General features: G+C 37.5%; 1 protein-coding gene across 2 annotated transcripts; it reads left to right on the top strand.

Moving 5' to 3' along the window:
• The first annotated feature begins 51,034 nt into the window (after positions 1 to 51,034).
• FAM83B (family with sequence similarity 83 member B) lies at positions 51,035 to 140,823 on the top strand. 2 transcript variants are annotated; one of them, XM_082347118.1, is made up of 5 exons: positions 51,035 to 51,404; positions 69,993 to 70,496; positions 133,317 to 133,481; positions 134,176 to 134,300; positions 138,124 to 140,823. In XM_082347118.1, the coding sequence occupies exons 2-5, from the start codon at positions 70,053 to 70,055 to the stop codon at positions 140,426 to 140,428; spliced, it is 3,039 nt and encodes a 1,012-aa protein (XP_082203244.1). In that variant the 5' UTR covers positions 51,035 to 51,404; positions 69,993 to 70,052; the 3' UTR covers positions 140,429 to 140,823. The 2 variants fall into 2 exon arrangements, with proteins under 2 accessions (XP_082203244.1, XP_082203243.1); XM_082347117.1 differs by lacking the exon at positions 51,035 to 51,404 and adding an exon at positions 51,449 to 51,773.
• Positions 140,824 to 144,179: the final 3,356 nt, after the last annotated feature.

The raw sequence follows: 144,179 nt of genomic DNA, 5'->3' as shown, positions 1-144,179 counted from the left end.
GGTTGACAAAGCATTTTTCAGTGCATATATATCTGAAGTTTTGAATCACATACAAGTAGAGTTGAGTGACAGCTGAGAATTCCTGATTCACTGACCTTATTTCATAGATGAGGCAACCCAAGTTCCAAAAGAAGTCTCCAGCTATTACCACCAGTTACTGGTTAGTGTAGAGCAGCAAAGGACCTAGTGCCTAGCTTCCTATTTCCTGGTCCAGGATTTTCTCCTCCTCTCTGCTGACACATACTTCTTATGTGAATAAGATGATTCAGATCCCTAGGATATCGTTTATGGTAGTATTTTTGCCTCAGCATAGACTTGTCTAGCAATCTAAGTTTTTGATTGCATTGTACCTTTATTTCTCCATAAAAAATGGGAAAAAGTGCCTTCTACACATGAACATGTGAAGAAGATAAATAATGAGATATATAGATTACCAGGTGTGTATACTTGATGGAAAATTCTCAGAAAAATCCCTAGGCATTGTGGATAATTACATAATGGGTTTGGAGCTCAGTAAGCTGCATGTGTGTTGTCAATTGTGAGACTCAGGGCAAGTTTCCTATCTGTTTCCTGGTGTGCTTACGATGCCTGGAATCTTGTAAATGCTCCGTAAAGGGACTTCTCTGGCAGTCCAGTGGTTAAGACCTCACCTTCTAATGCAGGGGGTGTGGGTTTGATCCCTGATCAGGGAGCTAAGATCCCACATGCCTCACAGCCAAAAAAAAAAATGAAAATATAAAACAGAAACAATATTGTAACAAATTCAATAAAGACCTAAAGAAATTTTTTAAAAATGCTCTGTAAAGATGTGCTTTAGGCTGTTGAAAAGTAGCTTCCTTTAAAATTATTCAGGTGTTTGACCCTAGCATCTCAAACATCTATATGATTCACCCTCAAGAATGACTTAACTCTTCCAAGGACATTAAAAAAATGATAAATTAGTGCCTGGTGTAGTAATAGGTACTCTGATGATTAGGGAAAGATGCTTGAAGAAAAGTATTACTACCATCAATCAAATGGTTTTCTTTTGATTTAATTAATATATGATTAAGTGCAATTCTTCTTGCATCAAAAACCTAACCTTGAACAAATCATCTAAACTCTTGACAATAAATCTGTTAATTGAATTTTTAAATTTAACTTACAAGTCCTAATAATTCTGATAAAGGTAGACTAGTCATATGTTTTAAATTACTTAAGATACATTATGGGCTAACAAAATAATTTTTAATAAGACTAAATTTTATGCCCTACCAAAAATACCTATTTATATAAATTATGACAATATAAATGATATCTTAATATATTTTAAACTAATAATTACCCCAAAATTACCAAATGACCCCTTACAGATGTAATTTTACAAAAGCACGTACTCGGACCACTTTTTGTATCTCTTACAAATACTCCCTTGAGGAATTTTAAAAGAAAGTTAATGGTTTAATTAATACTTGCTCCATTTTATGGCTAGGAAAATAAACATTTTTTGGAAACTTACTAATACAGATTAAGCTAACCCCAAATGCTGCGCTCTTTCTTTGGTTACATTATGACAGATAATGTGGAGATTCCTTATCCATCCCCTCCATTATTAAAATAATCAGAAAGGATTGTGAGAGCTAGTAAAAGGATATGCCATTAACAATGCTCCAGAAACTATTTTTCAGAATAATGCAAATGGAATAGGAATTTCAGAGTCTCATTGTGAATACACATTGTTAACCAGTATACGGAATGTACTGTATCTAGCACAGCAATTTAATGACTAATTCAAGCTATACCATACATGACAGAAGAGATCACTGTTGCCAAATGCTTATTACAATCAATGAAAATTTTTGCGTCATTTCTCTTAGATCTGCAGTCTGTGTTGTCCGGAGGATATTGACGAGGAGGGAGCGATAGTAACTGTTAATTTGTTAACACTCTGTTGTTCAGTGTCTACTGTGCCTTTTCTTCCTCTAATCCCCCTTGGCTGGGGGGAGGGGGCGAGGATGGCAGGAAATTGGTGTTAAATTTAGCTTCTTCAAGGGCACATAACCTTTCTTACTTATGCCAGTAACACACTTACTAGTTAGGCATGAGTCAGTGATGTGAGTTACGATAAGAACATGGTCGAATTTATTGTTTCTTGTGGATACCATGTCCTTGTTTTAGATTATGAGGGAAAATATGTCTTATTTCAATACAGAGTAAGAATTTAAACCATTTAATATATTTGAACTTTTAACAACAGATATAGAAATGTTAATAAGAATATACTTATTATATTAGTTTTAAAAATTGAGCCTCAAATCACTAACGAATTAGATTTAACAAATTATCTTTTCATTTAACATAGAGGCAGTTAACCACAATGTTTAAGGATTGCTTTCAAGTCACAGCTCCACTACTTACTAGCTTGGTGAACACGGGAAAGTATTTCTTAACCACAGTTAAAAGTTGTTTTTTTTTTTTTAAACCATAGCTGTCTCAATTTTAAAATACTGTTACTACAAATGACCACCTAATACAATTATTACTATTAGAAGATTACCTGACAATGTCCATTTAAGGCATTAGCACAATATTGAACACAAACTAGCATCTCAGTATTTATTAACAACATGATTGTTAATTTTATTACATTTTATTAGTATTATTACTATTACCATGATTTGAAAGTTACAAGAAAAATTTCTGGAGAGAGAGAGAGAGAGAGAGAGAGAGAAGGAACCTTCAGCATCTGAGGGAAAATAACAAAAGATCCATCATTTGTATCATTGGAATCTTAAAAGGAGACAAGAAAGAGAGTGAGACTGAAAGAGCACTCAAAAAAATAATCGTTGAAAATTTCCTAAATTTGGTGAAAGATATAAACATACAGATTCAAGAAGCTGAGTAAACCCCAAGTAGAATTAATGTCTGTGTCTTGATTTATTTTTTTGCATGTGGATGTCCAGTTGTTCCAGTACCATTTGTTAAAAAAAAAAAAAAAAAGCCTTTCTCCATTGAATTACCTTTGCTGGTTTGTCAAAGATCAGTTAACTAATTTGTGTGGGTTTATTTATGAGTTCTCCATTCTACTCCATGAATGTGTTTGGCTGTTCTTTTGCTGCCCTGATTTAGCTTTATCTAGTAAGTCTTGAGATCTGGTAGAATCAGTCCTCTGACTTTGTTCTTCTCCTTCATTATTGTGTTGTGTTATTCTAGGTCTTTTGCTTTCCATATAACCTTTAGACATCATTTTGTCAGTATACACAAAATAACTTGCTATAATCTGTTCATTATATTTTTGGTATATTTTTATCCCTTGTATTTTATTTTACTTTTAAAAATATCTTCACATTTAAAACTATAGGAGTACAAAGATCCAAATTATTTTCCCTACTGCAGGATTAATATTAATTTTTAGCAGTTGAATTTTTGTATTAAGACCACAATTCATTTTGAATATCTATTAAATATTCAATACATTGCATAATAATTTATTTTCTATTACTACCAAGCCCAAAATAAAGTTCTGGGGTGTTTTGTTTGTTTGTTTGTTATTTTGGTTTAGTTTAGGAGTCTCAGTTCTGAAAGGGGGGGCTGACTTGAAGAAAAAGATCCACAGAAAAACAGCAACAAAATACACTCAGAGAGGAAATAGACTAGTAAAATAGCAAAGGTAGAAGCAGACCTTTAAAATACTTGTAATATTTATGATTTATTTGACTTCAAATTTATTTTGTTTATTTTCATAAACACTGATCAATTTATATACAAAATTTCAAACATTTTATTAACCAGAACAGAAAACCCAGATTAGAAAGTAAAATCAGCAGCATTCACATTATCATTATAGTAATTCAGTACCCATCCACTATAGTGCCCATTTAATTATGGAAATATGTCCTAAAATATTTATGGGGTTGTAGAAAAGTTGGACAGACTATTAAACTTAATCTATCTATAAATTTCTGACATGACATCTATCTTTTAAGACTAATTATAGGAAAAATTTAATCTGTGTGTATGTTTTGTTGGGTTTGTATCAATCTTAGATTGATTACAGCAACAAAAGTCACTCTTACCATAAAAAAATCTAAAATCTATGTTCCAGGTCATTTATTCAAAGCAATATTTGGTACAGCAAAGTTCCAATATTTCCGTAGACCCTGGATGGTCTTGAGAGTACACTGTGATGTACAGAGTGTATAATGGAAATCACTATATTTAGGTGAATTCATTTGTGAAATTTATATTTAAATTGTCTTCTTTTTTAGGTTATAATAATAATAATAATAATAATAATAATAATAATAATACATGAACATATTAATAATAATATGTATACTGACTGTAGGCTCAGAGCCCCTTCCTTCCATTACCTTACCTGACTGTTGCAACATCCACATGCAGTGGGTAGTGCAAAAGGTTTTCTACCTGCTTTGTCCACGAAGGAATGGACCCAGCTTAGAATAGTTAGTTGTCATCGGGACTGAATCCAAGTAAATGTGGCTCCAAGTAAGATGTTCCATGACACTGTCTCCAGGGATGAAACAACAATGAAATCTCTGCTGGTGAAATTTGAAGGTAGAAGGCTGCTCACAATTTTCATTTATCTTTAAAAGAGAAAAGTGCTAGTATATATCTGGCACTTTGATTACTACAATTACTCTTAATTTATACATTAATATATAAACATAAATAGGCTGCAAATAATATAAGGAACCATTTAATGCTCTCCCTTTTTTAGCTGGGTAGAATTCAGAAAGAGAATATCCTGTATAGGTGGTAACCAGAGGCACTTTTGGGTGGATATTTATTAATGCTAGTGGCACTCTGTATAGAAGATTTTCTACCGTCATGTGACTGGTTGGACATTCGCTTTCAAGTACAATGTGATTGGAAGCCCTCAAGGTCGGTGCCATAAGCAACTTGCTGAAACAACTTGCTGATGTCATAGGAATCCTGGAATCATGTTGAATCAGCACCTTTAGTGACCAAGTCCCACATTATTAGGAAGATGGAATTACATATAGATAAAGCTTCTGAAAAGTCATACTTGTTGAATCTTTACTTATCTCTTTCATATCAAAGATAGCACTTTCTAATATGCCTGATGCAGAATAATTTTTCAAATCCTTAAATTTTTCATGAAATCAGCTGTTCTCTGGAATGGGTACCTTGAGAGCTATTTTTTTTTCTTTTAGGTGCTACACTGTGTTATATCAGTGTTAGCACCTATCCTGGCTATTTTTATCCAATAAAGCATGTGACTGATTTTTTTTTTTTTTTTTTTTTTTTCTGTACACTTAATTCACTAGAGTTCTGCTAGGTACTTTTCTTGTGACTCATATATAAAAGATATTAACATCATACAGCTGAGCATTTTCAATAAAAACAGGATGAAGCCCCAGTAAACTTTAGCTTACTCCTCAGAAGAGAGGAGATTAGTCCTTTTTTATCTTCTGATGCGACAGGGAGAAAATGCGAAAGCAGTTTTTGATTAGCCTTCCTGGTAAACAAGGAGCAGCAGCTTTCACACTGGATTCCCAGGCAGCACAGCAGCCTCCGGGCAGCCCCCTTCCAATGACCCAGGCTCACCCCCTTCATGCCCATTATGCCCGTCCTGTTAATCTCAGTCTGGATAACTCCAACCTTTGTTTCCTCTGCTTTTGCTCCAGCCCCTGAGCAGTATTAGACCAAGTGTAGAAGTGACTGGCCAAACTTCAGCTGGGTCCTTTCCACTCCTGTGCAAATATCTCGTAGACCACTGGGATAATTCTCCAGTGACGACATGACAGGGGTTGCCCAGACCTTCTTTTTCTCGAGTCTTCCCTCCTACTCCCTCATTTCAGCCCTCCATTTCAGTTAATGCCTTTGAAATCCACCTGGAGTGAGCTCTCATATCTCTTTTACTTCTATCTCAACATACTTCTTTGTCTACATCTATATTCATCTTTTCCCCCTGGACAGAGAAAGATTCTACTTCTTGCCTAAAGCTACTTTACTTGCAATAAATACTGATTTATTCCTCTCTCACTTCTTAAATAACTTGTGTTGTCACCATTCCTTCTATTTTCATTAGTAAAGTTCCTTTCTGCATGCAGGCTTAATAACAACAATGAAAAGCCTTACTTAACACGGCTGCCCTGCCTGTGTACCCATCTTATTTCATTGTAAAATGTCTTAAATGTCTAGACAGGACAGCTTGCTGGATCTGTTCCAATGATCTGAAGTTTGACAAACAAGTGTAAGAACTTGTGCCTCCAAAGTTCTTATCTCTAAGTCTCAATACGTTCACATATAAAAAGAATAACCCAGCACCTTGTTCTATCTACACTTTAAAAAAAAAAAAAACTTTTATTGGAGCATAGTTGATTTACAATATTGTGTTAGTTTCAGGTATACAGCAAAGTGAATCAGTTACACATATACAAATATCCATTCTTTTTTAGATTCTTTACACATATAGGCCATCACAGAGTATTGAGGAGAGTTCCCTGTGCTATACAGTAGGTCCTTATTAGTTATCTATTTTATATATAGTAGTGTGTATATTTCAATCCCAGTCCCAATCTTCCAATTTATCCCTCCTCCCCCTTCCTCCCTTGGTAACCATAAGTTTGTTTCTACATCTCTGACTCCATTTCTGTTTTGTAAATAAGTTCATTTGTACCATTTTTTAAGATTCCACATATAAGCAATATCATATGATATTTGTATTTCTCTGTCTGACTTACTTCACTCAGTATGACAATCTCTAGGTCCATCCATGTTGCTGCAAATGGCATTATTTCATTCTTTTTTATGACTGAGTAATATTTCTTGTATATATGTACCACAACTTCTTTATCCATTCCTCTGTCAGTGGACATTTAGGTTGCTTCCATGTCTTGGCTATTGTAAATAGTGCTGCAATGAACATTGGGGTGCATGTATCTTTTCAAATTATGGTTTTCTCTGGATATATGCCCAGGAATGGGATTGCTGGATCATATGGTAGCTCTATTTTTAGTTTTTTGAGGAACCTCCATACTGTTCTCCATAGTGGCTGTACTAATTTACATTCCCACCAACAGTGCAAGAGGGTTCCCTTTTCTCCACACCCTCTCCAGCATTTATTGTTTGTAGATTTTTTTTGATGATGGCCATTCTGACCAGTGTGAGATGATACCTCATTATAGTTTTGATTTGCACTTCTCTAATAAGTAGTGATGTTGAGCATCTTTTCATGTGTGTTTTGGCCATCTGTGCTCCATCTATCTTTTTAAACAATCCTTTATTTTGGGTCATGTTTGTTCATTTCATTTCAACTATTGGATCCTTTGAGAATATGAGCCAAAATCTCTTCTTCCTTCTTTTCTTCTTCTTGGTCTTTCTTCTTCTTCCCAACCTCCCTTGTTCATAACAGACGTTATGTTATGCTCACTAATCCATTGATTGATATCCAGATGTTTTAAAAGTTTTACTTAACTGGAGAGTGTGACTGCTGATCAGGAGAAAGTGACTCTCACAGAAGCAAGGCTAGAACCCTACTTAGCCAAATGGTACCATGGATTCCTTTTCTCCTGGGTGGAAAAAAGGACTCCTGCTCATGTATGAATAAATTACAAAACAAATCATCTCCAAGTGACTGAACCGTGATGTCACAGTGAACCACTAAAGCCACATATACAGTTTAATTTCTCAACAGGTAGAGGTTTTTATGCATAAAAATGAAATCCAATAAATATCATAACATTGTTCGATTACCCTATTGCTTATCATTCACTGACTGTGTCTAGAACAAAGGATTACATATAATTTGTGAGCACTAGACATACATCTGACAAAGGCAAAGAATACACGAAAGAAGATGAAAAGGTGATATTGACTTGGTGTCAGTGCCATAGGAGTTTATTATGAGTCAATAAGTCAATTCTCTTTATTCTTAGATAACGTGGATCATGTTCAGGTTCACAGAGAGCTGCAACAGATAATAGATCTTCCAAAGTGGGGAACTTTTGCCAGTGAAAGTGACAAAAGACTTAACCTAAAACTTTCCTCGGAAAATTGCCATGCAATGTAAGCATTACTGCTGTAAAATGTAGGGAACTGGGTAGGCAATGGGAACCTAGGAGCCTGTTGATACTTGTCTCATCTCTCGTTGCAAATTAAAAGTAAAATATTCAAAACAAACACATAACAAAAGGAATTACATTCTAATACTTCCTACTCAGTTTCTAGCATGCAGTGAACCATGGAGGCTCTGGTAGCTGAATAACTTGGGATGGACTCCTTTCCTGCTCTGCCAACATGGGCCTTGCTAGTGTGGCTGTTCACAATTACAGGGAATTTATTTTTTTCGCTCAATATATACTTTGAAATATCTACTATATGCCAGACGCTGAGCTATATCCTTGAGATATAGTCAAACAAGACAGGATCTGTGTTCTTGCAGATATACAATGGAGCAGAATATGAGATAGACTATTCTTCAGCTTCAGAATTAAACACCAATATATAAACATATTTATATTTAAAAATTATCTCTTGTTTCAGATTATCCATGTCATCATTTCCCTCCATTGGTGTAGAAAATTGATCAGAGTAATTGAGGAAGATAAAATCAATTAGATGTAATGCTAAATAGTATTAAATACAACTTAAAATCATTAAAATATTAATTTATCAGTTTATTCATTATTTATTCAGTAAAATATGTCTTTCCAGGAAATCCAAAGTCATGTATTGTAAACAAGCAGAATTACCTCACCTGTCAGTCAAATGCATTCAACTCAATGAAAAAATATGCCAACTGTCTTCCTATGTTCATCAGTCAATCAACCAAATGGAGAGTATTTGTGGGGGGCATGCAGTGTATATGAAATGTTGACACTTTCTTTTTTTTATTGGTACCACTGGAGGTATTTGAATTTTCCAAATAGAAAATAACTAGGATGTAACCCTTTTTTGGAACATCAGCCATCATGAAACAAAAATGGCATAAGAGCTAGAAAGGCCACGTTTTACCATAATCTCAATCATAAAAGTAAAATTATAATCCCCTCAACATTAACTTATATGACCTACACTAAGCAGACTCTAAGTCTTTTATAAAATATTTCATATATTCCAGGGTTTTGCTGAAAGCTTTGTAACCACTGATGCCAGATCCATCCTACCTTGAAAAAGTTAATTATGAAATTAAAGCTTAAGAAGCTAAGCCTGTCAGCATAGTCATAGTCATGTGATATCATGATGTCACAAACGTGCAACTGAGCTTTGGTACTTATGACTCATGCTAATGTTCCATAATGAATCAGGCAGGCAGGGCTATTTCTAAAGTCATTTAGTCAAAAGGTTTTTTCCTTCATTGCTGAATGTTCCTGAAGAAAATACATCTCATATGTATTAGACATAGTTCACATGAATAAGGCTCACTTTTAAAATGTATGTTCCTAAGAGGAACGTTATAGTAATCAATGATTGATTGGGCTTGAAGGACCATATTTTTTTTCTTTTAAATATATATAATAATTGAAAGTAATAATATTAGTCTCAGAAAAATTGATACCCCTTCCTTAAAATTGTGGATAACAATAAAAGTAACTATGGCTTATAAGAAGATGTAAAAGTTAATTTGAGTTAAAATGTGTCATTATATTCTGGAAATATATTATTCTGGAAGAAAAGGTCAACGGATCATTACAGGGACCTATAATGGCAAACTTAATACTTGGCAATGCTACTTCATTCAAGCACTCTGATTTCACATGCAGAGGTAAATTCTCTCCAAGTATTGACCTTCCATGATTTAACAAAAGATTTATATCTATAATTTATTCAGAAAAACCATCATGACTATAAAGATTATGTTTAAGTTCTTCTAATTCTGCTGTTCTCCCTGGTCTTTCTGTAGGACTAAAGGATAAGCCAGTAAAGTCTGTCTGTGCTAAAATGAGGTTAATAATATGGCGCTGCCTAAAAAGAGTGCTTGAGGATTAGCTAAGTACTTGTTTTAAGTGCACGAAATATTTCAAATAAAAGAGTCTAGACCTTCATGTAATTTAGAAACCACTGGAAAAGTACTAGATGTATATATATTTACATATAATTTTTATATATAATTATAAAGACCAATATCTTCTACTCTGTCTTACTTGATAAGGGATTGAGAAGAAAGATTCTATCCTACTGTACATTTTGCATAGTATTAAAGCAGGAAAGTTCCAACACTGAAGCCAGGTCTTCCCTTGGTGCCTTTCTACCTCTTCCTTCACATCACCAATATTGCTGAGATTGGCTCTTGTTTCTCTGTTTACTATCAAAAGTCCTAAGACTAAGTCATTGCATGTGGATCCTTGGCTGGGGCTGAATACAGTCTGCCCTCCGTATCCGTAGGTTCCCAATCTGCAGATTCAACCAAGCACAGAAGGTGCAGAATCCGCAGATACAGAATGCCCACAATGGACTAGAGCATCCGCGAATTTAGGTATCCATGGCAGGTCCTGGAACCAATTCCCCGCAGATACTAAATGTTTTTTGATTTAAAAGGATGGAAAAGTCCTGCTGCCAGAAATACCTTTATGGTACTGGAAAGGCTAGCATTCAGGTCACGGTTTGGATCAAGCACTCTTCTGGACTGGCTTCTAACACAGTGCAAGCAGGTTACGCGGTGAGGCAGAGGGGCCTGGGGAAGCGGCGCTCATTACCTCGCATTTTGACCACAACCTTGAAAGAAGAGCAGAGCTCTGGGTGAACATGACACAGAACCACAATTGGAGAGCCTGGTTCATCTAACTGTACTTGGGGAAGGCAAAGCTGCTAGAGGCAGGTAGAGGTTTGGCCACAGGCAAGCAGGAGGGTAACGTGGGAACTATGGGAGATAGAGCCAACCATGCAGAGAAGGCACTGGAAAGAGAATTAATTCCTTAGGAAGTCGTCTAAGAATTATGGGAAACTCACCATCCACATATCTGTGCCAATTCTCACTTTCTAAAGGTTGTAGATTTCATCTGGATTCAATCCCTTAATTAGAATGGATGTAATTAAATTCTAACAAAGAAAAGGAGATTGTTGACTAGGAATAGAGGTGTGACTTGACTTTGGGTAGTAAATGAGACAGTGCCCCTCAGGTTCTTTCAGGCTTTTAAAATAGTGTTGAGTTTTGTATAGTTAAACTTCATACGTAAGTATTAACATGATGCTGATTTGCTCTAAATTATTATTTTACAAGTTAAATACAATGTTTCTCAAGTATAGCAAAGTTAAATAATAATACAAGCCAGTGCATGATTCAGGGCCAAGCAGACATAGAAGTAAGGTGACCTGATATTATACAGTCAGATAGACCAGAAATTGATCCTAATTCCACTCCTTAGTAGCTTTGTCATATGGGGCAAGTTGCTTAACCCGTTTGAGTCTCAGTTTCCTCTTCTGTAAAACAGGTAAAATAAGATCTACCCTCAGGGTTAACAATATATATGAATTGTCCAGAAGAGTGCTCAGTAAAATGGTAACTTATTAAACAGTGATTATTATTATTTTTAACATCTTTATTGGAGTATAATTGTTTTACAGTGTTGTGTTAGTTTCTGCTGTATAACAAAGTGAATCCGCTATATGCATACATATATCCCCATATCCCCTCCCTCTTGTGTCTCATTCCCACCCTCCCTATGCCACCCCTCTAGGTGGTCACAAAGCACCAAGCTGATCTCCTTGTGCTATGCAGCTGCTTCCCACTAGCTATCTATTTTACATTTGGTGGTGTGTATATGTCAATGTGACTCTCTCTCTTCGTCCCAGCTTACCCTTCTCCCTCCCCGTATCCTCAAGTCAATTCTCTACATCTGCATCTTTATTCCTGTCCTGCCGCTAGGTTCATCAGAACCATTTTTCTTTTTCAGATTCCATATATATATGTTAGCATACAGTATTTGTTTTTCTCTTTCTGACTTACTTCACTCTGTATGACAGACCCTATGTCCATCCACCTCACTTCAAATAACTCAATTTTGTTTCTTTTTTATGGCTGACTAATATTCCATTGTATATATGTGCTACATCTTCTTTATCCATTCATCTGTCAATGGACACTTACGTTGCTTCCATGTCCTGGCTATTGTATATAGTGCTGCAATGAACATTGTGGTACATGTCACTTTTTGAATTATGGTTTTCTCAGGGTATATGCCCAGTAGTGGGATTGCTGGGTCATATGGTAGTTCTAGTTTTAGTTTTTTAAGGAACCTCCATATTGTTCTCCATAGTGGCTGTATCAATTTACACTCCCACCAAGAGTACAAAAGGGTTCCTTTTTCTCCACACCCTCTCCAGAATTTATTCTTTGTAGATTTTTTGATGATGGCCATTCTGACTGGTGTGAGGTGATAGCTCATTGTAGTTTTGATTTGCATTTCTCTAATGATTAGTGATGTTGGGCATCCTTTCATGTGTTTGTTGGCAATCTGTATATCTTCTTTGGAAAAAGCTTTATTTAGGTCTTCTAAATATTTTTGGATTGGGTTGTTTATTTTTTTGATATTGAGCTTCATTAGCTGCTTGTATATTTTGGAGATTAATCCTTTGTCAGTTGATTCATTTGCAAATATTTTCCATTCTGAGGGTTGTCTTTTCATCTTGCTTATGGTTTTCTTTGCTGTGCAAAACCTTTTAAGTTTCATTAGGTCCCATTTGTTTATTTTTGTTCTTTTTTCCATTTCTCTAGAAGGGGGGTCAAAAAAGATCTTACTGTGGTTTATGTCAAAGAGTGTTTTTCCTATGTTTTCCTCTAAGAGTTTTATAGTGTCTGGCCTTAAATTTAGGGCTTTAATCAATTTTGAGTTTATTTTTGTGTATGGTGTTAGGGGGGAGTGTTCTAACTTCATTATTTTACATGTAACTGTCCAGTTTTCTCAGCACCACTTATTGAAGAGACTGTCTTTTCTCCAATGTATATCCGTGCCTCATTTGTCATAGATCAGTTGACCATAGGTGCATGGTTTTATCTCTGAGCTTTCTATCCTCTTCCATTGATCCATATTTCTGTTTTTGTGCCAGTACCCTACTGTCTTGATTACTGTAGCTTTGTAGTATAGTCTGAAGTCAGGGAGCCTGATTCTTCCAACTCCGTTTTTCTTTCTCAAGACTGCTTTGGCTATTCCGGGTCTTTCGTGTTGCCATACATATTGTGAAATATTTTGTCCTAGTTCTATGAAAAATGCAATTCATAGTTTGGTAGGGATTACATTGAATCTGTAGATTTCTTTGGGTAGTATAGTCATTTTCACAATGTTGATTCTTCCAATACAAGAACATGGTATATCTCTCCATCTGTTTTTATCATCTTTGATGTCTTTCGTCAATGTCTTATAGTTTTCTGCATACAGGTCTTTTGTCTCCTTAGGTAGGTTTATTCCTAGGTATTTTATTCTTTTTGTTGCAATGGTAAATGGGAGTGTTTCCTTAGTTTCTCTTTCAGATTTTTCATCATTAGTGTATAGGAATGCAAGAGACTTCTGTGCATTAATTTTGTATCCTGCTACTCTTTCAAATTCATTGATTAGCTCTAGTAGTTTTCTCATAGCATCTTTAGGATTCTCTATGTTTAGTATCATGTCATCTGCAAACAGTGACAGTTTTACTTCTTCTTTTCCTATTTGGATTCTTTTTATTTCTTTTTCTTCTCTGATTGCTGTGGCTAAAACTTCCAAAATTCTGTTGAATAATAGTGGTGAGAGTAGGAAACCTTGTCTTGTTCCTGAGCTTAGGGGAAATGGTTTCAGTTTTTCACCGTTGAGAACGATGTTGGCTCTCGGTTTGTCATATATGGCCTTTATTATATATATGTTTATTATTTTTGTTGCTATTACAACTGCCATTATAGACAATAAAGGCAACAGGTGTTCAAAGAAACTATAAGGTTCTGGGAACTTCAGCATTCTGGGACACTTTCATGGAAGAGACAGGTCTTGTGCTGATATTTAAATGTTGAGTAGATTACGTATAGGCAGAAAGGATTCTGTGAATGGCAGGAGGTTTCATTGTATTTCAGGGAGAATGGTATAGTTGTGCAGACAGAAATATCTCTGACATGATCTAGAGAGACAGTGAGTACACTGATGTAATAAGGACTCCATTTTAGGGAGATATGGGTAATAAAAGAAGAAAGGTTAAATTGGGACCTAATTATAGATGATCTTGAATATCTGCCAGCCTTTGGGCTTTTTTCTGTGGATAACTGATAATAGGCTGGGTTATGATTACTGAACCTGTGTCAACCAGAAGAGAGATGTGTGGTCATAATCTGTAGGGCTGTCCTCATAGCTGACATTTTAAGTGGGTTATCAAAGACCCAGCCTACATAATTAAGTCAGAGGCTTTCTCTGGAGCAAGGGAATTGAGGGTTCCATTCAATTCCTCACTAAGCAGACCACAGTTGAAATAGGAGGGCATCTCCACAAATGAGTAAACATAGTAACTAAGAGACTAGAAACCTTTGTCACTGAACAATAGAAAGGTCTATGTATCATCAAAGAAAAAGCTCATAGACATTTTTTGGTAGCTGAGTGAAGGTTTTCTTCTTCTTCTTATGACCGTATAGCAAAACACAGGGGAATCCAGCTTTCAAAATAACTGGGGTCCCAAAATAAAAAGAGAAATATTTAAAGTATTTTTACTATAATACAAAATATAAAATATTTTGTATTTCCTACAGCTAATAGTATAGTATATTACAGTAAATCTGGTCTATATTTATTCTTCAAATGATAATTTAAAGTAAAATAAATCTAGTTGGTTAATGTTTCAGTCATTCTGATATAGGCCAGGCATTCCTGTGTTTGATAACAAAAAAAAAAAAGGAATTTTCTGGCTTGCAGCATCATCCAAAGCTGTCTGTAAACTGTGTCTTTCAGGAATGCAAGGCATTTAGAAATGTAAATCTATCTGATCTATGGAACGTAACAAGCTCTCTGTCCAGCTAGGGATGGCCTAAGCTAACAGCAAAACATCAGTCTTACATTAAAAAAGAATTCTATATGTTTAGCTTGAGGAAAAAGAACACTCAGGAAGACCATGTTAGCAAATGTTCAAGTAATTAACAGGCTGTCATGTGGAAAAGGATAAATGTATTCTTTGTAGTGTCTAGCACAGAACTAGTTCTGTGGGTTAAAGATAAATAAAAGCCAGTTTTAGCTTTACATAAGAAATATTTTATAGAGTTGGCTGCAAGTAGCATAGCCTGCTTCATGAAGATGGAAATATTCAAGTGAAACATGGATGATCGGTCGTTTGTGAGGCTAGCTATTAACTCAGAGATTTTCTTTCAGTCTTCATATTAGCATCACCTGACAGTTGTTTAAAGCTTCACTGACAACAGAACCCCAGCGCAGATCAATTCACCAGAAACTAGTGGTAAAGCCCATGGGCATTATTATTTTTAGGAAGCCGCAGAGTTGGGAGTCACTACATTAGCTAAGTTAAGTCTACATGGACCCACTGCATCCACCCTGTTTGTAACGTTAATTAGGAGAACGAGGAAGAATCCTCATTAGCGTGGCTGGTCAGGGGACAGTGTGCAGAATGGATTGAGGATGATCCAATTTATGGTCCAGCAGGATAAGTAAGGGGCTGCTATGGGTCCAGCTCAGATCATGAAGTCTTCTACAATGAATATGCAGTGCTTTTATAAACACAAAAGAAAGTTATTTTGAATTAGCAATAATATTAATCTTTAATACTATAAAGATTATATAATATTGTATTATATATTATATTATAAAGGTTATTATAAATATTATAAATAAATGAAAATTTGAAAGCATTTTCCAGCCTCATCTTCAGTTGCTCCTGTGCCCCCACCCCTACCCCCAACATATGTATATATACTTATGTTCTGGCTACAATCCATTCCCTCAAGATTCCAGGAACATGTTAAATAGTGTCCCACCTGCACAATTTTCAGTCATTGAGACCAATATCCTAGAGTCACTTTCCTTTCTTCTCTGCTGGGTGGAATCATATTATCTCCAAGATCTTGTTCCACCATCACCTCCTCTGAAATTTCCCTGAATTTCTCCCAATTCATAATTTTCTCTATTCTATTTCTGTAGCATTCTGAACATAGTCCAAGAGCTGTATTTATCACATTGTATTTTAGTTGTTTTTACTGATGGTTGTCTCCCTAGATTTTCTGTTAGTTCCTCTGAGCAGCAGGGAGGAAAGAGAGATCAAAGATAATTCAGGTTTTCTTCAGGAAACTGTAGTATTGCTGATGGAATCACAGAAGCTAATTGAGGCTATTTTAAGTTTGAAGTACGTGGGTAAGGGCCATACCCATAATTTAGGGTAATTGACAGACTTTTATAATTCAAATAAAATCCAGAAAGATAAACTGACTACTTTAGGATAAAATCGTTGGGTGAGAAGCTTGCCTTCTCACTGAGATGAAAGGACTGGTTTTATTGAGCTTCACTCTGAAGTTACTTTCTTTTGTATCTGGCATTCATCAGACATATTCACAGACCCTTCCACCTCCTTGGGGTAAAGTTTAAAGGAACTGAATAGTTTACATTCCAAGTGAAAGGTCTGCATTAGGACCAGAGAACAGCAAGTGTGTGGAGGCCAACAAGGCCATTTATGTGGGAGAAGAGGAAGTGTCACTACAAAAAGCCTTCCCAAAAGATCTGAAAAGGGACATTCAAACAAATTACTACTCCAAGTATCATAACAAAGGCTGTTCATGGAATGAGCATCACTCCTGATTCCCACTTAACGTGGACTCTCCATGGATCACAATAAAGGTTTTGATCTTGAAACAAAGAATGGTTTAGCACAGTTTTCTGGACTAAGTGTTTGGTCACCTAAGGGTGTTTTGGTTGTTTGGGGTTTTTTTTATTTGTTTTTTAACCAATGCACAACATGATTTGGCCATATATGTTAAGGAAATAGTAAAGGGATAATACTTCTTATCAGGAGATACTGATTATCTAGCTTTTTAATTTAAGATCATTTCACAAAAATAGTAGTGTCAAATTGAGTAGTATTAATACTATTAAGATATTAATACAGTTTGGTGTAAAAATTTTAAACTATTAGTAATTTCTAACTAAGGATCTGCTATTTATTCCTCATTAAATGAGTCATATTAAATCCAGTTATATTCAAATTAAGCATTTATGGTTTCTGGCCAGAGGAGCAATATAATATGATGTTATGTAAATCAGAAGTCCTAGATTTTAGCTCAAATTCCAGTCTTTTACTCTAATTAGCTGTGTGATCTTTGGCAAGGTATTTAATATTTCTTGAGATTTTGTTCCCTCGTGTGTAAAAAATAATATCTTTTTGCTCATTTTGCCAATAATTTATGCAAAAATGTTATGTCAACTGTAGAGATCTCTAGAAATGTTATTATTTCTATTATTATAACAAATAATGTAAACTATATATTATATAGAATATTTTCATACATATTTTAAACTACTTATTCCAGAAAGATTTTCTATTTTAATGTGAAAAAGAAAAAAAAATTGCCTTCTGATAAAAGCCTAGAGGGGGTTAAATGCTCAAAGATGGCTTCATTGGTTGCCTTAACCAGTTCACTTTTTAAACATAAATGCTTCATATACTGATTAGATAACCATCTGAAAATGAGGGTCTAATATCATTGATCTTGGAACTCAGGATTTTTCTCTTTCTAGATACACAAGATCAAATATACCTTTGGAAAACAAGTTTTATTTCCATCTATTCCCTTATTTGTCTTTTACACTATTACAAAATTATATTACTTGTTCATAAACTAGTCCCTAAGTTTACCTAAATGCACTTCATTCTCTATCTAATATCCTCTCCTTTTCTGCCTGTCAAAAGAACTACAAATTTAATCACTATGTTATTTTTTTTTAACATCTTTATTGAAGTATAATTGCTTTACAATGGTGTGTTAGTTTCTGCTTTAAAACAAAGTGAATCAGTTATACATATACATATGTTCCCATATCTCTTCCCTCTTGCATCTCCCTCCCTCCCACCCTCCCCATCCCACCCCTCTAGGTGGTCACAAAGCACCGAGCTGATCTCCCTGTGCTATGTGGCTGCTTCCCACTAGCTATCTATTTTACATTTGGTAGTGTATATATGTCCATGACACTCTCTCACCCTGTCACATCTCACCGCTCCCCCTCCCCATATCCTCAAGTCCATTCTTTAGTAGGTCTGTGTCTTTATTCCCATCTTGCCACTAGGTTCTTCATGACCTTTTTTTTTTTTTTTTTTTTTCCTTAGATTCCATATATATGTGTTAGCATACTGTATTTGTTTTTCTCTTTCTGACTTACTTCACTCTGTATGACAGACTCTAACTCCATCCACCTCATTACAAATACCTCCATTTCATTTCTTTTTATGGCTGAGTAATATTCCATTGTATATATGTGCCACATCTTCTTTATCCATTCATCTGTCGATGGACATTTAGGTTGCTTCCATGTCCTGGCTATTGTAAATAGAGCTGCAATGAACATTTTGGTACATGACTCTTTTTGAATTATGATTTTCTCAGGGTATATGCCCAGTAGTGGGATTGCTGGGTCATATGGTAGTTCTAGTTTTAGTTTTTTAAGGAACCTCCATATTGTTCTCCATAGTGGCTGTATCAATTTACATTCCCACCAACAGTGCAAGAGTGTTCCCTTTTCTCCACACCCTCTCCAGCATTTATTGTTTCTAGATTTTTTGATGATGGCCATTCTGACCAGTGTGAGATGATACCTCATTGTAGTTTTGATTTGCATTTCTCTAATGATTAAGGATGTTGAGCATTCTTTCATGTGTCTGTTGGCCATCTTTATATCTTCTTTGGAGAAATGTCTATTTAGGTCTTCTGCCCATTTTTGGATTGGGCTGTTTGTTTTTTTGTTATTGAGCTGCATGAGCTGCTTGTAAATCTTGGAGATTAATCCTTTGTCACTTGCTTCATTTGCAAATATTTTCTCCCATTCTGAGGGTTGTCTTTTGGTCTTGTTTATGGTTTCCTTCGCTGTGCAAAAGCTTTTAAGTTTCATTAGGTCCCACTTGTTTATTTGTGTTTTTATTTCCATTTCTCTAGGAGCGGGGTCAAAAAGGATCTTGCTGCGATTTATGTCATAGAGTGTTCTGCCTATGTTTTCCTCTAAGAGTTTGATAATGTCTGGCTTTACACTTAGGTCTTTAATCAATTTTGAGTTTATTTTTGTGTATGGTGTCAGGGAGTGTTCTAATTTCATACTTTTACATGTACCTGTCCAATTTTCCCAGCACCACTTATTGAAGAGACTGTCTTTTCTCCACTGTATATGCTTGCCTCCTTTATCAAAGATAAGGTGACCATATGTGCATGGCTTTAGCTCTGGGCTTTCTATCCTGTTCCATTGATCTATATTTCTGTTTTTGTGCCAGTACCAAACTGTCTTGATTACTGTAGTTTTGTAATATACTCTGAGGTCAGGGAGCCTGATTCCCCCAGCTCCATTTTTCGTTCTCAAGATTGCTTTGGCTATTCGGGGTCTTCTGTGTCTCCATACAAATTGTGAAATTTTTTGTTCTAGTTCTGTGAAAAATGACTGTGGTAGTTTGATAGGGATTGCATTGAATCTGTAGATTGCTTTGGGTAGTAGAGTCATTTTCACAATGTTGATTCTTCCAATCCAAGAACATGGTATATCTCTCCATCTATTTGTATCATCTTTAATTTCTTTCATCAGTGTCCTATAATTTTCTGCATACAGTTCTTTTGTCTCCTTAGGTAGGTTTATGCCTAGATATTTTACTCTTTTGTTGCAATGGTAAACGGGAGTGTTTTCTTTATTTCACTTTCAGATTTTTCATCATTGGTGTATAGGAATGCAAGAGATTTCTGTGCATTAATTTTGTATCCTGCTACTTTACCAAATTCATTGATTACCTCTAGTAGTTTTCTGGTGGCAGTTTTAGGATTCTCCATGTGTAGTATCATGTCATCTGCAAACAGTGACAGCTTTACTTCTTCTTTTCTGATTTGGATTCCTTTTATTTCTTTGTCTTCTCTGATTGCTGTGGCTAAAACTTCCAAAACTATGTTGAATAATAGTGGTGAGAGTGGGCAACCTTGTCTTGTTCCTGATCTTAGTGGAAATGGTTTCAGTTTTTCACCATTGAGGATGATGTTGACTGTGGGTTTGTCATATATGGCCTTTATTATGTTGAGGAAAGTTCCCTCTATGCCTACTTTCTGCAGGGCTTTTATCATAAATGGGTGTTGAATTTTGTCGAAAGCTTTCTCTGCATCTATTGAGATGATCATATGGTTTTTCTCCTTCAATTTGTTAATATGGTGTATCACGTTGATTGATTTGCGTATATTGAATAATCCTTGCATTCCTGGAATAAACCCCACTTGATCATGGTGTATGATCCTTTTAATGTGCTGTTGGATTCTGTTTGCTAGTATTTTGTTGAGGATTTTTGCATCTATGTTCATCAGTGATATTGGCCTGTAGTTTTCTTTCTTTGTGACATCTTTGTGTGGTTTTGGTATCAGGGTGATGGTGGCCTCATAGAATGAGTTGGGGAGTGTTCCTCCCTCTGCAATATTTTGGAAGAGTTTGAGAAGGATTGGTGTTAGCTCTTCTCTAAATGTTTGATAGAATTCGCCTGTGAAGCCATCTGGTCCTGGGCTTTTGTTTGTTGGAAGATTTTTAATCACAGTTTCAATTTCAGTGTTTGTGATTGGTCTGTTCATATTTTCTATTTCTTCCTGGTTCAGTCTCAGTAGGTTGTGCATTTCTAAGAATCTGTCCATTTCTTCCAGGTTGTCCATTTTATTGGCATAGAGTTGGTGTAGTAATCTCTCATGATCGTTTGTATTTCTGCAGTGTCAGTGGTTACTTCTCCTTTTTCATTTCTAATTCTATTGATTTGAGTCTTCTACCTTTTTCTCTTGATGAATCTGTCTAATGGTTTATCAATTTTGTTTATCTTCTCGAAGAACCAGCTTTTAGTTTCATTGATTTTTGCTATTGTTTCCTTCATTTCTTTTTCATTTATTTCTGATCTGATCTTTATGATTCCTTTCCTTCTGCTAGCTTTGGGGTTTTTTTGCTCTTCTTTCTCTAATTGCTTTAGGTGCAAGGTTAGGTTGTTTATTCGAGATGTTTCTTGTTTCTTGATGTAGGCTTGTATTGCTATAAACTTCCCTCCTAGAACTGCTTTTGCTGCATCCCATAGGTTTTGGGTCATCGTGTCTCCATTGTCATTTGTTTCTAGGTATTTTTTGATTTCCCCTTTGATTTCTTCAGTGGTCACTTCGTTATTAAGTAGTGTATTGTGTAGCCTCCATGTGTTTGTATTTTTTACAGATCTTTTCCTGTAATTGATATCTAGCGTTGTGGTCAGAAAAGATACTTGATACGATTTCAATTTTCTTAAATTTACCAAGGCTTGATTTGTGACCCAAGATATGATCTATCCTGGAGAATGTTCCATGAGCACTTGAGAACAATGTGTATTCTCTTGTTTTTGGGTGGAATGTCCTATAAATATCAAATAAGTCCATCTTTTTTAATGTATCATTTAAAGCTTTTGTTTCCTTATTTATTTTCATTTTGGATGATCTGTCCATTGGTGAAAGTGGGGTGTTAAAGTCCCCTACTATGATTGTGTTACTGTTGATTTCCCCTTTTATGGCTCTTAGTATTTGCCTTATGTATTGAGGTGCTCCTATGTTGGGTGCATAAATATTTACAATTGTTATACCTTCCTCTTGGATCGATCCCTTGATGATTATATAGTGTCCTTCTTTGTTTCTTGTAATAGTCTTTATTTTAAAGTCTATTTTGTCTGATATGAGAATTGCTACTCCAGCTTTCTTTTGATTTCCATTTGCATGGAATATCTTTTTCCATCCCCTCACTTTCAGTCTGTATGTGTCTCTAGGTTTTAAGTGGGTCTCTTGTAGACAGCATATATATGGGTCTTGTTTTTTATCCATTCAGCCAGTCTGTGTCTTTTGGTGGGAGCATTTAATCCATTTACATTCAAGGTAATTATTGATATGTATGTTCCTATTCCCATTTTCTTAAATGTTTTGGGTTTGTTATTGTAGGTGTTTTCCTTCTCTTGTGTTTCTTGCCTAGAGGAGTTCCTTTAGCATTTGTTGTAAAGCTGGTTTGGTGGTGCTGAACTCTCTCGGCTTTTGCTTGTCTGTAAAGGTTTTAATTTCTCCATCAAATCAGAATGAGATCCTTGCTGGGTAGAGTAACCTTGGTTGTAGGTTTTTCTCCTTCATGACTTTAAGTATATCCTGCCACTCCCTTCTGGCTTGCAGAGTTTCTGCTGAAAGATCAGCTGTTAACCTTATGGGGATTCCCTTGTGTGTTATTTGTTGTTTTTCCCTTGCTGCTTTTAATATGTTTTCTTTATATTTAATTTTTGATAGTTTGATTATTATGTGTCTTGGCGTGTCTCTCCTTGGATTTATCCTGTATGGGACTCTCTGTGCTTCCAGGACTTGATTAACGATTTCCTTTCCCATATTAAGGAAGTTTTCAACTATAATCTCTTCAAATATTTTTTCAGTCCCTTTCTTTTTCTCTTCTTCTTCTGGTTCCCCTATAATTCGAATGTTGGTGTGTTTAATGTTGTCCCAGAGGTCTGTGAGACTGTCCACAGTTCTTTTCATTCTTCTTTCTTTATGCTGCTCTGCAGTAGTTATTTACACTATTTTATCTTCCAGGTCACTTATCCGTTCTTCTGCCTCAGTTATTCTGCTATTGATCCTGTCTAGAGTATTTTTAATTTCATTTATTGTGTTTTTCATCATTGCTTGGTTCCTCTTTAGTTCTTCTACATCCTTGTTAAATGTTTCTTGGATTTTGTCTATTCTATTTCCAAGATTTTGGATCATCTTTACTATCATTATTCTGAATTGTTTTTCAGGTAGACTGCCTATTTCCTCCTCATTTGTTAGGTCTGGTGTGTTTTGATCCTGCTCCTTCACTTGCTGAGTGTTTTTTTGTCTTCTCCTTTTGCTTATCTTACTGTGTTTGGGGTCTCCTTTTCACAGGCTGCAGGTTCGTAGTTCCCGTTGTTTTTGGTATCTGTCCCCAGTGGCTAAGGTTGGTTCAGTGGGTTTTGTAGGCTTCCTGGTGGAGGGGACTAGTGCCTGTGTTCTGGTGGATGAGGTTGGACCTTGTCTTTCTGGTGGGCACGTCCACATCTGGTGGTGTGTTTTGGGGTGTCTGTGGCCTTATTATGATTTTAGGCAGCCTCTCTGCTAATGGATAGGGCTGTGTTCCTGTCTTGCTAGTTGTTTGGCATAGGGTGTCCATCACTGTAGCTTGCTGGTCATTGAGTGAAGCTGGGTCTTGATGTTGAGATGGAGATCTCTGAGAGATTTTCGCCGTTTGGTATTATATGGAGCTGGGAGGTCTCTTGTGGACCAGTGTCCTGAAGTTGGCTCTCCCACCTCAGAGGCACAGCCCTGATGCCTGGCTGGAGCACCAAGAGCCTTTCATCCACACAGCTCAGAATATAAGGGAGAAAAAAATAGAAAGAAAGAAAGAAAGAAAGAGGATAAAATAAAATAAAATAAAGCTATTATAATAAAAAATAAGAAAAAAAATTATTAAGAGTAAATGTATTCAGAAAATTTTTTTAATTTTTAAATATAGATTTATTAATTTTTTATAATAAAAAATAAGAAAAAAATTATTAAGAAAAAATTTATTAAGAAAAAAATTTTTAATTTTTTAAAATAAAAAATATGGAAAAACTTATTAAAAATTTTTTAAAAATTCTAAATATAGAAAATAAGGAAAAAATTATTAAGAAAACATATATTAGGAAAAAAAATTTTTTTAAGTAAAAAAAAAAAAAAGAAAACGGACGTACCTAACCCTAGGACTAATGGTGAAAGCAAAGCTATACAGGCAAAATCTCACCCAGAAGCATACACATATACACTCACAAAAAAAGGAAAAGGGGAAAAATTAATATATCCTGCTCCCAAAGTCCACCTCTTGAATTTGGGATGATTCGTTGTCTATTCAGGTATTCAACAGATGCAGGCACATCAAGTTGTTTGTGGAGCTTTAATCCACTGCTTCTGAGGCTGCTGGGAGAACTTTCCCTTTCTCTTCTTTGTTCGTACAGCTCCCAGGGTTCAGCTTTGGATTTGGACCCGCCTCTGCATGTAGGTCACCTGAGGGCGTCCGTTCCCCGCCTAGATAGAATGGGGTTAAAGGAGCAGCTGCTTTGGGGGCTCTGGCTCACTCAGCCCGTGGGGAGGGAGCAGTACGGAGGAGGCAGGGTGAGCCTGCAGCAGCAGAGGCTGGCGTGACGTTGCAGCAGCCTGAGGCACGCCCTGCGTTCTCCCATCGAAGTTGTCCCCGGAGCATGGGACCCTGGCAGTGGCGAGCTGCACCGGCTCCCGGGAGGGGCATTGTGGAGAGTGACCTGTGCTCGCACACAGGCTTCTTGGTGGCGGCAGCAGCAGCCTTAGTGTCTCCTGCCCATCTCTGGGGTCCGCGCTGATAACCACAGCTTGCGCCTGTCTTTGTGGTCCGCGCTGTTAGCCGCGGCTCGCGCCCGCCTCTGGGGTCCGCACTGATAGCCGTGGCTCACGCCTGTCTCTGGAGTTTGTTTAGGCGGCGCTCTGAATCCCCTCTCCTTGCGAGCCGCGAATCAAAGAGGCAAGAAAAAGTCTCTTGCCTCTTTGGCGGCTGCAGACTTTTTCTCGGGCTCCCTCCTGGCTAGCTGTGGTGCGCCAACCCCTTCAGGCTGTGTTCACACCGCCAGCCCCAGTCCTCTCCCTGCGATCCGACCGAAGCCCAAGCCTCGGCTCCCAGCCCCTGCCCACCCTGGCGGGTGAACAGACAAGCCTCTCGGGCTGGTGAGTGCTGCTCTGCGCCGAGCGTCTGTGCGGGAATCTCTCCGTTTTTCCCTCTGCGCCCCTGTTGCTGTGGGACCTGCGCTGATAGCTGCGGCTCGCGCCCGTCTCTGGAGTTCGTTTAGGCGGCGCTCTGAATCCCCTCTCCTTGTGCGCCGCAAAACAGGGAGGCAAGAAAAAGTCTCTTGCCTCTTCGGCAGCTGCAGACTTTTTCCTGGACTCCCTCCCGGCTAGCACCGAAGCCCGAGCCTCAGCTCCCAGCCCCCACCCGCCCTGGCGGCTGAGCAGACAAGCCTCTCGGGCTGGTGAGTGCTACTCAGCACCGATCCTCCATGCGGGAATCTCTCTTCTTTGCCCTCCGCACCCCTGTGGCTGTGCTCTCCTCTGTGGCTCCAAAGCTCCCCCCTCTGCCACCCGCAGTCTCTGCCCACGAAGGGGCTCCTAGTGTGTGGACACCTTTCCTCCTTCATGGCTCCCTCCCACTGGTGCAGGTCCCATCCCTATTCTTTTGTCTCTGTTATTTCTTTTTTCTTTTACCCTACCCAAGTACGTGGGGATTTTCTTGCCTTTTGGGAGGTCTGACGTCTTCTGCCAGCGTTCAGTGGGTGTTCTGTAGGAGCAGTTCCACATGTAGATATATTTCTACTGTATCTGTGGGAAGGAAGGTGATCTCCGCGTCTTACTCTTCCGCCATCTTACCCCTCCACTATGTTATTTATGTTACTAAAAGACTGAAAACAAAATAGGTGTCAATCACAGAGAATATAAATTATAGTGGGTTAGTTTTTTCTCCACTTCTTCCTTGATAATGGAACCCTTAGTTTTTTGTTGGGTCTCACTTGCCTGAATTGAAGACTGCTTTGCTCAGATTCTCTTGTAAGTAGACATGGACATGTAACAAAGTTCTATGCTTTGGATATAAATAAGAATAGTAATGTGCAACATATGGGAAAGTTCTTCCCTTTGCTTAACTTTACTCCATCCTCCTGAAACTTGAGAAACAGATAGGGTCTGGGATTCTACATTATGTGGCTTCATCCCAGCTCAGAAGTTCTTTCATGCATGTAAGAAAAAAATTCTGCCATGTTTAATCTACTCTTAGACTTGGTTTTCTCTCATTTGCAGCTAAATCTAAAACTAACAAATACAGATTTTTACTTTGAGGAACTGGCTAAAAAAACTATTCAGACATTAAAATGATGCAAAAGAATAGAAAGTTGATCACAATATATTGAGTGATAAAATCAGATTACAAAATAGCATTTACAGTATTGTCTGAAAGCATAGCAAAGAATGTATTAACTATTGACAGCATTAAATGGAGGGGATAAAAAATTGTGACCAATAATTTAATCCTCTACAATTGCAAAATTACTTTTGACTGACTGGCTTATAGGTAGTTTTATTCCCTTCTATTTGAAATGAATTTTTTCTAATTTATATGAAATAAACAGTTTCAATATAGAATAATTTCATAAAGTTTATTTTAAAACATCATGTTCATGCATTAAGGCTCAACTTAAGGCCACATTCTCTTTGAAGACTTCTTGGAGACACCAACAAACACTTGTACTTTCCTCCTCTGAAGTACAAATTATTTATTTATATCTCTCATATCGACTTTCTCCTATATTTTTTATTTTAATTATTGTTGTCTGTACTCATTTCCCATTAGACTGCAGAGCAGAGATTATACCTTGTTCATAAATGCATCTACTTAGCCCAAGTTTTGCACATAGAAGGTGTTCAAGAAATATTTAACAAATGAGTTGGTGAAGTACAATTGAATAAAAAATATAAGACATCTTTTATAGGAAAATATTTACAAATATTCACAAAACAGATGTTAACAGGTCACACACAAAATATATGAAACAAACAAAAAAATAATATTCATTAGGACAGACTCCCATGAGAGATGCTGTTTACTGGTTTGCACACTCTAATGACCTGCATCTTGACTCTTGTGGAGAGATAGGGTACATCCATTTTAGATAGCCAATTTGTTAACTTAGGACCTTACACACATCACAAAAAGATTCAGTGAAAATGACTGAGAAGAATGTGAGCTACCCTCTGGGACCACTCTAGGAACTCCCGGGAATAACTTAGAGAGACTTAAAAGGTGGAATTGAGACCCTGCTCTCACATAGCTGGAGGCTACACTATTTTGAAAGTAATATTAATGGACCCTTGTTCATTTCCACTAGTTGGTAAGGAGAAGCTTATACACATATAGTAAATTCTACTGAATAAAGAATGGTTACGTTTTCAATCTCTAGTGCTTCCTTATAGTAAAGCTTAAGAAAAGTCTCACCTAAAGTAATAGCCACATCCAACACAATTCCCTTTTCCAGATGTCTCATGTAATTCTTGTTCTATGCCACTTGGGCCTTTCAAGGTATGTCACCTCTTTCTTTTCAGACCTTTATGTCTAAATTATAAAACAGACTTGTCAAAGTATTAGTGCTCATTAGCAGGTTTCTTCAGAAGTCTTTCCATCTGTCCAAAATCTGACACATGCTGTGTGTTACTGCAGCTCTCCGTATCTCTGAGAAGAGGGCTCTTGAGTTGTATTCCACAATGTAGGATAAGGAGGATACAGCACAAAAGAAACCCTAATCTCCCTTTGGCTGGGTGATTCACTTCCTGGTAGAGGTGTAATGGAGCAATCTTCCCATGAGAGACCCCCATGCCCCATGTCCGCCACCTTCCTCTTGTATGTAGAAAAACTTTACAAAAGAATAAATTTAATCAGAGAAATGAGAAAGTTCAGAAACAGAGGAAAGTAGTCAAACAACACCAAATAATAATAGTTTAGTCATTAAGAAAAGTCAAGGACCTTTAGTTCCTCCTCAAGGGCTACAGCTAGTATTTTGAGCCATGTCTTTTGAGCCGTTTTGTAGACACTGAAGCCTCCACCAGGTGGAAGAAGTTTACTACATGATGACCAGACTGTAGCCTTGACATAAGCTGCCACAATTCCAAGAACTGGCCTCAAAGAAATGGTAACAAACCAACCATGGAACTGAAGATTAACTGTACTTAAAACAATCAAGATGACAGTGGTCAGGCCACTGCATAACTAATTTCAAGATGATTGTCAGAACTGACTGTACTGTTTCTGCAAGTAGCCCTCTCCCTTCGCCTATACACCCCTGAACTCCCCTTTAAAAGTTCTTGCCCCTTGATTGGCAATGGGGAGTTTGTTCTTTGGGGCATGAGTCCACCTTCACCCCAGGATTGCTAGTTTTCTCAATAAACCTATTTTTCTTTTTATCCAACACTTGTCTCTCAGCATTGGATTCTTGAGCAATGAGCCTGCAAACCTGAGTTTGGTAACAGAAGTGGCACCTGAAAACAGGTGTGTCACTATGCGAGACCAGGACTCCACAGACACTGTATAAGACTATTAGAGCATGGTGATTCATTGTAGATTTAACATAGCAAGTTCATGTAATGAACCATTGAAAAATTAGCTTGGTTTTACTTTTCATTGCTATGTGCCCTTCAAGAAGGAATGACAGTTATTCTCCTTTACCTTCTCAAGAGGACAGACAGATCTTATTTGTAAAGTATAGATTCTCCTCCTTCACATGAAGATGTCAGGGAAAAAGAGACTTTTGTGTTTCATGACTGTGACGAAATTGCCAATGGGGATTGAAACCCTGATGGCAACTCTTTATGACCTTCGGAGCAGGTAGGCATCCCAGAAGGAGAAAGTTATGGTAGCTTTGCATTTAGAGATGAGGTGTGAATGTGGGAAAGATCATAAGAAGAGGGGATACCCATGCAGGGACAGGGGAGAGTGTCAGGACTGAAAGTTTTGTGAGAGGTACAGGGGCCTGAGAAATCTTATTTGAAGTCTCTTTCTTAGGAATCAAGACCTGAAAAAAAAAACCAAAAAAAACCCAAAAGCACAGCTTTCTGGGTAGCTGTGAGCACCAAGGATGTGGTGGAGAGGGGAGGAGGGGGACACTAAGTAAGCAGCACAGCCTGAGAGCCCAAGCAAGGGGCCCCCATGATAGAACTTGGACCTGAGGGAAAAGAGTCACAAGTGGAGCTGTCCAGCTGAACGGGTTCCTCTGTTTTGGAAAGGAAGCTGGGAAAGACCCCACATTGGATGATACTTCAGCATCAGACAGAGACAGCAGACCAGAGCCCACCAAGATATTCTACTTCCATTAGGAACTGAGGTTGCTGTGGAAACTGTTGAATTTTTTTCTGAACCAAATAAGCATATGAGCTTGCATAGGTGTTTGTATAAACTTAGGGATGGAGAAGGAGCTCCTGGGAAAATGTTGATAGAGGTAGTTGAAGCTGTATTAAACTTGATTTGGGCAATCCAAAAACTTGTGAACACCACTTTCATTATTATTATTATTATTATTATTATTATTATTATTATTATTATTATTATTAAGAGCACTTAACATGAGATCTACCTTCTTAAATTTTTAAGTGTCCAATGTAGTATTATTAACTGTAGACAACAAAGCAAAAGGTAATAGGAGCAGCATTTATGCAATAGCCAAAATTCTCTTAAATTAATTACATTACTTAAAAGGAGTTTCAATTGCTGTATATAATCCATGCATTGCCTGTTGTGAGAGCCCTCCACAATTTTAGCAAAGCTAATCTGACTGATGACACAAATATTAAAATCTTCTTTCTCTTTATGATACACTTAGGTCTGACAGCAATAATCCTGGAAATGTTACACAGATGAGTAGCCTTTCCACAGACTGTTAAACACAGGCTAGGCTCTCTTGAGCATTTTCTATATGTTTTAGGACTTGGGATAGTATTGATTCTATTAGTAATATATTATATATTACATTCATAAATAATATTATAATTTATTGATTATGTATCTATTGCCTAGTGGTATCAAATAGAGGTTAAAATGCTGGTTAGCAGATAGAAGTATAGCAAGTACAGCCCTGAGGGTCTCCCATCAGTGGGTAATTTATGGCTTTCTCTAGTCTAGTTAATCCCTTCTGCCTTTTTTCCCCTTGTAAATTTGAGATAATAATATTCATTAATGTCTATAGACTGTGCTTTGGGATCCTCAGTTGAAAGATGTTATTAGATGTATATTTTACAGACATAATTTAATTAACCATCACTTCACTTCTTGGGTTAAGTGTCTCTAATTATTTCTTTGTGAATGTGGAATCTTTTTTCCCCTAATCAATAAATCTCTGCATTACAGCTAGAGAGAAACTTTGTGACAGGCAATTAGAGAATCATTTTTTGTTGTAAGTATAATTTGCATCATATGGTTATCCAAAAATATTGATTTAAATAAATACATTTCCAAAAGAATTTGCCAACTTCCCCTTTTGAAATATGGGTTCTTTCCTCATTACTTGTTTAGGACACCACTCTTCCCCAGTCACTCAGCGTCATCATTTACACTTTTATTTCCTTTATCGAGATATCAAATTCTGCTATTCTTCTCTTGAAATAATACTCTCACTCTTGTCTACTGGAAATCCTAATCAATCCATACCAAGATTACTATAAGAACATATCCTAAGGATTAGTCCACATTGATTTTTTTGAAAGGTAAAGAGAAAAATCAGCTCACATTTACTGTCCAAATGCTTTAAAATGTAAGGCTCATTTGGTTCCCACCCTGACCCTCTGGTTGAGTACTATTTTAACCTTATTTCCCAATTAAGAAAACTGAGATGTGGGGAAGTTAAATAATTTGCCCAAAGTTAGGTAAATGGAAGTAGTAAAGCCAGAATGCAAAATCAGATAGTCTGGGCTGAGTTTCCACAAACTTGCTCAGTGCACTGCCTGGAACGTTTTATGGGAGGCATGTGAACTCCCTTTGTGCCTGGGGGCTGTGTGACCCACCATACTAATTCTAACATGTTCTCACTCTGACAGATTCCACTGGGAACTGGAGGGCATATCTGATAGACAGATAGACAAGGAACCACTGGGCGTGAGAGCCTCCATTCCCAAAGGGAGAAGAGAAGGAACAAGTCTTACCAGCCTCAGACAGAAACTAGCACAGTCCTGTTTCCTTAGTCCTGCCTTCGTCAGCCTAGCTAGACAATGCTGCCAGTTCTCCAACAGCACCTCTTACATCATACTGCTCTCCTTCCCAAGGTCTTAAAGCAACTTTGTAATGCTTACAGGAGCAAGCCCAGACGACTCCATCTGGCACTGAAATGTTCTTTTATCCTACTTCATTGTGTCTATCTAATCTTCCACTTGTTCCAAATATAGATTTCCTAATTCCAAAATCTCAGACTCATCCTTGACTCCTCTCTTTCTCTAACAAGTTACAGCCAATCTATGAGCAAATCCCACTGACTCCAACTTCGAAACATACCCCAAATCCAACCATTTCTCAACAACTTTCGGGCCACCACCCTAGACTGTGTAACCCTTATGCCTCATTTGGACCATTGACATAGCTGCATGACTGATCCAGCTGCTTCCGCCCTTACCTTTCTACAGAATCTTCCAAACACTACAGTCCAACCTTGGCTTTCGTATAAATTACTCCTCTGCTAAAATCCCTCTAGTGTCTCCCTGTATCACACTGGATAAAAATCCACAGGCTTCACCAGAATGTGCAGGGCCTTACATAACCTGGCCCCAGAAATCTCTCTGACTTTATCACTTTCCACTCTCACACGTGATCACTTTGCACCAGCCACATGGGACATAGTACTGTTAGTAGGGGTCTATTTAGAGTAACTTCTAAAATTTTAGTATCACTCCCTGAGTGTTAAGTTAAAATAAGATGGAACCCTTGGATTTTATATAAAAATATTGGTTGAAATTCCTGGGGGAAAACAATCATCATTATAGTGGAAGTTGTAGTCTTTGAAGAAATACAGTTTATTTATTTGAAAAAAATAAGCATTAAAGGTCACCCTTAAATTCTCATATGAGTTTTGGAAAAATTCATTTTAACTAGATGTTAATGTACCACTAATAAAACCATAACACCAGAGATGTTACTAAATTGACATTTTCTAAAGGGGGAGAACTTATGAAGATAAAAATCTGACCCTGACTTATCTTTTAGTATGATTATCCAATTTTAATTTTTGATAATACCTAGCAAAAAAATGAGCCTGCAAAATAGCCCCTCCTTTTCCTTTCTTGAAGTAGAGCTAATAAAAGCAAGTTTTACTTTATCTTTTATTTAAGTATACATTTCAGGAAAGTCTCCATAATGTGGTTTTTATGAGCATTTAAAAAATAAATTCCATTTTAATAATAAACAAACTAGTATAAAACTGAATAAGTAAATGGCTTCCTATAAACTTTTCTTATTTAAAATTGACCTGGTTCTTGCAACCGGCGTCCAACATGAAGTGAAACTACAAAAGTATTAAATAACATAATGGGATAATTTTTTTTTAATTATGGTACAATATACATAACAAAAATTTTACCATTTTAACCATTTTTAAGTGTACAATTTAGTGGAATTAAGTGCATTCACGTTATTGTGAAGTCAACGTCACTATCCATGTCCAGAATTTTTTTTATCATCCCAAACTGAAAATCTGTATCCACTAAACAATAACTCCTTATTCCTCCCATCCCCAGACACTGGTAACCACTATTCTACTTTCTGTCTCTATGAATTTGGCTAATCTAGGTACCACAAACAAGTAGAATCATATAATATTTGTCCTTTTGTGCTTGGCTTATTTAACTTAGCACAATGTTTTCAAGTTTCATCCATGTTGTAACATGTATCAGAATTTCACTCAATTTTTATGCTGGATAATATTCCATTGTATGTATATACCACATTTTGTTTACTCATTCTTCTGTTGAAAGACATTTGAGTTTTCTCCACTTTTTGACTCTTGTGACTAATACTACTTGAATTTTGTTCAAATCCCTGCTTTCAGTTCCTTTGTGTATACACCTAGAAGTGAGATTGCTGGATCTTATGGTAATTCTCTGTTTAATTTTTTGAGGAACTGCCATACTGTTTTCTATAGCAGCTGCATCATTTTGTATTCTCATCAGCTATGCACTGTAGTTTCAGTTTCTTCACATCCTAACAGTTGTTATTTTCTGTTTTGTTTTTTTTTTTAATAGTCCTTTTAGTTGATGTGGGGACAATTCTTTTTTAATCTCAGAATGAGGAAGGCTTTTTCCAAATATGATACAAAAACACAACAAAACAGAAAGAGAAACCATGAAATAATATATTGACAAATCTGACTACTCAGAAGTGAAAATTTTTAAAGTTTCTGCATGGCTGAAATCCCCTTAAGAAAAATCAGTATAAAGACAAACTAGAACGTAATTGTAACTTTCAGACAAAGATTTAATTTCCCTAGCTTAGAAAAAAGCTCCTTCAAATAGTTAAGAAAATAGTCATCAACCAATGAAAAGTGGACAAAATGTATAATTAAAAATTATCAGAATAAGAAAATGCAAATAGATCTTAAGTATATGAAAAGATAGTATGAATCTTAGGTTATCCATCTTCAAAATAGGCTAATTATGTCTACTTCATTAAACTGGTATAAAGATTCAATAGTAAGTACTCAATGAATACATTTCATATATTTTCATTAACTATCCAAAATCTCTAGGAAGTAGAGCAACACAATCCACATACAACTAAGACAAAAGGAAAAATTGTTCTTAAATTGAATTCAGCTTAAAAAAACTCATTTCTTTAAGACCAACCAGGCTAAGGCATTAAAGTATAAATGAAGTTATTGAATTAGATTGTCAGGTTAGTTCAGTACAATAGTAACTTACAGAATGGAGACTCGAAAAAATATAGGGAAAATTTTTAACCAAACATCTATTTCTAAGGAGAAACCTTGGAATATTTTGGATACTAACAATAGAAAATTATCAGAGGATCTCTTTCAACACCCTCATCATCAGAGGTTGAAATAGCTAATCACTTTATTCATGCACATGAAAATCTCTAGAACTCTTCACTCACTGTGAAAAATTTGGCTTCAATGAGTCTTGTAACTATTTAAGTGTAATTCTAAGATGCCTCATTAACTTTGATTCTTCCTTGAGCAAAACTCCTTGGTAAGGAAAGTCTATTTAAATTTCATGAACATTTTATATGGTACGTATTTGTCATGTTTCACACCAGGGGATCAGAATGATCAAGAGCATTTATGTAGCAGCACTTCTAATGTTCCCTATGAAGCTGTCAGGGAGAAAGACATTTTCCTCTCCCCTTCTAAGTTCTCCTGGCTGGTCTAAGAATTAAATTGCCATGAGACAGATTAGCTACAGAAAATCAAATAAAAGTTTAATAACATATATATATATATATATATATGAGAGAGACTCAGGAAAACTGAGTTACTCTCCAAAATGAACTAAAACCTTTACCTTAAAATATCACCTTCAGCTAAAGACAAACGAGGATGCGGCAAATTGTTGGGATTTCAAAGGGGAGGAAGGCAATTCACATGGAGATGGAAAGGCAAACGTTTGCTGGGCTAGGCAGGGCTCACAGGGTGCAAAGTGAACTCTGATTTCTAGGCTTTGCCAAGTTCCCCCACCAAACCCAGCCCATATTCTTTCCAGATATCTCTGGTAATAGCTCTATCCTAGGAACAGGTCCTTTGTCTAAATCCTTTTAGGCAGTTAAGGGTGAGGTAATGAGAAGAACTTCCTGAGTCTTGTTTTTAAAAACAGCCTAAATTAATTCTCATGCCAAAGAGACATATTTTGGGGTGGCAAAACTGCTCCCTTATAAAACCATTATTAAATGAATATTCATATAAAGGGATACAGAAAGCTAAAGTTAATGAACTCAAAAAGTTATTTTCTACTCTAGATATTAACTTTTTCCCAACTCGTATTAATAAATATAATTTACTCCTTATTATATATTGAATGCCTTCTGTGTGCCAAATGCTATTCTTGATGCTTTTAGATACAGTTGTGAACAAATATGATGAAATCTCCACCCTTGAAAAGACTACATGGTGATAGGAAGAGACCACAAAAATCATAAAAACAAACAAACAAAAATGTATAGAGTAAGTGTTGCAGGAAGGGGGACACCTTCCAAGGTCCAAGACTGGGCTCTTGTCTAACACTTGGAAATGAGTTGTCTGAGAAGTCACACCTGCTGACAAAGCAAAAGACTTTATTGGGAAGGGGCGCCCAGGTGGAGAACGGCAGGGTAAGGGAAACCAGGAGAACTGCTCTGCCACGTGGCTCACAGTCTCAAGTTTTATGATAATGGAGTTAGTTTCTGGGTTGTCTCTGGCCAGTCATCTTTCTTGGCTCATATTTGGTCTGAAGCAGGGTCCTTCCTGGTGGTGCATGTATCTCTCAGCCAAGATGGATTCCAGCGAAAGGATTCTGGGAGGCTGGTAGGACATATTACAGGCTGGCATCTCCTCCTTCCTTTCAGCCCCTCCTGAATTCTCCTGGTTAGTTTTCCATGCCAGCACCATGTTCCTTATCAGGACCTCCTGTTGTGAGACAACTCATGCAAGTGGTTATCATCGTGCCTGGCCAAGGCAGGTGGTTTCAGTAGATGAATAAAAATTAAAAGGGTAAAAGGGGCTACACAATGACTGGGGGAGTTTCTCTTGTGTAGAGCAGTTGGGGAAGGTCATGTCTGATAAACCATAAGAAAGTTGAGGAAAAGATATCTTGGAGCCAGAAGGAATAGTGAGTGAAAAGACCCTGCAGCAGGACTATGTGTGAAATACATAAGTAACAGCAGCAAGGACCACATGTTCAGAACAGTGAGCATGAGGGAAATTCAAAGTCAATGAAATCAGAGATGTAGCCAGAGGAAAATTTGTACAGGACTTTGTAGGCTATTGTAAGGATGTTGGATGAGTGGGATGATATGCCATTGGACAGTTTTATAATGAAGAATGATAATGTTAGATATATTTTTAAAATTTCACTCTGGCTGCTCTGTAAGAATAGACATTATGGGGCAAAGGTAAAGAAAACAGCTAAGATGCTCTTCCAAGAACTAAGATAAGAGTCTCTTTCTAGTCACACAGCAACTAGGGGCCTGGATGGTTCTTCTTGTTGAAAATAACTGCAGGTGCTGAAGAATACACAATGGTAAAGTGTGGCAGAAACTGCTGGATCCTTCCCAGTATTTACTTTCTTCTTATTCTCTGGTAACAGAACACCGATGATTAACTCAACACATTGATGAGAACATCTCCATACTTCCCCACTTCTCGTGGTTAGGCATGGCCAAGTGACAAAGCTCTGGCTAATAATAAGTAGAAATTTTATGTGAAGACTCCCACTGAGACTCCTTAAAGGATGAAAGAGACCTCTTCCTTGTGTTTTTCTCTCCCTTCACTTCTCAGAATGCAGACAGATGCCCAAGCTGGAGCAGACCTCTTAGATTAGTGCAGTGGGACAGTTAGATAGAAGGATGCCAGGTCCCTAATGACAGTGGATCCTCCTGGAAATTTCTATCTTGTTCATCCTACTGCTTGTGTACTCCTATTAAATAAAGCAGAATCTAAGCTTAGCAAATGTGGGAGCAAAGGTGAAAGCAGGTTAACAAGTTTAGAGGTTTCTGCAATAGTCCAAGGAAGAAATGACCAGGATTAAGCAGGGGTGGAATAATAATAAATGGTGAGATTTGGGATGTATTTTGAAGGACAATTTAATAGAATTTGTTGGTAGGTTGAATGCAGATTATGTTATAAAAAGAGAAATCAAGCATGCATCCATAGTTTTTGCTGAAATAAAAAGGAATAGAATTACTATTTACTGATTTGGGGAAGATTGCAGGTGGTGCAGAATTGTTTTGTTTTGTTTCATTTTTGAAGGGCAAGCCTCACCAAGACTTAACTTTGGATATGTTAGTTTTAGATGTTATTATACTTCCAAGTTAAAGTATGGTGGGAGCATCTGATGAATGTTTCTGCAGATCAAGAGAGAGGACTGGGTTGGAGACTCATCAGGGATCACCTAAGGAATACATATGGATAAAGAAGAGGTAAAAGGACAAGCTAAGGGACACCAGTGTTTATAATCCAAGAGATGATGGTGAATAAGCAAAGAAAACTCAGAAGGAGCAGTCAGTGAGGTGTCTTGGAGGCCAAAGGGCATGGAGTAGGGAGTTGTATTTCAAGAAGAACAGAGTGATCAACTGTGACATACGCTGCCCATAGATCCTGTTAAGTTCAAATCAAGAACTGACCATTGGATTTGGTGATATGAATGACACACATATTTTTGAAAAAAGCTGTTCATATCAAGTGGGTGGGGGGATGGGAAGACCTCATTGGAATGGACTCAAAGAAGAATGAGAGCACAAGTATTAGAGATTCCTGAAACAAACAATTCTTCATTAGAAACTTTGTTGTAAAGAGGAACAGATAATTGAGGAACTAGATTTTATATTTTATTCATTTTCTTTTAGATGAGAAATACTATAACATGTTCGTATGTTCATGGAAAAGATTCAATAGAGACAATTAGTGTGTGAAGCAGGAGAGAGGAAGCCACGTCCTGTCTTCCAGTGGGTGACAGGGAACAGAATCTAGTGCACGTGTGGAGGGGATTGGCCTTTCCCAGGAGTTAGGATAGTTCACCCAAAGGTGGAAGCAAAATTTCATTTTTAGGTTTTAATATTTGGTGGCTGGAATGTCAGGACATTTTCTTCTGATTTCTTCAGTTTTCTCAGTAAAATAAGGGACAAAATCATCAGCTGTGAGTGGGAGGGTTGAGGAGACATTAGAGGTTTGGGGACAGAGGAGAAGCTGGGAAATAGTCATGAGGAACAGTGGGAGAGTAAAATGAACAAGGGAGGTGCCGTGGGGTGGGCTGCTGGAAGTTAGTGATCATAGATGTGAACTGGGACCAGGCAGCATGGTGGTGAGTTTTCCTCCAGTTCTAGTCTCTCCTTGGGTGTATGTGCAGAAGAGATAGAGAGTTATATTCACCCAGAACTGGGAACCTGGCTAGGAGAATACAATGGAGGGAAAGAGGGTTATGGGAATCGAGGGTATAGATAAGGGAATGATCCTAGTGATGAACCTTGAATCTAAGTCAGGTAGAAGAGGAATGAGGAATGAGGGAGGCAAAGAGGAGTAAAAAGATGTCAGAGTTGAGGAATTGAAGATCCATGGAGTTAAGGTTTTAGATATTAGAGATCTAGTGGGAACAATGAGAAGAATGAAGGTGGTGGTCAGAGAGGGATATTTGAAATGAACATCACAGAGAGGGTGTCATTATTGGTAATGGCCAAGTCCAGGGTATGAGCGTGGGCATGGCTCCTGAGGTAGGTTGTAGGCTAAGATTATTGGAGGAGAGATTAACAAAAGGAACAATAAAAAACCAGTAACCAGGGTATGTTGGAAAGATGACCTATGTGGATTCTACACTCACCAGAAATCAGAGAGCTAACCAGATGTTAGAGTCTTCAAGGAATCTTGGGTGTTTAAGAAGTTTGTAGATGACACCAACAAGGAGACATACCAGATGGCCAGACTACTTGTGTACTCCTTTTGTTGAGTGCCCTGGAACCTTGGGATAATCATATGTTGGATATATTTTACCTATTTTTACTGAGTGCTCACAATGTACTAGGCACTAAAGAAAGAAGGTGAATAAGGATGGCACAGTCTCTGATATTAAGAAAATCCATCTAATAGGGGAGCCAGACATGAAAACAAATGGTAACGCAGTGAAAATGCATTCCAGTAATCTGTGGAATATTAACAACAGGAAATTATGATAGTGGCAGGTTTTTGAAATGAAATCATTCTGGGTCATATACAAGTCACCCCTGGATACAGTTCAAAATTGGATCCACCTCACATTGATTTTCTCAAAAATATGTAGCGAGTGCTACATAAGAGTGTACGCAGTATGGTAGAAGATACACTGATAGATTGAAACTCTGTCTTTATATTAAATTATATTATGATAGGTCATGCCATAGGCAAGATTTCCCATGGTTAATTTTTTTTCATACATTTGATTTAGGCAGCCACGGAGTTTCTGTTTAGCTAGGGGCAAAGTTGCTCTTTCATGTTACATCAAATAGTCTGAGTCATGTAAGCATTTGTTTAAAATTTAAAACCATAGCTTCAACTGAGAAAAATATCAGGGGAAAACAAAGCCAGATCCTGAAGACACAGTGCACTATGTGTTATCTCTCTGAACATAATCACAAGATTTTCTATGAGAACTTTAAATAGGGTCAGTATCAGTGGGGTATCATTTTTGTTTGTTTGTTTTGGGGGACTTTTGGATTAAATTATAGTATCTGTCAAAATGACTCATAATGCCACCTGATGGTCGTTATTTACTTCTTAATAACTATCATAACATGCTAGTGAATAACCACTATCAAAAAAAGAACTGAAAAAAAAAAGAACTACTCTCTACCTGGGATAATTCCTCACCTTTTCTGTTGGAGGTTTAATATAATATCACAGTTTATTTAGAGGAACCCAATATTTATTAATTCTTTAATTTTTACTAATAACTTGCCTGAATATTTTTCAATTAAAGATGTAACAATATATGCTAACATTCATTTTATCACATTTAAATTGGGGAAAATAATAACATCTATCTCATAAGGTTATAGTGAAGATTAAATAATATATCATATAAAGTTATGAAAAATGCTTGATTAATGTTAGTTAACATTATATTACCTTTGCCGTCAAAGTTATTGTTATAATGGCACAGCTGTTTTGTTTTGAAACATACAGTTGCAAGTGAACAGAACCCAGCTAATGGTTGGGCAAGCACACAATGAAGCTTAATTGAATTTGCAGAGATGGAGAAGCGACATAAGGGGACTAGAATGGCGTTGAGTCTCAGAAGACAATGGGATTAGGCCCAGGAGAGCCATGAAAAGTCTCTTTCCATTTCTCTTGTTTATCTCTGCACATCTGCATCGGTTTAGCCATTTCTGCATAATGGCTTTCTCTGCTTCTCATCTTTAAGATGAAATGGCATTGCCACGGCCACCGAGTTTATATGTTGTGGTTCCAGTCACATGCCATGAGTAACTAGCTCATTCTCAAGACCATTTCTAAATAGAGAGAAAGTGGGATCGGTCCAGCTTTGTTCAGTAAGCTCTTCCTGACATTGGTAGGATCTAGGAGTTGATGCAATTTAAGGATGGCTGCCCTCTCACCCTCCTGATGCTTGGGAAGTTCCCGGAGGAAGGACGATTATTGTCAGCACTGCAATTGTCTACACTGCTAAAAAGACATGCCATGTCCTACTCTTGACTTCTCAGCTCATCTATGTCTTTCTTTCCATATATCCAAAGATATCCTATCCACGATTCAACCAACGAGTGCCTAACAACAAACACTTAACAACTCCATAATTGGAGTAATCCTGAAGTAATAATCTTTACACAGAGCTATACCATAGGGAATAGATCAGGATTTTTAAGACAGGAACAACTCAAACTAACTTAAAACTAAAAAGGAAACTTATTAGATCATTAATTTGGAAGTTCTTGACTCTAGATTAGATTCAACTAGATTTCAGAGTTCAAAAAATTTTCCAATATGTGTACCTCTACCTCCACTGCTTCCCTCTGTATGTAACCTTAACATTCCCAACTACCGAGGGATTTTCTCCATGTGTCTGGGGAAGATGGGTCACTATTAGATTCACGGTGGGCTATCCCAGTTTTTTCTCCAGTATCCAAATATATAATCCAGTGGAAGACTCATGAGTGATCTTGTTTTGGTCATGGGCCCACCCATGGCCAATTGGTCTATTAAAGAAAAATGCAGTTCAATCTACTTGCATCATATGTTTTGTTACCTGCAGCATTCTTTTTTAAGATACCAATTTATATGTGAGTACTCCTTGGGTTGCAAGGGACAAAATCCAACTCAAATTCTGTTTAAAACAGGAGCCAGATTGATGGTTTTGTAGTTAGCTATATCCAGCACTCGATCATCTTACTAAAATGTCCTCTCCCTCCACTTCCCACCTGTTTAAACTTTTTTTCCCCTCATAAATTGGCTTAATTTCCTTTTTCTTCATCATTCATCCATACAGTTAGGAAAGTAAGAGGCCATCCTTCCCCACCTCAGCTTAACAATCTCAGCAGAAAGACAGCTTCTAACTTCTCTAATTGCATTATGATATATGGATATCATTTTAAATTTTACAAAATAATCCTATATATCATTTAGAGGTACATGCATAAGTAAAGAATCAAGTATCAGGACAGACATGGGAATGAAAACTGGAGAGAATGATTAACTTTCCAAGATCATAGAATGGCCTGTGGTGGGGTATGTAGGGGCTGTATTGGTTACATGGATCCTTGTTATATTATTCCTTATACATTTTAGTATGGCCAAGATATTTTATGATTAAAAAAATTTAAATGTTGGGATTTTGATTCTAGAGACAACCTCTGGTTGGCCCTATGTAGATGATTCGAGCAGCCTGGCTCTCTCTCTCTCTCTCTCTCTCTCTCTTTTTTTTTTTTAAATAGTAAACATGGAAGGCTAGGTCATTCGCTTACCACTGTGGTTGTGAGGAGAGTGAGGAGGTACTCAGGTTCTCAGACCCATTAGATCCAAAAGGAACAGGGAAAATATGGTTTTCCCAAGAGGCGGATGTTGTTGGACAAAAATATCTGAGGAGCATTTTAATAGGTTAGTTTTCTCTAAGTGAAACTCATTCTTTCTCGAGTTCATTTTCAATTTGTTCTTATATACTGTTACCTGAAATTATAACCTTAACCATGGCCAACACACTTAAAATAGATAACTAAAAAGGACCTGCTGTGTAGCACAGGGAACTCTCCTCAGTATTCTGTAATAACCTATATGGGAAAAGAGTCTGAAAAAGGATGGGTATATGTATACGTATAACTGATTCACTTTGCTGTACACCTGAAACTAACACAACATTGTAAATCAACTGTACTCCAATAAAAATTTTTTTTAAATGGTGGGGGAAACAACGGAATGAATCTTTAATGAAACAAATCTTGATCTTTTCCTTGTGCAGTGCTCTTCAAGGCCTCCCCTGGGAGGAGTATGAGGAAGGCTCCTCTTTGTGGGTGTGGGTATGCACATACACATAGGTATTCGGGCACCCCTTACTTCCTAGTGCTGTTTGATCTTGGATGTGAGGGTGACCCACGGGGATAATACTTCTTACACTATTTGTTATCATGGGTGACTGTTCCTCAGAGTTTTACACTGCCTCTGCCCTGAAACTTCCTGGGCTGTCTTTTGACTTTATCTGGGGGAACTGAGATTGCTAAAAAACATTTCCACAAGACACTGCCTATCAGGACACTCTCCAAACCCTATTTTACCATGAAAGTTCCCTTCCTGTGATTATGAGTTGTGACCAGTGCTCACCATCCTCTGCTGATTGACCTCGGCCACAGACCATGGATGGGTAACAGTAGAATGAGGAAGGAGCCTTTCTTAACCGTGACTGGGTCCTGTATCTTCCTCCTGACAATGTAGTGATGAAATGAGCCTTACAATGAAATGTAAAGATTATTACTTCTGGGAACAAATGTTAGAAGACTGCTTTAAAGACATGGAAAGGGAGGCAGGTGGCCAGGTTTAACATACATATACCTCAAATTTCAATTCTGTACTTTGAAACAATCGGATCAATCTTATCCATAGAACTTGGTGTATGCACCAACTGCAGTTCATGTGATTTATGGTAAATTGTTTTGTCTAGATCTAAAATATTTTTAATCATCGACCCAGATTTTCTTTATCTGCTTACAGACGAATGCGGGATTGAAGTATACCCTGGGCTAAAACTAAACATCTCAGAGTGCAAACAGCACACTTTCACATATATCTTTATTTGCTACTATTTCCACTAATGTTTCATTTTTGGTAAGCACTCAGCCTAAATCTCAAGAGCCAACGCATATTACTTAATCAAATACTTCACTGTGGCATGATACAGATTATCAATTTCTCTCTCTGGGTTGAGAAATCAACCTGACCCTCTCCTGAAAGCCAGTCCCACATTCTCTGAGGGTCTGTTATTCTCAGCCCTCCACCTGATACTAAAATAGGTGATTAGTTAGAATTCTTTAGACCGTGAGTAACAGAAACCAGCTTGTATTTACAAATGTAGGAGTGAAGATACAGTAAGAGGATCTATGCATCTCTCCCAAGCCCAAGGACAGGATTCCACTCAAGCCCACAACAGAATCTGAGCCTAGAAAGTGGAAAGCAATTAAGACTCAGTTTCATCTTCCCTCTCTACTCTGCCGTGGGCTTTTGTGTCCTCATTCACTTTGCAGACCAGTTATCTTTGCTTTTCTGTCTCCATGACTAAATATGGCTACTCGCGGACTGATTTTATAGCTCCAGACAGATGCTGATGTTAAATTCCAAGAAAAACTCTGATTGGCTTCCCCTAGTCTGTAGGTTGTGCTAGCTGAAAACCTAATGAGGGGGGTGGTTATTTTGAAATATCAGTTTGTCTTTTTAGAACATAATTATACAAGGTGAAGCATCAGAATGGAATTTTGCCATGCAGAGAATGAGGCTCTGTTTCTGTCCTAATTCATCTTAGAGCTTGTCTCGGCTTTGCTGTTTGAAATAGGTGTGGAATGTCTGCAGTAATGATAACCATAGTCATATTGGACTTTTGTATGGTAATTGTAGGTTTTCTAATCTACCTAACATCTCTTTGAGGTTGGTCAGTATTATTATAATTATACCAGATTTAAGGGTATGGATTTGGAGACACAGGCATATAAGATGTCATGCTAAGGGTCATGACAAATCCAGGATTTGAATGAAAATCAGCTGGTTCTACACCTTGGGCTTATAAACTTTGGTAATGTTATTGGATTTCAATTTCTGTTCCATCCGGATTTCTATTTTCTTCTCACCATTTCTCATTCCAGATGCCCTAATGTCCCAACTGAATTTCATAATAGATTTTTTAAATTAAAAAAAAAAGCTATGTTCTTTATATAATAACAAAGAGCAATGTAACCTGACTCTCTACAGCAGTAGTATCCTATAGGTTTTTATAAACTTTTTTTCTTTGTTAAACATTCTCTCTTAACTCTTTTTGTTCAACTAATAATCATAATGATGGTGGGGTTTATTTTGCTTATGTTTGTAAGCAGAATTGGAACCTTAGGGAACATCTGCTTAAATGAAGTCTAGTGTATTTAAAATAATCCCCACTGGGGAAATATACTTTGGGTTGGAATACTGTTGGTGGTAAAGGCAGAACATGGCACTGTTCAAAAGTGTGTCTGTTTGTGTTTATATATGAATAATTCCAGTCTCATAATTAGAGGAGAGATTAAGAGATACATTTTGATATTTGAAGTCTGATATTGAGCAATATAGAAGTCAGGTCTTTGAAGCTCACAATCCCTTACATTTGCCCTTTTCAACACCATATCAACTCAATTTTCAGAAGAAGAGGAAATGTCGGCTACAGAAGTTGCTAAGAGACAAAAACGTGAGTATGCAGGCACCACTTGGAAGAGTTAAAGAGAAGGTGCTCTTGGGTATAATAGTTCATTCACTCTCTCATTCATTCTTCATATATTTTTAAGCCCCTGCTATGCACTAGGGGTTCAGAGGTGGACAGAAAGAGATGGATGTTTATTCCCTGTGAACTAGAGGAGCTGAGCATTTGCATAAACTTAAAATTATAATTACTATAGTTTTAAGGAAGAAAAACCACATGAAAATGTATAAACCTGGAAATGACCCAGTCTGAGAAGCCAGGAAGGCTTTCCAGTGGAAGGAAGGGTAACGTTTAACTCTGAAGGAGGAGTTCATATTAGACTCTTTTCTTAAATGCACAAGGATGTTTATTGCAACGTTGTGAATCATGGAAAAATAGAGTAATCCGGATATAAAATTGTAATCCATAGAGAAATGCCACATATATAATATAGAACATCCTTTCAAAAAGTAGCATGTCTCAGTTAAAAGAATCAATTAGAGCTTTGCCTTTTGACACAGAAGGATTTCCATGAAGTAATATTGAGCCAGAAAAACAAACTAACAAACATGCATTAAAAAAACATGGGAATAATTCTAGAGAGTGGTTTCCTCAGGGAAAAAGAAGGAAAGCCTGGGGAAGACAGTGAGCTTTCCAGGCAGAAGGAACAGCATTTGCAAATGCCCTAAGGAAGAAGAACGTCCAGGAAAACCGATGAACTGGGAGGAGGTTGATGGGGCTGGAACTCAGAAGGTGAGAGCAGCGGGTACAGCATGAAGGGAGGTGGAGATGCCAGGTGAGTAGCAAAGTAAGCAGGCCAGTGCACGCAACAGGCCATGGTAAGGACTTTGTTGTTATCATTCAGTGTATGTTTTATGCCTTTGAACTATTTGCTCTTTCATCACTTAGTGGTTGCAGCCATCACTGGGTTGGTCCTGCAGTGTTGTGTGTATATTAGAATCTAAGACACTATGCCCGATACAAAGGAATTACTCAATAAATCCTAGTTTTCTACTTTACTTTACTTTACTTTACTCCTCCTTTCCATCCTGCTTTTCCCACAAAACGGTATAATCTGGTTCTGTAGGTCTCAACTCTCAGACTCAATGTCCCTCTATGTTTCTGAACCAATAAAGTTAATGTCCCCTCATTATACTGAAACAAACTGAAAATTGTTGATAAAATAACAACCTACACACATATTTTTAAAAAGGAATGTCATGCCCTCACTTGTAATATAAATACAAGCAATTTGTAAAAAAAAAAAAAATACTGTTTTTTTAATATATAAATATTCACACAGAATTCTACCAGAAAACACGAAGAGGCCATCAGATGCTTGACCTACAGTTGCCTAGGAAGACAGATATGTTTTATTGGTAACTGATGCAGTTCTGCTAGTGCTGTGATTTACAGAATAAAGAATAATTCTTAACAAGTTTCTAAATTAAGCAAAATATATTGCAACTAGATTCCTGGAATTCAATGTATGTTAAAACTGTTTTTACTTGTAGAAGATTACAAGTAAAAAAGAATTACTTACTTGCAAAACTTAACTTAGTTGCAAACAATTCTTGTATGTAAAAGGAAGAAATTCTAGTCTTAGGTAATAATTAATGGATTTTTCACCCTCATTATGTGGCAGGACTGCAGTTACTTGCACAGTACAGGGGGTAATTTTCCATTGTGCTGGACCCATTGCAGGACATATTCCTTTCCAGTTTCTTGCCCACCAAATGCCAGGAGAGCCCTCAATCATTGTTAACACTTCCCAATGTCCTCTATGGATTCGTATTCCTTCTGCTGAGAACCACTGATCTGATTGGAAGACAGGATGCTGGGAAGGTTAAATTATACCAGAAGACTTCAGTAACAGCCCTGGAAAACAATGATAGGTATGTTATAAGGTCTCATATTTTTGACAGAGAAGTAGTAAAGGGATTAAGTCTTTTGCATTTTAAAGAGCCTACACTAGTCAAAGCTAGAATTAGACAAAGTAGGAATAGAGATGGGTCTTGAGCAATGGTTATCCTGCAGAGAGGCAGAAAGGAACAAGGAGGGCATCACAGGCTGGGGATCCACTGAGCAGACGTGGGCAAAGGCATGAAGTGCAAATAAACATGATCTGTGAGACAGTGATATAGGATTGCAGACATCCCCAAATTAGATCTTCCAGAAAAGGCAGTTGGAGTTGGCAATTAGCTGCTGCTCCTCTCTCCTCTCTCTCTCTCTCTGTCTCTGTCTCTCTCCTCTCATTGTTTTAATCACAAAAGCACAAGTTATATCCCAGACCTCAGCAGACCTCTGTGAAATCCAATCCAGGTAGTGAGTGACGCTGAGGACAACTAAACTGATCGCTACTGTCGTATCTCTAAATAATTCACACAACGTAGGATTACGATGGATGTCTGTGATTATGTTAATAACATTGGTGATCATGGCTGTTGCATACTGCCACTCTAAAATGCCTTTGAAGACAGCTATTCATATTCATCCATAACAATGATAAACAGCTAATGACTTTTCAGAAGTTAGGTGAAGCCTTTTAAAAGATATTTAAACTGGACAATTTTCATATACCTTAGCAAACACTGGTAACAAAACACTAATGGAAATTTATTAAAAATTAGTAACTCTAATAATCAGTAGATTATATCAAATATCTTCTATCAGCATCACTACATGTTCTGTCCTTCTACTTCATTGATGATTATGTGTTTTACTAGTAAATACTGGCAAGATTTTTTAAGTTATTTGTGTGTGTCATGAAAAACGTAAGCAACCTAATATTTTCCCATATTTGATCTGCCCAAGAGGAAGAGAAAATGCACTCATGAGACGGTAGGATCTAATGAGTTTAGCGATTTAAAAATAAAAGATGATGGTTTTCTGTGTTTTAATTACCATTTAATTTCTCTTTACCTCATTTACTAAAATAATTTGTTACAATTATCTAAACTTGGACTTCCCTGGTGGTACAGTGGTTAAGAATCTTTCTGTCAATGCAGGGGACATCGGTTCCATCCCTGGTCGGGGAAGATTCCACATGCCACGGAGAAACTAAACCCATGAGCCACAACTACTGAGCTGGCGAGCTAGAGCCCGCATGCGGCAACTACTGAAGCCCGTGCTCCGCAACAAGAGAAGCCACCAAAATGAGAAGCCCGCGCACCTCACCACAAAGAAGAGTAGCCCCCACTCACCTCAACTAGAGAAAGCTCGCATGCAGCAATGAAGACCCAACGCAGCCATAAACAAAAAAAATTATCTAACCTTTTATAGATACTTCTAGATTAAAAAAAAAATTCCACAGTAATAAACATTAATTTTGAAGAATGAAGGAAGCAAAGTATAATAATGTGTTTCCCATCCTTTTGAAAGAATTTAGCAGTGGAAAAAAAAACCCAGAAAAAACTATTATTAATCTACATATGTACCTAATAATATTTAATTATATTTGTTTCCGTACCTCTTTTCACAAAGAATCATACCATCTTTTTGGACTTTAAATTGTATTTAAGTTTTTCCACCTTTACACACACATGAACACACACACACAAACATACACACAAATGTCAAAGATTCAGATAAACATAGATAATTCCTAGGCATATCTACTATGCTTTATTAACTTTCCACCCTCTGCCCTAATTAGTGCCTGACATGATGCCTTTCCTACAGAAAACTCTTGATAAGTATGTGTTGAATTAATGACACTTATATAATACTTTATATAACAATTTAAATGTGGCACATAAATAAAATGAAGTTCATTTCAATGATTTCCACAGTAGTCATACATGAAATGTGTCTTAAGACAGTTAAACTGATGTGATGATTCATCCAGCTGTAGGTTTTGTCAACACTGATAAGGAATTTTGCTTCTTAACATTCCCTAAGGTACTTAGGGAAAATGTTATTGATAAGCACAACTTGTTTTTTTATTGTTAAATGTGACATTCTTTCTGTATCAATGGCTTTATCTGCCTGGAAGCCATTGCCTTGAAGTGCACTAAAATGTTTATTTTAAAGCTCTTGAAAGGACCAGAAGCTTAGTGCTCCTTTGGTCTACAAATAATGACTGAAATCTGGTAACCCACTGAAATAGCTTCTTATCATTTTTCTAAGAAGTTTTGAAGTTACACGTGTTTGTTAAAAGCAAAATAAACAGTCAGAAAAAAAAAAATGTCACCAAGAATATAATTCTCTTTTCTAATAAACTTTATTTGCTTTTTCTCTTCTATGATTTCTATATCTTTTATTTTTATGAATGTTTTTGTGCATCTGTATATTACTCTGTGTTATTCTATTTCATATATGTATAGTTTGTCTTCTCAATTAAATTATAAATATGTTGAGGATCAGAAAAAAAACTGATACTGCTTTTGAATCTCCTTGTGCATGTGAACTCAATGTGGGAGATAGATCAAGATCTGTTGAGTGTAATTTAACATTGCCACTATTTTGTTCTTGGACTTCAGTCTAAATTTTGTCAAATGGGGTAAAGAAGCAATGAAGATGGACTTGCTGTCTGATCAATAAATATTGTCTTGGGAGCCTCTTAGTCAAGCATGCCATCTTCTCACTCATCTTTTTAGTAAAAGTATTATTTGTAAAATTCTACTTTTAGTTCCTGTTTTCAATCGAACCTATCTGTTTAAAAAAATCATAGAGGTGAGAATGTATTAGGCACAGTTTTCATATGGAAAGACTGAGGGTTATGTGTGCTTTCCCACACTATCTGGCTCTTGTTCCTTACCACTATTCTTTCTATCCTTTGCTATTTCCTTTCCACAATCTTTCCCTGAGTGCCTATAGACTTAGAGAGGTCCCCAACATCTCAGAAATAAATTCCACGTGACCCTGTTCCTGCCTCTTCCAACTTTTCACATACATGGCTAGTTTATTTCTTTCCTTCCCTCCACTGATAACTTTTAGCAGCTCCAGTTCTTATTTCAAACGCTTGAACTTCCACATCCACTCTGACCCCAAATTATATTGATTTTCAGTCTCATTGGCTGTCAAATTGGTCTCTCTGTTGTCACTGCTGCTACCCTTGTCACCCTTTTTACACTACAGCTGGCCTAGCCTCTCTTCCTCACACCCTAGGATTTATCCTAAAGGGCATCAACTGTTAGATTCGTCTTTATTTCACCATCAGTCAATACCAAGTTTGTGCTTTGCAGCTTTGCAATCAGGGCTCTTCACAATCTGAGCCCAAGTATAATAATAGTGGCCACTTAGTATCACATATCAGTGCTATGGTAAGGGTTTTACACGTACTATTTCTAATTCATAATTCTCACACCAATCCTAGGCAGTAAATAACACTGACATCATTCTGTGGCTGAGGAAATATCTCTAAACTTTATTCCTAAACTTACCTTCCAGTGCAGCCCTGCCACATCCATGGCCACATGTGGCTATTGCTGTGTAGGGTCCCAGAACTCGCTTTTACTTTCTCACCTCTAACCTTTCGTCTGCGATTGCAACATCTAGTTATATGTCAACTTCCATCTTCTGCCAAGTCTGCTCGTCAGTCAGGACCCAATTCAAACTCCAACATTTCTATTCTGTCAGCATTCCCCAGTAATCTAAGCAGGTAATCATTTCTTCCTCTTACCTGTAAAGCACACAGAGCCTTTCCACTTAAAGTTCTACTGCCTTGTGCTAGTAGCTCCCTTTCCTGTACATGCATCCTCTCTCCTCACCTAGCTTGCAGGATACTTAAGGTGTCAGGTCAATTTTATACATTCTCTCATCCCACTAAGGATGGAAAGCCCTTAGCATAGCGCCCTTAATGGATTCTTCCTCTCTACTGATACTTTCCTCTCTTTTGCTTTGAATAATTAACATTTTAGTAGATATAGATTGCACTTGATTTATGTACGAATGCATATGTTAATAAAATTCAACTTCCCACGGGCCCCTTTTAATTTTAGTCTAAATGTTCTTGTTGTTTTTTAAATAGGATAAGCATATATTTATGAACATAGTTTCGAAATGCTCATAAATATTGTTCTTTTAATGCAGCATTATTTTTGAACACCAGCAAATGAAGATCCACACAGAGAACATGGATTGAGTGAGTCAGAAGATTTCATGCCAAAAATGAAGACCAGAATTGCAAAAATATTAAAAGGTGAGACATGTAAATTAGCAGAAACAGAAGAAAGAAGTTAAATGTGTAAAACAAGAATATTCTGCACATGCTGTTGAAGAAACTTCAGATCGCAGATACCACAATCTGGAAATTTAGCTTTGTGATGTGCTGGAACTTACTTTTACTTTCCACCTTTGTCCTTTGCTCTGTTTCAACATCTAGAATATGTACATTTCATTCTCCTGTGTCTACTCATCAGTCAGGACTTAATTCAAATCTCAACAGTTTAGCATTTTCCTCAAGTGTTTTATTCAGGGCAGAATAGCCATAAAAGTCATTTAAAAAGTCAATTCCAGCTTATGATAATTGACACATCATGCCAGAAGTTTAAAATACGCCTATTTTCCCTAAGTTTCATTCTTTCCCTACTAGGCTGCATTTTCAACATTTGCTGCAAATGGCTAGATTTTGAAGACGACGTGATTATACAATTATTAAAAACACTCGAGACAGATTTACTGAGATGTAGAAGAAAAAATATAAAATTAATATCATTAATTGCTGCAGTTATTTTATATTAAAACCAAATGATAGTGTCTCTATGTCCATAACATTGCTCCATAGCACCCACCTAGTGACCTGCTTTTCGTGCAGGTATTCCTTTCATCCAAATCAGTAATCAGGACAATGCAAAGTCAGTCCCACATCTTTGATGATACTTAAAATTCTTTCTTACAAAAAGATAAATTCACACGCAGTGTGTCTTCCATCTTTCCACTTCCTGCTCTCCTCCAAGCCCGGACACACTCGGGCGGTGGGGTAGGGTCTGCATTGCGGATCGCGGATGGGAATTATCTCCCTGAAGCTGAGTCCATCCGCTCCCTGGGGGTGGTACCACCCCGGCTCTCACCCAGCCGCCCTCCCGCCCCCGCGCATTCCTGAGCCCGGGACGCACGGGGGATGGGAGCTGAATGCCGCTCCGTGAGCCTACCCCCTGCCCAGGTGAGCGCTGCCGCCCTCCGGGTTCTGCTCGCCAGGCCGGGATGTCGCGACTTGTAGTTGCTGGTAGCCCCGAGGGCGGACAGGAAAGAAAGGCTTTCTATTTTGAGGGCCGAGGGTTGGAGGTCTGAGTTAGACAGGTTCCGGGGCGCTGGCTGGCTGCGCGGGCTTCGGTGCGACCCGGCTTGGGACCTGTTGCAGCCCGTCCGCACCCCGCCCTCGCTGGCTCGGCACCTGGGCCCGGGAGGCGCGGCCCGGGCAGGACCGAGCTGCCCTACGCGCCTGACGCGCAGGTGACTCCGCACCTCCGCTTCCTGGGACGCAAACCTTTGGCGCGGGCGCGGCTGCGCGCGGCTCGGGACGCTCCCGGCGGTAAGTGGGGTCCTGGCTCCCCTCCCCTCCCCTCCCCTCCCCAGCGGGCGGGGGGCCACAGGGGCGGGGACCGCGGCCAGCCCGGGGCCGGCCAGGAGGAGGGCGCGAACCTCCCCGGTGAGCGCGCGCGGGATCGGACAGTCGCCGGCGTGCAGAGTTCAGTCTCCTGCTTTTATCTGCTTTTCTTTCGTTAGCGTGTGGGTAAGAGTGAGTTGGGAAGTTTGAAAAGTTCAGTCTTGTGGAAGTTTGAAAAGTTCAGTCTCAGGCGAGCTGGGTTCCGGTGCCCGAGGGACAGGCCCCGCTCGCGGTGTACTTTGGATCATTTTCCTCTTGGCTCTGGGGTCGGCGGTGGGGAGAGTCCTGGAGGCCTTCTTGTGAGGAAGGCGGCTGGATGGAGGAGGGGAGCTTGGGAAAAGGTGGGAACCGCGGCTGCACAGGGCGTGGGTGTCCTTTAGACCCAGCGTGGGGAACAGAACTCAAAAGGGAAAATAAAAGTTTGTACTTTGACACACTCTCCTATTTGTGTCCTATCCCACTTCTGCTCTCAGATTAATCCAGACTTGTGCTTTTCAAACTTTAGTTCCCCTGAGCCTGGGTCTGTGACCTTGATTAGCTCGCCCGGTCATTCTGGTTCCTATCAGATTTTGAGAACCACTGCTCCGGGGTGGTGGTGGCCTTAAAAGGAGAGGGAATTGCTCCTGGAAAGTCACATGGAGACTTTAGATCTGTTCTTTGTGTCGTGTTGGGAGAATTATTACCTATATGGCCGGGGTGGGGGGTGGGGTGAAGAGGAAGATAAGGTATGTATGTTAGTAGTTGGAATCACGGGTATGTGAAGAGACAGTGGTGCTTTATAGGGAAGAGACTGGAGATTTGGGAACACAGGACCGCATGGAGACTGTGCCCGGAGGGATGTGCTTATAAATTATAGCGTCTCAGCCCTAGCAGTGGAGATTAGAGCTAAGGAGGCCAGAACACTAGGAAAGAGTGGGGCTGGTAGCCAACAGTCAAGGCCAGACGCTGATATCCAGCAGCTCCTTTCCAGATTCCCACTTGATAGACATAATGCTAGGTTACCAGCAGGCACCTCCCCTCTTTCCCTTTCTCATCCCAAACACAGGCAGGAGCCCCAGGGAAATCCATGACTGAGGCTGAATCAGTCCTGACAAGAAATACGAAAGGGAACAGGGATGAAAGGGGCTCAGAAGAGGAAGCTGGTCTTTTCGGTTTTCCAAAATAACAAAAGAACAAGAGTGGCGTGGATCCGGATGGGGTTGGGGTGAGGCGGGTCTTGGTTCTGTTTGATTTCTTCCTGTCTTCCTGTAGTTCCTAGCATGATAGAGGCCCCCACGCCATCCAGTCCAAATTTCACCCCTTGCTTTTGAGCTTACGGCACACGTGGTGTACATGCCTGTGAAGGATGCTGGCGGCACCCTGCAGAGCCTGCCTGAGGGGCTGGGTGGATCCTGCCTTTCAAGCTGGCACGTTTTAGACCCCAGACGCTCAGAATGTATTGTGGGAAGAATCACCCATTGAACAACTGCTGAAAGGGGTTGCGTACATGGAGACAAACCACACCTCTTGCTGCTGACTCAGTGATGTTTTTTGTGGTTACTCTCTGGAGATTGTTACTTTAACTGTAACTGACTAAACTTTTGGGTGATGGTTATTCTTTCTAGTACATCCCCTCCTGCTAGCAGACCCCTTACAGTTTATGGTGGAGCTTTTCTTGACCATGACTTACTGAACAGAAACAACTCACCTTCTTGCTTCCGGTTCCATTACATTATACACCTGTGAGTTTCCAGGATGTAACAGGGCCCTGTGAATCTTGCAGTGAAAATGTGATTCCAGTAAATCAGGCCTCTTCTGTAATGTAAATCTGGTTGGAGGAGACCTTTTGAACAGGCCCCACACTTAGCTTAATTTAACTAATTATTTGTAAAGTTACAAGTTGCCCTTGTTTAGCTAGTTAGGTAAGTTCATGTGTCTCCTGTAACTTGCCGAGTATGTGTGTCCCAGGGATGTTTCACAATTTCACAGCGTCTGTTAAACACAGTGTTAAAAATGTCCTTTTGATTACTTAATTATATCTAATTTGAAAGTGAAGTGTATTTTAGAACTTTGTTGGTGAATTTATCATTTGAAAATCAGAATACACTCCGCAACCCCCAACACCATGGAAACAGAATTCTAAATGATGGATTTTAGGGGTTCAATGGGTTAACTTTTATACAAATAGCACCTAAGCTCCATCAAGAATTAAATCCACTGACCACCAATTTCTCTGAGAAAATTTTCTGGAGCCTTCAGATGACTCTTCCTTCCTCCTGAGGTGGGCCAGTGGGCTTTGGCACTGTTTGCGGTACCTATCCCAGCCCACAAGGTAGAGTCGGGAACCCATGGGGATTGGCATTGCCAATCATGGGAGATGAGTACTGTGGGCAGCTGACACAGGACGGGGTTGGGGGGGGGGATGGTGGGCTCCAGTAGAAAGGGTATGTGTGGAGGTGAACTTGAATGGGAGCAAGTTGGCTTCCATTTGGGAAGGAGGGTTTTTAAGGAGTCAGGATGCTAGCATGCGTAGGAGGTAGGGGCGGGGGATCAGGGAGGTAAAAGATGTTTTGAGTAGCTGTGATGCTTTGAGGAAGATGAGCCTGGGTTGGAGAGATGATACCAATATAAGGGATATTCACCCATTGGACACATCTACATTGCAAAGTGCTTGAGTCACATGATCATGGCTTAATATGCAGAACTTTTCCTCGGGGGACATCTAATTACTACCCAGTTTGTATTTTGTTTTATTTTTACACTGTCCTTTGGAGTGAGCCAGATGTTCCCCAAAAGGCACGTGCCATTTATCTTTTGAGCTATGTGTCAAATAATTTGTAAACTCTGCCCATCCTTGGGGAAGGTAAGGTGGTGGTAGTGGTCAGCCTCTGGCATAGGTACTGGCATAGGATCTGGTGTAACCTCCATGTGCATGTATATAAATGACAGCCAGTAGGCAGTGGCCTATTTTAAAGAGTTTATACAAAAGCTGTGCAGTCATGTTGTGTAAAGGTTATAACTTTGTGCTGTTGTGCCCTATCCATTCATTCAACATATATATATATTGACAATTATGCACCAAGCAATGTGTTCTACTCCGGGAATGTAAGGGTAACAAGATCCTGTTCTTGGATCTCAGGAAGCTCACAGTTAGGAACCTAATAAGTACAAACAGTTATTAATGGATCAGGTCCCTTTACTTAGTATTTCCTTCATACTGTGAAGATCTCAGCAGATATTGTATATGTTCATTAATCATTTGTGAAATTGAACATTAGCAGACCTGAGTTACTGGTGATTTTGGACGGAGTATTTAAATTCTCTCAGACTCTCAAGTTTTTCACTGGTGTGAAAGGGCTTGGATACATGATCACTGGTGTATCCCATTGTGCTCTGAAATTCTCTGTGATTGCTTTTAATTGAGGGTACCATAAAATAGTGTTAACTAAGGTCTCCCCAAGGTATCACTGGAATCTCGTTATTTCCACTTCTATTGTCCAACTTTCATTTCAAAGGGTTTTAGTTCTCTATTTATCATCACGTTGCTTCTCAGATTGTATAAGCATTACTCACTTGGGGAAGAATAGGCAGTTTTCAGAGCACTAAAAAGCGGCATCTTCCACCTCAATGGCTGTAATAGAGTCGCTCACCATGGGATGTCTGTCTGGGCTGTCTTTTATATACATGCACAAGCAATGATGGCTTCACTTCAAAACAGCGCGTTGCTCCAAATACTCAGTATCATCTGACTCATTCAATAGCTGTTTCCTGATGTTTTTTAAAAAATGTATTTTTCTCAAATAAACGTAACTCCTGAATTATTGGTTGAGAAAAGTGAAAAAAAGGTAAGATGTTTTTAGAGTAAGGAACTGTTGACGGTGTTTCCCAAAGATTTCAGGGTTTTTTTTCAGTCTCAACCGTTCCTTTGCTTTCCAGTCTTACTGTCCATTTAACCTTTTTGGCCTCTCTTTGTCCCTTCTCGTTCCTTCTCTTCCTTATCTTTCTTTTCCTCAATCTTCTCTTTCTTTCTTTGCTCCTCCATCTCATCCTTTCTCTTGTCTTCTTTTGCTACCTCATCTTTCATCTTTTCTCTGTCCAGCCCTCCCATTCCCTACTTCTGTTTGTCTGTTTCTCCATTTGTTCACCTATTTATTTATTTATCTTTCTTCATGTCCATCTGTCATCTCCATCAGTACAGGTCTCTACTTTGGTACATTATATGTTTCTAAAAATCTGTAAAATCAAATTATATCAAAAAAACACATTACAAGGGAAATTTTATTCTCTGACAACCAAAATATAAATAAAATTGCCAGTTACATTTTAATGTTAAATACAATATTTAACAATACATTTCTAGCATTTTATGCATTTAAAAATTTGTTCTTTTCCTTCCTAATGGAACAGGTGTATAATGATCATCTGTTTAAAACTAAAGATTTGTCTCCTTTGACATATCCAATCATTTCAGTCTTTGCCTTGATTATATTCCATTTATTAGATAAGCATTTTATCACTACCATGGAGACTTTCATTTATCTATTTTTCAAAAACTTATAAGTTCAAGTTGGAATAAAATATTCAAATAAGAGTGCAAATAAGACAGTAAAAAGAGGGTAACGATGTTTTGAAACTGCATATTGACATGCTGACAGCCTTACTGGGCAGTAAATTGAAATATTTCTTAGTTGATGGATTAAAGACTGGATTTATCACAGAAGAGTTACTTTGAGTGTCAGTGTCTAATGCAGAAAAAGTCACAGGTCAAAAGAACTAAGGGACCACTTATACATATAATTGAATCTTTCTTTTTAAAATCTTAATAGAAAAATGATACTAAAGAAAATTGAAATGATAGCCTATGTCTACAATTTCCATGTCTATTAATGTGAGGCAAAAAACATCAGCCTCTAAACATTGAAGGTAACATGAAAAGTGCTTTATTACAAAAGCATTTGTTTATGCAATTGGCCAGTTCTTGTACACTCACATCTAAAGGTATTCCCTGAGAAATCAGCCACATCTGGTACATCCTCAAAGCCTTAATTCAGAGCCCTGTTATTAAGACAGTGTCTTCAAACTATATAAAATCCCGTGTTTTGTTTACAGAGTAGACTTACTCCCAGTTAGCAGGTTGCATCTTGTATGTAGAAGAGTTAGGACAAGAAACCTAAAGGGAAAAGAGCATAAAATCTATTCAAGGCCATTGGATCCCACGTATGATTCCCCAGAAATTTGGGACAGGAGCCATAGATCATCTTAAGTAGGTGTGTGCACAAATCACATGTGGAGTAAGTGACTTGATAAAATCATTAATGATTTGAGTTGGAACAAATTGTTACTTTCGATTTTAATATCACAGCATAGTAATACCATTATCTGGGTGACACCCTCAATAGTTGTTTATTTTGTATACTTTCCATGTGAATGACTTTCTTGATTTGTACAGAGGATGGTTACAACTGAAGCACAGAGAAGATAGCTTTTGATAATGTAACCAGTGATAACACACCTTCAGAACAGTGCCAGGGTCTTTCCACTTGAAAATGTACATTGTTGTAGGGATTGCTTGTGATTACAGTTTCCCAGGTTAGAACCACGGTCAGAGAGATTAAAGCACAGTTACAAAGAGAGATCACAGGGAACTCAGGTTACTGTTTCCCTGAAATCCACAAGACCTAGAATCCATTATACAAATCCAGCAGCATTTTACACATTTAAAAAATGTGTTTCTTTATTTAGACCTGATTAATTTCTATGTGTGCAGTTGTTTTATAAACAAGTTAGAGGAGCCAATGAAGAAGCTTAGTGAGAAATCAGTAAAAGGGCTGAAGTAGCATGGGCTAGTTTTCCAATCACATTTTTTGGGGGGGAATTTCTGGGAGAAAATAAAAGAGGATCACTTTATTTCAACTGTGATATAGCTAGCTAAGCACATCCGGTGATGTGTTTTGGGGTGTCTGTGAGCTTATTATGATTTTAGGCAGCCTCTCTGCTATTGGGTGGGGTTGTGTTCCTGTCTTACTAGTTGTTTGGCATAGGGTGTCTAGCACTGTAGCTTGCTGGTCTTTGCGTGGAGCTGGGTCTTAGTGTTGAGATGGAGATCTCTGAGAGAGCTTTCGCCATTTGATATTATGTGGGGCTGGGAGGTCTCTGCTGGACCAATGTCCTGAACTCGGCTCTCCCACCTCAGAGGCTCAGGCCTGACACCCAGCTGGAGCACCAAGACCCTGTCAGCCACATGGCTCTAGCTTCTTCCTAAAGTAGACACATTCTCATAAATATTTCAAGGTATCTAGAAGAAAGTGCTAGTCTTGAACTGACTAAGCCCATGGATCTCAGCAACCTCAGCACATACCTTTTTTTCTTTCCTGATGAAAAGTACAGAGCTTTCGCCTTTTCACTCAAAGGAAGCATTTTACATCCTCTCTCTGGCGTTTCCGAATTGCCATCTTCACTCCTCTTGCTTTGGGGTCGTTATTAAGTAAAATAAGGGTCACTTGAGCACAAGCCCTGTGACACCCCAGTCAGTCTGATAACCCAGATGGCCACCAAGTGACTCACGTGCAAGTTTTACGTACCTTTAGAACGGAGAGATTTACATAATCCTCGAAACCATAATCTGGCTTTGTAACAGGGTAATTTATTGGATAATCCGAAGCCTCACACTGCTGTGTTTTATCACGTTGTTAAAAAAAAAATGTCGATTTTTAAACTTCTCCGGGCTGCTCTGGAATATATAGTCCATGCCAGTTTCACCTTAATGATATACCAAACATCTGTAATCATAATTAATTTAAACACAGAATGAATCCTTTCTTCCTGCTGAAATAAATCCATTTAATAATAGAACTGACATTAATAACAGAGGTGAAATGAGTCATGCTTTACAGCTAATTTGTATCACTATTTCCGTTGAAAAACACAAGACTTTAAACTTTGAAATTAAAGATGATATAAACGGATGGAGAGATATACCATGTTCTTGGATTGGAAGAATCAACATTGTGAAAATGACTCTACTACACAAAGCAATCTACAGACTCAATGCAATCCCTATCAAACTACCAATGGCATTTTTTCACAGAACTAGAACAAAAAATTGCACAATTTGTATGGAAACACAAAAGATCCTGAATAGACAAAGCAGTCTTGAGAAAGAAAAATGGAGCTGGAGGAATCAGGCTCCCTGACTTCAGACCATACTACAAATCTACAGTAATCAAGAGAGTAGGGTACTGGCACAAAAACAGAAATATAGATCAATGGAACAAGATAGAAAGCCCAGAGATAAACCCACAAACATATGGTCACCTTACCTTTGATAAAGGAGGCAAGAATATACAATGGAGAAAAGACAGCCTCTTCAATAAGTGGTGCTGGGAAATCAGGACAGCTACATGTAAAAGAATGAAATTAGAACACTCCCTAACACCATATGCAAAAATAAACTCAAAATGGATTAAAGCCCTAAATGTAAGGCCAGACACTATCAAACTCTTAGAGGAAAACATAGGCAGAGCACTCTATGACATAAATCACAGCAAGATCTTTTTTGACCCACCTCCTAGAGTAATGGAAATAAAAACAAAAATAAGCAAATGGGACCTAATGAAACTTAAAAGCTTTTGCACAGCAAAGGAAACCATAAACAAGACCAAAAGACAACACTCAGAATGGGAGAAAATATTTGCAAACAAAGCAACTGACAAAGGATTAATCTCCAAAATATACAAGCAGCTAATGAAGCTCAATATCAAGAAAACAAAAACCCAATCCAAAAATGGGCAGAAGACCTAAATAGACATTTCTCCAAAGAAGATATACAGATTGCCAATAAACACATGAAAGGATGCTCAACATCACTAATCGTCAGAGAAATGCAAATCAAAACTACAATGAGGTATCACCTCACACCTGTCAGAATGGCCATCATCAAAAAATCTACAAAGAATAAATGCTGGAGAGGGTGTGGAGAAAAGGGAACCCTCTTGCACTGTTGGTGGGAATGTAAATTGATACAGCCACTATGGAGAACAGTATGGAAGTTCCTTAAAAAACTAAAACTAGAACTACCATATGACCCAGCAATCCCACTACTGGGCATATACACTGAGAAAACCATAGTTCAAAAAGAGACATGTACCACAGTGTTCACTGCAGCACTATTTACAATAGCCAGGACATGGAAGCAACCTAAGTGTCCATCGACTGATGAATGGATCAAGAAGATGTGGCACATATATACAATGGAATATTAGTCAGCCATAAAAAGAAACAAAATTGAGTTATTTGTAGTGAGGTGGATGGACCTAGAGTCTGTCATATAGAGTGAAGTATGTCAGAAAAATTTTTGTTAGAATCTCCAAGTGACACTTGATATCATCTCCATTCTCCTGACAAAGTGCTCATTTGAAATGTGTGTGTGTGTTTTTTTGTTTTTTTTTTTTTAATTTATTTATTTATTTTTGGCTGTGTTGGGTCTTCGTTTCTGTGCGAGGGCTTTCTCCAGTTGTGGCAAGTGGGGGCCACTCTTCATCGCGGTGCGTGGGCCTCTCACTGTTGCAGCCTCTCCTGTTGCGGAGCACATGCTCCAGACGCGCAGGCTCAGTAATTGTGGCTCACGGGCCTAGTTGCTCCGCGGCATGTGGGATCTTCTCAGACCAGGGCTCGAACCCATGTCCCCTGCATCGGCAGGCAGATTCTCAACCACTGCGCCACTAGGGAAGCCCGTGTTTGTGTTTTTTGATAGAGATCTCTAGATTTATCTAATGACTTACAGCAGTCACTGGGTTTCTAATTATTTTCTTAAAAGTGCTTTACAAATGGTTAATATTTTGTATTATCAAAAACTTAACCTCTAGTTAATATAAACAAGTAGTTGCTTCAATCTTTAAGAGTTCTGCATGGATATTATCGTTTTATAGAAAAATTTATACTTTGGCATTTTTTGGCCTATCATACTTTAATCAACTCTCATTCTCTTACTTTGAGTTATTAACGCAGTATGTGATTAGCTTATTATTTAACAATTATGTCCATCCTGAGCATTAATGAGTGTGCTAAACAGAGAGTCTCCCCTATCCCAGCGCTTCTAGTCTAGTGAAGGAGGTATAGCAAATAAGGCCTTTAATTGATGCATCAGATGTGATAACAGGTGCCATGAGTGCTGTGGCACTCCTTGCCCTGGTTCTGGTCCTGACCCCTGAGAGTTGGGGATGACACTGTGCATCTCTGAGCTACTTACTAAGACCTCGTTAACCACATGTAGTTATTTTAATTTTATTTTTTTCTTTGTGGTCCCTGTGACCATAGCTTTATTTTCTGGACATTTTGTACTTTTTCATGTGTTGCTTTGTAGTAATTATTAGACTTCAGAGTCTAATAATTATTATATGCAGAGTTTTAACTTAACTATTACAGTCAACTTAGCACATGACTGAAAAAAAGAGGAGGGCATTCTAAAGTCAAAAATAACTGTTGGGATACTTCTTTTATCAACTTTCTTTTTCCCCAGTGCCAACAATACATATTCATTGATACACATCTGGTAAATACAGAAACGTGTAAAGAAGTTTTAAAACATCGCCCATAGAACCACCACTCTAAGACAAGCACTCTCATTTTTATGTGTGTGTTTCCTTTTGGTTTTGGGTGAATTTTCTTTAGTTATAATTTTGCTCTTATGTAGTTTGGTAACCTGATTGTTGTCCATATAGCATCATAACAGAAGCATTTTTGCCTGCTATTAAAACTACTAGAGACACCCTCTGACTTTCTTGGGTTTTTTATTCATTTGTTTTGCATTTGTGTATAATGCTGTTTATTTAACTTCAAAAAAATGTGAAGGCTGACTCTGGAGAATCCAGGACAGGGCATAGTAGGCAGGTCTTTGTTACACCTGACTAAGAAACGCTTTCCTAACCACTTCCTTGCTTCCAAACAAAGTTCGCGGGTTTGTGGGTATACCAGGTCTCTTCAGAAGGCAAAATAAATATCATCTTAAAATTTTAAAGCAAAGGGTCCCCCGGGAAGCCAATTTGTGACACATTATAGGACTCTATCCAAAAATATGTCCTCTGTGTGATTACATACAGAAAGAGGGTTCTCAGTAAGAAAGAGAAAAATAGAGCCTTATTACTAAATAAAACTCCTTCCTATATGACTACCTCACCATTTTTAGCAGTTTTTATGGCTGATATAGAGTAAGGCTTTTATCTCATTTAGTCTTTATAGAAACCCTTTGCTATCAGTACTGTTATTTTACCGGTTTTCCTGGTGAGGAACACGAGGTTTGGAGCCCTGAAATAATGAAGACCTAGGTCTTACAACCAGTATGTGGCAGAGCAGAAGTCAAATCCTGGGCCGTCTTTCCCACTCTGGGTCACTGAGCCAACTTGTGATTTGTCATTTGCCTTTAAAATAATTCTGCTTCACCATTTCTTGTAATTAAAGACTACCCTAATATGCCTATCTTTGCGTTCTCTTTGGACTAAACATTCCAATTATTCAACTATTTTTTATGACATAATCTGCTCCCAAACCCTCCTCCATCCTATACTTGTATAGCTAGTTTTAAATGTAAATTCAAACTTTAAAATTTATTTTATTGAGTTTAATCCTATCCAGTTGATTTATTAAATTTAAATAAATTTATATTTCACTACTTAAGATCATTTTGAATTCATTTTGAATATTGATTCTGGCATCTAATATATATGCTATTGTTCAGTTCCGTAAACTGTATCAATGTTTTTCTATTTATTGGTCCAAATGGATGTTACACACATTGATCAGAACCAGGCAGAGATGGAGCATTTTGGCACAAGTTACAACCCATCAGGATGACCTTGTTCCATCCATTGGAGCTTCTGATGTACTAATATCATAATAAAACACAGTTCAGGAACAAGTTAGATATTGGTCAAAGAGTAGTTTTACTCTAATTTCTCTTGCATTTTAAGCCATGCATAGAGTAATCCTCTGCAGTTTGACTATTAAGTATATGTTCTATCAGTAAAGTGTTTATTCTTTTTCCTACAAATTTCTTTACAGGAATTACTCAATAAATCCTTCCAAATGGTAGTGAATGATTATGTTTTAATGTCATTAACATAAATTGGTGGCCTTTATTTTCTTACATTTGAACTATAGTTTAGACTGGGGGTGCAAATATATTGAAGAGCAGCCAATACAATCAAACCCTGCAATTATTTTGATGTGAAAGTAATCATCATTCTATCCCCAATTAAAAGAGATTAAGGAAACTAATAAATGATTAGATGTTGAGCAAATGGAATTTTCATTTGGGATTTATAAAATGAGTTGGAGCTGCTTAGTTTTGTGCTTTTCATGAGTTTGATAAGATGGGTGATTCTGTTGGTGACCCACATATGGAGACATCTACACCCACACTCTGATTGAGTGTGCCACGCAGGCATGTATTCCTTGGCCTGCTCTGTGGAAGCCTGTGACCTGTGCTCTTGGATACTGGACCATTTTTTTGTAAGTGTTATTATGAAGCCAGTTTAGAAACTCCTAATACATTTGGATGCCAAAATTAGATATCAGATTGTCCTTGGCAGCTTCAGTATTATAGTGAATTTTTAATTCAACAGTAACTTCTTTAATGTTTTAATTGTCATCTTAATTTCTGATAATCAAAGTCAAACTTATCTTGGCAGGTACAAATTTGAACAAAGAAGAGATATATGATTTTGAACAGTGGTCCATCATAGATTATGATTTTATAAGACAGGGATGTTCTGAAACAATCCTTTATAAAACATTTTCTCATCTTCTGTAAGTAGACATTTTGATACACATCATAGAGTCAGTTCTCACCCCCCAAAAAAAGAGTGATATGAGGCATTTTTTCCTCAATATTTGAAAGACTATAAAATGTCCCTTAGTGAAATTTGCCTAACGTTGAAGTTATGTCAGAGAACTGGTTTTATAATACCACATAAACTAGAAAAACACTTGAAATTACTTGTGGAGGGTAAATTATTTTTTTATTAAGTTCCTTTATTTTACATTCTTTAAGGTTTGCAAATAAAGACAATCAATCCTATGTGTGTTTATATTAGCTTCCTTGTGTTGCTATAACAAGCTACCACAAATTTTGTCCTGAAACAATAGAGTTTATTCTCTCACAGTTCTAGAGGCTAATAGTCTGAAATCAAGGTTTCCTCAGAACCTCATTTTCTTAGAAGGTTCTAGGGGTTAGTCTGTCCATGGCTTTCTCTTAGCTCTGGTGTTGCCAGAAATCCTTAGCATTCCAATCTCTAACTCTGTCCTCCTTTGGAGTTCTCCCTGTGTATTTGTCTATGACCTGTCTCTTACAAAGAAGACCCTATTTCCAAATAAGATCACATTCACTGGTACTGAGGGTTAGGACTTAAACATATTTTGTTGGAGGATACAATTGAATTCATAACAGCATTCAATAGCTGAATAGAAACAGCCTAAGACGGAAGTTGGGAAAAGGACCTCAAAGACACTGGCAACTCTGATCTGTTTGGTATTTTTCGGTCAAAGTCCTGATTTGGAGCCAGCTGTTTGCACATGAAATAATCATAACCTCAGACTATCTGTCATTTAAGAAGCTTGTAATTTCTCCTTGGAGCATTTTTTCACTGACCTCTTATTTCAGAAGTCTTTTCAATGAATTTTCTTAGATCAGAAACCATAAACAAATGGAGACTATTTTTGACTGTTTGCTTAATACTGCAGTTGACAAAACAGTGCATAACATTGTTAATGGGATGACAGAAAACACTACCTGTTTTTGAATCCTAAAAGACTCTTTTGAACAAATTATTTTTGTATCTTTATAGTGTTTATACTGTAACAGATTGTTAAAACATAAAATAGGAATAGTAGTATAATAATAATTATGGTAAAAGCTAAATATTTTAAGGGTATTACCTCATTTATTCCTTAGAATGACCTAATGCCACTAACATGTAACTGAGCAGGACCCTATGGGGCCTTCCTGGTACAGACCACTCCCCCATTATCTTCTGCTTTAGCTCCTCTCTGAAGTAACCCCCGTAATAGCATCTCATATTTCCTGAGTTTTTCAGATGTTAAAAACCACCACCAGATAGAAGAAATTAACTACTTGATGACCATGACCACATAGTCCCTAGACCTATTGGAGCCTAAGGATTGATACCGTTATCCCTTGTGACACCACCCTGGTACCTCACCATCAACCAATCAGAGAACTGTGCATCAGATGGTCACATTCCCTGAGATGTCCCTCCCTCACCTGGTCTTTGCTGCAACCCGGTGGGGAGCTCGGGGATTTTGAGTGTGAGCCACCCAAGCCGCCAGTTCTCCTTGCTGGGCCCTGCAATAAGCCTTTCTCTGCTCCAAACTCTGATGTTTCAGTTTGATTGGCCTCACTGGGGGTCAGGAACATGAACTTGCATTCGGTAACACACACAGACTGAGGCTTGTGGACATAGGTCACTTGTCCAAGAGCTTCACAATACAGTAAGTCCTCTACATATGAATGAGTTCTGTTCCGAGAGTGCATTCCTCAGTCCAATTTGTTCGTAAGTCCAACAAAGTTAGCCTAGGTACTCACCTAACACAATCAGAGGGCAAGCTGCAATTTCACTCACGCCTGACATTGATGGAACCCACGTTTGCATCTCGACACAACTTGAAGGTTCGTTATGTAGGGGACTTACTGTAATTTGGGAAGCAGGCTTTGAACATGGTGGTATGAGCCTGCACACAAGCTCTCACCCTCCCAGCTATGTGTTGTTTTTGTTTTTATTTTCTATTCAAGGCAGATGAAATTGCTCATCAGTATAATTTGTTTTGAAGTAATTGTAGATTCACATGAAGTTGAGAGAAATAATACAGAGGAATTCGTTGTTATCTTTTACCCAGTTTCCCTCAGTGGTTACATCTTGCAAAAACTGTTATTCTGTGTCACACCCAGTATAATGACGTGGATATTGTCAAGATCCAGAAAGTTTCCATCACCATGAAAATGCCCCTTGTTGCCCTTTTACATCCACCCCTTCTTTAGGCCCTGGCATTCGCTAATCTGATCATTTTTATAACTTTGTCATTTCAAGACTGTTTTATAAATGAAATCATGCAGCGTGGAATCTTTGGGAGTTGGCTTTTTTCACCCAGCATAATTTTCGTGAGGTTCATCCAGGTTGCTGCAGGCATCAGAAGTTAGTTCATTGTATAGCTGACTAATGTTCTGTGGTCTGAGGGTACCACAGTTTGTATAATTTCACCTGCAAAGGACATTTGAGCTGTTTCCAGTTTAGAGCTATTATGAATAAAGCTGCTATGAACATTCATGTACAAGTTTTTGTGTGAAGATAAGTTTTCATTTCTCTGGGATCAACCCCAGGAGTGCAATTTTTATCTCATGTGTTAGTTGCGTATTTATATGCAGTTTTATAAATGAACCTGCCCAACTGTTTTTCAGAGTGGCCCATGCACTGAAATCTATTCTTTTATACCTTGTTTATAGCTTTTGTATTTACAGATTTAACATTTGGAATTTATACTTCCCGCAAGTTAAACTAAAGATTTGATAGCAAATGCAGTGTATAGTGGTTTGGGGGCCTGGATTTGAATCATGTATTTTCCAAGGCTCTTTTTCTGGAGTGAGTCACTTAAATAGCAGCCGAGCCGAGCACTCTGCTCAGCTTTTATATCGTGGTGAGATTTTATTTTTCTCTACTTATTAACTCTATCCTGTATGTTGAAAGAATATACTTTCTAGGAGTTTTTAATGGTTATGAATTAAATAATGCTTTTTGTATGTTTAAAGGTACACCCAATTCATTTTATCCTCAATTATAGCCCTTCCAATATTTAATAATTGAACTCTCGAAAGTATTATATTAAGTCTATAACTAAATACTGGTGCTATTTTATTGCAGTAGCCGTTTATGTAGGTACCATTACCTTGCTCTCCTCCATTAAAATTTGTCTGTAGATGGCTCCTTTACAAGTATCCCTTGTAAACACCTCTTGCAATAAATGGATATCCCTAGGCATTGAAAGATAGCCTCTCTCCAGCAGGACAAATCAAGTGTATTTATTTCTTAACCCTTATAAATCATATCTCAACTTCAGTGCTTATGGCTGTTGCATTTTTCCTTTGGTGTGTTTTTCTGCATCATTTCTGGCTTTGCTATTTGATTAGTCCTGTAGTGTTTTGCTTTTTTCTCATTTTCAATTGTTTTTTCCTTCATAATTAACTTTTCACTTTATCCTCCTAGTTTTATTTTACTTTCCAAATCCCTCTGATCTTTATGATTTCTCAGCTTACACATAGTTCAAGAATAATTTTTTTATAGTTGCAGAGTACATATTTGTGTAGGTAAAGCTCAGAAATGAATATAGTTTTTTAAAGCACTTTATGCATTTTAATTTCCAGATAAGTCATAGGCAGTTAACATCACAAGTTATAGGAATTCAAAAGTTAAATTTTAAAAGTTTAAAAATGAGTGCTCAGAAAACTTGGGATTGTTATGAACAATCAGCAGTTACCTACTGTTTTCAACAATTACAAATAATCTGTGTGATTTTCATGTGATCACTGGATATTTGTCCCTTCATGGACTGGAATTATCAAATGAGAACCACACCTCATTAAACCTTAGGGAACTATACTTTCATCAAATGGATTGATCCTCTCAAGCAAATAAAAACCTTATTTCTTTGTTAAAAATGAGTGTTATGTGCCAAAGAAAACTGTAATGAACACCAAAAAGTCATCAATTAGTAGTATGATATCATACATAGGAAGTGAGCAACTTGATGAACAGTTCTCAGCCTTGGCACTATTGACATTTTGGACCAAAGAATTCCTTACTGTGGGTGGCTGTCCTGTGCATCCCTGGCCCCTACACACTGAATGCCAGTAGCACCCTCCCCACAAATCCTTATAATTAAAAACATCTCCAGACATTGTTCTTGTTTGGGATGGGGGTGGGGTCAAATCTCCCCTGTTGAGAACCACTGGACTCAAATAAAATGTCATTTGAAAGAAGATGGCACCTTATACAAAATTGAGACATTTATGAAAGTTTCCTCATTGGCTTCCTGGTGCATGTCAATAGATTAAGTTAAATGTAATTAGGTAATAAAAGAAACAAATTTTACTTCTTCATACCATATCTCTCACACTAGCAGACAGCTTGGTATTTATTCCTCCTTCTGCCCATGGAGGTGTGTTACCCAAAGCTCCACCATAATACCATGTGGGGCAGGAAGACGGTATTGCCCAGAACTCAGATGCCACATTGCACAGCCTGATGGTCTTGGGACCCAGGGACAGGTCCAGTCGCCTTGGCCTGGATCAAGTTATGGCTCAAGCTGAGGACCCTCCAGGAGACCGAAAGGAACATGTTCTGTTTTTATTTTTGTATCAGATTTACTCTTTAGGCTTTCATTACTGCTAGATTTTCTCTGTAAAAACTCTGAGCCTAGGGATGGACATAGGCTTATCTGCACTAAAATAGTAACGTAAGGTACTGTGTATCTTCCTCACTCCTCATCTCTGCCTTCCTATATGCTGGATCTTTTTCTGATCTTTTCTCCCCCAGCAAAACTTACGGCCCTATTTATTGTCCATTCCTTCATGACTTCTGTCTATGAGTAGTGACTCTTGTTACATATTTTCAGGTAAGGAGTTGATAAATGATAATGGCTCCCTGGGTTACCCTCCCAAATCAGATTTGATTTTTGGTAAACCTGAGACCAAAAAGTCTGAGTGAAATGGAAAATTGTAAACTAGGGCAGGGCCACTGACAAAGATGTTTTTGGTCAAATAAGCCGTTTTGTGCTTGTAGCACATCATAGGGTTGTACTTTGTTTGAATCCACACAATGAAGATCCTGACTTCAGAAGCCTGGAAAGTCCCTTATTTGACTGAGATAAGGTCCAGTCCAGTATCTCATGCAGGGAATTATGGAACAGATAACATTTTGTGGGCATGAGGGATGGGGCGTGAGCTCAGATAGGCAGATTTTAATTCCTAAGAGGAATCTGAATTGTCTTTGATGTCCTGAATTTCTTTATCACCTATATGTTGTCAAGCCATCAAATTTCAGGAGTTCATTCTTTGAACCATCACTTGAATATTCTTGTCCTCACTGAGAGTTTGAACTCTGAAAGACTCTCCTAGCTACTTGTCTCTCCTCCACTCCCCTGATACTGCCAGACTAATTGTTTTAAACAGAAGTTTTGCTAAATCACAACAGTCTCCAGTGGCCCTCTACACCTGGCTCCATTTTGTCTATTCAACTTTATCTCCTACCCCTAATACAAGGATCCTCATTTCCAGCAGACCAAGATTTTTTTTTTTTTTTAATTAACCCCTGAATGTACCAAGCACATACTTGTTCTGTGCTTTTGCTTATGTTTTACATTTTTATGTGGGATGAAAATATTCCTTCTTTCCACCTGATCATATTCTTACTCATTGCCCCAGGTTCAGCTGAAGCCCACCTCCTGTGCAAGGCTATCCGTAACTCTTTTATTCCATATTGATTTCTACTTGCTTTTATTCTGAAAGCATTGACTACAGACAGTACTCATTTTGGCCCTGAGCAATATATGTCTTTGTTCAAAGTGGTAACAAACAGTTTTGTGTATACATTTTGCCTCTTCATCTAATTAATAAGTTCCTGGAAGACAAGTGTTCTGTGCTTTTTATATTTCATCAGGATATATGTATAACAAGCACTCAGTAAGATTTATATAAATGGCTGGTCAGGCATTGGTTTTCTTCTAATTCTATTTTAAAATATTTTAAAACCAAAAAGAAACTGATCACACCATGTGTAATCCCAGATTAAAGTTAAGAAGGATGGACTTTCTGGATATCAGAGAAGGAAGGTGTATTTCCTTAGATGAGAAACTAAAGTTAGAGGTAACTTGGAAAAGGAATATCAGCTAGCAGTCTGTGAATGGGATTCTGTTTAGCTCATTTGTGATAGATATGTGAATTATGGTATTATTATTGCCACTTTGGATATGAAATGTATGTCATATTGAGCTACTGGTACTCATTTTTATGAGTAAATGTAAAAATAACACTTGACATGGATTATGAAACATTTGATTACAGAATTCTAACTGTTCTTGATTTCCTTCTTTTTAAATACCCAGATACCTCTCATCCCTGCACGAATGGGCATTTGAAAGTGCCACTGTCAGAGGTTTGCAAGTATGGAGAACTCATCAATTCTTTCCTCCTTGAATGACGAGTGTAAATTAGACAATTACATTGAACCTCACTACAAGGAATGGTATCGAGTAGCTGTGGACACGCTGATTGAACAGGGGTTAGATGCATACCAAGAATTTCTTGCCAAGGAACGAGTGCCAGACTTTCTAGCTGAGGAAGAAATTAATTATATTTTGAAAAATGTTCAAAAAGTGGCACAAAGCACAGCACATGGTACTGATAATTTCTGCGATGATACCTCATCTTCAGGGACTTACTGGCCTGTTGAGTCTGATGTGGAAGCTCCCAATCTTGACTTGGGCTGGCCATATGTGATGCCTGGACTCTTAAGGGGGACCCACATTGACCTCCTCTTTCATCCACCAAGAGCACAACTACTTACAATTAAGGAAACCATTCGGAAGATGATAAAAGAAGCAAGAAAGGTAATATTTCTATTTCTAAATGAAAAATTCGAAATGTGGAAAATCACCATAGTATAACAGACATATGTTAATAAAAGAGTCTCTATATGTATAGACCATGCCTGTTTCAGGAAATATATGTATGGATACGTAGGAAGGTTGTACTTCCCATATCTTGTAAATATCTGAGAGAGTGGTGTTGGGTTCCTGCTACAGGTGGAGATTTCCTTCTGTTCGTCACGTACATGAGAGAGCTTCACCCATGAAAGCTGAGGTGTATGGACCGGAAAAGAGATGATTTGATGTATTCATAGCCTAAATCACTTACATTTTCCTTAATCTCTGAAAGGAAATATGTGGTTGGCAAATCTGGTGAACTTTTCTTTGTTCTTAACAGGACTGAGCCCTAATTCTTGCTCTGGACATAGTTTATCCTATAAAATAAAGCATAGATTTTCTTATTTATTTCCTAAGTTGTGTGAAAACAGTAAAAAATCAGGCTTGATAATGTAAAATTCTGCAGTAAAGTCCTGAGGTGCTTAGCATTTTAGGGCCTCTGTACTCTCTCTTAAATATTTGTATTGGTTTATAAATCTCAGAAATTCTATTTTAGAACTCAGGTAAAACTGTAGAAATGTTCTTTTAATCAATCTAATAAAGCTTCTTGCGAGTTTTCTATGTACTCACCACCATGCTGGGTGTTTTGGAAACTACAACAAAATTTCCCAGGCTGTTTATTGAGTTTTAAAATGTATGAACAAAAAGTTATGATTGTTAACTATGAAGTGTCTATTTCTTAGTTACGGATACTATACAGTATAGAAATTTAGATCTAAAAGGGGCCTTGGGATGCACACATACACAGCATTGCTTTCTTTCATGTCAACAAGACACAGAGATGCTTGGGAAAGCATGCTTTTATGAAATACAAACATATTAGACCCTTGAAACCCACAGAGACATGGTAGTTTGGAAGACAGGCAACTAAGAGCCTCCCTTTCACATTAGGAAGACACAGTGTTCCAAGGCTACTGTCAAACTCAGGCTTTGCAAAAGTAAAGTGATTTTTTTTCCCTGGACCTTTTAAGCTCAAATAACCTGACCTTGTAACCATATTAACTCCTTTAGCAGGGTTACATCAAGGAAGCACGAATCTATTCCAGTTGTTAAACATTAGCTATAGAATCAGGTACACGGTAGGTGTCCAAACTTTCATTGAATGAATTGAACTGTCAGTTCAATTCTATGAATTGAACCATGAGGATTTTTAAAACTGGACTATCCTATGCTCTGAGAACAAAGTATACAATTGTATTTTGTGAAACAACAGAAGTCAAGAAAATATATGAGTCCTTGTAAAGGTAAAACAACAAATATCAAGTACGAACATTTGTGAATTTCTGTTTGGGGAGACAATACGTTTTTGAACTACAGAGTTAACTGAAAATTGAAAAATACATCAGTGAAGCTTAATATTTGTTATTATGGTAAACAGTAGTTATGAGTTCATCAGCCTGCACCACAGCTAATCTCCTATGGGGCATTGCATTTCTATGGCACAAAATGAAATTCAGGAGCTAGCATGAGTTCTTGGGCTAGCACTCACTGGAAACTGAACATTAGTCATGACCTTCTGATGTATTTTTCTTTCTAATGTGGCAGGTATTTATTTAGTGAGCCTCTAAAAGTAATATCCTCTGCCTGGTCATCGTCTGCTTAGAATTCCTACTTGAATTAGCAAGCTGAGGAACTCAAAGTCCAAACTGTAAAACAATAATGTAATGCTTTGCTTCTCTTTCACCAAATCTAAGTGGCATAAAATAAGAAAGAATTCTACCTTTATACACACCCAAGGTATGTATATTACCTTGTATATACATATCCAAGCTGAATTCAAAGAAAGAATTATTTGAACTTTATAAGTTGAGTATATTGAAACTGAATATAAATCATAATAGATTACTTAGTGGTTTTCTTTCCCTTTTTTTTTCCAAAAGCATTGGAGAATGTGTTTGTTTCTAACCAGATGCAATAAATATTGAGGTTAAATGGGCTATAAATGCATGGGATGTATATTTTGCGAATATTTTGGAAATTTCTTCATATGTCACTATGTTAATTTAAAGATTTTTGAAGGATCCAGTACTCCAGAGAAGAAAAAGTTATTGACCACATTTTTACAAAATTTTAGACTATTTAGCCCATAACTGAACTAGGTCCTGTGAAAAATGTTAAAATAAGAAGAGGAAATATTATTATGAAATACCAGCTTGTTGGAACACGTTGCCTTTTAAATATTCTGCCTGCTTTTCATGACTATCATTTATTCAGCTGGTAAGTTAGGCTCTTGTAAACCTTCAGAATCAAGCCTGTTAGTTATTATGATAAACTTCTTGTTTCTGAACTATTTTCAGAGGACAAATTCTCTTTATTGGTAACTCTCAATGAATTGTCATGACAGGATGAAATGTATGAAGAGGATGATCTTTTTTTTTTCATAAAGTACTTGAATAATGTTTATTTTAGTGAATAGAATAAAGGTTTTTGTCTCTGTGAAATTCTTTTGTTAATCAACATTGTGAAACTCTATAGAGCTATGAGGCCGTAACAAGTAGAGCTAGGAACCAGCAAAGCAGAATCCAGGAAACGATCTCAGAGAAGAACTTAAATTCGTTTTCACTGCTCTGTTGCAATTAAGGTGCTTATGAAAATAAATGTCATAAAATGGAAAAAAAAAATCTTAAAATAATAAGAAGCCAAAAGCAGTTTTCTTAGAGGTCTAAACATTTGAAGTCTGATCATAACCACTGAAAATATTTTGTTTTTGAATTCATTAATTTATATGCATTTGTTTTATTATCTCTGAATCATTCTGCTTTTATAAGCAGAATATAATCTTTATAGTATTTCAAAAATCCATAGATTTGTTTGTATTTGTTCATTTCATTTTTGCCAATTGTCACTTACAGGTTATTCAGAGAAATGTTTTTTCTTCTTCTTTTGTTTCCTTTTTCTTTTTCTTTTTCTTTTTTTTTTTTTTTCTTTTGTATATTTGCTTATTTGGCTATTTGAGAATTTTCCTTTGGGAAAATCAAATTACAGGTAATACCTTGTGCCCTAAAATGGTCTTATTTTTATTTACTGGCTCTTTCCTAACCTCCTTCTATTTTTCACTATGTGGTTGACATAATTAAATTTGGTTCAACTTTATAAAGTCTGATAGCGTCTAGCAAGACTTTTCCCAGGTAATTATCTGTCTCTCAAGAGGTGTTCCCAAGATGATATATGAATTTATTCCTAATTACTGCGACTACCTCTTATGAAAATGTCCCCTCTAATTACTTTAAAAAGTCATCTTTCATTAAAGTCATTTTTCTTCTGTCCACTCAGTGATAAATATCCCTAAAGCAATCATTTCTGATAATCTTGAATATGTAAATGTTTAACCAGAATGCTGTTGGCCTCTCTGTTTCCTAATTCTAGGCTAGCATCTTCCATGAGATGTGACTCTTACTCTTGTGAAATATGGAGTCGAGAAGATACATAAGCAAAAGTCTAGTGAGAATTAGGGCGGAAGTGATTCCTTAGGTGCTCTGTCCTGCATCTCCTGAGTTCAGGTCTTGGTTGCTCCCCGAGTCACTGTTCCTAGGCGTGTCTGTTATGGCCTCAGAATTCTTAGTAATACAGAGAAACATTCACTACCAGGTGACCCATTGCCACAAAAGGGAAGTTGGACTAATGATGGGGGCTTCTCCTGGGATTTGATGGGTGTTATAAAAGTAGCACTGGGCTAGAGGCTTGATAGCTAACTAGTTATGGATTGAACAAGTCATTGTACACCACAGGTATTGTCACTTGTTTAATGAAAGACATGAAGCAAAGCATTTTAGGGTTTTTTAAATCGAATGTTCTTATCCAAATCTCTAATAGCGCTTACCACCTCAAGATTATTTCAATATGTTATACTGAATTAGTTCATTATATGAATAATATTTATTGTGTCATAGTATGTCACTTTCATCACTATTACTTTGCAGCCATATCCTGCCCAGCTAAGCAATATTTATGTGTTTGTCAGTGCCCTTATTAGACTAGGGTTATCTCTCTCCTGATATTCCCAATTTTTATTAAGAATTTCCTCTCTGCACCTTCCCTATTCCAACACTCACTGTGAATATTTCTTTGTTTAAATTTGAGTCAAAATTAGTTTCTTCCAAAAAATAGCTTTTGCTTAGTAAGATTTAATGACATTAGTATCCTGTGACATTAATTTGAACAGCTTTTCTTTGAATAAAATGCATTATATGTGTGTGTGAGTGTGTGTCTGTGAGAGAGAGAGAAAGAGACAGAGAAAGAGAGTGAGAGATCTTGTTAAAAATCTTTTTAAAATTGTACTGACTTTACCATGTTAACTCTCACTGTGTCTGCATGGGAATACTCTCTCTATGCCAAACTCCTGGGTCTCTACTCCTATCCTCCACTACTAACAATAACCCTGATGATTTTAACACAGTTACTTAAAGGAGAGGAAAGAGGAAATAAGATGCTCTTTACCCTTATTGCAAAATAGAGTTTTGAGTTTCCTTGATTGACTTGATGACTTTCACAGGCAGGAAGCTGCAGCCTCTTTTAATTGCCAATTTCAAATAATGCTCTTTTTCAAAGAGACTTCATGGAATGACATGAAGGCTCTGAATCTCAGGGTCAGTTAGGGCTGGGTTGAGTCCCAACTCAAACAGCTGTTTGCACTAGACATTATACTACAAACTCTCTGAGCTTTAGTTTTCTCATCTGTAAAACGGAGATGCTAATACTCCATAGGATCTTTGCGAGAGTGGAATGAATCGGCTGACATATCTACCATGACACCTCCACATGTTTAATACCCTGCATGTGGTGTTAAGATGATGGCGACCCCTTCTTCTCTTCCTTCTACTTTTCCTCTTACTACATTACTCCAGACCTTTATTTTGTCAAAAAATCCATCAGCCTGTATTTTTAAAATTAATTTTTATTGGAGTGTAGTTGCTTTACAATGTTGTGTTAGTTTCTACTGTACAGCAAAATAAATCAGCTATACATATACATATATCCACTCTTTTTTGGATTTCCATCCGATTTAGGTCACTACAGTGTATTAAGTAGAGTTCCCTGTGCTATGCAGTATGTTCTCATTAGTTGTCTATTTTATCCATAGTATCAATAGCATATATGTGTCAATCCCAATCTCCCAATTCCTCCCACACCCCCCCCTTCCCCCTTGGTATCCATACATGTGTTCTCTATGTGTGTCTCTATTTCTGCTTTACAAATAAGATCATCTATACCAGTTTTCTAGATTCCACATACATACATTAATATACGGTATTTGTTTTATCAGCCTGTACTTTTGCATCACTGTGATTTCGCATTTCTTCTTTGAAAGTGAGAGCAACGAATGACCAAGTCCAGTATCTAACAAGACAGCATCTTACCAGGAATGCCAGCCATAGTTATTAGCTGTTGGTGAAATGACTCAAACCCATTTCTGAAGTATTGTGGTGATTATGTACACTATATTAGTGATCTACATAGCATTTTCCCAGTATTATTGCTTAGAAAGTTGAAAATGGGAAAATTTTGACTCAACATAAATATGTATATTTGAAAATAAGACCCACTGTGAAGACAACTTAGATGTATGAATTTTATACTCAGGATGTGCAAAAAAGGCATCTCTTTTTTTTTTTTTAAACATCTTTATTGGAGTATAATTGCTTTACAATGGTGCGCCAGTTTCTGCTTCATAACAAAGTGAATCAGTCATACATATACATACGTTCCCACATCTCCTCCCTCCTGCGTCTCCCCCCCTCCCCCCCTCCCCTTCCCACCCCTCCAGGCGGTCACAAAGCACCGAGCTGATCTCCCTGTGCTATGCGGCTGCTTCCCACTAGCTATCTATTTTACGTTTGGTAGTGTATATATATGTCCATGCCACTCTCTCACCCTGTCACATCTTACTGCTCCCCCTCCCCATATCCTCAAGTCCATTCTCTAGTAGGTCTGTGTCTCTATTCCCGTCTTGCCACTAGGTTCTTCATGACCTTTTTTTTTTTTTTTTTCCCTTAGATTCCATATATATGTGTTAGCATACTGTATTTGTTTTTCTCTTTCTGACTTAATTCACTCTGTATACAATGGAATATTACTCAGCCATAAAAAAGAAATGAAATGGAGGTATTTGTAGTGAGGTGGATGGAGTTAGAGTCTGTCATACAGAGTGAGGCATCTCTTTTATGGACAGCTATTCAGAGTTGAAGAAAAAATTCTAAACCATGCTTTCTTACATAAAGATCCAAAGATCTGAAAAGGTACAGAGTTCTGGTGAAAAGCTAAGGTGGAGGTAGGGGAACATTCTGTAGACCAAGAGGAAAAAAGGCATTCCATTTTCATCTTGAATTTTAAAAGTGATAATTTTATTAGATTTTTAAATAAAGACATTATACAAGGGTTCCATATTTATAAAAAAGAAGAGCAAGTTTTTGTAAGTTTTTAAAGTTCATATTTATTAAAGACCTGCCATTTAGGGTCAAAAGTTGGTTTAAGTAACTCTGAGTTTATGAACTATTATTACTTACTAAATATTCTGATGTAATTCAAGAAGTAATATTAGGTATATTATTTAAGGTCTACCATAGTTAGTCTTAGATTAAAAAACTTTGCTTTCCTGATAGAGGGGCTGTTTTTCTGCTCTGTGGAAGCAAAAAATCTGGTGTATGAAAAAATTAAAAAAAATGTTATATAAGACCTCCAGCTTGGTTTGTATACTAAAGTCATGTGTGATTTATGAGTTTCAGATGTTTTACCAGGCTATGTCTTATCAGGTAAAGTCTAAAATCACCCATGATTTTCATTTTTAACCGATTTTTGTTTGAAAGTGGCAATTTGGGAAAGAGTTTACTTTTTAAAAGAAAACTTAGAATTATTTAGAGGGGCCAATAAACTTACCAGAAACTCTGCCTTGGTGATATTAACCTATACCTCTGTTAATAGTTGGAAAGAAACAATTTAAAATTTGAATTATTTCAGAGTGTGCATGATTTATCTGATTAAGGGAAATGTTTTTAAGACCATTTTCTTTTCTCAGTTTTTACCCTTTGGTACTCTTTAATTCTTTTTCTTTTCTTTTTCCAAAATAAGCTGTGAGAAGCAATTCCTATAGGGACTGCATGTGGTGTGTACAATCTTTCTCTTGAACTTTGAGAGAGCCTGTTATTGACCATGGGACAAAATTTAGTTCCTTGTATTCTGGGGTCTCTGAAGTAGACAGTTTATTTTTTATGATAATTTGTTTACTCATTTTCCTTCCTGTGATAGGATTAAAATTTTAAAAAACCACTTATTTATTTACTGAAGTGTGTAATATTTTTCTGATAATACACCTTTAGTAGTTTGTTGGAATGGCAAAGCTAATCATAAAACATGATCGTAAAACATTCAGTTTTCCTAATGTCTAAATAATACTTAAAGTTCATAGGGATAGAATTTAGCAATTTTGCAAACTCAGATGCCTTTAGGGGTAAACCAGAAAAATAACCCTGCACAGGAGAACGGGGCAAGTAGTATTCCAATAGGAAGCCGAAGGAACGTGGATGAAGAGAACTCTGTAGGCATCTTTGTTTAAAATGTTATACATAAAATGTAGTTTGCAGCTGAATGGGATGATAAGCTTAGGACCTCAGGTACACATTGAAGCATCTTATCAAATGTTAACTTCCATGAGAATAAAGGGATGTAACTTCCTTTAGCTTATCTGTCCTCCTAATGAGATATGAAATGTAATGGGGGGTTGTTATGGGGACCCTTTTGAGATGAGGGTGGCTCTCACACCAGACTGACGTTTGTATTTCAAGGATTCTGCCTATTCTCCTGTAGTTGCCACAGATTCATCATGTGACATATACTTGTATATCAATGATTCATGTCTTTTAACTAGTCGCTCTTCAAATTATCTTGAAAAACGTTGCTTTTATTATCAGGACTGGAACTAGCATCTGATTTTGAGTAAAAGATTTATCTTATGTAATCTAGTAACAGGAACACATAATTTATTGAGCACTTATGTGTCATGTACTGGTCAGCATTTTACATGCAGTACTTTAAACTGACCTTCATACCCCCCTGTGAAATAGGTACTTTTATTATCCATATTTTACTGATGAATAATCTGCTTTCTTGTGATAGGTATGACTAAGTCAGTGGTAATGATCTAAAAGGGTCATAACTGGAAACTATTAATGGCTGCATATTCCCAAGTGGAGGTTTTAGAAGACCTGGTTGAGAGGGTCTGGGATGGAGACCAGTTGGTGGGGATGTGGAAGCACTGGTTTCTAAATGGGCCAAGTACAAAGCCATTGTGGGGTTACTATTAGAGATCAGAAGTGACCTACTGGAAATGACAGAAGGTTATGATATATAGATGAGGTGTAGCACCTAGAATGCAGACTAAATCAGGATGCACTGAAAAGAAACGGGTTCTCTGAGTTTCAAATAAAGGAGACATTCAAAGAAGTAAGAGAAGGGCAGTCAATGAGGTTGTCCTCTGGCCTCTTCTGGGTTCAACTATGACTGGGTCAGCCAACCTTTGGCCAGTCTTAACAGGTGACAAGTATGGCAAGCTACTTACTCATTCATTAAGCAAATATTTATTTAATGTCTGCTGCATGTCAAGTAGAGTTCTAAATTCTGAGGATACATAAGAGAATAAAGTACCAAAGAAACCCTATCTTTGAATGGAGCTTACTGACAAATAGAGAGATTTAGATTTTAATAAGCATAATAAATGAGGAGTGCTATGGAGAAAAACTAAACACAAATATGGCTGGGTAAGGAGGGCTGATTGAGAACGGTGGCAGGGGTTAGTTTGCGATTTTAAATTGGGTGTTCAGAAGAGGCCTCATCAAGAAAGTGACATTGGAGTCAAGATTTGAGGAAAGAAGGAATGAGCCTTGCATCTCTTTGAGGGCAGAGCAGACTAGACATAGGGTAAGCTTTAGGGCAGGGACATGGCTTCTTGTTTGTTAGAGGAACAGTATGGATGCCAGTTCCTGGACCCAAGAAAGCAAAGGGGAGATGAGTTAGGTGAGTTCAAAGAGGTATCATGGAGGTCCTCATGGACCATTACAAAGACCTTGGCTTATGCTCCATGTAAAATGGGGAGCCACTGGAGAATTTTGGGCAAAAGAGAGACATGATCAATTTGAAATATGCTTTATTTTAAAAGGACACATCTGGCTGCAGTATTGAAAATTGACTATAGGGGCTCAAGAATAAGCATAGCAGAGGCTATTACAATAATTCAAATGTGAGACGATATTGTCTTAGATTACCAGGATGGTAGCAGTGCTGGTCAGATTTTGGATATATTTTGAAGGCAGTAAAATGTGGGGTATAAAATAAGTTGAAGAATATAAGATGACCCCCAAATTTTTGGCCTGAGCAACTGGTATTATGGCATTGTCCTTTGAAGTTGGCCTCAGAGTCATGAAAGAGTTGCAATCAGGAAGCAGGCAGAGACCAAGGCACAGAGGCTTTTAAGTTATCATTTTCACCAGAGCCCTGAGATAGTTGACTGGTGACGGCAGCCACCAAGAGCAACATATGTGTCTAAATAGAGATTAAGGTTCAGATTAGAATCTACATCCAGAGCGGCTGGACTTGGAAATAGTTCTGGTCCTGAGCTCATTGGTGACGGACGGCCTAGAAAGTACCTGGATAAGACTCAGATACAACGAAGTAGGTAAAAAAAAAGTGTGAGATAAGAAGACTGGCTGGATGATGACCCAGGACCTGATAAGGCAGGAGGTTATATAACCTGCAGAGAAGCAGAGCCTCCCAAATGCAAGTGTTAAGCAACCCCATGTGCTGATCAGGTGAGGGGAAAAACAAGAACTGGGAGGGTGCCTTTGGGACCTCACTTTCTTCAGAAGTCACCTTGGGGCATACATGTTGAGGAGTAGAAGTACCGTGGAGAGCTTGATATTTTAGACAACAGGGAATGTGGGGAGAGTACAGTGGGGCTGGAAAAAAAGGAAGGCGGTGGGGGGTGTGTGTTGAGATCAAATTGTGAAGGTCCTTCAGTCTGGCTTTGTGGATATGGACAGTGGGAGGTCATGAAATGTTTCTGAGTAATACCATTACATCCAATCTTGGACATATTAACATTTTGTTGGTTAGTTAAAACGTAGAGGGAAATATAAAACAGTTTGTAGCATATGTTGGGATAATGCTCACCAACAGGCTGATAATGTCCTGGAGCTGACAATGTCTTCTTGAAATGAGAATATACCTTCAATTTCCTGCAGGAATAGAAAACTATAGCTACTTAATTCTGTGTCCTAAAGAAGGTGATTTGGGGGGGGGGGGGGCCTTAAAGCTATTTTAAAATGTCTTAATATTTTAAGTCAATAAAATTTATTTCTGTATAAAAAGTTTCAACTACATACTATACTATATATAGTTTATATGTCCTTATTCAATCCCTGCTATGTTCAAGACACTCTGTTAGGTCATACAAGTAGAAAAAGAAACACTTCAAGTGGTTTAGAGTCTGATTTTTTTTTTTTTTTAAACATCTTTATTGAAGTATAATTGCCTTACAATGGTGTGTTAGCTTCTGCTTTATAACAAAGTGAATCAGTTATACATATACAGTATGTTCCCATTTCTCTTCCCTCATGCATCTCCCTCCCTCCCACCGTCCCCATCCCACCCCTCTAGGTGGTCACAAAGCACCGAGCTGATATCCCTGTGCTATGCGGCTGCTTCCCACTAGCTATCTATTTTACATTTGGTAGTGTATATATGTCCATGACACTCTCTTACCCTGTCACATCTCACCCCACCCCCTCCCCATATCCTCAAGTCCATTCTCTAGTAGGTCTGTGTCTTTATTCCCATCTTGCCACTAGGTTCTTCATGGCCTTTTTTTTTTTTTTTTCCTTAGATTCCGTATATATGTGTTAGCATACTGTATTTGTTTTTCTCTTTCTGACTTACTTCACTCTGTATGACAGACTCTAACTCCATCCACCTCATTACAAATACCTCCATTTCATTTCTTTTTATGGCTGAGTAATATTCCATTGTATATATGTCCCACATCTTCTTTATCCATTCATCTGTCGATGGACATTTAGATTGCTTCCATGTCCTGGCTATTGTAAATAGAGCTGCAATGAACATTTTGGTACATGACTCTTTTTGACCTATGGTTTTCTCAGGGTATATGCCCAGTAGTGGAATTGCTGGGTCGTATGGTAGTTCTATTTGTAGTTTTTTAAGGAACCTCCATACTGTTCTCCATAGTGGCTGTATCAATTTACATTCCCACCAACAGTGCAAGAGTGTTCCCTTTCCTCCACACCCTCTCCAGCATTTATTGTTTCTAGATTTTTGGATGATGGCCATTCTGACCGGTGTGAGATGATATCTCATTGTAGTTTTGATTTGCATTTCTCTAATGATTAATGATGTTGAGCATTCTTTCATGTGTCTGTAGGCCATCTGTATATCTTCTTTGGAGAAATGTCTATTTAGGTCTTCTGCCCATTTTTGGATTGGGTTGTTCGTTTTTTTGTTATTGAGCTGCATGGGCTGCTTGTAAATCTTGGAGATTAATCGTTTGTCAGTTGCTTCATTTGCCAATATTTTCTCCCATTCTGATGGTTGTCTTTTGGTCTTGTTTATGGTTTCCTTTGCTGTGCAAAAGCTTTTAAGTTTCATTAGGTCCCATTTGTTTATTTGTGTTCTTATTTCCATTTCTCTGGGAGCTGGGTCAAAAAGAATCTTGCTGTGATGTATGTCATAGAGTGTTCTGCCTATGTTTTCCTCTAAGAGTTTGATAGTGTCTGCCCTTACACTTAGGTCTTTAATCCATTTTGAGTTTATTTTTGTGCATGGTGTCAGGGAGTGTTCTAATTTCATACTTTTACATGTACCTGTCCAATTTTCCCAGCACCACTTATTGAAGAGGCTGTCTTTTCTCCACTGTATATGCTTGCCTCCTTTATCAAAGATAAGGTGACCATATGTGTGTGGGTTTATCTCTGGGCTTTCTATCCTGTTCCATTGATCTATATTTCTGTTTTTGTGCCAGTACCAAACTGTCTTGATTACTGAAGCTTTGTAATATAGTCTGAAGTCAGGGAGCCTGATTCCCCCAGCTCCATTTTTCGTTCTCAAGATTGCTTTGGCTATTCGGGGTCTTTTGTGTTTCCATACAAATTGTGAAATTTTTTGTTCTAGTTCTGTGAAAAATGCCAGTGGTAGTTTGATAGGGATTGCATTGAATCTGTAGATTGCTTTGGGTATTAGAGTCATTTTCACACTGTTGATTCTTCCAATCCAGGAACATGGTATATCTCTCCATCTATTTGTATCATCTTTAATTTCTTTCATCAGTGTCTTATAATTTTCTGCATACAGGTCTTTTGTCTCCTTAGGTAGGTTTATTCCTAGATATTTTATTCTTTTTGTTGCAATGGTAAATGGGAGTGTTTTCTTAATTTCACTTTCAGATTTTTCGTCATTAGTGTATAGAAATGCAAGAGATTTCTGTGCATTAATTTTGTATCCTGCTACTTTACCAAATTCATTGATTAGCTCTAGGAGTTTTCTGGTAGCATCTTTAGGATTCTCTATGTATAGTATCATGTCATCTGCAAATAGTGACAGCTTTACTTCTTCTTTTCCGATTTGGATTCCTTTTATTTCTTTGTCTTCTCTGATTGCTGTGGCTAACACTTCCAAAACTACGTTGAATAATAGTGGTGAGAGTGGGCAACCTTGTCTTGTTCCTGATCTTAGTGGAAATGGTTTCAGTTTTTCACCATTGAGGACGATGTTGGCTGTGGGTTTGTCGTATATGGCCTTTATTATGTTGAGGAAAGTTCCCTCTATGCCTACTTCCTGCAGGGCTTTTATCATAAATGGGTGTTGAATTTTGTCGAAAGCTTTCTCTGCATCTATTGAGATGATCATATGGTTTTCCTCCTTCAGTTTGTTAATATGGTGTATCACGTTGATTGATTTGCGTATATTGAAGAATCCTTGCATTCCTGGGATAAACCCCACTTGATCATGGTGTATGATCCTTTTAATGTGCTGTTGGATTCAGTTTGCTAGTATTTTGTTGAGGATTTTTGCATCTATGTTCATCAGTGATATTGGCCTGTAGTTTTCTTTCTTTGTGACATCTTTGTCTGGTTTTGGTATCAGGGTGATGGTGGCCTCGTAGAATGAGTTTGGGAGTGTTCCTCCCTCTGCAATATTTTGGAAGAGTTTGAGAAGGATAGGTGTTAGCTCTTCTCTAAATGTTTGATAGAATTCACCTGTGAAGCCATCTGGTCCTGGGCTTTTGTTTGTTGGAAGGCTTTTAATCACAGTTTCAATTTCAGTGCTTGTGATTGGTCTGTTCATATTTTCTATTTCTTCCTGGTTCAGTCTCGGCAGTTTGTGCATTTCTAAGAATCTGTCCATTTCTTCCAGGTTGTCCATTTTATTGGCATAGAGTTGCTTGTAGTAATCTCTCATTATCTTTTGTATTTCTGCAGTGTCAGTGGTTACTTCTCCTTTTTCATTTCTAATTCTATTGATTTGAGTCTTCTCCCTTTTTCTCTTGATGAGTCTGGCTAATGGTTTATCAATTTTGTTTATCTTCTCTAAGAACCAGCTTTTAGTTTCATTGATTTTTGCTATTGTTTCCTTCATTTCTTTTTCATTTATTTCTGACCTGATCTTTATAATTTCTTTCCTTCTGCTAGCTTTGGGGTTTTTTTGTTCTTTTTTCTCTAATTGCTTTAGGTGCAAGGTTAGGTTGTTTATTCGAGATGTTTCCTGTTTCTTGAGGTAGGCTTGTATTGCTATAAACTTCCCTCTTAGCACTGCTTTTGCTGCGTCCCATAGGTTTTGGGTCGTCGTATCTCCATCGTCATTTGTTTCTAGGTATTTTTTGATTTCCCCTTTGATTTCTTCAGTGATCACTTCGTTATTAAGTAGTGTATTGTGTAGCCTCCATGTGTTTGTATTTTTTACACATCTTTTCCTGTAATTGATATCTAGTCTCATAGCGTTGTGGTCGGAAAAGATACTTGATACGATTTCAATTTTCTTAAATTTACCAAGGCTTGATTTGTGACCCAAGATATGATCTATCCTGGAGAATGTTCCATGAGCACTTGAGAAAAATGTGTATTCTGTTGTTTTTGGGTGGAATGTGCTATAAATATCAATTAAGTCCATCTTGTTTAATGTATCATTTAAAGCTTGTGTTTCCTTATTTATTTTCATTTTGGATGATCTGTCCATTGGTGAAAGTGGGGTGTTAAAGTCCCCTACTATGATTGTGTTGCTGTCGATTTCCCCTTTTATGGCTGTTAGTATTTGCCTTATGTATTGAGGTGCTCCTATGTTGGGTGCATAAATATTTACAATTGTTATACCTTCCTCTTGGATCGATCCCTTGATCATTATATAGTGTCCTTCTTTGTCTCTTGTAATAGTCTTTATTTTAAAGTCTATTTTGTCTGATATGAGAATTGCTACTCCAGCTTTCTTTTGATTTCCATTTGCATGGAATATCTTTTTCCATCCCCTCACTTTCAGTCTGTATGTGTCTCTAAGTCTGAAGTGGGTCTCTTGTAGACAGCATATATATGGGTCTTGTTTTTGTATCCATTCAGCTAGCCTGTGTCTTTTGGTGGGAGCATTTAATCCATTTACATTCAAGGTAATTATCGATATGTATGTTCCTATTCTCATTTTCTTAAATGTTTTGTGTTTGTTATTGTAGGTGTTTTCCTTCTCTTGTGTTTCTTGCCTAGAGAAGTTCCTTTAGCATTTGTTGTAAAGCTGGTTTGGTGGTGCTGAACTCTCTCAGCTTTTGCTTGTCTGTAAAGGTTTTAATTTCTCCATCACATCTGAATGAGATCCTTGCTGGGTAGAGTAATCTTGGTTGTAGGTTTTTCTCCTTCATCACTTTAAGTATATCCTGCCACTCCCTTCTGGCTTGCAGAGTTTCTGCTGAAAGATCAGATGTTAACCTTATGGGGATTCCCTTGTGTGTTTTTTCTTTTTTTTCCCTTGCTGCCTTTAATATGTTTTCCTTATATTTAATTTTTGACAGTTTGATTAATATGTGTCTTGGCATGTTTCTCCTTGGGTTTATCCTGTATGGGACTCTCTGTGCTTCCAGGACTTGATTAACTATTTCCTTTCCCATATTAGGGAAGTTTTCAACTATAATCTTTTCAAATATTTTCTCAGTCCCTTTCTTTTTCTCTTCTTCTTCTGGGACCCCTATAATTCGAATGTTGGTGCATTTAATATTGTCCCAGAGGTCTCTGAGACTGTCCTCAGTTCTTTTCATTCTTTTTTTTTTATCCTGCTCTGCAGTAGTTATTTCCACCATTTTATCTTCCAGGTTACTTATCCTTTCTTCTGCCTCAGTTATTCTGCTATTGATCCCATCTAGAGTATTTTTAATTTCATTTATTGTGTTTTTCATCATTGCTTGGTTCCTCTTTAGTTCTTCTACATCCTTGTTAAATGTTTCTTGCATTTTGTCTATTCTATTTCCAAGATTTTGGATCATCCTTACTATCATTATTCTGAATTCTTTTTCAGGTAGACTACCTATTTCCTCTTCATTTGTTAAGTCTAGTGTGTTTTGACCCTGCTACTTCATCTGCTGTGTGTTTTTCTGTCGTCTCATTTTGGTTATCTTACTGTGTTTGGGGTCTCCTTATCACAGGTTGCAGGTTTGTAGTTCCCGTTGTTTTTGGTATCTGTCCACAGTGGCTAAGGTTGGTTCAGTGGGTTGTGTAGGCTTCCTGGTGGAGGGAACTAGTGCCTGGGCTCTGGTCGATGAGGATGGATCTTGTCTTTCTGGTGGGCACGTCCACGTCTGGTGGTGTATTTTGGGGTGTCTGTGGCCTTATTATGATTTTAGGCAGCCTCTCTGCTAATGGATGGGGCTGTGTTCCTGTCTTGCTAGTTGTTTGGCATAGGGTGTTCAGCACTGTAGCTTGCTGGTCATTGAGTGATGCTGGGTCTTGATGTTGAGATGGAGATCTCTGAGAGATTTTCGCCGTTTGGTATTACGTGGAGCTGGGAGGTCTCTTGTGGACCAGTGTCCTGAAGTTGGCTCTCCCACCTCCGAGGTACGGCCTTGATGCCTGGCTGAAGCACCAAGAGCCTTTCGTCCACACGGCTCAGAGTAAAAGGGAGAAAAAATAGAAAGAAAGAAAGAAAGAAAGAAAGAAAGAGGCTATAATATAGTGAAGTAAAATAAAGCTATTATAAAGCAAAGCTATACAGACAAAATCTCCCCCAGAAGCATATACATATACACTCACAAAAAAAAAGGAAAAGGGGAAAAATTAATATATCCTGCTCCCAAAGTCCACCTCCTGAATTTGGGATGATTTGTTGTCTATTCAGGTATTCAACAGATGCAGGCACATCAAGTTGTTTGTGGAGTTTTAATCCGCTGCTTCTGAGGCTGCTGGGAGAGATTTCCCCTCCTCGTCTCTGTTCGCACAGCTCCTGGGGATCAGCTTTGGATTTGGACCCGCCTCTGCGTGTAGGTCGCCTGAGGGCGTCTGTTCCCCGCCCAGACAGGACGGGGTTAAAGGAGCAGCTGCTTCGGGGGCTCTGGCTCACCCAGGCCGTGGGGAGGGAGGGGTACAGAGGAGGCGGGGCGAGCCTGCGGCGTCAGAGGCCGGCGTGACGTTGCAGCAGCCTGAGGCGCGCAGTGCGTTCTCCCGGGGAAGTTGTCCCTGGATCACGGGACGCTGGCAGTGGCGGGTTGCACGGGCTCCCGGGAGGGGCGGTGTGGAGAGTGACCTGTGCTCGCACACAGGCTTTTTGGAGGCGGCAGCAGCAGCCCCAGCGTCTCACACCCGTCTCTGGGGTCCGCGCTGATAGCCGCGGCTCGCGCCATTCTCTGGAGTTCGTTTAGGCGGCGCTCTGAATCCCCTCTCCTTGTGCGCCGTGAAAAAAAGAGGCAAGAAAAAGTCTCTTGCCTCTTCGGCAGCTGCAGACTTTTTCCCGGTCTCCCTCCCGGCTAGCTGTGGTGCGCTAACCCCTTCCGGCTGTGTTCACGCCGCCAACCCCAGTCCTCTCCCTGCGATCCGACCGAAGCCCGAGCCTCAGCTCCCAACCCCGCCCGCCCCGGCGGGGGAGCAGACAAGCCTCTCGGGCTGGTGAGCGCTGCTTGGCGCCGAGCCTCTGTGCGGGAATCTCTCCGTTTTTCCCTCTGCGCCCCTGTTGCTGTGGGATCCGCGCTGTTAGCCGCGGCTCGCGCCCGTCTCTGAAGTTCGTTTAGGCGGCGCTCTGAATCCCCTCTCCTCGCACACCAGGAAACAGGGAAGAAAAAGTCTCTTGCCTCTTCGGCAGCTGCAGACTTTTTCCCGGACTCCCTCCCGGCTAGCTGTGGTGCACTAACCCCTTCAGGCTGTGTTCACGCAGCCAACCCCAGTCCTCTCCCTGCGATCTGACCGAAGCCCGAGCCTCAGCTCCCAGCCCCGCCCGCCCCGGCGGCTGAGCAGACAAGCCTCTCGGGCTGGTGAGTGCTGGTCAGCGCCGAGCCTCCGTGCGGGAAGTGCAGAAATCTCTCCGCTTTGCCCTCCACACCCCTGTGGCTGCGCTCTCCTCCGTGGCTCCGAAGCTTCCCCCCTCTGCCACCCGCAGTCTCTGCCCGCGAAGGGGCTTCCTAGTGCGTGGAAATCTTTCCTCCTTCACAGCTCCCTCCCACTGGTGCAGGTGCCGTCCCTATTCTTTTGTCTCTGTTATTTCTTTTTTCTTTTGCCCTACCCAAGTACGGGGGGAGTTTCTTGCCTTTTGGGAGGTCTGACGTTTTCTGCCAGCATTCAGTGGGTGTTCTGTAGTAGCAGTTCCACGTGTAGATGTATTTCTACTGTATCTGTGGGAAGGAAGGTGATCTCCGCGTCTTACTCTTCCGCCATCTTCTCTCCTCCCTAGAGTCTGATATTTGGGGGATGTGCTAAAAGATTTGTGGGAGATCTATAGATAAGAGGTTGAGGGTGTATGGACATTATGTGAGTGACCTATGTATTACAAAGTGTCTGGATTTTTTCCCCACCTTTTTACTCTATGTATCAGAGTGTTATAGAGATATTTCCTGAAGTTTCAAAGTAGAAAAGTTTTGATGTAGTTGAAATGCCCTCAAAATATTTGCTGGCAGAGACAGTTACTAGTTCAATGATTGCATAGAATAAAGGTTTATTTTTTCTTATTATCAAAGTATACCTATTCCTTATAGAAAATATGGGGGAAAATAAACTTTAGAAAATTTCTTCCTGCTAAGATATAAATAGATGGATAGAGAAGTACATGTGCACACAACTGTGTGTGTGTGTGTGTGTGATCTCTGAGCACCCAATATTTGATCGCTGAAATAGAATGTTCGCATGTAATATAGTTGAGATCATATTTGAAATTATGTATAACAATTTGCCTCCTGCTTTTTCCACTTAGGATTTTTCCCATAATAAAATACTTGATTTCCTGTGCTGATAAGCAAAGGCATATAGAACAGGGGCAGTGGAGGCTGCTTGGGTACAGGTAATAAGGAAGTTCATTGTCTCTTGGGAATTTGAAAACAACAATAAGTCTGACTAAAAGGCAGTCTGCTTTTTTATGACACCGTGTGCTGGCGGTTGTAAAGATTATCAAGGATAATGTGCTCTTTCTTACCAGGGCAGCCTCTGCTGCAGGCAGGGCGGATCCATGCTACCTGGACCTGGACCTACCCTCCTCCCACCCCTCGGCACACCAGTGCTGATATGATGAGCACCTCCCAGTAATATTCCTTTAGAAAGCCTTTAGAATTTAGAAATGAAGAAAGCCTCATAACTATTTTTGCATAATTATTAGCTACTCAATAATTAATCTCGAAGCTTTAAAAGCAGAAAAATCAGTAAGTGTACATTTTCTTTCCTTTGGTCTGTATTAATGTCTTATTAATCATCACCTATCAATTTTCCCCCTAAGAAGTCAAACAAATATTTTAAACAAGTAAATAAATGTGAAAATGCAAAAACATTGCCATTTGGCTAAATATCAATCCAATATGTGCTACTGGAAAATCCATAATCATGGGAAAAAAATCAGTATCTGAGTCACAGTACATAGTCATACTCAAGCCTGCTGAAATTTGGGAGCAGTTACTTAAAAAAAGAAAAGAATCTCGGGTTAGTGACCATGTGGTCTTTTTACTAATGAGCAGTTGGAAATTGAGAAAGTCCAAAAATGCAAAGTCACCCAACTGATGAGTAACTCTCAGTACAGATCATATTCAGGGGTCTTCCATTCCCAGACTCATATCATGTTGCTTCTCTACTGGGAAGGAGAACTAAATTTGTTCATGACATTAATACTATCTAGCATTTATTGGCTGGTATGTGCCAGGCAGTGTGCTAAGCTCTTTATATGTATTAATATTTATATTCACAACAGCTCTCTCAGGTAGGCACCTCTGTTGCCTCCTTTCATTGGTGAAGAACAAAGAGGTTAAATAATTTATACTAGGATGTGAAGTAGGCATTGCTGGTACTTGAGCCCAAACAGAGCACCTGATAGACCTTCCATGCTGGTACCAGGCAAACCACTGAATTCTCAGGACACTTTTGTACAGGTCCTATTACATTCGGGTCCTGATGATGTACCAGATAGAGTCCAGGTCGACAAGCATGGCGTATATGAGGCTTCTCCTGTTAAAGGTGGCTCCTGCTGCATCCTCACCTTTGTGCTTTATCTCCTTCCACCTCCCTCCTGTCACTTGACCCTGCAGTGTTACTTACTGCCATTCTGTGGGCCTTCCATGGCAGCTTATTGCTTCCTAATTTTCTACATGATTATTCCCCTCCTTGGAACATCTTTTCCATATTCTTTGCCTCCCATTCATCTTTTAAAATCCATGTTCAATTTTACTTGCTACATTGAGCCCTGATCAGTTTTCTTGCCAGATGTTGATTAGTTGCTCTTATGATATTGTCACCTTTATACTTGTTCTTTGGATTTTAGATGAGATATGTTTTGCATTCTGTCATAGGGCTCAGGGTTCTCTACCCATTCTTTTCTTATTTTTTAAATTAGATTATTTGTTTAAGATTGATTTCTAAGAATTTTTTATGCTGTATATTAATTATTTGTCAAATACATGTCTTGCAAATCTCTTCTGTGGCTTACTTTTTCACCCTGATATGGGATGTTTGTTTGATAAACAGAGATTCTTAATTTTAATGTAGCTCAATTTTTTAGTTTTTATTTTAGGATTAGCTATTTTGGAGTTTCATGGAAGAAATATTTTTCTACCTATGATCAAGAAGATGTTCTCCTTTGTTAGCTTTTAGAAGTTTTATTTTGTCTTTCATATTTGGGTTTACAAATCCTTCTGGTATTGATTTATGTGTTTCATATGAGGTCAGGGTCCATTTTAATTTTTGTAGAAATACTATCTAGTTGACCTAACACCATTTATTGAAAAGATCATCCCTTCTATGCTGTACTGCAGTGACACTATTGTCATAACTTAAGTGACCACTTTGATATTAGTATATTTCTCACTGTATTCTGTTCCTTTGATCTATTTCTTAACCCTGTTCCAAGACCACAGTGTTTTAGTTTTTATAGCTTTACAGTAAGCCTCTCTATTTGGTAGCGTAAGTATTCTAGTTTTAGTTTTTATAGCTTTATAGTAAGCCTCTCTATTTGGTAGCATAAGTATTCTAGTTTTGTTCTTCTTCAGTATTGCCTTGGCTATTCTAAATCCTTGGCTTTTCTGTAGGAATTTTAGAATCATCTTGTCAATTAAAAAAAAATATGAGCTTTTGATTGGTATTATATTGCATCTGTAGACTATTTGAACAGAATTAAATGTTACAATATTGAATCTTCCAATCCATGAATATGTTCCTACATTTATAGTTATAAATACTTTATTTCAGTGAGATTTTGTAGTTTTCTGTATATAGGTCTTACATATCACTTGTTTGATTTACTAATGGTTATTTGGTTTTTTCTGATATTAGAAATAATATTTGAATATTTTTGTTCTAATTTTTTCTTCTTTGCTAGTGTGTAGAAATACAATATATTTTTCATATTTTGACCTTGGATTCAATGACTTGATAAATTCACTTATTAATTCCAATAGTTTATGTATAGATTATTTGGAATTTTCTAGATATATCATCATATCTGTAACTAATGCTAGTTTTATTTTCCCTTTTTCAATCCATGTAACTTTTTATATTTTTGATTTACCTTACTACATTGCTAGGTCTTCCATTACAGTGTTGAATATAACATGAAATACAAACAGTACTTGCTGTGAAATTTTTTTTAAACAAACTATCATTGCAGTTGTAAAGACTTTTATTGTTGCTTATTTAGAGATAATATATCTTTTTTCTACATCTGCTTTTAAGACTTCCTTTTCATGTCTCATTTTCAAGAGCTTTAATATGATGTACCTGGATGAGTACTTATTTTTTAATTTTTTTTTTCCTTGACATAGTAGAGCTTCTTGAATCTGTCTTGTCTTTCTGTTGCTTTAGAAATATCTCAGCTAGCATCTCTTCAAATGTTGATCCTCCTGTTCTATTTCTACTCCTGTCCTAAGAATTCTAATTGCTGGTGTATACATCTTTGTTTATTTTTACTTAAATACATCCCATATATTTCATATTCATTTTTGTAACTTCCATAATTTTCTCTCTGTATATTTCATTCTGGATATTTTCTACATAAGTATCTTTAAGTCTTAACCAATCCTTTCTTTGAGTATTATTTATTATTAAACTCAATTGTTGAATTCTTAATTCTGATGTTGGTATTTTTCAGCCATTTAATTTTCTTTTTTTTTTTAGGTTTGGGATTTTTATTTATTTATTTATTTATTTATTTATTTATTTTTAACACCTTTATTGGAGTATAATTGCTTTACAATGGTGTGTTAGTTTCTGCTGTATAACAAAGTGAATCAGCTATACATATATATACATCCCCATATCTCCTCCCTCTTATGTCTCCCTCCCACCCTCCCTATCCCACCCCTCTAGGTGGACACAAAGCACTGAGCTGATCTCCCTGTGCTATGAAGCTGCTTTCCATTAGCTATCTATTTTACATTTGGTAGTGTATATATGTCCATGACACTCTCTCACTTCGTCCCAGCTTTCCCTTCCCCTTCCCCGTGTCCTCAAGTCCATTCTCTATGTCTGCGTCTTTATTCCTGTCCTGCCTCTAGGTTCTTCAGAACTATTATTATTATTTTTCTTTTTAGATTCCATATATATGTATTAGCATACGGTATTTGCTTTTCTCTTTCTGACTTAACTTCACTCTGTATGACAGTCTCTAGGTCCATCCACCTCAGTACAAGTAACTCAATTTCATTTCTTTTTATGGCTGAGTAATATTCCATTGTATATATGTGCCACATCTTTTTTATCCATTCATCTGTCGAAAGACACTTAGGTTGCTTCCATGTCCTGGCTACTGTAAATAGAGCTGCAATGAACATTGTGGTACATGACTCATTTTGAATTATGGTTTTCTCAGGGTATAACAGCCATATAATTCTTGAATGCCTTAATAATAGTTATTTTAAAGTGTGTTTCTGATGACACCAGTATCTGGATCACCTATAAATCTATTTATATTATCTGTGTTTTGTTTTTTCCTCTTGGTGTTTGGTCATTTGGTCCTGTCCTCTTACATGCTTGGAATTTTTGATTGAATGCTGAATATTTAGTATGAAAAGTTGCAGTTGTAATCTCCACTAAAGAGTATTTAGTTTTCTTTAAGTTGACAGTTAAAGTAAGGGTAAATCAACCTATTCCATACAGGGATTGAGGTATGAGGATGACATTTAGTCTTACAGAATAGTGGGCTATCTCCAGTTTTCATCTACTTCTAGGGTAACTCTTCTGGGATTTCACTGGAGGTATTTAGAGGAGCCTCTTTTTCTTGGAAGAATCTCAACTCCAATTTTTATCTTCCTAATGTGATTTTCAAAAGCTTTCTTAAACTCTTTACCCTCTTATCAACTTTCTTCTCTTTTGTTTCTCATCCTTTTACTCAGTGAGCAATTTAAGATTTGCCAAATGTCTTTAGGGCAATAACTGCATGGAATCCTGAGTTCAGTTTATCATGATTCCCCTTTCTCTGTGATCAGGTGTCTGTAAGTCCTTTTGCATTGATGGTACTAGAATCCAGTTTCTGTTTTCTTCATCCCTTTGAAATTGCTAAAAACTCTTCACCACAGCTTACTGCTTTGGCCTCAGTGCCTTGCTGTGTGAATTGGCAAATGTGAAAAAATATTAGGTGAAAAAGTGGCAGGAAACACTTAGCTTTCCTCATTGTTTCTCCTTTATCTATGATCTTGGCTCCACAAATTCTGGCTGCCTTTATTTTTGTTTTTTAGCCTTTATTGTTTTCAGTAAGAATGTTGGTCTAATATAAGCTATCGTAGTCTTGTATTAGAGGACTCCCTTTCATTTAATTTAGAATGAGTTAGTATGATTAAATATCACAAAATCTGCATGTGAGAAAAAAATTACACATATCTTAGATATATATTAATGGAATTGAAGATAAAAATAAAGGGTAAGCTATCACTATTTTAAAGTTTAGAAAAAATGTTTAAAATGTATGTCTAGTACTGAAATATAAATATTACTCATTCAGTGAATCAGTTAAAGACTTTTTATTTTACTCTTATTTTAAGAATTTCTAACATGTTTATAATGGAGACCTTCCTATATTTTATTTTTCCTCCTCATGCCTTACTTTTCCAACATTTTTCCATGCAGTACACATCATCAGACTCATTATTACAACCATTATCTTCATGAAGTTTTGTCTATCTGAGCTGCAAATGGTAGTCTAGTGTTTAAAATACTACTTAAAAATAGTATACATGTGAGAATACATTTATGTATAAATGTTCTATCTGTGTAAGGATAGATGTTCATATTTACATATGTTTTACATGTACATACTTTTCATCATGTTTAAAATCTTAGAGACTTCTTAAAGCACACTTATAAATGTTTAACTCCATGGGAAATTTAATAGGGTTTAAGTGCTCCTAGGTTTAAAGCCTTAAAAAAAATAACTGTGTGTCTTTTAAAAATGGCTTTATAAATATTATAAGTATCATGTATAGCAATATATTATTTAGATATATTAAGTAGCGAAGTTTACATATAAATTTTATACGTATAACTTTTATATTTTAACAATTTCTGTTAAACTTAATTTTTTTAGTGATATTCTCTCTTTCCCTCTTTTTTATGGCTGTGCCACGTGGCTTGCGGGATCTCAGTTCCCCGACCAGGGATTGAACCTGGTGCCACAGCAGTGAAAGCACCAAGTCTTAACCACCACCAGGGAACTCCCTAAACCTAATTTTTTAAACAGAAGTATATAATGCCAGATTCTATTCAAAACATCAAGAGGGAAATGAATGGCCCTGAGTGAAACCAAATACAAGAATTTTATAGCATTATATTTGTCAAAGTTATATTCTAGAAAGCATAAAGTTTGGGAACATGTAGTGTTAATTTTTTCAGATGTATGTTCATTTCACCTGTTTTCAAAAAACATCTGCCACATTCAAAAAATAAGTGTATGAATTGAGCCAAGTACACCAGTCTTTTTCTCTTTCTAAGTTACATTTCAAATAATTTATTTCCATTAACAATCCAATTTGGAAAACCATGAAGCTCACTTCTAAAATAAAAGGTTATCATGTCAGCTGCCTTTTTATGTGTTTGTAGAAGTAGACCCATTCTGATTCAGTCATCAGGGCTTTTAGGATTTATTTGCATAGTTTCACAGTAGCAAAATCCCTGGAACTCAGAGTCACAGATTTCCCAGAGCTTATTTTCACGTTTAACGTGTGTGTCCACACAGTTTTATTTTTAAAGGTAAGATCAAAGGAATTGAGAGCCCAATTATTTAAAAATACCACTTCAGGAAATGTGACCCAAAGAGTGCACTCACTGATTACACATGTGAAATTCTCCCTTCAGCCTGGAAGTAGAAAAAGTCCTTTTTTTCTTTTTTCTTTTTCTTTTTTTTTTTTTTTTTGTTTCCTGGTTACTGCTGAAGAAACTGCTTCAGATTGCTGTAACGTATGTCACAGTATATTCAACTCATGTAATCTCATATTAAGAAGAAACAGTGACAAGAGAATTTTTTTAATTACACATGTTTATTATGGGGCTTAGCCTTTTTTTTTTTTTAGCTGTGTTGGGTCTTCGTTTCTGTGTGAGGGCTTTCTCTAGTTGCGGCAAGTGGGGGCCACTCTTCATCGCGGTGCGCGGGCCTCTCACTATCACGGCCTCTCGTTGCAGAGCACAGGCTCCAGACACGCAGACTCAGTAGTTGTGGCACATGGGCTTAGTTGCTCCGCAGCATGTGGGATCTTCCCAGACCAGGGCTCGAACCCGTGTCCCTTGCATTGACAGGCAGATTCTCAACCACTGTGCCACCAGGGAAGCCCCGGGGCTTAGCATTCAAAACTGTGATGAACATCTTTACTACTCAGAGGCCAAGAGCTGCTTCCCTGGATAAATATCCCTGATGTGAAGACTTTCTAAGTGAATCACTTTCCACCTCCAGCTTTTCCCCCTCAAAAGCCTAATATCAGCTGTCCTCTCTCCTAACCTCCTGTTTTCTTCAGACAAAAAAAAAAAAAAAAAATCTGTGATCTTAACTGTCCCCTGCAGTTCTATTACTTTGATTTCTATATCTTTATTTTGTGTTTATAGTTATTTCCCTCTGCTTTCCACTACAACACACTGAGTGGTTGCTTGCCTCCATCCTGTTACCATCTTGTTACCATTCTCTCTCTTACTTTTTAATCATTTTACTTTCTTAGGGAGTATTTTCCATCAAGGGTCTCTGTTTCTTTATTGCTCTTTCCTCTAATCTCTGCAGTCTGGGTCTGTCTTCCATTCCTCTCTAACCCGATGCCTCAGAGGCCACTGTTGTCCACATGGTCAAGACACGCCAGCTACTTTTTAACAATCCTCAGCCTCCTCCACTTCTCTGTAGGCACTGGTCACCTTTCATCTCTTACCATTGGTTTCTATGATATTTCTCTCTTCGTTCTTTTCCTGTACTTCTAGTGTTTCTTTCTTTCTTATTTATTTATTTATTTATTTATTTATTTATTTATTTATTTATTTATTTATTTATGGCTGTGTTGGGTCTTCGTTTCTGTGTGAGGGCTCTCTAGTTGCGGCAAGCGAGGGCCACTCTTCATCGCGATGTGCGGGCCTCTCACTATCGCGGACTCTCTTGTTGCGGAGCACAGGCTCCAGACGCGCAGGCTCAGTAGTTGTGGCACACGGGTTTAGTTGCTCCGTGGCATGTGGGATCCTCCCAGACCAGGGCTTGAACCCGTGTCCCCTGCATTGGCAGGCAGATTCTCAACCACTGAGCCACCAGGGAAGCCCTAGTGTTTCTATATGTCCTTTGGTAGCTCTCTTTCCATCTCCTGAAAGTGAACGTTTTAAAGGTTTTAGCCCTTGGGTCTGTTCTCTGCATTTTACTCCTTGGTGTCCCTTTCCACTTCCACACCTCCTGCTCTTTACAACTCTGGTGTGGACTGTCTTCTGAACATTGCCCTTTAATTCTAGTCGACTGTCCGACATCTTTACCTACACGGCTCACTGGACTTTCAAATGCAATTATGTCCAAAAGAGTAACTAGAAGTTTATGAAGCTCCTTAAATGTGTTCTCTTGTCTTCTCTCTCTGTGAAAGGCATCATCACTTTCTTAGCTACCAAGGCCACAGTACCTTGGAATCACATATGATTCATCCCTCTCTCATGTTACGCTTCCAGTTTTGTCATCGGGCACTGAGGTTTGGACCTCGGCCACGTCTCCCTCCTCCTAATTCTCTCCATTGCTACCGCCCAAGTTCTGCTCCCAACTTTTCATGGTTAATTGCAACAGTCCCTTTAACTTATCTTGCTACCTAACAATTCTGCTTTCTCCAGTATCCCTACGGTTTCTTGCCAGAAGGATAAATGTCATCCTTTTCTGATTACAAACCTTTGTGTCTTTGCTTTCTTCAAGTGCCACAGAAGCAATGACCACATCCAGAATCTGCCTTCTAGATTTGACATCTGCCATTTTCTGCCTTTAAATATTTGCTTTTGTCCTTCCCTCTTCCAGAACTACTGTTCTCCATCTCTACCTACTAATACTGTGTACATTTTGGGCAACACATCTTACTGTTACATGTGCTAATTTTAAAATATGTCCACAACTCTTCAACAGTCCTCCCTCCAAAAGTGGAGCTTGCATTCCCTTCTCCTTGAGTGTGGACTAGATTTAGTGACTCCTTCTAATGAATAGAACATGGCAGAAGTAAAACCAGGTTTTAAAAGACATCTTTCTTGCCTCTCACTCTCTTTTGATTTCTTGCTCTGGGGTAAGCTCTGTCATGAGGTCCCCCAGCAGTTTATACAGAAGCCCATGGGGTCAGGAACCAAGAACCCCCTTGGGAGCAGATACTCCTTCTCAGCCAGGCTCAGATGACTACAACCTTAGCTCTGAGTCAGAACCACCCAGCTAAGCTGCTCTCAAATTCTTCACCCATGTAAACTGTGAGATAATAAACATTTGTTGTGTGAAGCCACTACATTTTAGGGATAATTTGCTAAGCAGCGATAGATAACTATTATAGGAAACCTGATCTGAACTAACAAGATGAGATTACTCCTGAGAATTCTTTTGATTTATACCACTGAGATGTTCCTTGACACACACTGTTCGTATCATGGTTATTTGTTAATAATATTTTATAGTTGGTGTATTAGGGCAAATTTTTACAAGTCTAAACTGTTTAATAAACTGTGTAAAATACATCAGCACTTATAAAATGAACCAAATTTCTGATATCAGTTCAGCCACTTAACACTTTACATCTTGGTTCAGAAATGATGTTTGCCATCAACTGGTGGTTCTTAAAAGACATTCTAGGCATCACAAGTTTCACATTTCCAGCTTTGATATATGCCCAACATCTATGGACCAATTAAAATATTCTGCTTCTACTAAATCAAGTTACATACAGAACCAATTTCTAAATTAAATCAAAGGTCAAATATCTGAACAAAGTGATGTAGATGGAATGTGACTTTTTATAAACACCTTCTAAAGTTTAGCACCTAAGATTCTCCTTTGATAATATTTATATGAAGAGAACTATAAAAGGAACCTCCAAGCAGTCTTTTCTCATGCACATGTGAATATATGTGAGGCCTCAATGTTTATTCCTGTAGCCATTCTACTCCTGTCCATTCTGGAAGTGATTTGACATTCTAATTACTTTAAGTGTTTCAAGTGCTAAAAGATAATTGGTTTCTTGTCACCTTACTCAAATCTGAATCACTGTGTTTTATGGTGGTCAGAGAACAGTAGTCTTTAATTATTCCATGAAGAAAACTGTTCTTTTCCATTTGGACGTTTATATTTGTCTGTTAATTTAGGGGGTTAATTTAAGGGTGAGAGAGAAGAGTTCTTTCCAGGCTCATATTTAATTGCGTGTCTTTTGCACTTGAATCCCGTAAGTGTTGTGGCGTATGTAGCCAATGGTTTTCGGTGACTGGTGTCCAGTGATTTAAACGGCTCTCCCAGTGTTCCATATCTAAATTCAGGAAGCAATGGATCTGCCCAGATTTTACAAACTCCAAGTCCTAGAAGCACTTTTTTTTTCTGATAGACGGTGTATGTAGTCTATTTGGATACTGATGCGTCTCTTGATTTTGTTTAGGATGTTAGTTATAGGTAAATTAGGGAAATATAATCTACTTTCTGTAACTTAACATATGCGTGTGATGTCTGCCAATAAAAAAACACACATATGCCAAAAATGGTACAAATACAATATAGTTTATGCAAGTGTCATGTCTTATATTTGAGAGAACATACTTGAAGAGATTTTAATTAAAAATATGTGTCATCTTACGGAAGCTAAGAAACAGAACTCTACAGGGGTGTGCCTCAGCCATCTGGTGTTTCAATTAACGTTTTTGTTTTTTACTGGAATAGAATACAAAACCTGTTTCTTCAGTTTTCAGTAGACATATTAGAAATGGTAGTAGACCCTTGGAATTTAGGCTGCTCATGAAGAATGGCTTTGTTTGGCCAGAAAACTATTAGAAATAAGCAGGGACAAATCTGATGTGATACCTTTCAGAAAGAAACTTCAGAATATGCAAATGTATCTGGCAGCTTAGGGCAGGGATGATGAACATGGATGTGAACCCTGGATCCCGACTGCCTGGCTTTGAACCTCAGCTCGACCACGTAGCCTTTCCTATGTGTTAGGTATGATGCTACATGCCTAAAAGACTATTTTATTTCATCCTTGAAAAGACTGGGGGGTATGCTTTATTTTCACATTTTTCAGATAAAGAAACTGAGATTTCAAGAAGTGAAGTACTTTGACCGCGGCTAGCATGGTAGTTCCAAGCCTGGAACCTAATTATTGCCAGGGCATTTACAAATACTTTATTGCCATGGACTCTGTAACTGAGAAGGGGTGTGGGAAAACAACAACAGTAACATCCAAAATGTGGGTGAGTGAGAATGCGCATTGCAAAGGCATATTGAAGAGATGATCATAATGGAGCCTGGACAGGACAAGCTTTGGTTTGCCTGGGGCAGGTGTGTTTTCTTGGGAACGGACTTGGGAATGGAGAGATGCGATACCACATCAGGATCCCTTCAGTTTTTATCATTTTAGCCTTGCATAAAATACTATTATACTTTGTTGTACTTCCTTGAGATTTGTACATATCTTTTTATAATACACGGGTGTTTTTTTCCTATCCTCAGGGAGATGTACCAGTTTGTGGTTCTGGCTTTTACCTTCTCAGGCAGTTTGTGTTCAAACACGATTGTTGCATCAGAGAATTTTAACACACACTCACATATCAAGGCATCATATATTCTGAAAATAAACGTGAAGTTCACGTTCATAGTTTTTACTTGTGTGTGTTGTAAATGTAGTGTATAATGGTTGTTTCTGTTGAGAGAGGCTTCATCAAAATTAGGGAAAAATGGGTTCTGAAACCAATAACCAATTGCAAAGACTAAAAAAAATCACTGGTTAAAATACTTTATACTTTATCAATTGCTTAAACCTAAAGTATACACCAACATGTTACCTTTCCAGATGTGGCCGCCTGTTTATACCACCATCTAGACTGACGCAGAGAACCAAGAAATAAACAAATCAGCCCTAGAACAGCCGAAATAGACATGGCAAAAATGATAGCTTTTTGGTTGAACAGGCCTCCTAGTCCCTTATATTATACAAAATTCAAATTAGCTCTTAGATCTTCTTTCCAAACCGAGATCAAATTACAAATATCAAGTTAGAATACAAGGAGCCACACTGACAAGAAAAGAAAGTGTTAGCTTGACATCCTGATAGCAAGAGAGAAACAGTAAGAAGCATACAAACGAATACCATAAGCATAGCCTCATAAGGCCTTAGAATATAGCAAGTGTCTCTGCCAACAACCTTTAAAATTGTCATTGTCTTAGGGTACATTTAAATAATATCAGATTTAAATTATATTCAGTATACTATGCTTGAGAAGTCAGGGAGGATTTATTCTTTTAACCATTTTTAAAATTGAAGTAGAGTTAATTTACAATGTTGTGTTAGTTTCAGGTGTACAGCAAAGTGATTCAGTTTTATATATATATATATATATATATTCTTTTTCAGATTCTTTTCCATTATATATATATAATGTTATATATATATTCTTCTCCATTATAGATTATTATAAGATATTGAATAGAGTTCTCTGTGCTATACAGTAGGTCCTTATTGTTTATCTATTTTATATATAGTAGTGTGTATATCAGGGAAGATTATTCTGTATTTAAGAATGCTGTCAATTTAAAATTGATAGGATAAAAACAACAAAATATTTTGGTATTTAGTCACATTTCAACAACTATCAGGAAAATTTACCTGGTTTGAATTTATACATGTTACCCAAAATCCTTGGAAGGATCTTCTTTAATAAAAATCAACTGCATTTGTTAAGAATTAAACTTAATTTAATATTGTAGTCAAGTGTAGATTCTAAGAGGTTGTATGGAAACAGTACAAATGCAAAATAGTATAAAATTACATTTGACATCATTCTGTTAGTATTTAGTTAGATGTTGTCTCTATGTTTCCTTCACTTGAGTCATCTTTGTTGTTTTTGTTTTTATTGTTATTATTTTCCTAGTCACCACTGCTACATTCTTTCCCAGGTCCTCTCTTTGAGACCCTTTAGGCTACTTAGTACCTTCAGCAGACCTGGGACAGCTTTACCAGCCAATACTGCTGCTGCACTGGTGTGGAGTAACCCATCACATGACATGATAATAGAAAATTATCAACACCACCACTATTATCAATAGAAAATAAACAACACCACCTGGAAAGTAGGGAAACCACAGATGGGAAACAGCTTTGGGTACCATGATTAATCTGAAATAATATTTGTAATCTTCTTGCTGATAATGAAAGCCTTGATTGCATAGCTGTGTATTCTGAGTAGTTTAAATGCTATAAATAGGGAAGCCATTAGATGAGATTAAAATTTATGACATGTACTTATGTATTATTGTGTTCTCTACAAATAGAATATAGGGACAGAAGACTCAGAAAATTTTCTTACAGCTTTTGACAGAAATTCTAATAAGAATTTTCACGTTAAAAAATTCTACAGATGTCTGGAAAAAGACAAAAGAACATGAAAACCTGTTAAGTTAGCTGTCAAATTCAGGTCAAAGTGTTTAAGCTTTCGATTGCTGAATATTCTGGAACTTCTAGTCACTCTCTTTTTGTCTGAACTAGTAGGATAATGTGACAGGAAAAAAAAAAAAAAAAAAAAAAGACATGCAAGTAATACTAAGGCATCTTCCAGAAGAAGAATTAAGCAGGTCACATGCCTACCAGTTCACAGCCAGCAATGATTTTGGCTAGCAGGTAGGGATTAGACCTGCATAAAATAGAAATAGTACCTGTACTATTTTCCTAATTAGCAACCTTTAAATTTAAGGAATTTTGGTGTTGTAATTACAACATACTCAAGGAAAATAATCAATTATTTGGGCCCGAGAGAAGACCAGAATAAAGAAAACATCCTTCCTTCCTCTACTCAGGGTGGCCTTTCTTAGAGAGGCTAATGTTATTTTCTTCCTCCCCCTTTGGATATTTAGCGAAATGTTTTTGTCTTAAAAAGGGTTTCCAAGGATCCAATATGGCATTCGCTGTATATCCCCTGGTAATTAAACCTGAAATGAACCAGAAGCTTCTGACATAGTTAAACCTGCCTATTGCTTCTGTCTGGTGCTCTTTCCTCCCAGGCTGTCTCTAGCTCAGAGAAGAATTCTCTGCCAGCCCCGCAGCAGTGCAGGAAGAACAGGAGTCCTTGGGAGGCTCATCGCTAGCTCTGTTCAGGTGTGAAGCAGGCTTGGAGATGCTCTACACTTGGCAGAGACTCAGACACAGAGATGGCTGGTCTTGGTAGGTCATTTGTTACCTGTGGAGAATTGGGAAAAAGGCCAGAAAGAATGACATGCTGCCCATCACCAGTTCACACCAGCGTCTCCAGACATTGCCACCTGAGTGTCCCATGCACCCCAAACTTAGTACTTCCCCAGTTGAACTCCTATCTCTACCCCACTTCCAAATCAGATGTTGCATTTATATTTTCTGACTGTATCACCATCTTAACATGCATTCAAAACAGTAACTCAACTATACTCCAATATAAAATAAAAATGTATAAAACCCCAAAGTACCCAAAATAGTAACCTTGAAATCGTTTTAACTCCTTCTCTCATGTATCTTTCCCTACCCCCATCCAAATTTTTATCAAGACCTGTTGGTTCTTTCACCAAGATGTGCAAGTGCCCAGTGTCATCTGCTCAACTCCAGGTTTGCATGGTCTCTTATCTGGACTGATTTGGGAACCTCTCTTCTGTTCTTTTACAGTCGGCTCTCCTATCAATTTCTTCTTTACCTTCATGTTTTAGTTAACCCATCTCTGCTAAACATTTCCTGAACTTCCCAGGTTCTCTTAGTATTACTTTCCATGCTCCCATGCACATCTTTTTAGCCCTTAATCCTGCTGTGATTCAAATCTTTGTTTATGCCTCTGTTTCTCCAACTAAACTTTAAAGTCCTTGAGAAAGGAACTTTACCTTGTATACTTTAAAATACCTAGCACATAGTGAATGTGCAGCATATTTCTTAAACAAAAATGAGAAATAGAAAGGTGAGTTCTGATTTGCCATGAAATCCGAAATCAGCGGTATAAATTGATAAAGTACAAATTAGGAAAGCCTTATTATTATATTTTAAATAGACATTACATACAGCATTTGTGTGAATGGGAGAATAGGTTCAAGGTTTTACCAAACATTTCTTTTTTTCAACATTTTAGAAATTGCATGCAAGGATAACTTGCACTGAGATTTTAGGATGTAGTAGTAAATGCAGCAACTGGAAGCCTGATTCAAAATACACATTTTATCCTTTGTCATACCCAATAATTCCAGTGCCATCTTTACTTGGGTCTGTCAGTGTTCTGTTCAAAATCTCAGGGAAATTGCCAAACTGAATGCTGTTCAAATGTTCATGCTCAGATTTTGGTGACTGAAGACAAATTGAGCTCCAGGGCCCAAATGACCCAGAGCACACTTGTTAATCATAATGAAATGAAACGATTTGGGTTAAAACAAACAAAAATCAAACCTGATATATAAAACAGGTTGAAAGAGTTTATCCCATGATAGTTTATAAATGTTTACAAAATGCAGTATCACATTTAAAATCAACTAAGATTTTGTGAAAATGCACATTTGATGTGTACAATGCAATTATGTACACAAAGTTATTCATGTAATTAATATTGTAACATACTTCACCTTAATGGTGGGGCTTACAGCTTTTAGCATCTTCATGTAAATACAAGGCACAACTTGAAAGCAGGAGCAAAGAACTTACCTCTCTTTAGATCGTTGCCTTTCGGTGGATGGAGAGATGGGAAGAGAGTGAGGCATCCCCAGCCTTATGCCACCCCTGTGGCAGCAGAGCAGAATCTGTGGGGGGCCTTTTCAAAGTGCTCATTCACAGCCTGGGGAGGGAGGAATCTCCATGTGTAAAGCAAGTTTTCACTTGTTGGGAGTGTGGTATTCTTGAAGAATATTGAGGCAGAAAAAGTGAGAGTGCTATTGAAGAACGAAGTCAGCAATTGGTATGATTTCTGTTTCATACTTCAAAAGCACCAAAAATAAAACAGTTTTTGTATTTTTACATACTCAAATGAAGCATTCATAAAAATAATAGTTTTGGTGCCACAGATTCTGTCTTTGCTGTCAATCAAGTAAATGTTGATGACTCAGGGGAGAAAAAGCACATGTCACTGACAACGTATGTATATATTTATACATGTGTATAACAAATATACATAGCAAATAAAATGCTTGATTGTGGAGGCTGAATTGACTCTGTGCTTGCAGCTAAATGGCAGCATGCCTCAAATAAGTTTTTTTAAAAAGCAAGAAACTGAGAGATGCCAAAACTGATGAGCATGATGGGCCATCCCATTGACCTGGCAAGAATGGCTGGGAAATGTGTGTGCAAGACCACACGTGTAACCGCACTGGCATACTCAACACTCAAAGCATCTCTAATTGTGTATTAGGATATTAAAGGGCAATCATAGGTCAAAATTTAAATTTTTCAATAGATCATGACACTTTTTTGGCACTTGTCAACTTTACTGATTTACTGAGTTGCTGGCAACAAAAGCTATCGTTGACACGTGTGAAAAGAATTGGGAATCTGCCTATATATCTCACCAAATCAGTATTCTTGAATAGTCTACAAAGAAGAAGCCTGAAGGTTAAAGATGACATGTCTCAGAACTCAATTTATATTGATCCTGCTTTTTAGGCTATCCTCCTCGTGTTCTGTTGCTCTCCTCTTAATACATTTACCACGTTTTCCTAGACTGGAAATACCACCGGGACTGGGGAATTGGGTAACTATGTAGCTCAATATAGAATCTCAGTCAGTAATACTGTATCAGGTTTACAAGGTTGCTCACCGTTATAAAAAAATGTGTATTGTTATCCTCTTGAAACAAATATGGTGAAAGTCTGTTACAATAAAGCAAGTAGATGATCAATCGTCTTATCCCCTGTAACCGTTATGTTAAAAAATTTCCTGTCATAGGAAAGAATATATAAAACATCATATACTCAACTGAAGAAGTTTTTAAAAATGTTGTGGTGACACAGCATTGCCATGATATAGAAAGTTAATAAAATGACTTATGTAGGTTCTCATAAAAATAGCATTGCTTTCTTTATTCAGTCCTTTAATATTGAACATAAAGGAAAGAAACAACAGTTGCTGCTGAAGTTAGGCTGTTGAGACACTAAGTTCTACCTTGGAATGACTTTTAAGAGAAGTCAGCATTTTACATTCAGCTCATTTTTATTAGCCAGATTTATAAAGAAATTATTTAAGGTAATTAAGCACTTTAGCTCTGACAGGCTGATGCTGTTTAGTGACAGGTGTGTCATTGGTGAGGCAAGTCACCTGATTTGACAGACTATATTTCAGTCCAAGAGTCATCCCTCCTCGGCCTCCTTTTCAAGTCTTAGAAGCCAGCTGTCTTTCCAGCCCTGGGTCTTTCTTATTTAAGGAGGTTAAGACTGACTTAATTTTCATTCATGATTTGTGAATTTGCCACCATTTGCTTGAATCACTTTCAGCACAGGTTTTGGTTTTGGTTTTGGTTTTGGTTTTATTTTTTTTGGTGTAAAATGTTTCTCTTTTTTTTGTGCAAAAAATTCTCTTCATAGTTTATTAGCATTATTTTTTCTTATATCTTTTTTTAAAAATATTGGAGTATGGTTGATTTACAATGTTGTGTTAGTTTCAGGTGTACAGCAAAGTGATTCAATTATACATATACCTATATCCATTCTTTTTCAGATTCTTTTCCCATGTAGGTTATTACAGAGTATTGAATAGAGTTCCCTGTGCTATACAGTAGGTCCTTGTTGATTATCTATTTTATATATAGTAGTATGTATCTGTTAATCCCAGTCTCCCAATTTATCCCTCTCCCTACGTTTCCCCTTTGGTAACCATACGTTTGCTTTTGTGTTTCTTCTTTCATCCACCTCCTAGCAAAGGGGTTGCCTTATTGGGTCAAACATTGTGTCCTGTGTCTGTGTCTTGTCCCTGACATTGACATCCAAGTGCATGATGTGACATAAAATAATCCTGTTCCCCAAAATGGAAGACAATGTCCCCAAGTGCCCCCCACCTTCTATTTCAGAGCTCTGAATCTACAAATCATGAATTCACTTTTAGGAATCCTGGATCATATTTCCACTGTTTTGACTCTGCCAACTTCCAGAGGTAGACATTTCCTAAGTCCAATATCTATCATACAGGATTTCTTCTTATCTGGGGATTCATTAGTAGGAATTGACTGCCATGATTTAGTCTTCAGCTCTACTATGATCTTAGTCTCTCTGAGAATTCTGTCAGTTTGTCATTATTATTGGGGAGGCTACATGCCCTTCTTAATCATTATAGTTATCTTGTTTTTGACAATTTCCAAAACTTTTGTATGGGTTCTAAGATAAAAGAACTGTAGAATTCTGGGCAAACCTCCTTTCCTTTGTACAAGAGTCAAATTGTCCTTTCATTTTATTTCTAGTTGTCTACTAGTGATGTCCAAAATCTTATCTATGTATAACCTGTAGCTCACACACTCAGGCAGAAATAAGTCTCATTAGGACAGAATTTTTCAAGGAGTGCTGGTTACTATATTTGTTCTCTCTGTACACAAGCATCTTGAGGGGCTCTTTAACTTCAGCCTTTAGGATAAAACAAGACGATTTGTTCAGAATGACTGAACTCCCACTATGTATGGTGAAAATTATATAGTTTGATTTCATAAATATTTAAAACAAATACATTTTGATAATCAAAAAATAGAACTGGTCTCACTTATAATAATACAGTACCAGAATAAGAGGAAGATAGAAGACAATAAAAATAACCTGAAATAAATTTGGTGATTATAATTGTAGATTTTTTTCTATGTATATATTTCTCTATATTTCAGTCAATGGGTTTATATCCTACAAACTGCTTTGAACCTGGCTTATTTTCACCACTGTTTTCCATTATATGGATGTACTATAATGCCATATTATTTATTGGGCATGTAGGCTGCTTACAGATGTGTGTAGTCATAGTGAGTGCAGGGTTTAACATGAAGGTGTACATCTCTACCTTTGAGTACCGTCTCTCTTAGGATGAGTCCAGGGAATTGCCCTGGTGGGAAAAAGGATGTGGTTTGGTACCCATTCACTGTTAAGAACGTTACCAGATTGTCACCTAGGAAAATTGTCTCAATTTACACTACTGCTGAGATTTTCTCTCACCACCTGCCGACATGGAGTGCTGTCAATCACTTCAGTTTTTTTGACAGGCTGACAGGTAAAACATGACAGTTTAATTTGTAATACTGTCTGTTACTGAGATTTTGTGCTACATTTCATATGTTTATTGGCCACATGTCTTGGTTTCAGTCATTTTTCTATTGGGATATTAGTCTTTATTTTCTTATTTTCTAACCCTATTAATCTAATAACATTGTTCTTTCTTAACTGTTTGAAAATCATCTTTAACAGAATCTTGATTACAGTATATTTTTTAACTCAGTCTTCTTTATTTTTCCTCCGTTTCTTTCTACTGGTCTAGTTTTTATATGCCAGTAGCATACTATTTATTCTAGCATAAGAGTACACTTTCAATTACCCTTTTCTTTGAATTTTTCTATGTACTCACATTTTATTTTCCAGGTGAATATTAGAATCATTGCTCTTTATGCTTATGGATCGTGCATGCATAACATAGGTTCTAATGTCACTTCCCAGCTCCTCCTCACTGAGGAATTAGTGTCAACCCTTATCCTGTGTGACAGGGGAAGAGTTCTCTGTTAGGCTGAAACTGTCCTGGGCACCCTAGGTGGTTATTGTCTCACTCCATTTGGCAAAGATATTTGCTTCTTATTTTAAGGCTCCTATGACTAATCACAAAGTTTAAAGTCTTTGTTTACATATTGTTCAATGTCCAATTGTTAAGTAATAAGTCAGTGTTCTTAAAAAATTGTAAGTAAAAGACTATTTCTCTCTCTTCTAAAATGTCTATGATTAGCTGGTCTTCTCAGATATTTAATGGTGTTAGGGAGTGATGGTCAGTACATATGTTGATATGCAGACAGTTATCAACAAGTCCAGCTGAGCAAACAAAACTTGTCCAAAGGCAGTGAGTAGCATTATCTTCCAAAAGTCCTAAGGGACCCTGTTGAGTGAATTCACAGATATTACCATTTCTACCTAGAAGTACTGTTGTCCAAAGATTACATCTTGTTCTAACCTTGATTATTGCCTCCCCACTCCTTTCTAAGATAAGATAAACACTCCTCCACTGGACCCTGGCCCCTTCCTCCAGCCTGGATTTAATGCCTCTTGGAGTCTGTCAAAGAATGAGAGCTCAATGCACTTTTTTTAAATTAAAAATAAGCAGATGGATGAGACCCCACCTCTGCTCATTTCAGACTTCAGTGTTTGTTCCATGGGTGGGCCAAAGAGATTCTGGCTGTTAAGACATTAGACTGAGGTTCAGAGACAGAGTCAGTAGACACCTTTAGCACTAGAGCCGTGGTGCCAGGAAAGAGTGAGAACCAGAGTGTAGCTCTGGCTCCAGGAGCCTCACGCAAGCCAATGTTGGCAGAGTGGCTGTAGGAGGCAAAAACTGACTTTTGGGGAAGCCAAGCAGTAAAAAGAAGCAAAGAAAATGTATATCCAAGGAAACAGAGAAAGAGGGAATAAGAGACCAAGAGAAAATGAGAGGTTCCACATATAAGCAATGTCATATGATATTTGTCTTTCTCTTTCTGACTTTATTCACCTAGTATGGTAATCTCTAGGTCCATCCATGTTGCTGCAAATGGCATTATTTTATTCCTTTTTATGGCTGAGCAATATTCCATTGTATACATGTACCACATCTTCTTTATCCATTAATCTGTTGATGGACACTTAGGTTGCTTGGCTTTTGTAAACAGTGCTGCAATGAACATTGGGGTGCATGTCTCTTTTTGAATTATAGTTTTCTCTGGATACATGCCCCGGAGAGGGATTGCAGGATACAAATGAACTTATATACAAAACAGAAATAGACCCATAGACATAGAAAACAAACTTATGATTAACAAAAGGGAAAGGGAAGAAGTAATAAATTAGGAGTTTGGGATTAACATATGCACACTACTATATATAAAATAGATAAACAACAAGAACCTACTGTATAGCACAGGGAACTATATTCAATATCTTATTATCTTATAATAACCTAAAATGGAAAAGAATCTGAAAAAAATATACATATATATCTGAATCACTTTGCTGTACACCTGAAACTAACACAACACTGTAAATCAACTATACTTCAATTGAATAAAAGAAAATGAGAGGGAGGAAGAGAAAAGAGGAGGGGGATGGTGGAGGAGGGGACATTAGTGACCTGTAAGGAGAATGAAGGACATCCTGGGGAAGCCTGGAAAAGACCCCCAGAGGCAGCAGCCACATGGGAAGCAGGAGTGGCAGAGCTGGGGAGTGACTGCCAGCCATGCTCCAAGGTCACCTGCTTCGGAGTAAAGTTCTGTGCTTCCACCCAAAGTGAGAGTGAGAGGTGGAGAAAAGGGCAGGTTATTGGCCACAGACAAAATGGAAGGCTGTGAGGCAGATTAAAATCACTGCGGGCTCCAGCTGTGCTTCTCCCAGCTTGTGCCACGATGACCAGGTGCCTGGCATTCTCGCCTCAGAAAACAGCTTCCCTCCCTTGTTCTAAGATGAAGATCTCCGTGGGTGTGTCTTTGTGCTGAAAGGATTAAACTGAAAATCTGAGACTTGTTTCAACTGACGTTCCTGTTTTATCTCTATGGAGAACTGAAATTCCATTTAAATGGAATTTTCAAAAGATCACAAAGTACAGAATGTCTGGTTCAGTTTAGAAATAAGCTAGGTCATTTATTCTATTAAGAGCAGAAAAAAGTACCAGAACCTGTGACAATGATCCCATATAGGTAACGTACATGGGCTGAATTAAGCTGGTGATTTTGTTACCGAATCAGGTTCAGCTGCTCACTGCTCAAAAATCAATGGGGGTGTGGGGGGGAGAGAGAGAAATGTTGGTAGAAAGGAAAGTTTCTTTTAATCAGAATGCCGTCAGTCTGGGAAGAAGGTGGACTTGTGTTCCCCAAAAACCAACTCCAAAGATTCTGCTCAACCTTGAAAGTTTTAAAGGGAAACAGGAAGTAATCTCAGTTAATCACTGGGATAGGGTATCAGATTGGTCACCATACCCCACTGTGTATAGGCATGTATGCAGGCTTATTGCCTTCTTGTGATTTTTCTTTAGATGCTATCTTGTTCACACTGTTCATTCTCGAGATTACTAAAGGGGAAGCTAGGGAAGAGATCTGGTCATCTGTTAATTACTTATTCTTCATTTCTACTTCTTTGATCTATGGAAAGAACCAACAGATTGGACAAGGTATTGTGTGATTAAGGTTTGAAAGGTGTGCTAGGGCCAGAGATGAGTAGAGCATGGGGGTGCCTGGTGTAAGGTTAGTGACAAGACAAAAGGGGCCCCTGTAGAGAGCTCTTTCCTGCCAGAAGCTGCTTATACTTCCTTATCTGTTTTATCTGATTGTATCATCTAAATTTAAATTAAGAAAAAAATCAACTTTTTTCTAGACTTAGAATTCAATCTAGTATAGAGTCAAAGCAAAACAAGTTATTGATTATTCCCACAGTTAATAGGTGATTTTATATATATGGTGATTTGGTATAATGTTGCTAAGAATTATCTCTAAGACCTGGTAAAATATTATAACTAAATAACCACATACTGAAATATCCATTCACAGGTATGGCAAGTATTATGCAATCTCTTTCATTCAATGTATATGTATGAACCTTTTTGATTAGACATTCTTTTCTGGTTATATTAAAATTCATCCTGTTTTATGAAGTGACCATTTCCATTATATTCTATTATTGTAATGTGTTTAGGGTAAACAGGAGCATCAGATATAAAGCTCATTACAGTTATGAGCTTTACTCATAACTGTAGAGTAAAGCTTACTTTTTAATATGTGCTATGCATCTCTTTTCAGGCAGTGCCTTTTCTTGAATGCTGGTTAATGGTTAAAAAATCCACAAATGTTAGAAACATATTCCAGCCTTTTTTTGTTGTTTCTTCTGAGTAGTAAAGCCATTATCTAGATTAGTCTTATTATATTTTTAATTAAACTGAAGATTATTCCCATCATTGTTTTATTCAATCAAATGCTATTTAAGAATGTGTTATTTTTCTTAGATAGCGTAATTTTATTTACTGATCTCAATCGTTTGGAAACATTACCATGGAAGACAACCAAATGACTCCAAAGCATTGTTCAATGTTACTGAAATATACAAGTAGAAGACGCCAGTGTGGCTGACATTTGTGAGTGATGTCATAGCCCAGTGAAGTTCTCTTCAGTTCCTTATTCTCTTCACTCCCATTTGATCTTGATTTTCAACTTCTGTGTCTAACGTCTCATTAGCTTGCAGCATGAGGAGCCGATGGCATGAGACGGAAGAAGTAGAGGAGAATTCTCAGTGATATTTTCAAAGGGAATCTTTTATGAAGTTTTTGTTGTTGTTGTTGTTTTTTAAGAAGCATAGTATCTCAGAGTTTGAAAGCACTTCAGAGGTCAGAGTTGATTTAATTCATGCCTTTGCTCAACAAATGTTTTTTGTTTTAATTCTATGCAAGGTTCCAGTTAAACACAGGACCAAACTTCAGAGAATGTATTAAGATTTGAAGGAATCTCAGAAAAGAGACCTAATGACATAAATGTTATGATGACATATTTAGCTTGAGTCACCATATGATTTTTATCAAAGGAATGACATTGAACAGATGTGACATAAAACCTGTCATGAAAGAAAATCCACTCGAGGGATAAAAAAAAATTACCATTACTTATTTAAGGCTCTCCTTTACCAAAATTTGGAGGAAGAAAAAATTAATGGACTTTGACACTTGTGAAATACGAGGCAGCTGTTGCTACCTCATTTATTGACCAAATGGAAATCTCTGCCTTCTTGGCATTTCATGAGAAAAAAAAAAAAAAAAAAAAAAAGCCTGGCAAATGCTGGCAAAGATTCTAATAAAAGATAGTCTACTAATAGAATTGTAGTCAGTGATTTCATTGACCTTCAAGTCCCTTATACCCTCATCCCACTTTATTTTTTCTTCCATTTCTTTAGTAGAAACTAAGCAATTTCTTTCATGAGCCATTCTACTTTTACTTTTGCAATATGGTTCCTTACCTGGCGAGATTCTTCCATTTTGAGGAATATCCCTAGAGCACAGTTCTGCCACCAAGAAGAACTCCTTTAAGCGCTCTGAAACCTGTCTTATTTAAAATATTCTATATATTTTATTATGGATGAACATATGATTTATTTTGAATAATTGATTTTTAATTTAATTAATGAGATGGATTTTTCAAATAACCACTTTTTGGCTATACTTTTTAAGAAAAAAAATCTAACCATAATTTTCATATCTCATATAATTTATTCATGTATTGAAATCATCCATAGTGGCTTATATACATTTTCCTTTCAGTTTTACTGAGATAGAATTGATGTACAGCACTGTATAAGTTTAAGGTATACAGCATAATGATTTGAGTTAACATACATCATGCAATGATGACAATAGGTTTAGTGAACCCATCATCTCATATAGATACAAAATTAAATAGAAAAGAAGTTTTTCCTTGTAATGAGAACTCTGAGGATTTACTCTCAACAACTTTCATATACAACGGACAGCAGTCTTAATTATATTTATCATGTTGTACATTGAATCCCTTATATTTTTTATCTTATAACTAGAAGTTTGTATCTTTTGACTACCTTCATCCAGTTCCTCCTCCCCTCTTCACACCCCATCTCCCACCTCTGATAACCACAAATCTCATCTCTTTTTCTATGAGTTTTTTTTTTTTAAACATCTTTATTGGAGTATAATTGCTTTACAATGGTATGTTAGTTTCTGCTTTATAACAAAGTGAATCAGTTATACATATACATATGTTCCCATATCTCTTCCCTCTTGCGTCTCCCTCCCTCCCACCCTCCCTATCCCACCGCTCTAGGTGGTCACAAAGCACCAAGCTGATCTGCCTGTGATATGCGGCTGCTTCCCACTAGCTATTTTACATTTGGTAGTGTATATATGTCCATGCCACTCTCTCACCCTGTCACATCTTACCCCTCCCCCTCCCCATATCCTCAAGTCCATTCTCTAGTAGGTCTGTGTCTTTATTCCCATCTTGCCACTAGGTTCTTCTTGACCTTCTTTTTTTTTTTTAGATTCCATATATATGTGTTAGCATACTGTATTTGTTTTTCTCTTTCTGACTTACTTCACTCTGTATGACAGACTCTAACTCCATCCACCTCACTACAGATACCTCCATTTCATTTCTTTTTATGGCTGAGTAATATTCCATTGTATATATGTGCCACATCTTCTTTATCCATTCATCCAATGATGGACACTTAGATTGCATCCATGTCCTGGCTATAGTAAATAGAGCTGCAATGAACATTTTGGTACATGACTATTGTTGAATTATGGTTTTCTCAGGGTATATGCCCAGTAGTGGGATTGCTGGGCCGTATGGTAGTTCTATTTTTAGTTTTTTAAGGAACCTCCATACTGTTCTCCATAGTGGCTGTATCAATTTACACTCCCACCAACAGTGCAAGAGGGTTCCCTTTTCTCCACACCCTCTCCAGCATTTATGGTTTGTAGATTTTTTGATGATGGCCATTCTGACTGGTGTGAGATGATATCTCATTGTAGTTTTGATTTGCATTTCTCTAATGATTAATGATGTTGAGCATTCTTTCATGTGTCTGTTGGCAATCTGTATATCTTCTTTGAAGAAATGTCTCTTAAGTCTTCCACCCATTTTTGGATTGGGTTGTTTGTTTTTTTGTTATTGAGCTGCATGAGCTGCTTGTAAATCTTGGAGATTAATCCTTTGTCAGTTGCTTCATTTGCAAATATTTTCTCCCATTCTGAGGGTTGTCTTTTGGTCTTGTTTATGGTTTCCTTTGCTGTGCAAAAGCTTTTAAGTTTCATTTGTTTATTTGTGTTTATTTGTGTTTATTTGTGTTTTTATTTCCATTTCTCTAGGAGCTGGGTCAAAAAGGATCTTGCTGTGATGTATGTCATAGAGTGTTCTGCCTATGTTTTCCTCTAACAGTTTGATAGTGTCTGGCCTTACACTTAGGTCTTTAATCCATTTTGAGTTTATTTTTGTGTATGGTGTCAGGGAGTGTTCTAATTTCATACTTTTACATGTACCTGTCCAGTTTTCCCATCACCACTTATTGAAGAGGCTGTCTTTTCTCCACTGTATATGCTTGCCTCCTTTATCAAAGATAAGGTGACCATATGTGCGTGGGTTTATCTCTGGGCTTTCTATCCTGTTCCATTGATCTATGTTTCTGTTTTTGTGCCAGTACCAAACTGCCTTGATTACTGTAGTTTTGTAATATACTCTGAAGTCAGGGAGCCTGATTCCCCCAGCTCCATTTTTCATTCCCAAGATTGCTTTGGCTATTTGGGGTCCTTTGTGTTTCCATACAAATTGTGAAATTTTTTGTTCTAGTTCTGTGAAAAATGCCAGTGGTAGTTTGATAGGGATTGCATTGAATCTGTAGATTGCTTTGGGTAGTAGAGTCATTTTCACAATATTGATTCTTCAAATCCAGGAACATGGTATATCTCTCCATCTATTTGTATCATCTTTAATTACTTTCATCAGCGTCTTATAATTTTCTGCATACAGATCTTTTGTCTCCTTAGGTAGGTTTATTCCTAGATATTTTATTCTTTTTGTTGCAATGGTAAACGGGAGTGTTTTCTTAATTTCACTTTCAGATTTTTCATCATTAGTGTATAGGAATGCAAGAGATTTCTGTGCAATAATTTTGTATCCTGCTACTTTCCCAAAATCATTGATTAGCTCTAGGAGTTTTCTGGTGGCAGTTTTAGGATTCTCTATGTATAGTATCATGTCATCTGCAAACAGTGACAGCTTTACTTCTTCTTTTCCGATTTGGATTCCTTTTATTTCTTTGTCTTCTCTGATTGCTGTGGCTAACACTTCCAAAACTATGTTGAATAATAGTGGTGAGAGTGGGCAACCTTGTCTTGTTCCTGATCTTAGTGGAAATGGTTTCAGTTTTTCACCATTGAGGACAATGTTGGCTGTGGGTTTGTCATATATGGCATTTATTATGTTGAGGAAAGTTCCCTCTATGCCTACTTTCTACAGGGCTTTTATCATAAATGGGTGTTGAATTTTGTCGAAAGTTTTCTCTGCATCTATTGAGATGATCATATGGTTTTTCTCCTTCAATTTGTTAATATGGTGTATCACGTTGATTGATTTGCGTATATTGAAGAATCCTTGCATTCCTGGGATAAACCCCACTTGATCATGGTGTATGATCCTTTTAATGTGCTGTTGGATTCTGTTTGCTAGTATTTTGTTGAGGATTTTTGCATCGATGTTCATCAGTGATATTGGCCTGTAGTTTTATTTCTTTGTGACATCTTTGTGTGGTTTTGGTATCAGGGTGATGGTGGCCTCATAGAATGAGTTTGGGAGTGTTCGTCCCTCTGCTATATTTTGGAAGATTTTTGAGAAGGATAGGTGTTAGCTTTTCTCTAAATGCTTGATAGAATTCGCCTGTGAAGCCATCTGGTCCTGGGCTTTTTTTTGTTTGAAGATTTTTAATCACAGTTTCAATTTCAGTGCTTGTGATTGGTCTGTTCATATTTTCTATTTCTTCCTGGCTCAGTCTCGGCAGGTTTTGCATTTCTAAGAATCTGTCCATTTCTTCCAGGTTGTCCATTTTATTGGCATAGAGTTGCTTGTAGTAATCTCTCATTATCTTTTGTATTTCTACAGTGTCAGTGGTTACTTCTCCTTTTTCATTTCTAATTCTATTGATTTGAGTCTTCTCCCTTTTTTTCTTGATGAATCTGGCTAATGGTTTATCAATTTTGTTTATCTTCTCAAACAACCAGCTTTTAGTTTTATTGATCTTTGCTATTGTCTCCTTCATTTCTTTTTCATTTATTTCTGATCTGATCTTTATGATTCCTTTCCTTCTGCTAGCTTTGGGGTTTTTTTGTTCTTCTTTCTCTAATTGCTTTAGGTGCAAGGTTAGGTTGTTTATTCGAGATGTTTCCTGTTTCTTGATGTAGGCTTGTATTGCTATAAAGTTCCCTCTTAGTACTGCTTTTGCTGCATCCCATAGGTTTTGGGTCGTCGTGTCTCCATTGTCGTTTGTTTCTAGGTATTTTTTGATTTCCCCTTTGATTTCTTCAGTGATCACTTCGTTATTAAATAGTGTATTGTGTAGCCTCCATGTGTTTGTATTTTTTACAGATCTTTTCCTGTAATTGATATCTTGTCTCATAGCGTTGTGGTCGCAAAAGATACTTGATACGATTTCAATTTTCTTAAATTTACCAAGGCTTTATTTGTGACCCAAGATATGATCTATCCTGGAGAATGTTCCATGAGCACTTGAGAAAAATGTGTATTCTGTTGTTTTTGGGTGGAATGTGCTATAAATATCAATTAAGTCCCTCTTGTTTAATGTATCATTTAAAGCTTGTGTTTCCTTATTTATTTTCATTTTGGATGATCTGTCCATTGGTGAAAGTGGGGTGTTAAAGTCCCCTACTATGATTGTGTTGCTGTCGATTTCCCCTTTTATGGCTGTTAGTATTTGCCTTATGTATTGAGGTGCTCCTATGTTGGGTGCATAAATATTTACAATTGTTATACCTTCCTCTTGGATCGATCCCTTGATCATTATATAGTGTCCTTCTTTGTCTCTTGTAATAGTCTTTATTTTAAAGTCTATTTTGTCTGATATGAGAATTGCTACTCCAGCTTTCTTTTGATTTCCATTTGCATGGAATATCTTTTTCCATCCCCTCACTTTCAGTCTGTATGTGTCTCTAGGTCTGAAGTGGGTCTCCTGTAGACAGCATATATATGGGTCTTGTTTTTGTATCCATTCAGCCAGCCTGTGTCTTTTGGTGGGAGCATTTAATCCATTTACATTTAAGGTAATTATCTATATGTATGTTTCTATTCCAATTTTCTTAAATGTTTTGTGTTTGTTATTGTAGGTGTTTTCTTTCTCTTGTGTTTCTTGCCTAGAGAAGTTCCTTTAGCATTTGTTGTAAAGCTGGTTTGGTGGTGCTGAACTCTCTCAGCTTTTGCTTGTCTGTAAAGGTTTTAATTTCTCCATCAAATCAGAATGAGATCCTTGCTGGGTAGAGTAATCTTGGTTGTAGGTTTTTCTCCTTCATCACTTTAAGTATATCCTGCCACTCCCTTCTGGCTTGCAGAGTTTCTGCTGAAAGATCAGCTGTTAACCTTATGGGGATTCCCTTGTGTGTTATTTGTTGTTTTTCCCTTGCTGCTTTTAATAGGTTTTCTTTATATTTAATTTTTGATAGTTTGATTAATATGTGTCTTGGCATGTTTCTCCTTGCATTTATCCTGTATGGGACTCTCTGTGCTTCCAGGACTTGATTAAGTATTTCCTTTCCCATATTAGGGAAGTTTTCAACTATAATGTCTTCAAATATTTTCTCAGTCACTTTCTTTTTCTCTTCTTCTTCTGGGACCCCTATAATTCAAATGTTGGTGCATTTAATGTTGTCCCAGAGGTCTCTGAGACTGTCCTCAGTTCTTTTCATTCTTTTTTCTTTATTCTGCTCTGCATTAGTTATTTCCACCATTTTATCTTCCAGGTCACTTATCCGTTCTTCTGCCTCAGTTATTCTGCTATGCTATTGATCCCGTCTAGAGTACTTTTAATTTCATTTATTGTGTTTTTCATCATTGCTTGGTTCCTCTTTAGTTCTTCTACATCCTTGTTAAATGTTTCTTGCATTTTGTCTATTCTATTTCCAAGATTTTGGGTCATCTTTACTATCATTATTCTGAATTCTTTTTCAGGTAGACTACCTATTTCCTCTTCATTTGTTAGGTCTGGTGTGTTTTGACCCTGCTCCTTCATCTGCTGTGTGTTTTTCTGTCGTCTCATTTTGGTTATCTTACTGTGTTTGGGGTCTCCTTTTCACAGGCTGCAGGTTCATAGTTCCCGTTGTTTTTGGTATCTGTCCCCAGTGGCTAAGGTTGCTTCAGTGGGTTGTGTAGGCTTCCTGGTGGAGGGAACTAGTGCCTGTGTTCTGGTGGATGAGGCTGGATCTTGTCTTTCTGGTGGGCACGTTCACATCTGGTGGTGTATTTTGGGGTGTCTGTAGCCTTATTATGATTTTAGGCAGCCTCTCTGCTAATGGATGGGGCTGTGTTCCTGTCTTGCTAGTTGTTTGGCATAGGGTGTCCAGCACTGTAGCTTGCTGGTCGTTGAGTGAAGCTGGATTTTGATCTTGATGTTGAGATGGAGATCTCTGAGAGATTTTCGCCATTTGGTGTTACGTGGAGCTGGGAGGTCTCTTGTGGACCAGTGTCTCTCCCACCTCAGAGGCACAGCCCTGATGCCTGGCTGGAGCACCAAGAGCCTTTCATCCACATGACTCAGAATAAAAGGGAGAAAAAATAGAAAGAAAGAAAGAAAGAAAGAAAGAAAGAAAGAAAGAAAGAAAGAAAGAGGATAAAATAAAATAAAATAAAACAAAATAGAGCTATTATAATAAAAAGAAGAAAAAAATTATTAAAAAAAATTTATTAAGAAAATTTTTTTTAATTTTTAAAATAAATTTATTAATTTTTATAATAAAAAATAAAAGAGTATTAAGAAAAAATTTATTAAGAAAAAATTTTTTTAATTTTTTAAAATAAAAAATATGAAAAAACTTAATAAGAAAAAATGTTTTTAATTTTTAAAAATAGAAAATAAGGAAAAAATTATTAAGAAAACATTTATTAAGAAAAAAAATTTTTTAAGTGAAAAAAAAAAAAAAGACAGACAGACCGAACCCTAGGACAAATGGTGAAAGCAAAGCTATACAGACAAAATCTCACCCAGAAGCATACACATATACAGTCACAAAAAAAGGAAAAGTTGAAAAAGTAATATATCCTGCTCCCAAAGTCCACCTCCTGAATTTGGGATGATTCATTGTCTAGTCAGGTATTCAACAGATGCAGGTACATCAAGTTGTTTGTGGAGCTTTAATCCGCTGCTTCTGAGGCTGCTGGGAGAAATTTCCCTTTCTCTTCTTTGTTCGCACAGCTCCCAGGGTTCAGCTTTGGATTTGGACCCGCCTCTGCATGTAGGTCGCCTGAGGGTGTCTGTTCTTTGCTCACACAGGATGGGGTTAAAGAGCAGCTGCTTCGGGTGCTGTGGCTCACTCAGGCCGGGGGGAAGGAGGGGTACGGATGCGGGGCGATCCTGCAGCAGCAGAGGCCGTGTGACGTTGCACCAGCCCGAGGCACGTCGTGCGTTCTCCAGGGGAAGTTGTCCCTGGATCACGGGCCCCTGGCAGTGGCGGGCTGCACAGGCTCCCGGGAGGGGCGGTGTGGATAGTGACCTGTGCTCGCACACAGGCTTCTTGGTGGCGGCAGCCTTAGCGTCGTCTCATGCCCATCTCTGGGGTCCGCACTCATAGCCGCGGCTCGCGCCTGTCTCTGGAGCTCATTTAGTCGGCGCTCTGAATCCCCTCTCCTTGCGCACCGCGAAACAAAGAGGCAAGAAAAAGTCTCTTGCCTCTTCGGCAGCTGCAGACCTTTTCCCGGACTCCCTCCTGGCTAGCTGTGGTGTGCTAACCCCTTCAGGCTTTGTTCATGCAGCCAACCCCAGTTCTCTCCCTGGGATCCGACAGAAGCTGGAGCCTCAGCTCCCAACCCCCACCCCTCCCCGCACCGGTGGGTAAGCAGACAAGCCTCTCGGGCTGGTGAGTGCTGCTCGGTGCCGAGCCTCTGTGCGGGAATCTCTCCGCTTTTCCCTCCGCACCCCTGTGGCTGCGCTCTCCTCTGTAGTCCCGAAGCTTCCCCCCTATGCCACCCGCAGTCTCCGCCAGCGAAGGGGCTTCCTAGTGTGTGGAAACCTTTCCTCCTTCACAGCTCCCTCCCACTGGTGCAGGTCCCGTTCCTATTTTTTGTCTCTGTTATTTCTTTTTTCTTTTGCCCTACCCAAGTACGTGGGGAGTTTCTTGCCTTTTGGGAGGTCTGATGTCTTCTGCCAGCATTCAGTGGGTATTCTATAGGAGCAGTTCCACGTGTAGATGTACTTCTAATGTATCTGTGGGAAGGAAGGTGATCTCCGCGTCTTACTCTTCCACCATCTTGCCGAGCTCGAAAATCTATGAGTTTGTTTTTGAAGTATAATTGACCTACACTACTATGTTAGTTCCTGGTACACAGCATAGTGATTTGATATTTCTATACATTTCAAAATGATCACCATGATAAGTCTAGTTACCGTCTGTCACCATATAAAGATGTTACATAGTTATTGGCTGTATTCCCCACACTGTACATTTCATATCTGTGACTCATTTATTTTTTAATTTAAAGTTTGTACCTCTTAATCCCCCTCATCTATGTCCCTCCCCTCAACCCTCTCCTCTCTGGCAACCACGTGTTTGTTCTCTGTATCTATGACTCTGTTTCTGTTTGGTTATGTTTGTTCATTTATTTTGTTTTTTGGAGTCCACATGTAAGTGATATCATATGGTATTTATCTTTATCTCTCTGACTTATTTCACTTAGCCTAATACCCTCTAGGTCCATCTATGTTATCATAAATGGCAAGATTTAATTCTTTTTTTATGGCTGAGTAATATTCCATTGCACATGTATATCACACCTTCTGTTGATGGACATTTAGGTTGTTTCCATGTCTTGGCTATTGTAAATAGTGCTGCAAGGAACATAGGGATGCATATATCCTTCTGAGTTATTCTTTCTGTATTCTTCGGATACATAACCAGGCGTGGATTTGTTAGATCATATGGTAGTTCTATTTTTAATTTTTTGAGGAGGCATTTGTCTAGAATGACAAATATATGGCATACACATTACATAAATAATGTCAGTTTTGTAAAAATATGTATATACCAAGAAGAAAAGAAAATGTCATTGTCCCTGGCATAATTGTGAAATTGTTGCAATTTTTCCTTTCTTAGTCTGTTCTTTGTAAGTTTTCCCCTGGAGGTAGAGAGAATGAGACAGATAATCGATAAATCTCTCTCTCTCTCTCTCTCCCCCTCTCCCCTCCCCATGTGTGTGTGTCTAATTATGAAAAATATTTTATACATTCTTTTCATGTCATAAGAATGTTGCTAACCACTTGTTTGTTTACTTTCTGATCCAGATACTAGAATTGAAAGAAATGCTCCTAAATTTTACTTAGGAAGTTTGATTTCAAAGTAAAAAAGAGTAATCTAACATAATGTCTAAAAAAACTGTGAGATGATCTTTTAACTGAATAATTAGCCTATCTGAGAAAGTGTGGTTGGGAATCTTTTCTAGATGCTCATGAAACTTTAAGTTCTTTAATTTAATTTAATTTAATTTGAAACTAAATATGTCATTGACAGTGTTCTCTCCTATCATTTCATTAAATTCACGAGAGCGTTCTGCATACCCCTTTTCTACAATCCTCTCAGAGGACAGATTCCTTTGGTCTCCTTATCAATCGGCAGGCTTTCTGTTGCCTTTGATCAGCTCAATAATAAAAGCTTAAGTTTAGATTTCTTATTGAACTGCTTCACATTTTAATGATTTGGATAATTTTTTTCTTTATCTGAATGTTTTAATACTTATCCAGTGTACTTTTCTTTTGCCATTTGATCTATTTTCAAAAATTAAGTCTCAAGAAACCTAAATTGCAGGTATATTTAAGTTGTTTCAAAAATATTTCACTGGCCCAGGGCTTCCCTGGTGGCGCAGTGGTTGAGAATCTGCCTGCCAATGCAGGGGACACGGGTTCGAGCCCTGGTCTGGGAAGATCCCACATGCCGCAGAGCAACTAGGCCCGTGAGCCACAACTACTGAGCCTGCGCGTCTGGAGCCTGTGCTCCGCAACAAGAGAGGCCGCGATAGTGAGAGGCCGCCCGAGCATCGCGATGAAGAGTGGCCCCCACTTGCCGCAACTAGAGAAAGCCCTCACACAGAAACGAAGACCCAACACAGCAAAAAATAAATAATAAATAAATAATAAGTAAATTTAAAAATATATATATTTCACTGGCCCAGATTGAAACTCCAACTTGAATTTTGTTAGAATGGAAGTACCTTTTTAATATTATTTGTGTCCTTATATGTAAAAGATGAAATTATTTGGCCTTTGGAAATACTTAGAGTTTAAATGACTTTTCAAATGTCATTTTACAAATTTGGTATAATAACCAAATTTAAAGTATTACTCCAAGAGAATTTTTGTATAGTTCTTCTCCTCTTTTGTCCTCATCTCATTCTATTCCTCTTCTTTAATCATTAATTTCCATTTTGCCAAAATCTATAGCTTTACCAGCTGCTTGAGGATATAGTTATATGAAACATATTTTATTTTTCAATAACATATTTATGTAGAATATTAATCAAGGGTGATATGTAAAGACATGGGTCTTCCTTAATTTTACAGATAAACCAATTTGGTTTAAGTTAATAAAAATGTTTGGAATAAATGTGGCTATTTCAACTTTTGATAAAGACAGTTGCCTTTTGATAAAACCTCAAATTTCAGATATAAAATATGTAATAAAGTGAAACAGACTTTCAACCTAGAATTCTGACAAGTTCCTTCTTCTGAGCCTATATAAGAAAAATAAATAAATTATACTTTAGAATTTTCTCAGCAGAGAAAAGGAAGATTCTCACAATGAGATTTTTTTTTTTAAATAGTAATCTTTATTTATTTTTATATTTATTTTTGGCTGTGTTGGGTCTTCGTTTCTGTGCGAGGGTTTTCTCTAGTTGCGGCAAGCGAGGGCCACTCTTCATCGCGGTGCACGGGCCTCTTCACTATCGCGGCCTCTCTTGTTGCGGAGCACAGGCTCCAGACGCGCAGGCTCAGTAGTTGTGGCTCACGAGCCTAGTTGCTCCACGGCATGTGAGATCCTCCCAGACCAGGGCTCGAACCCGTGTCCCCTGCGTTAGCAGGCAGATTCTCACCCACTGCGCCACCAGGGAAGCCCTCACAATGGGATTTTAATCATATTAATGAAAACTTGAAAATGACATAGTTGCTAGTAAAATAGGAAATCTGTGTCTTGTTTCCGTAGCCCAACTGAAAAACATTTGCTGTTTTGTGTCTGTATATTGTTTATCTGAATAGAATGAGTATTATTAGGTGTTCAAAATACTTAAGAAACCTGGAGTGTGTAGGAGAGGGATTATTCAGCAAATATTCTAGGTAATGTGGTTAACGTTTTTCAATTTAGCTTGATGAGCCCCTGAAAATTAAATTATTTCCCCTGTCTCTTAGCTTTTAGAATGACTCTTCTCTACCACCAAAGGTATGTGGGCTTTCAACTTTCAGGCATCAAAGTGAAAAATAATACACAATTCTCAGAAGCTAACGGTGAAAAAAATTATCCAAGAGAGGAAAGAGAGTAGTAGAGTTAAATAAACAGAGGATTAGGTGCATATAACTTGACTATAAAGACATAGGAAAGACTTATACTAAATACAAAAATGCTACTGCAATATTTCATAACTTCTGTGTAACTCCTTGATACCTTGATATTCAAGTTTCTTATCCAGATAGAAATTACTATTGAATAAATAGGACCTGTGGTATTTTTGCCATGTGGTATGTTTGATTTTTTATGTCAGGTTAATTAATTGTTGACATTAAAGTAACACAGTTATTGCTCAAGTAAAGAATGCAGCCTCTTAAAACATGAATAAAAAGTTTTGTTCTGTTTTGTTGTAATTGTTGTTTTAATTATTGGGGAATATTTGGTTAAGGCCAATGCTATAAATTAAGAAAATAATGGTTTGAAACATGTGAAACACTTTACTCATCTCTTTAAATTAGGGACTATAAAATTTTGCTCAAATATAACAGAATGTCTATTCTTCAAGCTCTGTTATCACCCACGTTTTTATTAATAGTAGCAACTATTCAGTGATCCTTTGCCATGTTCTTATACTGTGTAACATCCTATGCCATGGGCCACTTATTACAGACTTGATGTACAGCATCTCAATTTTCCCAACATTCCTACAGAATAGGAGTTATTCACTTGATTTTATAGATGAGAAATTTGAGGCTCAAAAAGGTTATATTCTTCTCTTAGTCCACCTCGCTAGAAAAATGACAGAATCAGAGAGATATGTAGGGACAGATATTTGTGGAAGTAAAGGAAACACTGAAGAGTGACTTGGGAAGAAGGAGTACAAAAATAAAGGGGAAATTTAGCAAGGATGATATCTGACCTAAAAAGATAAAAATAGAAAAGAGTGAGAAGAAGGAATACGATGGGTGGAGTGAAAGTTTAGATAGTTTCTTGATTACTTATCATCTTGCTTTGGAAACTTTCAAACGTACATAAAAGAAGAGAGAATATGATAATGATTCCTCATGTACCCACCACCCTGTTTCATTAATTATCAACTTGTGTTCAATTTTGTTTCCTCCGTATCCCCCACTGCTGCTGAATTAAGTTGAAGAAAATCACATGTAACAGATTATTTCATTTCATCTGTAATTGCTTCAATATAATTCTCTAAAAAATAAGGGCTTTTTAAAAAAAATAATCAAACCTAAAAAAAGCATTACTATTAAATACCTAGTCAGTATTGAAATTTCTCTGTTACCTAAATGTCTTTTGACATTTGTTGAATGTTGATGGAAAATTTCTCAAAAACTTGCTAAAAAGTCAATTTCAAGTTTACATTAAAAAAAAAAGTTCAGTTGGCCTCTCACTGTTATACTGCATAATTTTTATTTTCCTGTTAATTCTGTACTGTATTCCTCAGAGCAACTGTTCTGGACCTTCTTCATTCCCATGCAAGCCCACAGTCTGAGCGTTCACTAACCACAGCCCCAGAGGAAGGCTTTACCCCCAGCCATGAAGTGTATGCTGAGGGCATCCAGTGACAGTCACCTAATCTGTTTCCCTTTCCTCCTCTCACAATACCCTATACACCATCAAAATGTTTCTTGCAGTTAGTACTCATTCTCTTCTTCCCTGTAGTCTTAGCACATCCGTAGAACCTAATTCTAAGGCAAACTCTTCCTCCTCTGCTCATGCCATCCCATTCTGACTCCACCGAGATTGTATGCCATCAACTGTATTACCTCTTTCCTATTTTATTCCTTTGAGGTCCACCCAACTTTTCCTGTATGCCTAAAAACACTTAAGTTTCAATGGTTAATTTTAAAAAAGCATGGATGAAAGGATGGATGAATAGATAAATAGGTAGATAGGAAAAACATAGTACAACTTTTTAGCGTGGTGTTTATCACGTTGTTTTGAATTTCCTTATATACAAAATACTCCTTTCAAATCTTAAATTTTCTTATAATGGTACAATAATTTTCCGTGTAATTTAGGTCTCTAATACCTGATGAGCCCTGACTAGCCTCTCTCTGTTGTCTTTCTCAAGCACTCAGCCACTGAGTCTTGTCAAGTCATCCTTTGCAGCTTTACCTCCCTTCCTTCTATTCCTGCTGCCTTCATTCACATTGGGATCTTACACATTTATGCTGCATTAAGATTGAAACCTCCTAACTCCTCTACTTGCTGGTAGATGTTCCAATTTCTCACTCATCCCATGTATACTAACATATTAATCTTCTTAAGTATTTTTCCAATTACATAATTCTTTGGTGAAAAGCTTTACATGCTTCCCCATTGTGCCTTGTGGAATCTGTAGTTAGCCTGGCGTGCAAGGGCTGCCCTCTACAATCTTGGCCAAATTGACCTTTCTAATCTTTCTAGCCTTATGGCTAACTCCTCCTCGGCAGATTTCCATGTCCCAACAAAATGGGTTCTAATGCTGTTCCTGGTGAGTATTCTTAATGCTTCAGTTCCTGTTACCCAAACGTGTCCTCCCCTTTAAGTGCTACTCTACAATTTTCCCAACAAAACTAGTAATAGATTCTTATTCCTTTCTTCCCTCTTTGTCTTTCCACCTGCAGTGCCCTTCACTCCTTTCTTCCTGACAGACATCCCTTTATATGGGAAAAATTTAAATAAGATAATAGTTATTCCAAGCCAATGGATAGTTATGCTACAGATTAAAGGAGATCTCCTAAGAGTCTCAGGAAAACAAGTTACTTTGGTCAGTTTGCCAAGATCTAGATTCTGACACCTTGGCTTGGGGGCCCATGCTCAGGACCCTTGTCAGGCCAAGTTTCAGGAGAAGTCACTTTTTGGAAGTGCTGGGGAAATGAGAACTTGTAAGAGGGCTGAACTGTGAAATCAGTAAAAGGACTATGGCTCTTCTTGCTGTTTCTTTTAAGCCTGATCAGGATTTCAAAATATGCATTTTTGGAAGATGCAAACATTCAGTCCATAATACTGGTGTATAAGTACTTTCAATCATGTAACACAATGCAGAAAGGGAGGGAAATATCCATAATTATGCAACTCTTCTGAGTTGACAAACGTATGTACTACTTCTACAGATTTATGTTGTAGCCATAACACAGCCCAAACATTCCCCCTTACATCTTCTATTGAATTTTAGTACAATACCCAGGATTTTTGTTTGTTTGTTTTTCACTTTCACCAGGTCGTGGTAGGTGAGATTTTTACAAGCTAAGTACAATGCATGTTTTAATCCAATTGTTGGGTAATTGGGAGTGAATGAATAGTTACTGAAACATAGAATTTTAGAACTTGGTACACACACGATCGTCTGTGATTTATTTAATATATAATAGAGGTCCGTGAGACTCAGAATCATTTCACGACTTTCCAAAGGTTACACAATTTATGGCAGACCAAACCAGTTGATATCAATTTAGCTACTAGTATGGATGCTTATATATGTGCAGAAATTATGGCATTCATAATGTAAAGCTGAAACTTACTAAACAATATTACAGTGCATACAATATATTATATATGAAATTTCACACAAAATGGATACTTTTATTTAAGCTGCAGAAGGATAAGGACCAAAAGCACTTATTCTTAATATCAGGCTCTCTTTTTTCTGAAATCCATTTAACACATTGCTTTTAACAGGCATTACAGACTCAGAGATATATATTTCCTAAGTGATCATTTCCCTTGATTTCTATTACTCAATTCTTAAGGTTTTCTAGTTGTGTTGAATTTTATTATAGATACGGTTATAAAAAGCTTTGTTGATTTTTTTTAAAATTTGAACTCCTTATTAGAGTTCCTTCTGTTGGAAAAAGGTAAACCCTCCTGTATATTTGTAGGCAATTACCAAGGAAGTCCAAATCCTTTCAAATGGTGCTTAGTATTTTGAAGCATAAAAGGTATAATATTCACTTTTTCAATTTTGAGGGTATTACTGACAGTTCTGTGACTACAGATCATTAACCCAAGGTATACTTACATTTCTTTAAATATCTAGGTCATATAAAAACATATTGCTAATAGTGTTCTATCTTAATGGATTATAGTGGAAAAAACAGTATGGGTTTCAAAATTAAAATTCTAAAGATGGTGAGGCATATTTCTAAGGAAATGCAAGTAATTCAGTGTCAACATTGTGATGAACATTTTCTATCAAATCTATCATGCTTTTCATTTTTCTTGTCATTGGTTTCTACCTCACATTCTAAAAACTATTTCACTGCACTTATAACATTATCATAAAAAGAGGGCTTCATGTTCCTCTTTAGTCAATATGATTCATTAGAGTTTAGATATTTTCAATATGAATGTTGCTATCAGATACATTTTCCCAAGATACTATTTTGTGCACATATTTTCCTCTTCAGGATTTATATTGCTCTCAAGATCAAATCTAAACATGTGTCAGATTTTCAAGATCCTTCATAGCAGTTATGCAGATAAACCCTAAGTAAATTTGTTCCATATTCATAAGTGTGATAATCTTTGTGTTTAACTTTAGGTTAATTCAATAAACATTTATTAAAATATTACTGTTACCATCATTCTAATTTTTGCCTCTATTTCTATAATGCTAGTCTTCCAGCTTGGATGACTAAAAATAATCTTTATTCATTATTTAAGGCTTATCCATGAAGCCCTGGTAGTGTATTTCATTCTACTGGGTACCCACCCTAACGACCTTGTACAATTAGAGCTTTTTCTCCCCTTTCTCTGAATTACATAACAACTCATTATTTACTTTCCTAAATGGGCTTAAATTGTATCATGAAGTTATCATAAATTTATTGTCATTGTTTATATTATTTTAATTCAGTATGTCTAGGTCACTTCAGGAAAATTTACTACTCTGAGAAAAATAAGTGGAAACTCATATCCTTGAATCAGTTTCTCTGAAACTACTAAAAGATACAAAGTTTCACTCAAATCTTAAAAGTCACTCAGAATATCTCCCTGAAAGTTTTCTAAGTCTCATGTTGCTGATGAATGCATTTGCTTGTTTACTTTTTCAATTTGTCAAACAAGAATAAAACAGTAATTAATGAAGAAGCAAGAGAAGAAGTTTAAAATTATATAACATGGTAGTTTAATGAATACCATTTAATGCAACTGGTTTCTGTATTGACTTATGAAATCAATTAATGTACTTTTTGAAAAGCCTTGTACTAATCAGGTATATCATTTTTATTTCATTATATATAGTCATTGTGGTTATTTCTACAGCACAGTGTGATTTAGTTAACTAGCTGGGAGTGTAACACCTTCAGATCAGGTTTGGCATACCTCATTTCTAATTACGATTCCTTTCCATGAATGTAACCCACCATTAAATTTAAAAAAAAAGGCTACATTTTATTTTGCCTTTCTTGGCACAGCTGAAATTTTCTGTAGACTTTATATAAGTTATCAAGATATCTACTGGGTGCTGGGAACCAGAAATCCTGATAAGGTACCTGACTCCATTGACATCACGTAAACTTGTCAAAGATGTGTAATCTGGTCTCCTGGATCCTGATGCATTGTGTTATCTGTCATGCAAGAGAGACTGTCATTTGTTCTACCTTTTATGTGCTAGAATATTCCATTGGCTGAGTGACTTCAATTACTTTTTACAAACAAAACCCTTTATTTATCTGGTCATGAGTTTTTCTTCATTTCCAAAGTCTCAAGTAATTTGTTACAGGAGACTATCAGACAAATTAAAAATAAATTCTTTAGATATACTGATTAATTTTTTACAAAGAATACCATGTAGTATAAGAATGTTTCTTTATTTTAAAAAATTCCTTTCTAGTTAAAAAAAAAAAAAAAATTAGTGCTAGACTGCTCCAGACATATGTTTTTTAAAGTTATTTTGTAAAATAAATTTATAAAATGGACATTTTCATTTCTTTATCTCAATGTCCATACACCATCACATCACTCATTATTGTATATAAATGCATTCATTAATAATTGTGGATGTGATTGAAGGTTTTTTGCATGTTTGATTTTATAGAGAATATGCACAGGACACAGGTGAGGCTGTTCTCACTAGCTTCTCCTTTCTCCTGACACCTCATACCATTTATAAATAAGGAAACGATCACATGAGGCCATTAGAGTGATTTAAATTGTTCTTCCTAAAGAAAATCTGATTGACGTATGTTTCACTGGTAGTTTAAAGAATGTCATCATCTTGTATAATTTGAACATGGCCCAGTATTTTGTTCTAACATCTTATTGGATTAAATCATATATTATCCATGACCTTCTTCATGTTCTAACATACTTGCAATGTATCCAGTACATTATCCTAGCTATTGTTGCCGTGTGTCTATTCCCAGGACATTTCTTCCCTTCTCATTTCTTGAAAATTTTTGTTCCTTGGTGAGAGAGACTAGCTCTCAACCACATTGACTGGTCTGATTTTAAATTTATGACTTGGTGGGTCCTTAATGCCACCCTGCAGTCACACTATATTCTGTAGTCTGTTCCCTCTTCTACCCTCCTAGCTGACTACTTAACCCCCTTTCCTCACACCGCTAACGTGGCTTCCATAATCCAAGGTCTTCTCAGTTGAAGACCTTGCCTCCCATTTCACTGAGAAAGTGGCATTATTCAGAGGAGAACGTCCATAGCCCCTCCACCACATCTGTACTTCCACCAGCACCTGCACCTTGTACCTGGCCTTCTGGCTTGGTAGTACAATGATCTTTTGCAGACCTTTATTCCCTGTGCTCTAATTATTTTTTGCACTAGATCCTTTTTTGTATTGCCTGCTCAAAGGCCTTCCTCCAGAAATCACTTGTTTCCCCATCCCACCTCCCACCATCTCTTGCATCACTGATTTTCACTCTTTACTGGAGCATTTCATTAGCACACAGACCTGCTGTTATTTCTCTCACCTTAAAACAAAACAAAAAATACAACTTCTCTTGACCCAGCTTTACCCACAGCTACTGCTCTATTTTTCTGCATCTCATTGTAGCCAGATTACTCAAAAAGAGTTTACCTATACCTGCTACTTTCAGTATCTGTCCTCTCAAACCCTATTAAACCCCTCCCAAGAAAGCTTTTGCTCTCACCACTCCACTAAAACTACACTGTGAAGTCATCAATAACCTGTATATTACTAAATCCAATGAATGCTTAATCCTCATGTTACTTGGCCTTGCAGTAGGGTATGACACTCTTGAGGACACCCTTCTTCTTGATACCCTGTCTTAACTTGCCTCTCAGGATGCCCCTTCTTTTAGTCTTCCTTTGCTAGCCCCTCTTGTACTAGATCTCCTAACTATTCATCCAGTCTCCCTGGATGACTTGGATTTAATTGTCATCTCTACACTACAACACCCAGTTGACAGCTCTGGCCTAGACCTCCCTACTCAGTATTCCACTTGAATATCCAAGTCCCTCAAACTTAACTTGCCTTTTCAGTCTTTTACCTAAAATTTAGTGTAGCTGTACCCTCCCCTATATCAGTTGATGACAACTCTGTCCTTCAGGTTGGTGAGCTGAAAAATCTTACAGTCATCCTCTTTTTCCCCCTCTTTCTCCCACATCCCATATTCAGTCCATCTAGAAGTCCTTTTGGCTCAAAATATCCAGCGCTGACCATTTCTCCTCATCACTGATAGTGGCTGGTACCAGCACCGTCTGGTCCTGGCCACCATCACCTCCCACTGGAATTGCTCCAATAGTTCTAACTGGCCTCCCTGTTTCCACCCTGCCTTCCAGCCTTAAAGTCTGTTCTTAACACAGTAGCCTGAACAATCCTTTTCTAACATAAATGAGACCATATTATTACTTCAATAATAACTGTCAACAGCTTACACTCTTATTCAGGAAAAACCACTGAAGACTTTATAATGCCTTCAAGGCGTTGTGATTAGTTTCTCCCTTTCTTGTTTTATTTCTGCCCTTTCAGTTTCTTGAACCTGTTATAGGACCTTTGCATTGCTGGGTCCCCCTGCCTGGGACACGCTTCCTCAGGATATCCATCTTGAGGACTTCCTCAAAGGACATTATCTCAGAAAGGCTTACCCCGAAAGCCCCAAACCCCTACTTCTCAATTTCCAGGGAACTGTGATTCCCCCTTATCCTGCTCTAATTTTTTCCCAATAAACATCATCTTATAGTTTATCACATAATTTACCTCTTCTCTGTATTGCTTGTGGTTTCTTCCCCCACTTTGTAAGCTTCACAAAGGGCAGGGATTCTGTCCTTCTCATCTGGCATATAGTCAGTAGAATGATTTCCCTTTCTTTCAGCATCATTTCACTCCCGCTGCTTCTCGAAGGCAATAATGGTTCTGTTTCCAACAGTTAACTTGGACTCTCTCCATTTTAGGGGCCTGTTCCTTAGGATATTTCTCTCTGCATTTACCTTTTTAATCGTATCTTTTGTCCATTTTGTTTTCTTTTACTTGTTCTGTCTGCTAAGCTAATTTTAAGCATATGTATTTAATTTTCTGGTCTTCAAGTCTTCTTATACCCTTTCTTATCTTTGGTCCTTTCTTAGCTGTATTTCAATGTCTAGAAGATTTTTTTTCTCTGTCCTAGTTCTCCAAGACTTTTATTCTTATCAACAAGTTACAGGAATCTTGCTTTTCCCTGGAAATATTTCCCATGAAAACTGTAGCACCAATTTCTACCCTCTATCTACCTGTCCCCTCCATTCACCCTACAGGCAACCTTGATTGCCATGATTTGGATCTGCCCTTCACCCAACATTCTACTGAAATGAAGATTCCCTTTGACTTAAAGCTAGTATGAAATTACTTAGTGTTACAAATATGTATATAGTTTGTTTATTTTCAATATACTTTTCTATCTTCTATTTTAGAAAACTGCACAAATATTTGTGTATACATTTATATATATATATATATTATGCATTGAACTATTTTCTGTTTTGTCTAATTTTTCCTGAAAGCAAGCAATTTCTAGATCTTTCTCTATTGGGTACCGAAAATTGTTTCATTTTCTTATCTTTAATAGGTCATTGCTTTAGTGATGGATATATTTACAGACGTGGACATTTTCAAAGAAATAGTGGAGGCATCAACTCGAAGGATATCTGTGTACATTCTGCTTGATGAGTCAAACTTTAATCATTTCCTATGTATGACCGAGAAACAGGGCTGTCAAGTTCAACGTCTCAGAGTAAGTATTGTATGCTTTGTTTTGGTTTCTTCAACTATTTTATCTTTATCTCAGTCATTGAATGTAAGGCATGTTAAGTTATATTACTCTAAATGTACACCATATATTTAAGGTCGTGACCACAGAAGGGGTCCCTTGTACTTTTCAGACTGTGACTTCACCATCTTCGTGATGGTTTTATAAGATGCTTTTCTTGATGGTGGGACACTTAAGCTTCTGAGTTAACTTTGCTGCCAGTCATAATTAATTTACAACCTTGAAACGACTGGCTTGAGTGATTCTTTCATTCAGCAGATATTGCTTGTCACAGTCATTTAGCATAGTGTTTTCAGTGATGTTTGACTTATTAAAAGACAGGTGGATTTTAATCTTAGTTATTTTGTTATCATGCTACTATAACCTGAGAAGGGCTCTTGCAGTAGGACCCTAAGTGACTTATAGAACCATCCTGTGCAAATGATATAAGTTATGTTAAAATATATTATTTTAAGTGACCATTTTCCTTGAGTACTTCTTTTTTGGGTGGTGTTTTAAAATGTGCTTTTCACTATTTTTGTTGTTGTTGTTATATGTTTTAAAAAATTATTTCATGTGTACTTTTTTGGTTACTAAGTTTTTATAATGACATATTTTACTTTTCAAAATATCCCCTTTCTAGCCATAATTTTTACTTTATATTTACATGCAATTCTAGAATATCCGAGTGCGGACAGTAAAAGGCCAAGATTATCTTTCCAAAACAGGAGCAAAATTTCATGGAAAAATGGAACAGAAATTTTTGTTAATTGACTGCCAGAAAGTTATGTATGGTTCCTACAGGTAAGATCATTGTGTTTACTTCCAGTATTATCAATCATTTATAGAATTTATGAGTTTCAAGTTTTAATGTAATCTGTTTAGTTATTTCTTAAAAATAAAAGAAGAACCCTTGCATGAAAAGCTTGGAAACTTGAATTTCAGTTCTGGCTGTGAAGTATTTGTGCAAGTCACATAACTTCCTTGGGCTTCAAGTTCTTCCTCCCCAAAATGAGAGAGTTGACTAATATCTCAGGTTTCCTAAAGCTCTATAATGCTAAAAGTGTTTTTGTTCCTTATGAAAACAGTATGAAGCATAATAATTGTTCATAAAAATAGAAGCTGTGTATCACCTTGAAGAACCTGCCTAATGGATTGCTCTTATTTTAGTATTATTGAGACTCTGATGATTATCATGTTGTCATCATAGGACTACTGAAAAATCATTGAAGAGTCTGGCTGTTAAAATGCCATGGTAGACACTAGGCAAGGTTTTTCAGCCCCAGATCTACTCTCTGGCATCTTTCTAGGGTACCACTGGTGGAATATATCTACTTCTGTTCTAGCTTGGCTCTTATGTTTCATTCCCAGTCCTTACAACTTCTCTGTAAGGCAGTTGTTTTTATCTACATTTTATAAATGATGAAACAGAAGTTCTAGAAGGTTCAGTGACTTGCCCAAAACATCACAGCTAAGGGCCAAAAGACAGTTCAGGTCTGGCAACCCAGTCTAGGTCCAGCTGACTCCAGAGTAAAAGTGCTGCCTTCAAACTCCCTTATAAATTCCAGGCGTTGGTCCTGAATGGGATACACAGTAAGGTTATATCAATAGGCAGATAAAAACACCAAAAACACATGAACTCCTAGGTCACTCAATACTAAAGACTGCAGGAAGAAACCAGGAGAGCTGTGGATGTCAACAGGACAATGTGAGGGCAAATTTTGCCTCTTCTCTTAAGAACTTAAAAAGTCCACAAGAAGGAGGCAACACATTGAATGGGGTGGCCATGGACAAGTTATTTAACTTGGTTGCCCTTTAGTCTCCTCCTCTCTAAAAGGAGGATAATAATAGAACCTACCTTGTTTCGTGAGAATTAAATGAGTTAATTCATCCAAAGCCCCTAATGTCAGCTGCTATTTTAGGCCTGTTTTAACTGTTAATATTTGCTAAATTTCTCTTTGAGCTCAGGGACCCTATATTGAAAATCCTCTTTGGAATTTTAAAGGAAAATGTGTTAAGAGCAGAAATTACAACTAGTGCTTGAAATTAATGAATTCTTTTAAAGACTCATTATTTGTGTTTCTATTTAGTCAGACCCACTTGTTTTTAGAGGGGTTTTAATGGAAATTTTAATTAAAATGGGAGTTCACTTGACTTATAGAATGGTGTTTATTAATCTCATCATAATGAGTACTTTCTATTTTTATTATTTAACTTGACTTTGAAGATTATCTTCAACAATAAATTCACATCAACTTTGTCTTACTAGGTATTAACAGGTGATATCTGTTGAGATGACTGTAACTGAGCTACTTTAAAATTGGTGTTGGAAAAAACAAACAAACAAACAGCAACAGAAACTCTTTATCTTATCTATATCATAAGCCAGAGGCAAAATTTAAGTTACTGTTTGTGTAAGTGAATATGGAATACATAGGACCACAGATTATTAAAATTCATCAAAACAATTATCTAACAACTCTACTCTCTTTATTATTTCATGTTAATTTTAAATATACTTCTTTTAAAAAAATTGATGGTTTTCAGCCCTTGTCATTTTTGCTTTTTTCTGACTAATAATTATGGATTTTTCCTATTGTTACCAAATGTAAGAGGATCTGGTGGAACTGTTATGAACCAGTCTTTGTAGAAACTGGTTAAGACTGTACTCCCTTTTGGGTAAAGGAGTTTTGGCCTTCATCTCTCCTGTTCTAGTATTGCCATTGTTTTCCTTGTAGGCAAATTCAGAATGCCTTCTTCTTTAATTCAAATTTCTTAGCCACAAAACTGCTTGAAATGCTAAATGCCCATCATTTCTAGAGAGGTTTGGCATCTGTACTCACCACGTCACACAGTGTGTGACAGCTCACATGTCACAAGGACAGTTTTATCAGGAAAACACAACAGGTGTTTTGCTACATCATGATACTAACAATGAGGAGATAAAACACATATACTTTTTTTTTGAATTGGATACCCTCATTTGAAATTGTCATAGGAAACCTGGAAGATACTTTGTATTGTCCACAGATTTGACTAAGAGAGAAATTTGTATGTTTTTTAAAAATCCTATGATCTCCCTGCTTTGCTTTCAAGATTTCCCCCACTAGTTCATCAGTCTCTTATATAGCTTCTTATTTCAGCTAAATATAATTTGTTTTCTGTGTTCAACCAACACATAGCCACTATTGCTTCCTTCCTTTTTTCATACATTTCTTCTTCGACACAAATTGTTTTCCCACACTTTTCAAGTTTGAGCTTCTAGGCTTCTAGTCTCTGTCAAAATACTGCTAAACTCTTACCGTTTCTGGGGATTTTCTTCTATTTGATAGCTGATTATTTATTCTTTACTTGCTGTTTTTAACAAACTTTATATTCATACCTTCAGTTGGATTGAAAATTCCTCGAATGATTCACTTTGGTACTATTTCTTGTAAGTCATCCTGGTGGTCCACACATCTGTACATAAAAATATTCTTCTCATACTATGCATTCAGTAAGCATACTGATAAAATTAAGCATATCAGAATAAGAAGGTTTTTAAGTTATACACTGCTGCTTATGGTATTTTATGTATCTTAGATTATTGTTCTGCACATTCTTTTAATATTTCCATCTGCCTCTGTTATTATCTTCCCTGTATAAATAGTAAGCTCCTTTATTGTGGAGAATGGCTCTGTCTCCTTTTTGTTTCGTATTAACCCCCATTATATCACGTACATTTTTTGAGACATAACATGTTAGCAATGGCCTTTTCAGCTCAGTTACTCTGTATGTTACATTATCAAGATTTTCTAAAATAAATTTAAAATTATATATGAAACTTCAAGATAACTGTTGCCTCTAAACTCCAGGAGAGGGATTTGAAGTTCCACAAAGTACTATAAAGTAATTACAAACTTCAATCCCTTAGCAATTGCATTCTACATGGAAAGGTCTTAATTGGCATTCTGATTGGCATGGTTTGTAAGGACTGAATTTACTGTATATACTGAGTGAAGTGAAGGATGCCCTTAGTGGCTGAAGCTGCTGCCACAAATCCTGTCTGTTTCCAAACCCTGGCACCTAAATTACACTTACACTTAAGCCACAGAGATGGAATACATGCATTAGCACAGACAATCTTGCATCATGACATGCTAGGACCATAAGGAATTGTAGGGATTTTGCTGTCCTTATCCTCATTCTGTCCGGGAGGAAACTGAGGTCCAAGTTCATGTGGAATAGACAGCTTGGCAGAGGCCAGGTCTCTCAACTTTTCCTCCAATACCAGCTTGCTGCACCCTGCCAGGATGCTGTATATGGAATATAATGTCATATTTTACTCCATAAAATCTTAGTAGGCAGAGATGCAAAATGCACACCAGGCTTTTCTTTGTACTTCTTGAAATTATGGATGGATTGAAAGCCAGGACTTGTGTTGCTTTGTTATTTAACATATGAATATGGGAGTGGGGAGACATGTACTGCAAGCATGTAATGACTGAAGATGTTCTAAATTATGGTAGTTAAGGAAAATAAACAAAAATACTCTTTTGTCGACATTAAATGACACATTTTTCTTAATAGAGCTAAATATTGTCAGCACAATTAAAATTTGCCTATCTTGATTTTTTTTTTTTCCCAGCTACATGTGGTCATTTGAAAAAGCGCACCTCAGCATGGTTCAGATAATCACAGGACAACTTGTTGAGTCCTTTGATGAAGAATTTAGGACTCTCTATGCCAGGTCCTGTGTCCCCAGCTCATTTGTACGGGAAGAGTCAGCAAGGGTGAAGTACAACAAAGTGCTCTGGGAGAATGGCACTTTCCAGCCTTCAGTGTCTTCCTTAGCTTCCATTTCCAGCCAAAGAAACCTTTTTGGTAGACAAGACAAAATTCATAAACTAGATTCTAGCTACTTCAAAAAGAGAGGGATATATACTCTCAATGAACGTGACAAATATAGCATAAGAAATCATGCATACAGACCTCATTTTGTTCCCAACTTTAATGATCCAATCCATCAGCATCAACACAGTCAGATAAATGAAAATTGGAAGAGGCATAGTTATGCTGGGGAACAGCCAGAAACAACACCATACCTGCTGCTTAACAGGGCTCTGAATCGAATCACTAATGCTCCCTGTAATTGGAAAAGGCCTTCAGATAGTCTCAGTGTGGCATCCTCATCACGGGGAGGCTATGCAGGCCACCAGAACACACCTGCCCAGAGTTTTGCTGACCGACTTGCCCAGAGGAAGACGACAAACCTTCCAGAAAGGAATTCCAACGTGCGGAGGTCTTTTAACGGGACAGATAATCATATTCGCTTTTTGCAACAACGCATGCCAACCCTTGAACATACCACCAAGTCATTCTTGCGTAACTGGAGAATTGAATCCTACTTAAATGATCATTCAGAAGCTTCCCCTGATTCCAATGGATCGGCTCTAGGTGACCGGTTGGAGGGCTACGAAGGTCCTGAGAATTTGAAAGCCAATACCGTTTATACTCACTCTCGGCTTCGTTCTTCTTTTGTGTTTAAACCCACTTTACCTGAGCAACAGGAAGTTAACAGTTGTACAACTGACTCCTCAAATTCAACAGTCATTGGTTCCCAGGGAAGTGACATGCCTAAAAAGATCCCAGACACCCCAACAGGCGCACAGCATCTGACAGACAAACCCTCGCAGGAATCAACCCCCAAGCTCCCGTTGCAGTCGGAGGCATCAAAAACGCACACCCTACAGGTTCCCGAAAGCCACCTGGCAGTTTTAACCCCAACTACAAATGGCCCTACGGACTCAAACAACTATTTATATACAACCTTGTCTGTAAATAAGCAGACAGAAAACCTAAAGAATCAACAAAATGAGAATCTGCTTAAAAGGCGAAGTTTCCCATTCGTTGACCACTCGAAAGCCAATTTAAATCATGGAAATAGTAAGCATTATGTGTATAGTACATTTACCAGGAATCCAATTAGACAACCAGAAAAACCTAAAGAGGATTTGTTAAAAAGTTCTAAAAGCATTCATAATGTGACCCATGCCATGGAAGAGGATGAGGAAGAGGAGGTTACCAAGAGAGACCCTCCGAGTGGCACTGCTATCAAGTCAATTTCCATTGCTGCTTTGCTTGATGTGAATAAAGAAGAACCCAACAAAGAACTCACTTCCAAGAAAGAAGTGAAGGGTTCCCCAAGTTTTTTGAAAAAGGGATCTCAGAAGTTAAGGTCATTACTTAGCCTTACCCCCGAAAAGAAAGAAAATCTATCCAAAAATAAAGCACCTGCCTTTTATAGAATGTGTAGTAGTTCTGACACTTTAGTTTCTGAGGCTGAAGAGAATCAAAAACAAAAAATATCAGAACCCAAAATTGATTCATCTCCTAGAAGAAAACATTCCTCTTCATCCAGCTCTCCAGGCAGCATCCACAAGGGTAAGGAAGATGTAGCAGTTTGTTCATCTCAGGGGATACATTCTTCACCTGATGAAAGTAACAAAACTATACCTTCTTCAGGTCCAGTTGAAAGCAAGTTCTTGGAAAGAGCAGGAGATGCATCTGCCCCGAGATTCAACACTGAGCAGATCCAGTACCAAGATTCGAAGAAGATTAAAGCAGTTGTTGTTCCTGAACGAAAACCAGCTTCTTCTCCAAGACCAAAGCCCAATGATGAGCTTATAAGAACTCATTCAATTGACCGGCGTGTTTACAGTCGTTTTGAGCCATTTTGTAAGATTGAAAGCTCTAGTCAGCCAACAAGCAACATGCCAAATACCAGTACACACCACCCAGAAATGAAATCCTCAACTATGGGCAATAGTTATGGCAGGTCCAGCCCAATGCTTAATTACAACACTGGTGTTTACCACTCATATCAGCCAAATGAAAACAAGTTTCGAGGATTTATACAGAAGTTTGGAAGCTTCATACACAAAAATAAATGAAATACTGTAACTACAAATAGACTTTAAAATACAAAATGAATGTGGCTATAAATATTTGTCCAAAGAACATTGTAGATTTTTTTTGTAATATCCTAATAGATTTCTATGGGGGAGGAATTTTGGGTGTGAAGTATGTGTTTACCAACTTACTAATGTATAGTAAAGTTATTGTTCTGTGTGATAAATTTAGTTGTGCTTAATTACACTATAGATGGAATGTCTATAAATACATGATTTTTAAATGGTAATGGTAAGACAAATGTAATGAAATTGTTTTCTTCAGACTGAAGATCTTCTTAAGTCTTGAATGGAAACTTTGGTGGAGAGATGGTATGTGGATTTTAACCATTCATTGCAAATGCTTTCCTTCTTAAAACGGATCATAACGCTGTCAACGGTCCTTTATAGTACGTCTTTATGGGGTTTTCATATCTTCAAATTATGAGAAAATAGGACATAGCCTTTGTGGTTTTTAATTACCTTTAAATTCTACAAGATAACTTGTATTTTATTAATGTTTTATTAATTTTTCTGTGGAACTGGTTGGGCAGCAACAGTACAATTTAAACCATATAGCACAGCACATTTTTTATTTTATCTGAGGTGTTTGCAAAGTATCAGCCTCAGGTAGTTCAAGTACACCATAGAAATTTATTTTCAGGATGTGCTTATTTCCACTCTGGACAAAGGGAGCCTGTACTGCACTCCAGTCATCAGCTGCTGAACTTTTATTGTCATTCTTTCCTTCAAACTTATAGCAAGCCAGCAGGAATTTGGAAAACCTGAATTATTCCTCTCTTTTTTCTAATACAAAGAAGGTTTTAGGAAATGTAAACTTCTACATAAATTTTTATCTTAGATTAGTACGACAGTGCTTAGGTGTTTTGCTTGAGAAAGTCTTTGATCTTTTTTATACTGTGTCAAATACACTCTGACTGCATAGTGTTTTCTTGAGAGAACCCTGATGAAAATGAGGAGAAGTGCTACCTGGCCTGGTTCTTCAATGACCTTGAGGTCTCATTGAAAGTTTTAAATCTTTCTATATCTTAATTTGATGATGATATGCAGTTCATAAGATACACTTTGCCTTTCTTAGAGTAATGAAATAAAAACTCCATATCCATTACAGAGACATTAACTTGGCTTTACTTCATCCACAAAGAACAGAATTCAAGAAACAATGCATTGGGGCTTTCCTGGTGGCGCAGTGGTTGAGAGTCTGCCTGCTGATGCAGGAGACACGGGTTCGAGCCCTGGTGTGGGAAGATCCCACGTGCCGCGGAGCAACTGGGCCCGTGAGCCACAATTGCTGAGCCGGCGCGTCTGGAGCTTGTGCTCCGCAACAGGGGAGGCCGCGATAGTGAGAGGCCCGCGCACCGTGATGAAGAGTGGCCCCCACTTGCCGCAACTGGAGAAGGCCCTCACACAGAAACGAAGACCCAACACAGCCAATAATAAATAAATTAATTAATTAAAAAAAAAAAAAAGAAACAATGCATCATTTGAGAAGTGGAAAGTGTTTCTATGAAACTTTTTTTTTTAGTTCCCTGACCAGAGATTGAACCCATGCCCCCTGCAGCAGAGTCTTAACCACTGGACCACCAAGGAAATCCCCTATGACACTTTAAATATATCGTTTAACACCTTCTAAGTTGCTATATGAGGCAGCGTGTTGTTTTCAAAATTCAAGATTCAGTCAAATATTAATATCTATGTCATTACTAAGTAATTAAAATAATGACATTGAAATATCTATGTCATTAAAATAATTTTCCACAGTATTTTAAAACCATGATAAGAAACATGACAGGAAAATACACGACAGCAGAAGAAGAAAACCTAACATTCATAGACCAGGTCCTGAGCTAGAATCTAAAGTCCCCACGGCACTATTTTGCAGCTACCATTGTCCTCATTATTTACAGGTGATAATTGCGACACTGAGACTCATAGAGGTAATGCCCCAAACCACATCACCAGTGAGTCATGGTACTAAAGTGTCTATAACACTCTGTCACATCCTATTACCTCCCCAATGTGTTCAACACCTGCCTCACCCAAACTGTTGAGAATTAAATGAGACAACGTTTATATTTCCTGACTCAACAAGAATCAACTAAGAAAGGTTTCGTTGTCTTTCTCTTTTGCTCTCTCTTTAAGAGTTGCAGAAATATACAACTAACTGTACAGCAATAGCATTTTATATACACAAATCCAGAATATAGTACTCAATTTCACATCATTCATAAAAGTAGGTTTTAAAACTCCTGTTATAACATAGGGAATTTCCAAGTACTACGGCATGGGATTTGTTCGTTTTGGAAAGCTGAGTGTAAAAGATTGGAAAATTTGCACACTTCCTAATAATTTAACAACATAAAATAAACATTAAGAGTGAACAGTCATTTTTCACAGGAAAAGTAGCCAAATATATTTACAAAAAAATTTGAATTTTTTAAGAAAACGGCCTTTGGAATGTGTAGTTCCTTATAATCAAATAAGGAATTCATTTACAATAAGAAAAGTGTTTCTAATTGTTAGTGTTTTAAATTTTAGAGTCATCTGGCAATTGTATGATCTTCACAGATTAGTATCAGATTATTAAAAAGCATTAGAATTGAGGTTTAATGAGTGAGAGAGATTTTTCATTTTGCTCTTAGAAAAATTCACTTCTGTGATTCTGGACCATAGTCATTTACTGATTTATCAAAGGAGAATCTGGAGTTAACCAAACCAGATTGATTTTAATATTACCCATTCTTTGTTATAGTGAGATAAGGCATCTTTCAGAGTGAAGGGGCTAATGGGCTGTCGTTAGGCAGCTCTGAAATTGGAAGTCCTGAAATTTACAGCAATGCAACTGAAAATGCATAAAGCTGAAATTACATAAAGACTATAGAGTTTTAATCAGTTTAATTATATGCAAAAGCCTGTTGCCTTTTTGTACAACAGCTGCCATCATTTCTGGAAACACAGATAGCTTTTAAGTAGTTCCTGAGTTCCTCCTCTCCCTGGTAGAGTTGGAAGCCTAGGGCTTCATTCCATCCACCTGTGACGGGTAGCTTGGGCTTTTTCACGGCAGATTTATTCCCCTCTCCCTCTTTTCTTTTCTTTTTCCTTCTATTTTTTTCCTCCAGAAATGTCTATATGTCAGCATCTATACACAGTAACTTTCCAAAGTTTCTGAGGCTGAGAAACTCCACAGGGTTAAGACTGAGCAAGCATACAATGCTTCAGATAATTTACTCAGGGTTTTGAATTTTCAACAGACACACCCAAGCTTCATGGATGTAATCATTTCAAGCAATATATTTTCTTTTTCTCCCGATGTTAATTTTGGTGGAAAGATAATGTCACTTAGATGCAATTTTATATTAAAATTTGGTAAGGCAATTTTTACTCTCTACATAGGACATTAGTTTGTAAGCAGAAACTCAGAAAATTAGGTACGATTTCAAAGTAGTTCTTGACAGTTTCAGAATAGTTTAAGTGCCTGTATCCTGAACACACTGCTGTCCCTCTGTTTCAGGGATTGGGATTGGCCACAATTCTGATGCGATGTGTTGAGGTCTGGGTATATGGTGGCCATCTACATTTGTGGAAGCAAATATCTTATTTAATCTAGATGGCATCTAGTGTGACCCAGATGAGGTTGAACTATGGCTGCACTCAACTATAACTTTACTCAAGATTTTCCAATTATTCAACTATTATCCCACAGATATTTGTCTTTTGTGGATATCTGTTGATT

The sequence above is a fragment of the Balaenoptera borealis genome, assembly GCF_965194805.1.
Source record: "Balaenoptera borealis genome assembly, chromosome: 12".
NCBI lineage: Eukaryota > Metazoa > Chordata > Mammalia > Artiodactyla > Balaenopteridae > Balaenoptera > Balaenoptera borealis.
This window is presented reverse-complemented; position numbering and strand designations above follow the sequence as displayed.

Coding starts and splice junctions, on each gene's coding strand:
- FAM83B (XM_082347118.1), top strand. CDS start 70,053: ATGGAGAACTCATCAATTCTTTCCTCCTTGAATGACGAGTGTAAATTA. Junction 70,497..133,316: donor TGATAAAAGAAGCAAGAAAG/GTAATATTTCTA, acceptor TATCTTTAATAG/GTCATTGCTTTAGTGATGGA. Junction 134,301..138,123: donor GTTATGTATGGTTCCTACAG/GTAAGATCATTG, acceptor TTTTTTTCCCAG/CTACATGTGGTCATTTGAAA.